This window comes from Callionymus lyra, chromosome 2, assembly GCF_982586985.1.
Source record: "Callionymus lyra chromosome 2, fCalLyr1.hap1.1, whole genome shotgun sequence".
Lineage (NCBI taxonomy): Eukaryota > Metazoa > Chordata > Actinopteri > Syngnathiformes > Callionymidae > Callionymus > Callionymus lyra.
The window spans coordinates 31,280,402-31,424,580 of NC_141819.1; the positions used below are offsets into that span (position 1 = coordinate 31,280,402).

The window sequence follows — 144,179 nt, forward strand, 5'->3', positions numbered from 1 at the left end:
GCCAAAAAACTAAACAAATAACTGAAAATAATAACCACTAGTGTCAACAACAGATGTCACCAAGAACAGAAATCATAAATATATGAACAGATTAAACTTTCTTTTCACAAACAATAAACAATGTATTTACCTACTACAATAACTAGAGAAGAGCCACAAAATGAACAGCAACATGCAGCAACATATGACTAAACATAAACTAATCAACAGCTAAACACCTCAAAAAGATGCTTCAGAATAGTTTATATAAATAAAAAATAATGCAACGCAGCACAAGACAATAATGGATTAAAAATGAAAATATCAAACCAGATAACTCAACATAATGTGTAACAAAACATGAGAAATAATTGAACACATTTAATCATTTTTCACAAATGATTAAATGTGTTCAAAAGATAATCCCAAAACACAACAATAACTAAACAAGGGACAATAATGGATCAACAAATACAAAGGTGTATATAAATCAAGTCGAGACGAGTCTACTGACTCCTTCAAGAAACAGTGTTGTCTTGATCTTTTAAGTATATTTTTTATTGAGTATTGTTTTGATTGTTTAAGCGCTCTGTGACCCTGGTCTGGAAAAGCGCTTTATAAATATAAATTACTTACTTACTTACAAAGAACAACAACCAGTGACTCAACACAACAATCGACAAAAGCTGGCAACAATAACGACCAAAAACTACCCAACCCATCAATTAATGACTAGTGAATAACAAACTGCCAAACAACACACTTTACTAAACAAAGCTAAAACTATATATATATAAAATAAGATGGATTTTTAGTTTCACTTTCTTTACTGAGGCTTTAGATCAAGAATGATCCCCAATAAAGCTCTTACTTTACAGAGAGGATTTCAAACATTCACAAGTCATTGTTGGTCTGAAAAGAGCCAACATGAATCGTTCACCTGACAGGAAGAGGCAGGGCGCGACAGGAAGTTACACAATTGTCTTTTGAAAATGGAGCAGAAGTGATGGAGCGCTGCCGGTGGGCTCCATCAGGAGGTTCTGATGAACTCTCCCTCTGACACCAGAGGATCTATCAATCACGGATCGATTGGAAGGCAAAGACGAAGAAGAAGAAAAAAATCAATCAGCCTTCCTGTGAGTCAGTGATGAGGCGGCGGTGATGCGTCTGCGGCCGTGTTAAGTGTGATTGGATCGTCCTGCCGCTCGTCTGCGCCGTTTTCATACGCAATTAACCGCAAATTGCATCCGCGGTGGATAATTGAGCTGCTGAGCACAAACGCTTCCAGGACGGAGCGTCTGGGAAGTGCAAGGGCCCGGAAGTCAATACCAGTGATGAGTATCAAAGGCTTCAACTGGACTCCCTTGTTTCTGCAACGTCTGCCCCCCAGAGTCCCATCAAGCCGGGGGAGGTCACAGTGATCTATGTGGATGAAGTGATTTCTTTTTTTCATGAAGAAAAAAAAAAACAGGTGGCAGTAAGTTAAAGTTGTTCCGTCCGGATCAGGAAAACCTTGCGCAGCTGCTGAGCTTAACTTGGCCTTGAATCCCTCCGTCCCCCCCCTCACCCCACGTAAAACTGCTGGCGAGGAGAAAAGGACGAGCAGCAGATGAAGGGATGGAAATCATAAGGAGGTATTTGAAGTCATTAGGTGCGGGCATTTTTTATCAAATAAGCAGAAGCCGGCCTTCAAACGCACCGCTAAGCAGTCTCCATTCAAACGCCGGGCCTAAGAAGATCGGCGGTGGTCCCGCCATTGTCAGGGGGACGGGGAGAGTCCGCGGCCTGCGTCTCGATAGTTCCGCTTTATTTCCAGAAGTCAGGCTTTTTTCTTTGTCCTTCGTCGATCGGGACTTCGCTTGCAAGTGCACTTCTAACGGTTTAAGGTAAAAACGGACATCAGCAAGGTGGAGGATCGACGGTGCGTCCGGAGCAAAGGCTCGAAGAGGGGCGGGGGGGCTCTGGGTTATCTGAGGCCCGGAGGCTCTTTGTTGGTGCCGCTAAGTCACTAATGCCGCGCCAGAGGAATCAGCTTTAATTGTAGGCGGATGTTGCACACACGCTTGTGCGTGTTCGTGGCATCAACATGGAGGCTAGAAGAACTAATAAAGCTGCACTGAGGACAAAAGAGTCGTGTCTTCGTGTGAGAAAATCTACCTGAAGTGGTTCATTACACTTTCAATGGGGTCAACTAGATTCTTCAGGAGAGAGGCAGGGGACACCCTGGACAGCAGACAGAGATGGACCACTCAAAATAAGATGGAGCTTCACCATTCGCTTTGTTGTCAATTCACACGAGGATCTCATCGCAGAACTGGTCAAAACAAGAAGACATTCTGTCTTTTGTTGGACTGTATCGTAGAGGAAAGTAAGGAACGAGATCTTCGACATCTTTCAGGAGTGACTCTGAACATCCTGTGTTACCCAAACCACCTTCATCCATCACTTTGAACCAGACACAGAGCAAAATGAAGAACAAGACATAGATGAGGAAGAAAAAGACCAAGTAAACAAAGTCCAAAAAACAAAGACCAAGAAGAGGAAGAGATAAAAAAAATACACAAGAGGATGAAGAAAATAAACAAGATTAGCTATACAACAAGTCAAAAAAGTCAACTTCTAAAACAATGACAAAGGAGAAAAGAAAGGATGACCAAGACGATGATATAGATAGAAAACAAGAAGACAAACACAAAATGTAATACGAATACAAAAAAAATAGACATTGACATGTTGAAAGAGACAAAGAGCAAGAAGACAAACACACCAGTTAACACGATGACGACAAAGAAGAACAAAAAGAAAGAAAACAATAGATAACTATGAAAATGAGACAATTAAAGAACAAGAAGACAAAGAATGATCATTAAAGGAAATGTAACCATGAAGATGACATAGACAGAAGAACAAGAAGAGGAATACAAAACTTAATAATAGGATGGAAAAAAGAAAAGAAAAACAGAAATAACTGGTTAATGAAGCCTCATGATGCATCATCAGTAGTTGGAGCTGTATCATGATTCACTGACATCATTTTGAAACACCACTAGATGGCACTCGCAGTTTAAAAATGATGTAGATCAGAGTAAAATATAATAATAGAGAGTGACCTCTAGTAACCTTTCAAAATGATGACAGAGAATCATGATACAGCTCCAACAACTGATGCTGCATCATGAGGCTTCATCAACACATCACTACGACAGAGTCGAAGAACAAGAAGAAAACGAAAGCTAAGATGAAGACCTCTCACTCGTCTGTTACCGAGTCTTTATCTTTTGGCTTCTCACAACTTAAGAAGACGCATTTTAGTCTGTATTACTGTCTGCACCTTTAAGTTGGAGACCATGGTTATGCCCATGTGTAGCTACGGTTATATTCTCTCGAGTGAGGGAAGTCTTGCTTACATTGACGCTAAAAGGACTTTTGCTCTTATTTAGTGTATATGAGCAAAAGGAAAAAAAAAAAAGAAGCTTCTACGAAAAATAAAGACGTTTTTCGATGACAAAAGAAAAAACCCTGAGTTATTGAACACGACACATAAAACTGGACTACGAGGCTCAGAATTACTGTTCTGTCATGTGTAATGATCAGTCCTGCAGGAAAATGCTCCGGAAATGTTGAGGGGAGCAAATGGGTGATGATGGTTCATCCGGGGGGCGATAAAACAAAAAGGAAGAAATTCCTGACTTCTCAGAAGCTGAGAGACAAGATAAGCAGAAAAGAGAATATTTCAAAAAGAGAACACGATGAGGGATCAGGGTTGACCTTTCTTTTTGTCTCCGGAGTCTCGGATGATTCCGCTCGCTGTCTCCCCTCGCTCGTCTCTCGCGCTTTTACTAAAAATTGAAATATTGATCTTAATTAGAGTTTGCCGAGCTCAGCAGCTGGCGTTGAGGGTTTTAGACAAGAGGCAGCTCACATCTGTCTCAAGCACTTACGTCTTCAGCACGGGAGGCGAGCGCGGCGGGTGAGGTGGGCGCGAGCCGAGGGGAGTGTGGGGGGGGAAAGAGTGATGGCTCCCTGTCTCCTGCCTTTTCTAAGAAACACGTCAAGCTCTCCATCTCTGCTCGCTGCTGTCGATACATGAACACACACACACACACACTCTCAACAAAGTGAAAGTGTGAATCAAAGTTTCTACACATAAATCAACATTTGAAACCTTTGAGTTAATGAGTCACTCCTTAAACTCTTACTTTTATTTTTCAAAGTCACACATGTCATCAATAATCAAAAAAATGTTTATTATAAGGTAAGGTAAGGTAAAACTTTATTGATCCCTCAGGAGGTCTCCTTCGGGAAATTGTTTCCCTTCCCTGTTATCCTTCCCATGTTCTTAATATAAGTAATAATATGTGCAGGAAGTTAAACCTGGTCAAATGTCTAAGAGACTCATGCCAAGACCAACCTTTTTTTAGTGACAGAGTCGTTTGTGTGTTTGGAATCACTTGATTTCAGAGGCAATTCATTAAAAATAAAAAAAGGAAGCTCTGAATGTTAACATTGTTTCAGAGAAGGAGATAAAATTTAATTACAGCTCAGTTAACCACGATTGGTCCGACTTGGTATTTCAAAGTGTCACTCACATGTTTCAAACGTTGAAGTCTTCCTCTCCAAGATGCAGTAAGTCTCTCATCATGACGATGTTTTAAAAAGTTATTACTTTATAAAGTTCTTCCCCGTCTGAAATCTCAGCGAATGAGAGGTTACGAGAGCGAAGTCAATTATGGTGAATACCGGTCTTCACTCCTTCTCCAGCCAACTGTAATCACGGCCCGCCTTTCTATACAATGGAGGTGGCAAGTTCCAAGATTGATGACTTGCAGTGACAAACCTCAATTCTTGACCATTAACAGCAGGGTGGGTTTAACTTCCTGTTGTGTCAAAACAATTCCATCAGATCTGTGTGATCATAAATTCCAAGTTCCTGTCAAGTTTGGGAGGAAAGTTTATGCTACAGTAAAGCGAGTGGGTGAAGACGATAGTTTTACTCACATGCACAGGAATCTGTCAGAGCAGGCCTCGCCTTTATGTGACGATCAGGAGAGTCGAAGAGCAGCAGAATCGCAGATTTCGGTGATTTTCTTTTATAGTGCTCTCCGTGTTAAGCTGCTGGAATGCAGCATGTGCAGCTTCCTCGGACGCATAAATTCAACAAATTCAGAAGTTACAACTTCAATTTTCGCACAGAGCTTTTAGCGGCTGTTTTGTTTCTGTAAGATTGTAAATAAGTCATAAAATAAACATTGAGCGACTGTTTTTTTTTGTTTTTTTTGCCAGCATGCAGGATTCTAAAGAGATTCTCAAAAATACTGTTGAATCTTGTCTGTGACTGAGTGAATGTTTGTGCTGCAGCACATATTTAAAAGTGACTTTATAATGGTGATTCTCTGCTCTGGCACCAACAGGAAGTTCTTTAGTAGCTTTTTGGTTTAGGTCGAGGTGAAATACTTGCAGAGGAAAAACCTGAACAAGACGAGTTTCCTAGGGTTCTCCTGTTTATGAAACAAATGGTGTCAGAAGTGGGATCGAATCATAAATAACTGTAATAAAGCTGAAATAAAAAAAACAAATGAAATGTAAGAGAGCGAGAAAAGCAAGAATTGTATAGGTTTTAACCGTCTCTGGATCAAGGTCAACGACCTCCCTGGCTCCCAGAAATACATATGCAGTGGTGGAGGTCCTTCACCTTGAACTACAGATAAAACAAGGGATACCACGAACACATTTGTTTTCGGGTCTCGAGGGTGTAGCGATAACGCACGTTTTAAGTGTCCTGCAGTTAATAATATAATAATAATAATAACTTATTCCTTTGCCCACAACTTAGTTTAAATGGTCCCGGTTTTTAATTGTGGCAGAACTTTTCAATTATATTATATAGTCCAGGCGCTTTATTTTAAACTCCAGGATTTCTCCTCACAGCGGGATGAAGTCTGACACTTGTGCAGTTGACGATGGCGTCACCGTCCGCTCGAGTGTCTCGTCTCTGAAGCTGAAAATGAGCAGCGCTGCTGTGTCTGTCACCACCGTCCTGACGAAAGGCCTCTCAAACAGCTGGGTCACGTGACACAGTAAACACACGCACACAAAGTACCTGAGTTGATGTTTTATTGGGACTTCATGGGGAGAGGGGTGGGGGGGGGGAGTACAAAGACCTGAATAGAAACTCTAAAAGAAGTGGATAAAGACCCTGAGTGACAGACCTGGAGCTGAGAGCTCACATGACGGCCGCTCGCCTCCGGACGCCTCACAGCCGAGGTTTGATCTGCAGCTTCTTCTCTGAGGGACGACACACAAACACCACGTGGAGATGAGAGCGAGACAAAGTGATCGCTCATGAGAAACTGATCCCGCCTGCGCTAAAACATCGGAATCCTGCTGAAACGCTGAGTGATGACACGCCGCTGAGTAGATGAGCGAGCGCGCCGTGACAGCGATGAATGAACGCGTGTGACTCGGTGATACATCCAGATAATTTATGCAAAGTGAGGAGCGGCTAGTTTGGCTGCTGTCCACCATTAATGAGGCTTCGCTGCTGCACACTGTTATCACAAATCTGTTGGAGTTCTGTCTCATTATTCTGCTCCCAACTTCACTTTCTCCGTTTATCAATGACCTCGCTCTTTTCTTCCATTAGGACTTCACTTGATTGAATGGAACAATATTAAATACAGTAAGAAAGAATATTACAAAGTGTAATAATGTCAAGAGATTATAAGCATTTTTATTTATTAAATACACATTTATAAAATGGTTAGAGTTTCTGTGTGAGCTTAAGCCTGATCTTAACATCTTACAGACTCACAAACCAAAAATAACAAACTGAAAATAAACGTGTAGACTACTGACTTCTGAAGTAAGGGATTTAGGAAGAGAGGTACAAATAAAAATACTTCCAATAACGATTTTTAAACACAAGTTGCATCTAAATTATGACTTGCTGTTTTTTTTACATTTTCATTAAATGCCAATAATTTGCCTGAAACTCTTCGCTCATTACTTATTATATGTCTGCCGTTTCGATTTGGTTTAGAGGTAATTCTTGTTTTAGTTTTCTCTAGACCCTTTCTAAAGCAAACCTACGTTCCTGACTAATTAAATAAGAATTAAAAAATGTAAAATAAAAACCACTGAGGAAAGAATGAAAGATAAATAATATTATTTAATAAAAATAAAACCCTTAGCTGCTGAAAACATTTTCCACACACTGATCGACCAGGTCTGCTTTAAGAATCAGTGATGGAATTTCCTACACGTGCGACTGAGGCTTAGTTAAGACCAGTTCTATTGATGGTCAGGAATTGGGTAAAATGAGAAGATTTCAAAAGTTCATTTTAATGATTAATACGTGTAGGAAAATAGACATCGGAGTTAATTTCAAGAAAAGGAAAATCTGGTGAGCAAGTGAAATTCCTAAGAACTCAAATTATTTTCTGTAACCATAAAGTGAAAAGACCAATATATATACCCTTATTATGATGGAAAAATACTTCAGTTAAATGAAAAATTTGAAAAAGAATTTTTTATAGACATTTTATATGAGAAATTAAAACAGAAAAAAAGGATATACTTACCTTACGCGTTACTTACTTTAAGTTATATTAAGAAAACAGCAAAAATAAGATTACACAATAAGCTTTTATACATGTTCATTTGATTAGTTTCACTCTGACCTCAACGAAGGCCGAAAAAATAAAAGGACTTCAAGATACTTTGGCCCAGGTTTGTGAAAGCTCAATCTTCAAATGTATGTTCACCAGATGTGAAATTGAAATTGTATTGATTAACACCCAAAGCAAACCTTTTAACAAACCCTAAAAATAATGTATTGTGTGTATGTGTGTGTGTGTTTCAAAAGTCAGGGGTCATTTAAGGAGTCAATTTCAGTTTCAACGCAGGGAAATCTAAACCGCTTCAGAGACGCAGCGGAAAGAAAGTGAAAGCAAACCAACGGATTCCAAGCGAGTCAATAATGAAGTCAGAGACTTCTTCCCCGGAGAGCTGGGACCGATCTCTGGACGGTCGGCAAATGATTGCAAACCTTGTGTGTTTAAACACTGGTGCGAGTGCAGAAACGGTGTATTTGGGAGATAGAGAGTGAGTAAGTGTGTGAGAGAGGATCAATAAGTGCTATCTCATGAGGTGTGTGTGAGGACAGGAGCGCACAATAAGTCGTGTGTCTAGAGGAAAGCCAGATTGAGCGGCACTAAAAAGAGAGAAGGTGAGAAAAAAAGGTGCGAGTGTTCTCCCTAAAGAGGCACGACTGTCAGCAAGAGAGAGTGAACCTTTGAGAGTGAGACAGAGAAAGAGGTGTGTGTCAGAATGCGGGGGTCAGGGTGAGAGAGAGTTTTAGGATCATGACACTCGCAGTGAACTGAAGCAGTGCTGCGAGTCCTCAGTTGAGCTTAGATTAATGAAGCTACTTGAACGCTTCCAGACATTCATGAAAAACCATCAGTGCACAACATGTTAGAGCCGGTGTGTGCAGGAGGAAACAAGAGTGAGACTGATCCAGGATCCAAAATGTCCATTATCAGGGGATCAGATGTCTTTTCAGACCAAAACCTAAACAATTATGACAAATATCTTCTCTGCGTCTCTGGTCTGTTCAGCTTCAATCTTTCACATCCTTTATTATCCTATTATTATATATTTATACACAACTTAATAAAATTATGAAGGTGAAAAGTTGGTAAAGGTTATTTTACTCCTGCTGTTAATCCTTTAGTAAAAATAAATGGAAGGAAAGAAGTTATAAATGTAGGAACAATGGGAAAAGGGAAATGAGGAGAGAGGCTAAGAAGCAAAGAAAATAATAATATATATAAAATAAGGAAAAAATAGTTAAATGAAGGAGAAAAGAGGGAAGGAAGCACCAACAAAATTCCAGAAACAAATGAAACAAACGAGAGATGAGAGAAGGAATAAAAAGTGAACAAAAACCAGGAAAGGACTTATCAAAGAAAAGAAAATTAAAGACTAAGGAATAGAAGAGGGAAAAAAACAGAAGGAAGGAGTGCAAAATGAAAGCATGGAGAAAGAGAAGTAAAGAAACAGAAAGAAAAGAAACATGGGGAATAAACAGTGGAAGAAGGAAAAGAAAAAGCAAAAGAAGGGTGAAACTTTTAGAAGAAGGCATGGAAAAGAGATACAGAATGATTTATAGATAGAAAAGGAAGAAAGGAATAAAAGAGGAATAGAAAAGGTCAAAGTAAAACGGGAATATATATTTTTATAGTTGATATATATCTTCGTCAGATGTTTTTAGTGAACAGAAAATAAAAGAAGGAAAATTATTGTTAGGAAACCTGAACCAAAAAATATTTTCTGACCTTTGAACTGCGACGTCTCGGGCAGGAGCTTCTCCGGCGCGTCTGCGTCCTCGGGGGAGCTGCAGAGGGAGATGAAAGATGGCAGCGCTAGAGAACCCGCGGACGGGGTCCGGGGTGGTTCTGGTGGGACCACCACCGACAGTCGAGGCCTGTGGAGGAGGGACGGTCAGGTAAACTTAACTTCTGTGCGGTGCCATTTTCAGGTCTCACGGCTTAGGGGGCTGCTGGTCCTGGCCGGTCCTTGGTGGTGCACTTATGGTCCGTTTGGACCGTTTCTGGCGGTGCTGTAGCTTACAACGGGATCCTTGAGGACACGACCCGGTTTTGGAAAAGTCCGGGCAGACCAAAGTGTGTTTCTTCTTACACTGCAGACACAAAGAGGTGACGCAGGTGAGCATCTTTGAGGGAACAGAACAAATAAACCCAAACCACCTTTCCTATTATTTTCCAAAATTATTCTTATTATTTTTCACTCTGTCAAATGACAGATGATTCTTTTCTTGACCAAAATGTTCATTCTCTCCTCATTTCTTTACTAAATCTTACAGAAGCCTGGACAAAATACAGACAATTGTAACTGAAACTTATTTAAATCCTTTTTATGTTTTGTCAATATTTTAGAAATAACGATTTTGCAAAAAAAGTATTAATAAAGTTAAAAATAAAGTTTGCATTATTGCTCCATTTTCTAAGGTTTCAGACAAGAATCAGACAAAACCATGACGATACCCTCGCTCTACTGTTGAGCAGTAACAACTTATTGACAGTTTTATAAACACAACATTCCGTGATAAAAGTAAAGAACTAAAATAAATAAATATGAATTTAACAAAATTACATGAATAAAATAAAACACGTTAAAAATACAATAGACAATACATTAAAGCAGAATATAAAATTAACGAATTACATAAAATAAACCAAAATACATTAAATTAAATGTACTTCAATTCACTTAAAAGTAATATCTTCCTTTTAAATGTATTAACCTAATTTGATTTCATTCATATCTATTTAATTTCAACACAATAAACGTAATAAATGTTCAACCGATATGAAGGATCTTTCTGACTTTAACTTCCAAGCAAGTGATTTTGTTTTTGTTCCTGATGGTTTCCACTTTTAATAGTCGCTGCCCTTTACCGTGTGTGTGGGTCACAGTTAGTGTAAGTGTGGGGGTGGGTGGGGGGTGAAGGGAGAGAGGAGGGCGTTCGTGTGCATGTTGGCAGCCCGGTGTGTATGACGGTGTAATACGGGTGTAAATTGGTGGCTTCATTCTCTGCGTGATCTGATCCCTCCCACCTGTCAAAGAAGCTAATTATAATCGCTCAGGGGTGCGGGCTGTAGGGGGGGTGTTTGCGTGAGTTTGAGGGTGAGGGGGGGGGGGGTGTGGAGTGGGAAGCAGATCCAGACTAAAATAGTGCGTTGGAGTGTGCGAGGAGGAAGGATCTGGAGATGCATTTCTAGAGAGCGCTGTAGAGTCCTGGGGTCGTCTTGACTCGCTGCCACCGGCGCCCCCTGGCACCGCCCTCACGCCCGTGTCCCCGCACCCCGGGATGCCAGCGAGGCCCGGGATCAGCTCGCTGTCAAATGTTTGAGCGGATCATCTTATAGGTCTGTGGTTTTAACACAACAACGTCCTGGACAAATCAGGGCTGCCACCAGACGTGTGTCGTCTATTTGGAGACGTGACAGAGATGAGTTCGGACACGTCCCCGGTGATGATGTCACAGTGTCCCGAATTACCGCCGCGACCCCTTCTATCATGCATCGGCAAATGAAGCCAATATATATATATATATATATATTTTTAATTTATATCGGAGCGTCTAGGGTTAGCTTAGGACTCACTCAGGTGTGTGGGACTTACCGAGTCCAACCCTGGCTCGTATCGGTTTAAATAAAAGGATCTTAATTCATATTTAGTTTTGTCATCTCTTTACATATTTTCTTGAACACTAAGAGAAAATAAAATAATTCGTCATCAGATTTCATTATTATGGTTCCTCACCACAGTGTTTGAACTCACCCCCCCGCCCTATGATTACACAGCTCTAATCAAGTCCAAATCCAACATTTGACTTGAAATCCAAACCAGCTCTTAAATCTCCAGCGTGTCAGAGCGTGAAGCTCCTCATCTCCATGAAGAAAGAGCGATGGGGGGGGGGAGGAGGAGGAGGAGGAGAAGCTTAAGTGGACGGAACATCTTCATCCCACACAAGTGGACAATTTTCCACTTGATTTAAGGAATGCTGGGACGTCTGCGGGCCTATTAGAGTTCTGCTGGGCCGGAACCAGGACCAGTCAGCACATTCGTCCCAGCACGCCTGAGAGTGGGAAGTTTGAGGGTGGGGGGGGCAGTAAAATATAGGGAGTGGGAGTGCGTGAATTTGCATTTTGGGTAATAAGCTGACACGCGACTTTGGATAAGTTACGGTGAGTGGATGGAAGGATGAAAGAGGAAGGTAACTGGTGACATCGACTGCCAGGACGGTGAAGCTGCTTGTTGAGTGTTTTCATAAACTTTGTGGTGGACAGAATAGTCTAAAGTCATTAATGGACGTTTTTAAAGGACAATTAAGGTGCACGTGTTTCGTTCACAGCAAAATTCATATGTTTTATGCATATCACTTGTCTCATCAGAGAAACCAACGATCAACTGATCAAAAATGACAAGCGTGCCGTTACATTAGTGGATATCAACGTGTTCACAATCTTACATATTTTATATCATCCCCTAATCTTAGGATCCCTGTATATTAGGACAACATGATCATTTTATTACTGCATGTTTTAGCAACCATTTCAGGATTCAAGGATTTCAAGGGATTATAGTCTTTTTATAATATAACAAATAAAACGATAAACGTCCGATCGCTTCAACTAACTCTAAGTTTCCAGCCATGAAAATTGATCATTCAGGCAGGATGTCAGTCGACAGAGATTGAAGTGAAGCCAGAAAGTTGAAAACAAAAACAAGTAGGAAGAAGAAGGCTGGGTATGGAACTTTGTTTTTGTTTTTTTTTGGCACAGATCGAAATGCTTCGGTGGTACAGCAACCAAGTTTTGGTAACCACGTTTTCTGAAGAGAAACTGTTAAGTGAAAAGGCAGAGAACATCGGGTTAGTTGGTAACTCCTTTTAGTAAAAGAAATGAGTGGTTATTACTTTTTTATGCAAAAAAACACCCTCAGGGAGAAAAGTATACAAAAAATGAAAAATAAAACACATAATTTAAAAGTGTAAAGTTGTTTTCTTTTTGTTAATATTGATCATATGAAGTTGGTATTGAAAGAAGTATGGTTCAGGAACCGGTATCGAAGTGAAGGTTTCGCTATAAGTACCTGCATCAGAAATGTTCGATCGATACCCAGCCCTACAAAACACTATGTGCATCCAGGACATTCCATGAGGAGCAATGCCAGTCTTATGAGATGGAATCATGTCAGCCAGTTATATCAAATTGTAGCTGAACAGGTTCAAATTAAATTGTAGTTGCAGTAAGAGTGCCAAGGCACCGTCCTAGTTGTCGTTTGAAATGAACGAATATAAACTACATCTTGATTTTTTCCAGTCGTGGAGAGAAAAATCACAGGTTCTGGGCTCATTGTAATCTGATTTATACGTTTAAATGGAGGCGTAGAAAGGGATGAACACAATTTTACTGAATTCAACATTGATTGGAATGTACAAAGGAAATGTGCATGGACTTGTGCGCAACATATTAAGGATTTAAGTGTAAGCGTGCACGGATGTCACTTATTCTGATATAACCATAAGAACCCAGAGAATTCGTAGAGCTTTTCTACACCGAGGAGTCTACTGAAAAGACTCAACAAAAAAGAAAAGTTTGTAAAAAAGGGATGTTTTTCCGTGTAAGCCACAAAAACGTTTCCTTCTCAGGAGCACGACTCTGAAGCCCCGTCCCATTTGTACTCGGGGTTACTCGTCTTTAATTTGGGGCTCCTCATTCCTCTCCACTTAAGCTTCCATCAAAGCCTTCTCAAGGAACATCTCGGATCAGAACGCTCGCCTCCCTGAAAAGATTTCACGCTGATTGATGGACGAAGAGGTGCCACGAGACGAGCCAGGACGAGGACGGATGGTGGCGGGCCGCCGCCGCCGCGAGAAGAAGAAGAAGAGGAGGAGGAGCAGACTTAACCCCCGAGCTGCTGGAGCGTCTGCCTGCTGCCTCAGAGTGCCGTCCTCAGCACTTTCCCATCTATAATTACTGCCTGCTATCCATCATAGAGCCTCGCCGCGCCGCAAACACACACACGCCGGGAAAATCACAGACCTAAGCACTTCGCCTAATAGAATAAATATTAATATCCCTTTTGTTTTCTATATCCTCGTTCCACGACACGCCGTTTAAATGAGCTCTGACAGTCGCTTTCACACGCCGCGCTCAAGAGGGTGAAAAATAAAAAAAAAGCGGAGAGTGCGAGACAAAGGGAGGCAGAGAGGTGGTGAGGGGAGTTTGAAGTAGATGTAAGGACAAACTTAGTGTATATGTGTGAGTGGCGGAGGGGGGTGAAGGGAGTCGTATGTGGGTGTCTCTGTTACCCATCAGGCCCTGAATGTGTCACTCAAACTCTACAGTCATGCTGCGCAGCTGTTCCTGCCTGTGTGTGTGTGTGTGAGAGGCGGTTAGTTAACAAACTACTTGTTTACTTTAGCCTCAACCCAACACTTGTTAAACACTGTAATTACATGTTACTGACTTATAAGCCGACACTTGAGAAAAAAAAAAGAAGTTTTTAACGATTTTGAGGCTTTATTTAACATTTTTTTCATTGGAATTTCACATTAAATGTCTTTTTAAACTAAGTGTATAAATTATTCTTCGACGACTTTTGTTGAAGTTTATTTTGGATTATTTTATGCAAGCAATTTATTAAATATTGTGTTTCGGATTTATTGTATACTTTATTGTATTCATCTCTTTTGATAATAAACCCAGATATCCAGTTGTTTATGCCATTTAATTCAATTTATAAATACATATTAAAGATCCCATCCTTTTCTAAGAAAGCTGTTTTTATTGCTATTGTCTTATATCTCATAATAATAATATAAACTTATGTATTTTAGGTCAATAAAATAAACTCTTTTTACCATTAGCTATTCTTTTCGCTGTTATAGTTTTTTTCTATTTATGTTGAACAATTTCTCAAGGTCGACTGGAGTCATGATTTTACTAATACTGTAACCATGTTGTTGTGTGTGTGTTCATGTACCTTCTCTCCAGCTGGACAGTAGCCGAGGACAAAGTCCTCACATACTTTGGCCTTATGAGAAACGTAGACGTGGCTGTAAGGACACTCGCTGTTGTTGCAGATTCCCTTCAGGAAGTACGAACACACCGGCATCTACAGGACACAAAGACCAACACAATGTTTACATGACAAACAATTCTTTAATACATTTCAGCAAAGTTTCATTGAAAAGTCAGGGATGGTTTGAAATATTTTGTGATCATCACGTTTCATTTTGACTTTTAACTTCTCACTCCAAACAAAAGAAATCATTTGAAAATGAAGAAAAAAAAGAAATGGACAAAACAAATAAAAACTTAATAAATGATAATTGATGATTAACACCCAAAGGCATTAATGAATGAAAGAGATCGATTTAATAAAAAAGGCAAGAAGAAATGAAAGTAAAAAGAAAGGAGAGATTAAACCAAGAAAGTGGAGAATTAAAGAAAAATGAAGAAAGAAGGAAAAAGAAGAAAAGTCAAAGGATGGATAAGGGAAAAATGTACAGATAAAAGAAACGTTAAATTGTTAAAGAAGTCGGGAAGAAAATGATAGAAGTAGTTAATAAAGGACTGAAAATGAGGAAAGGAAAAAATTAAAAAACACAGTACGGAGGAAGAAATTAGAAATAAGGGAAAGAATTGACAAATAGCATTAAGATGGAACAAAAATAATACAAATAAAGAATCAAAGGACGGACAGAAGCGTTAAAGAAGGAAATAGAAACTAAGAGATAAATAAGAAGAACAAGACAAACGAAGGAACAAATGGAAAAAAAGGAGTTCTTTGGGGAAAATGAAGAGCCACTTTTGTTAGCGTGATTATTTTTTGTGTTTAAAATTCAATTGGTATTTCCAATATTTGTGGATCTCCAGATAAGAAGAAGCTTCTAAAGAACTCCTCTTGATGAGCGCGTGTCTCGGATCAGCTCATTATGTAAAACTAATGATTCATCCGCTCGTGTGGACGCAGCTCAGATCTTTACGAGTCCCCCGGGAGCCGATCAAATCAAGCGTTATTGGAGAAACGTCCGAAAACTGATGACATTGATTTTCAATATATTACGGTGCAAATCTGGATCCGGCTCGTTTCCACATCAGAGATCTTTTGGAGCCGATTCAGAATCCTCAGCAACGTTTGTGACCAAATGAGTCGGAAAGTAACAAACTCTATAACCGAGTCGGACATTGACACCAACCATTGGCTCCGGTGGAAGACAGAGATCTGGTCCTAGTTTGACAAATCATTTCATTTACACATCATCCATCAATAGTAATTGCATTAACTGGTCATCATCAATAACATCAACTCGCCAATGAGCTTTCAGCCACGTCGAAACTAAAGACTGAGGTAACATACCCGGTTAAAACATTTAAGCATGAACTGCCGGGATGATACAGACGTTATATTTTTACTGATCCCTTCATTAATCTCACACAATTACACATATTGCGGAGGGTTATAGCTTATTCTGTCTACTTCAGGCAAGAGGCTGGGAACACCCTGGAAAGGTATCCAGACCCTATGGACAATTTAAAGACGTCAATTATCCCTGAATTTTTTCCTTTTTTACTACCCTTGGGGTATCCAGAGGAAACCCATATAACTAGCCTAGGGACAGCATACATTTGGATTTTGAACATATATTTGACAAATAGGAAATTTATCAAAAATAATATGACTTTTTAACTAACAATTTGATTTACTCTTAAAGTGGATCAATGTGAATATCAATCTAATTGACCTCAACATCAATACGTCTCATCAACTGACATGATTACGACCAAATAACCCAGCTCATGTCTGATCTAATAATTTCACCCGTTTTGGATTTTATCCTGTCAATAATCAACTTATTTACCTTTATTATGACGTAAACACTTCTCTTTAAATATCACAATTCAACCATTTCTCTTAATTTTTATTCAATTTAATCCCAGCGATGTCTCCGTTCACAACTGTCAGCGGGCTCCAGTTAACCACAGCAGATCTTAATCAAAAGCTTGAATTACATCTGAACGGCCGAGAACATTTCTGATGTTACCGTTTGTTGAAAGAGACTCGTCTTATTAGAGTTTGTCTTTATCGCTCGCGAGGGTCCTGAAAGTAATCTGTCACCGCGGGCGGCTAAATGACCTTAATTGCAGTTGACAGTGGAGGACTGGGCAGGGGTGCCGTGGAGGGCTCTGCTGGGGGGCCAGGCCGGGCTAAATATACCTCAGAGGGACTTCTACGAGGGGAGGGGGGAACCAGGGTGAGCGGGACTCCGTCTCGTTGGGATCAGTTTTACCTAATTAACTGCTACAGAAATATTTATCCAGGCCACAGCTTGACCAGCTCGCAGGATGTGTTTATGTGCCCTGGACGTGTTGGACCAGTGTGTGTGTGTGTGTGTGTGTGTGTGTGTGAGCGCATGTGTGTGAGCGCATGTGTGTGCAGGCAGAGTTTGGTTTCGGGGTATTTGTGGTAGTGGGCACCAGGATAGGGTGCAGGGCTATTCACACTAGAACACGGATCAGGTTTGGTGGCCTGCTGGGTGACATCTCACATGTCGTCCCCGAGACCCCCGCACTGTCCTGTTTAAGGGTTCCACTTGAAATCAGAGCGAGGAGAGGCGGTGGTGGTGGTGGGGAGCAGGTGGGTGCTTGGCGTTACAGACAGACAGCTGGACTCTCAGCACTTCCAGCAGCAGGGTGATGGCCGTCACAGGTGGGGGGGGGGGGGGGGGGGCGGTGCATTGTAGAGTGTGTGTGTGTGTGTGTGTGTGTGTGTGTGTGTGTGTGTGTGTGTGTACACCTGCTGCAGGGTTGTTTGTCTGAAACATAGTAGAAGCTTTCCCTTTTTAAACTCTTGTCACTTTCCCAGCGCGGGACAGATTCCGGCCGCACAGACAGACCCCCTCTAGTCCCTGCACCACCGGAGACCACCGACTAAACTGGCTACATATTCTCAACTTATCATCAGGCTGAAAACTAATAGCTTACTTTGACTCATGTTATTCGAGTTTGGGAAAACTACATTTGTGTGGTTATATTCATACTTTCTAATCATCACTTTTAATCATCGAATAGTGGTAGATTTAGATAAAACTTTTTGACTTTTTGCTTAACTTACAATTATTCACCCTTTAACTCCTAAACACGATAGTTTTAAACTTATGTCACAATTACATCTTCATAGCTTAATGATTTTCTTCAAAATATTGGACTTTTTTGCTTGTTTCATCTCATTATCAAGTCGTAATTATACCTTTCTTTCGTAATGTCGTGGTAGCTTTTACCTTTGAGAAAGTACTGTGAAATAAAACAGAACCCAGGGAAGATAAAGTGAATAGGTATTATGGCAAAAAAGAAAAAAGCGAGGTGAAGAACGACTGCTGGCAACTTTGACACACCATTTACCTCCATGATATTACAGTAAAAAAAAAAGCTTAAAGATGTTGCATTCATTCACCTACAGCAGCATCACTATGTGCCATTTTACGGTAATATACGAGTAATAGTTGAAGCAATTTTATTAATTCCTTTATTGCTAATTTAACTAAAATAATGTGTTTAAATCATTTTAAAAGTTAATAAAAGAAGTTGAACAATCTAATACGGATGATCAGCATCAGAGTGGAATTCCGCATCAATCATGTTGATGATTCAAATATCAACTATCTCGAACAAGACGACGTTACTTTTAAGCGTCTCAAGAATCAGGACATGATACCAGATAACCAGCAATCCATGCTTGTAGAAGCCCCCCCAACATGATCCCGTTCATCTCCTGTGTCATGGAAAGCGGGAGGTTTTCCAAGACGGAAAGATGATCCCAGATGAATGTACGGGGAAGTGTTACCTGCGTTCCAACTGTAGAACGCGCCATGTCAAGTGACCTACCTTCTCCTTCGCCACCTTGTGGGAGAACGGACACGTCCCGTCCGCCCGCTTGCAGGTCCCTCGCAGGAACCTGCAGCAAAGAAAGATGGGAGTCACACCATCATCACTTAAACACCACCACACAGGAATTCCCAAAGCAAAAAAAACAGATGACAGAAATAAAAGGCTTAAAAAAAGAACGAATAAGCTTTTTTTTTATAAACTGGCTGAGATACAAAATAATCTCTCTACAAGAATGTGTGAGATAAAGAACATCCAAGAAATCTTCATGTGTCTTAAGTGGTTTGTGTAGTCTCACCTGTCCCTCAATGAAACTGTTGCGATTTCTGGGTTATTAAACTTATTTAACAAATGAATAGTTCCTTTTTCTCCTTAATGAGTTTCCACTTAAGTTGTGTAGATATTTCGCTTGAGTTCATTACCATTCTGTATCAGTTGAGATTGTGTGAACCAACGAAAGAAATGTCCCTTCCCTCAAACTTAAAAGGCACATTTGTGTTACAGATGAGGAAGTTTGCTTACATTTGTAATAGATAAATGTGAATGTGTTGAAAAACCTGCAGAAGTAGCTTATGGAATACATTTTTTTGTTTGCAGTTTGACTGTGAATTGCATCTGTAATTGTTGCTTTTTAATTATATATACCTGTGAAGGAAAGATGTATGCAAAAATGGCAACTATTGTTTGCCGGTCTCATTTTCATGTTTCAAAAAAAAATTCATGATGAATGAAAGATCTCGTCCCATAGTAGCTAAGATAGCTGCCAGATGAATGGGTGAAGAGAACCTGTACGAGCAAAGAGGAGCGTCTCTAGTGGCCACATCAATAAAACCCTACACAAAAAAAGATGATCCGACTCAACCACACACACAATTGTTTTACCTAGTGCAGACAGCAACTTTATCAGGGTCGTGGATGTAGGGGCAGCTGTTGCCACGGTTACACTTGCCAAAGCGGTTGTAGTACATGCAGTACTGTCTGGGCTGCTTCTTTTGACGGGCCAGTCGAATGATGGCTATGCTCCGCTGGACGGCCCGGCTGAAACGGAGACGCAAAAGATCAACAGGAATAGTCAGAAAATGGGAGCAGGCCGAAGTGGGACAGTCCGCACGTGCTGTCCAGGCTCAGTGTCCATCCTACGCTAATTTTAAAAGATTGCTGCTGGCTTTACTGGCCGTGACTCTGACAGCGATGAAAGGTAATTAATATTATAGCTGGAGAGAGAGAGAGGGAGAGAGAAGGCGGATCAAATGCAGCCGTCTTGGCCCGATTGATTTCATGATGGTGCTGTTGTATGATGAGCAGCGCCAGCAGAACCGCCGCTTTATAACGGCTGCTAATTAAAAAGTTTGAAACTTAGATATGTAGGCAGAAATCTTCCAGGGAGAGGAAGTCTACCTGGCCAAGTGGCGAGTGCTGAAGGTCCGATTCAGAGCTGGCGAGGAGGCGTGTGGAGAGCCGGAGATGCGACCTGAAGTTAAGAGGCAAAAGAAAAAATGTTTAATTTGGGATGTTGTGATAAGCTTTATTCAATCGTCATAATGACATGAGAAAATGGATAACGATAAGAATATTCCAGGGTGTTCTTAACCTCTAATTCAAATTATCTTATACTGAAAATAGGAAGAGAACGAATGAATATTGAAACAATAATTAAATAATAGACACAATATTTAGTTGTCGAAGAAAAGAAAAGTTTAGCAAATTAATTTTTTTTATTGAACTATCAACAATGAAATTAAAACTTGATTGTTAAAAAAACGACCAGTAAAAACACGCTACTGTCTGTAACTTAACACTAGTGTGAGTAAAAGATTCGAATAGATGAAGTATGAAAAAAATACAGGACAGTTGAAAACTTTTTCTCTGGTAGTTGTTTAACAGGTGGGCGAAGACTTGTCATAAAGAGAACCAGAAAGTGTGCAATGGTGCGTCTGTTCCCTCAATAACTGGGTATATGATCTTGTTGCCATGTCTCTCGTCAGTGTCAAACATCCAGCTCAGTAGAAAACATCGTAAACACCACTGGGAGGTGAGCTGAGGTGACGCCGCGCTGGCCATTAAAACCTTTTTGGACTCTAATCGAGTGTAACTTCTCCGGTGATTTACTAAGAGCAGGTGGCTGCAGACCCGGAGAGCGGGTCCTGGACCGCACCTGAGGACTCTGCTCTGGCAGGGGGAGCGTGTTGAGATGCGGGTCACGTGCCCTAAAGAACGGAGCTCTTCAATTTCCCCTGCAGCTATGGTTCCAGGAGAGAAGGAGACGTATGCGGGGAGGTGGCGGCAGATTCTGGTTTTAATCTCCAGCGCCCAGGACCGCCAGACCCTCCCCCCCTCGCCGTCCTGACAGATGACAACTTTATTATTGTGGATGGCAAAGCGGGCCAGTTCTTTTAAGTCCATTACGTGGTGTGTGGACAAAGTAACAGCCACAAACATGAATAAACACTCCTGGATCACCTGCTGCTCTCACAGACCACTTCTGGAGTCGCACCACAATTCTCCATCCAAGAGGAGTGAGCCAAGCAGTGCTTTCCTACTTTACTACTTTAATTTGCCACAGTGTTAACTACACAGACTTTCTCTCCAACTAGTGTCTTCAACTAGGAAGTCTCATTTGTCCCTGGCAAGTAAACGAGATAAGTAACGTTAGAGGAGGACCTGTTTATAAACTGTCTGGAATATTTGTTACGAGATGATCAGGTCTCTTTCTGGAACTTTATACAAGGAATAGGATCCTGCTGCTCCTTCATACCCACTATTAAATGAAGAAAATATACAATGTATGATTACTGCCAATACCTCCACCCACTTTTGTACATTTTTGTTGATATTTTTTATTAATATTTTTTGATTTTTATGATTTTTATTCTCATTACCATTCCTTACAATTTTATTTTTGTTTTTATTATTATATGGACTCTAGGTCTTAATATAATGTGCATGTATGTTTAGTCTTTTGGTGTTAACTATGGTAGATACTCAAATATTTATTTATGTTGAAATAATAAAGGTGTGTCAAATAAAGAATCTAATCAAACGGTTTAGATAAATATTTACCAATAAGAGTACTACCAATTACTGCTTGTCGTTGTTAATTACAAAAGATGGAATCTGACTTTCTTTACGCTAAAATGGTAGATTTCTAACATTGAGACCGAACTAAAATGAAAGTTAACAGTTAAGAGCGCTCCTAAAATTGAGTTTTGTAGAGAAAAATGAGAGATTGTTGAAATCATTGAAACAGTTAATTCCCAGAATCGGTCTCGCCGGCAAGTCAGAAACAGCGTGCTGACATGATTTCTATAAATCTATAGCATTCTGAAACCTGTAACTTCTACTGTGACCCATGTGTGCTGATGAACGACGTTGAGTTGTTACCTGTTCTGTTAATTGACATGTTGGGCGAGACTGTCCGGGACAGCTTATTGGCCGACACTCTGTAGAGCGATCCCCGAATCCAGCACACGCTGCTTCCTTTCCAGCGCTGATTTTGCGAGGGAGGGGATGTTCTCCTTCTTCTCTGGAGGAAACTCCTGCCACACACACACAGAAGAGATAATTATTAAGGGATTTAAAATCTCGTCGTTGCTCGACTTTAATTCGAAGGCGATCCGCACGGCGCTTTTCTGTGCAATCACCCCCGTGTAACAACCCGGGATGATCACTTCCCCGCGTCTTCGCACCGGCACTTGTACTTTATCTCCCATCCTCACTTTATGTTTCCCATTCTGGAGTCCAACACCTCTCCACCCCGCCGCCCCCCTCCCCTCGTGTCACAGCACTCTGTTAAATTGCTCCTCTAATGGAAAGGACGGCAGTGTGGAAATGGAGAGAATTGAAAAGAAGAGAGAAGGAAATCAATGAGATAATAGGCAGGGCAGGGGGCCAGAGCAGTGAGGTTGGCCCTTACACTGCGGAGGATAGCCCACACACACACACACACACACACAAACGCGCACAAAAACACTGACGCACAACAGCATCACGGGCCTCGACACTCACAGCTGAGGAGCCACTGCTGCTCGAGTGTGTGTGTACAAAAGATGCAGGGGACACGTTTGGGGGGTGCATGGGTTATGGCGATAAATTGCACTGTCCTGTCACTTCTATTTGGGCGGATTGGGGCTGGTGTGCAGGGCGCCGCTGGAGGTAATTTGCTGCCGTATTTCAGATGGGCTGGAAATGGGTTTGGAGCGAGAGTTCATGCCTCCCATTACACAAAGAGAGAGAGGGGCACCTGAACGCACGCCGAGCGCAAAACAACTGACACGGACCCCTGATGTGCACGAGAGAGAAAGAAAGAAAAAAAAAAAAAAAGAGTAGGATCGGACCTCGGGCGGCTCAACCGCTCGCCATAACTCAGCGGCGCAGACACTCGGCTCGCCTGGTACAAGATCAGTAGCTGCCCTACACGGGGCAACTGCAGCCAGGGGAGCCGTAATGGAGGCTAATGTGCAGCGCCGACTGCCACCCAGGGAGGTGTGAAGCAGAAGCAGGTGGCCCGCCAAGCCACAATGGAGGTTAATGGGGATATGACACGAACAGTTAACACAGATGGCAGTTAACCCCGACACGGGGCGGCGGTGGGGTAAGTGAGGCGCACTCCGCCAGAACGTTTCACACCGTGATCCCACCTCTCTGCTTTAACTCTGATTACACACTTTTTCACCAGCGTTTCAGAGGCCGGAGCCGATCCCGCTCAGCCTCCCCCATTCCCTGCTCCATTTGATGGACAAGTGTTGGGCAGGGAGGCGACGTGAGGTACTTGACCCCGACTTGTTGAAGCCTATTGCGCAAGATAGGGACAAGATCGGTTGCACATGTCTCCCATTTAACACCAGCTTTGCCCTTTTTACTAAACACTTCTCAACTCTGTTATGTTTGAGTTCTTGAACTACATATTTTTAATTAGCTTTCTTACTTCCCAAACGAACCGTCCCAATGGATAAATACAGTACAATCTACTACATATAAACCATGGTTGCTAATTAAACAAGTTTAAAGATGAAGCCATATAATATTTGCAGTTTGGAGTGAGCAAACATGAAACTGACATTATGGATTGAAGTAACCTTCCCGTGTAGTAAATCCAACCCACAAAGAAATGAACGACTTTTGATCAGGGGTTTTAAACTCAATCACATAAGGGTCATGGTTTTAAACACTGCTGTGAGCTAAAATAAATGCATGTATTTTAGAGTCACAAACTGGCATTCTTCCCAGGATAAGAGTAAAAATAAAATACCAATCGCCCTTGTCAATGTTACCCCTTAAATGAAGGATGGACCGATCTGCATTGTTTCCCAGGTTAATTCTGACAAGCCAAAGATAAATATCTTGCTTGGAAAAAAAGTTCATGGTCTGCTAAAGACTCCACACCTCCTGGATCAGGTCTTTACAAAGATTCAAATAGAAACATTTTATCACCTTTTTCAGTTGAAAATCAATAAGAACTGGGAATTCTTGTCTTATAAAATGCTGCGATTCCGTTTGTGTTCCGATTTAGGGACAAACGTTCTCTCCCGTGTTTCCTGAGATGTCTTCCCGTCCTTGACCCTGAAACTGTTATCAGAGATTGTCCAGTCTTGTCTGGAGGCACAAATTTCCTTCCAGTGGATGGTGAAGTTGTTTTTAATGTTGTCTGGAGCAGAAATACGGTCTCAGCTAATTAGCTCCCACGACCTGAGGGACACCTCTCCCGGCCAACTTTTCCCCTCGACTGCCGGGCACCCTCCTTCGCACGAGAACCACACATGCATCCACCAGAGATGCTTCGTAACTAAGGACTATAAAAAACAACACGCTGCCATTCAATTTAAATGGCAAGACTTAAGATTGTGAGCAGGAACAATCTTCCTCTGCTTGGTCATCAGAAAAATATAGCGCTGTGGCAGTGAAAACTAATTTCAGGTTATTTTGATTCTGCGCGACAGCTACAATTCTGATGGATGAGAGGAAGTCATAATGAGAATGAATGTTGTGCGGGAAAGTGTGTGTCGAGCAGCCTCACAAGAGGACGTGAGCCGGAGAGGAGACTCTGAAAATGGGTGGAAACATCAGACGCGTTGGAGTCAAACACATCCCTGAATTGTCCAGTAAAGGTAAGAATGGGAATAACAAAGCTGTTGAGCTGGAAGAGAGTCGACTCTGGCTGAAAAATCCTGCTCATTCTAAAAGAAAACTCAGATCATCTAAACAACATTGTCAGTGCTAATTGATATTATGCCTGTCAATCAAAGGTTGAATCGTCAAACAAAGGAGACAAGGAGTGAGCAATAGAAAATGCCATAGCCACCCAATACCACTTTCTCTTGGTTCAACATAGCAGTGGTTCTATTTTGAGTATCTCCTGGATGACAAGAGAGTGACAGTTCGGTAAGTAAATACCAAAAGATCTTAACCACCATTTCCACAACTCTCCATGAGAGTTATTTTCGTTCATTTTTCTTTTCCGTCTTTAAAAAGTTAGATAAAAAACATGCTACATGTGTGGTGTGATTCTGGGTGTAGAGGTGAGCTAGAACCACTTCCAAATATATGTTCTCTTAAGGAAAACATTAGACCTCATATCTAGAGAAGACATTGTTGTCATCAAACTATCCTCGTTCTGAGAACTCCATTTTAAAAATCTACAACTATCCATGACAATATAAATACTTAATACATTTTCGTCTGTTTCTTTACAAGGTTTTGTTTGGATTGGTTCGAAAAGGCTCATATTGGTCATCTAATCTCTTTTAGACTCCATGCCTCTTGTGACCCAAAAAAAAGTTCAGGCTCTTCATTTTCTCTGCCGTTTGTTGAACGCAGCATCATGAGAAGATTTCTGGAGGTCAGAGAGGGAAAAATACAAACATGTAGCAGAGGAATGAGAAGAAGCGAAGGAGAAGACAAGGACAACCGGACCTAAACTCCCCAGCGGCTCGTCTGCATGTGGTCGTACGTGTGTTTGTGAGCGTGTGCGCACACTAATCTGACCACGCAACGAGCAGATAAAGAAGAATCAGCACTACAGGAGCCCGTTGATGAATGATCCGACTTTTGTTTTAGTGACAGCGAAGAATCTTTAGGTCGCGCGACTGCTCAGAATAATGCTGCCCTTGTCTGTTTGCCTGCAGCAGCAGCACGAGTAAGCTCATATTGGGGAAACAGTTACCCTTGAAAACAGAGCACAGCAGAAAAAAAAACAGTCTGCGAGCTAATTCCAAAAGTACGACTGCTGGAAAAACTCAGGCAGACTGTTCAGATCGTTGATTACTTCAAATGTAATTTCAAATCTTGAGGCTCCTATTCAGAGATAGGGTTCACCCAAAATTAAAATTTCACTAATCACCGACTCACACTCATGTCCACTAAGCCTTGGGAAATCCTTCAGAGTAATCTGTAACTTTTTAGGCAGGTCTACGAAATTTTGAAAACAGTTTGCTTGAGGAGGAGTGACAACCATTATAACGTCATAATGGAGAAATTTTTAAAGTAACCATTTAAAAACCTCCTCATGATGAGATAATTACTGCATCTTGGAGAGGAAGACTTCAACATTTGAGACATGGGAGTTCGTCAGGAAAGTCTGTTTTTTATGTTAGTTACCCTTTAAAATATAGACTTGATAAAAGAAAATTCCAAACTATTCCAGGGGAAGGTGAGAAGAGAAAAAAAATGATGGGCGTTACAATCTCTGGAAGGAGCAAACATTCTGGAAATCTAGTAAAAAGTAAAAAAATTATAAAAATCAATCAAAAATTGGACATGGAATTTTAATGGGGGTCTTCAGCCCCCCCTATACTCTATATAACTATAAATTATTTATAAACTTGTCTCCAACACTGACTCATCATTATATTAATTTAAAAGATCAAGTGTAATAAAGATACATATAATCATTATTTATGTATTATTATTAAGTTAGGAGTTTAACACAAAATGGTTTCTAATATAATCCATATATTTTATATACTTTTCTAGAGCAGTGATAGATGAAGTCTGGATGCGGTAAGTAAAGAGTAAATGAATGAATGTCTGGATTTAAAAGGGGGCTACATTGGGTAGATAGGAGTGGGGAGGAATGAAGAAGCTGCCTGACTTTATTGCCTCCTCTCTTACATCCTGCACTGATCGATACACGAGCACTAAAGGAGATGAGCGCCTTCAACGAGTGCCTCGATGTATGTGGAGATGTATAGACCTAAAAAAGTGGACTTGTTTGGTGGTATGGCTAGGATGACATGGGTTCAACGTGTCCAAGATAAAGTGGGGGACAAATTCAATGCAATAATAAGGAAGTGATGGTGGAAATAATTGGAGCTGATCAGCGAGACAGACGAAACGGCGAAAATAGCAGGGATAAAGAACATTAGAGAAGTGACGGGAGGGGAAAAATAGCGATGGGGAGGGCGGAGGGACAGGGGGGGCTATAATTTATCCGCCAGTGTTCGTTCTTTACGGCTTTCTTAATTCAACTCCTGCTACTATTAATGGAGTTAATGTTGGGATTATATCTATTTCCTGGTGGCAGCGGCTGATATATGGCCCACGAACCCGGCGCCCAGTCAGGACGCCGCCCCATCACTAAATCACCGTCACTCAGGGATCCAGTAAGAGCTCGGCAGTATCCTCCGCACAATTCATGAGGTCCTTACTCTGTCGTCGGATGTGGAAATCTGGTGTTGAGATGTGGATTAATCCCATTTTGATTTTGGATACGTGGTCTTTAGAATGAAACAGACAAAAATATATCTCAAGCACGTCATATTTCCTTTCTTCTTCATCTTATTCTCCACCCGTCTTGATCATCGTTCCTAGTCACTCATGCCTTCTAGGTGTCTATATTTTCCACATCCATGTTCCTCTTCAGTTTCTCAGAGATTCTTTCTTCAGCATTACTGAATGCTAAATGTGTGGAAAAAGTTGGGCTGAATTTTTTTAAATAAGTTTTGTACTTTTGTAAACATTTTAAATTCAAACTAAACCTTTTAATTATTTGAGCTCAGATTGTTTAACTTTCTATGATACACATGTTTTCCTTTTATTCTATAAAGCATAGTATCTCCTCAAAATGGGGAGATTTGATGCATCATTCTTACTTTGTAATCTCACTTTTTCAATGGTTGACATTTAATTTCTATTTATAACATTTTTTAAATAATGAATTTAGAATTGCATTTGATGGACATTTGATTTGTTAATTTTTTCTCTGAAGGTTGATAAGATACCAGATTATACCATCTGGTGTAATCTAGTGTACCATTATTTATTGGTAAACTTTTCAAAAAGTTATTGTCCAGAACCACTTCTTTCCAAAATTAAGTGATTGGATTTGTGTATCGTGTCAGCAGAGGACACAGAACCTGAAAATTAATGTGAACTATTAGTCTGGTTAAATTTTAACAGGTCAGTGTGAGACTGGACAATAACTCAATACGATGACTGATGGACTTTTAAGTGGAATCAAGTTCTCCTTTCGTCGACACAAAAACAAAATGCTGGAGTTGCTTTAGGATCTGACCTGAACGATTGTCAGTGTCAGTGAGATTTCCGGTGGAAAGTCAAAAATCTGTTTGGGCAAAATACAGAATATACCAAAGTGCAGCTCAACACTAGTAAACTGATGCCTGATCCTGGTTGAACAAGTCAATAACTCCAATAACTCTTGGAATCTCCTTTTTTCAAGTGTATTTTCCGATGTATGCGAGAGTTCAAGTCTATTTGTAACTTTCCAGTTACAACTTTATTCATTCTTCTGTGTTTACTCCATGTGCACCAAATAACTCCAGACTCTTTTGGTTAACCAAGATTACGACACACTATTAGTTTACTCCGTCTATTTTAAACATTCCTCTTTAACGGTTCTGTCGCCGGCCTTCTTCTTAACCAAGTGGATAGCTGAAATGGGACACCTCTACAAAGGGCCTTGTTGCAACGGCCATAAGAGGACACTGCGATTGACCATTTCCTTGTTCAGTAGGTTAGTTTTACCCAATTGATCTCATTCAGTAGTAAATTCTAGTTCTCACATTCTGGCCCTAAAACCTCTTAGGACAAACGCATGATTTGAGTTTGTTGTAAACATGTTTTAAGTATAAAAAAAATATTGTGATAAAAAAAGTAACATACAAGAGAAATCCTTTCAGGCTGTTGCTCCTAAGCTTTGGAACGATCTTGCTCTCTCTTTGCGCTTGATGGATCTACTGACTCCTTTAAGAAGCATCTTAAGACGTTTCTATTTGTTCAGGCTTTTCCTTGATTTTCTGAAACTCCTGTTATGTTATCAGTTTTATCTGGATCTTTAAAATATATACTTTATTGAATATTGTTTTGATTGTTTGAGCGCTTTGTGACCCTGGTCTGGAAAAGAGCTATACAAATAAAAATTACTTAAGGTAAGGTAAGGTAAAACTTTATTGATCCCTCAGGAGGTCTCCTTCGGGAAATTGTTTACTTACTTACACTAAGAATCAAAAAAACGAGAGTGAAATTTTATGGTAAAAATGTACAATATACTGCTTTAGTGACTCATTAACTTTAGTCGCATCGGTGAGATACTCAAATCCATGTGAAGACCTGAAGTTCTTACATTTTTTATTTTACTTCTTAAGGAGCAGATCTGTTTAGAACCGATGAGTCAGCACGGCGGCATAAAGTGAAGAGTGACAGGATCAAGTCTGATAAGAAAAAGATGAAGAGCTACACTCGCTAGTTAAGACAAGAACACAAGCCCATACACTAAACTGATAAGAGTCCCACTCCCTGTAGTTAGAGGGGCAGATAAGAAGTGTGGATAAGTCAGAAAGAGGAGGGGGGGTTATGGTCTCTCTGGAGACCTGACCTGTCCCCCTCACTCGCTATCTCTCCCCTTACTTCCTCACGCATGGTGATATTTCACTGGACGTCAGGGGGCTCAAATTGAAAATCCCTTGATGAATCAATATTTACTGCGGCTCCTAAATGAATAGTAATAAGTCACCAGGCGGCCACAAGCTCGCCGCCTCGCCGAATCTGGATTACACAAATGAACCTGGACGCTGACAGAGTGGCCGGCCCGAAGACAGATGCAGATCATGACGAAACCTGAAATATTTCGACCTGTGCAATAAACCGTTGTTTCACTATGGAGTTTGATGGGTGGCAGGTCTGGAAACAGTGAGAACTGGGGAGCATACGAGTCCTTGAGTCCAGAATTGATGAGAAATTACAAAAGTGGCAAAAAATAGGCGAATAAAAAACACTTTTCTAGAGCTTACTAGTACAATATAAAAATCCTGGTAAGTCTCCAAGTGGCCATTGCAGCCAGTACTATGAAGCAATGACATCTCATCGAGAAGACAAAGCTTTACCATGCTGTCCTCAGATCGTAATGCTTTGAATTTGAAAATGGAAAAATCAGATAAAACTGCCAATAAAATTAGGAATAACCTCTATGGTGTTTTTATTGCCAAGATTGTTCAATTGTAGAGGAATTCAGAAGCATGAGCAATTGTCCTTTTAAAATAAACTGAAACTGAAACTAAAACAGATGAAAACGCACCTGGCGGTCTGAATCTTCTTTGCTCTCCAGGTCAGGGCCGGGTTGTTGTAGTGGGTCACACTGCTGGTCGGCCTGGTCACCATCTTGTACCGTGTCCTGAAGACCCGCTGAGAGGAGGAAGTGGGACCTGCGAGGGACAACAGATGGAGACAATCTATTTAGATGGAATTCAATAGAACAAGCATGCACATTTCACACTTAAAAGAGAAAAAAAGGGCAGAAAGTTTGTGTGACAACTCTGGCAGCCCGGCTCTTTAATAAGCCTGGGACGGATCAAAAATCAACGGGAATAACAAAGGCAGAATTTTTATGAGCCTAATAAATCAAACCTTCCGTCTCGTTCCTCGTCGCCTTAATCCCTCCTGCCCACCGTCGCTCCCTTGTTCCCTTTAAGTCTCATTCGTTACATCATCTCACAGATCCATCATCTGAGCAAGGACCAAGACAGATGTGAGCAGAAAGAACGAACGAGCGCTAACTATTGATATTTATTTATTTAGTCGCGGATTCATCATGGTGTTTTATGATGCTGCAGCCCACACGGCAGGCTCGCTCGCATGTGTGAGGCCACGGCGAGCAGGAGACGAGCGTGTCTGTGAGTTATCCATCTTTCTATATGGGAGGAAACTTTCCATGTTTTCTGCCCTTGAGCTGCTTTTGTCTACGAATGAAAATTAGACAACAAATAACTGTTCAAGGTTCCTACATCTTAATGCCAATTAAATTCAATACTTTTAATACAAATTAATATTCAATCACCCCCACTACAATCGATTTGATTTTGAAAAGATTCCTGCACAAAGAACCTGCACATCGCCTTGTACTGCTTTCAGCCATCAAGAAAAAAGTTGATTGCAAATTATCATTAAATTTAAACTTCCCGATTTTGCCGCAAGCAAACTTCTATTTCCAAAGTTGATACATCAACCGGGTTGAATTAATCAGTCATGGCAGCAAATGCTTTACCGTTTTGGTAGTCCTGCTATTATGATTGTACGTCAAACTGTAAATCATTTAAGAAAATAAACCAACTAATTTAAGATCTGAAACTAACGTAAAATCTTACTAATCACGACTGCACATCTTTGATAGTTTAAAAAAAATTGATTTAAGACTCTTTAAAACTATGTGTCAAGATGTTGGAGCAACACAAAGACAATGTATTAGATGATTGTGCACTACATAACACCCTGAGAGATGCCTAGGAGATGAAGTCCTTTACACTCAAAATCAGCCAAGAAAACACTACTACACTACTACGGCATTCTGAGGGCTCTGTGAATGTATAAGCCTGTTGTCATTCCCAGAAGATCTTTTTAAAATATTGGTGAAGTAAGTCTAGAGGTGCATAGGACAATGGTTCTTATCATCTCTACTTTTTAGCAAATTTTCCCACTCTATTTTAAGTATTTTCCCCGCTATACAGGAAACTGTCCACTTGAATGTTCGCTTTAAAACAGGCAAATGTACATTTTTCCAAAGAAAAGTAACAAATCTAGAGGGTGACGTCTGAGCATTACATTTTAATTAACAATTAAGAAAATAGGTTTGCAGACAAACTAAAAAAACCATCACCTATAATGAATGCGATACATTGGGTCACATCAAGCCCTTATCGTACCTCCAGCTGATGTGGCGGCCATTGACAGCACTCTGTCTTGGTAATGAGCAGAAGTAAGCGACACACAAGCGAGAGGGAGACAAATGAGTGTGAACGGTTTTTTCGCCACCGGCTTGTTTCCTCTGACGTCTATTAATTGCCATACACCAGGACTGTTGCTGATTTAATTACCCTCCGATAAAAGGGTGTGACTGAGAGGCGACAAACGCTTTCTGAACTCTCCCTCGTCTCTTGCTCTACACCCCCCCCCCCTCTGATGGGGTGAGGTGGAGAGCGGGGTGTTTTTCATTTGTCAGCTGGGATGCAGCTCTGGATCAGGCAAAGGATTTATCTTGGAGCGGCGTTTACTGTGAAACAAATGACTGCCTGAGGCTGAAGCAGATTCTTCACCACAGGTTCAAGACAAACACAGGAATGATGCTCTTTTAACCACAAGTCTGTTGCCCGGGGGGAGGGGGGTTCATCTTGACTTGTCCTCCAGCAATGACTGAACCAACGTTACCCTAAGAAAACTTACTACAATGTATGAATTACTATACTTCTCTTATAACACACACAAAGGTTTATGTTAATATACCATTAATATAACAGTTTGTGAGAGAGTATATAAAATCCACAACGCTGTTATCAGATAATGGTACAAACTGATAGTCGTTTGACTGTTTCATTTAATTATTATACTTGGCAACTAAACAGTTGAGATGCCACTTTAATTATAACGACATGCTGCTGATCTTATTGAAAAGAAAAGTACGCAGATCTGACACAATAATGACTACAATGACCTGTAACATAGGATTTTAAATAAGGTTTACTGACATAAAGGACCACACAGCGCCAAACATCCCAATTTGATTTTAAATTAACGATTTCAACAACTTATATCCTGGTCTCGGGAAACTTCCAGGCTGAAAAACTCAGATTAAATGATGGACAATAATTGAAACTTACTTTCCAGTGTCTTTATAACTGAGGTAATCTTAAAAATGGCCATCCATATAAAAATCAAATCAAAAGATGTGACTCAAGTATGAAAAGTGCGACGTATGAAAAGACCGCCTCACGCAGGATTGATCACAGGGCTAAGGGTCACGTATTTGTTGCATCTGTATTGCCATCTGTGCTACTCATCACGGAAGACAAATCTCTCTTGTCAAAAGTGCTACACGACGACCATGTACATGCCTCCCTCATCGGTGCTAACCTGCACCTCTCGTCTTGCCCCCGGACTTCCAAAAGCCCTGACAGCTGCCGAGTCCATGGAGCCACCATACAGCTGTTCCACCTAAGCTGCTGTTTAATGATATCTAGAGCAAGCTCCTGAGTGTGTGTGTGTGTGTGTCAGTGCAGGATGGATGGACTGTGTTGCTCCGATTGTGGACCGCAGCAGGTTGTGTTGCTTGAGTGGCTCTGGGAGCAGTGGGGTCTCAATCTTTCGCCACGGGACCATGACCAATAGGCATGAGAGTGCACACACAAACACCTGGGGTCTCAATCCTCCCTTAATAGACCTTTGACAGCGGTCCGCCTCATGGCATGGGGGGCTGTCCGAGGTTAAACATCAGAGCGACGCTGTGTGTGGCAGAGATGCCAGCGGTATATCAACCCATCTCTGCCGCTGTGAATCTGCAGATAATCTATGGTGGAGGAAGCACGGAGCTCTGGTCACTTTACACAGGCTTGTTTCGGAGTTCAGGACACCATCCTTACTTCTTATGTCCAGATTTGTAAAGATAAAAGTGAGTTATTGAAATTGGATTTCTAATGGAATAGTCTTTATTATCTAAATTAATGTTGTACAAGTGCATGATATTTAAAAAAAAGTTTCTTCAAGATTTATATTATATATATTTTTTCGTCTTTAAGCTTATAATTGTACAGTCCTTGTGGTCAAGTAATGCTTGGCCCAGTCAAATTAACTCTCTCCCATTCCTTCACGTCTACTCCATACATTTCATAAAAATAACCAAACCTGTTGTTCGAATAACCACATATTCTACTTAAAACATTGTGCGGACATTAGAAAAAGTCTTCAGAAGTTGATATATTTTTCTCCAAAGTCTCAATATATCGCAGTGGCCAATTTGAGTGGCAGACATAAAGATTTTTCCTTCAGAATAAGAATCAAGAAACAGTAGATCCTGACGCCATTCCAGGCCTTCAACCCCCCTTTGTGCCCTTACAAGTCTGATCCTCCTTTTTAATTCCCGGTGATGAATCCGGTCACAGCTCGTGACAGACCTGTGATGTAGATCCTGCTTTATGACCAAACGGAGGTGGAGGAAACATCTCTTAAGTGGATCCAACATCAAGCAGGGGAGACTCAAGTTGTCTGCCACTTTACAACATTTCCGCTTCCACGTTCCCGGGATCTGCAGCCCTCTCACTGAGGCCAATGACAGGCCAGGCTGCCTCCATCCTCTTAGGGGACCCCCCTAGTGGTCCTTCACCAGCGTACCTGACTGCAGTTACAGGAAAACAGCAGAGTCTGTCGGCCCCCTCACCGAGCTGGCCTGACGGATAATAAATCTTGGTATTGACAGCTCCGGATCCTCTAGCCGTCCCGCGCTCGTGTCCCCTGGGGCTCATCTTCTGACTCCTACTGCTGCGACGTGCGTCGGGAAGACGGCGAACATCAAACTTAACAAGAGACTTACCAGTGTTTAATATGCAGCAGTAAGCCGGGGAGGTTGTAATAATATTATCTCTGTGTGGTTGACACTTCTTGACATTTTTTGACGGAACCACCAGACGGGACAACCTTGTCAGTTGCTACTGAATGTTTGCTAGTGTTACTTTGCCAGGGTGGATGTTTTTTTAATGGATTATGTGTCCGAAAATAGAAGTGGTTACAAGGAAAAAATATTTTAAAACCAAATCTACAGTTTTTCCCGCTGAAAAAAAGGAACTGTGGCAAAAGACATATCTGGTTTAAATTATTTTAAACAGATCCTTTTTTTCTATAAGCATCATCAACGTCTCTTAATCATCTACCAAGAAAATACCTTTTTAAAAGTAAATTAACCAAGTTGTGGCAAAAGACATATCTGGTTTAAAATCATTTAAACCAGATATGTATTTTGCCACAGTTCCTTTTTTTCAGCGGGAAAAACTGTAGATTTGGTTTTAGAATAATTATTTTAAACTGGTTTAAATTCTTTTAAACCAGATATGTCTTTTGCCACAACTTGGTTAATTTACTTTTAAAAAGGTATTTTCTTGGTAGATGATTTAGAGACGTTGATGATTCTTATAGAAACACAAGCAAATGCTCGAGAAAACAAAATTCTGCTCAAAGAACTTCTAAGGTCGAGTCGGTTGAGATTTTAAGATTTGACCACCAATATAGAATAAAACGTTTAAGACACACAAACATTTGGGTGTGGATTTTTGTTTTCCTCAACAGGCACTTATAAAATTACTTTTGTAAATAGTTATACTTTTCCCAAGAGTTTGTTTCATTAACTTTACTTGCTGCTTTTGTAGCACAACATTCTCTTTTCTATTTTATCATCCATGATATAAAACTTCTACACCTAATCTTTTTCATCATTTAGTCATTCATTAATACAAATTTTGTGACTTCATTTATCTCTTGTTTTCTCTCCCGTCTGTTTTCTTCCTACAGTGGACAAGAGGCTGGTGTTGGTGAGAGACTCTGACACAGTCGCCCCCTCCTGTTCAATCCCCTCCTCCGGACTGCTATCAGACAAGCATGGCGGTGATGTCATTGGTGAGGGGGTATTAAAAGAGGGGGGAGTGTTTTAGAGTGGGCAATGTTGGTAGGGGCGATGAGAGAAGGGTGGGTGGGTTGGGGGGGGGGGGGTGCTGGCCTGTGGCCTCGTCCATCATCATGGTGGAGCCATCAACTGAAACTTACACCAGCTGACCCGGGACAGCGAGGGACGGGCAGAAGAGGAGGTGGCGGGGTGGGAGGAGGGCATTCCTGCAGTCAGGCTCGCAGCGCACGGATGGATGCTTGTTGCTATGCTGTTTAGGCTGTGCTATGTGTTTGGATAATTAAACGCCTGCCCAAATACAAAATTAATGATAGTTCTGAAGCTGAGCAAAGGAAATATTGATTGACAGATGATGTCTATGATATCAAAATTATAAAATATAAATTAGGCCTAATTTATTTAAGTGACTTTTCTTTGTTAAACATTGTAAAAAACAAAGAGTTTAGGAAATACAAATTGTTTGCAGTTGCCGTTTTACATAAGGGTTATCTTAAAAGCCACAAAAATGTTTTTTTTTATGGCCCCTCAGATGTCTCCACCAAGTCTTGTGGCCCTTATTCAAATAACCAGCCGGTTGGCATTCTTTAGCCTCACATGCAACGGATTTAGTATTACATGTTTCAAGAACTATGAAGCGGATTTCTTGCCAAAAGCCAGTTATCGGTAACAGTTTAAGAAATCCATATTCTGATTGGGTCTCATGTATTATGAGTGTGTAGAATTTATTTGTGTGTACAACTTGAACAGCGGATAATTTACGGGATGTTGGCATTCATCAATATCTAAGTAGCTCCGATCTTGCCATAGCTACACATCAAATCTACACCATGTGTAGAGTTTGTATAAAGTCAGGAATGTCACTATTGTAAATGCACATTTTAATTAATAGTGTTCTTTGTCATGTGTACAATAAAAGGAGGCCTTTGAAAAATGTAATTTGATAATACATCACATTTAGTTGACTTAGTTAGTAGGTTTAACATCCAGATTTTGTTAATGATTGTTTGTGTGTGTGAAGTGTTATACTGAAAGATATACATGTTTAACTCATTACTATGAGTTGCTCTAACTTTTGTGATTCATCAAATACTCACATGTTTATGATCAGATATGAGTGTTGTACGTGCTTCCTGAATACATAGTAGGTTTTTCAAAACATTTTTGTGCCAATTCCGGGGATTTATTATGCTTCATGAATAAAACTCAATGCGTTTCATTTAGTTGGATATTTGCTTGTACCCGTCTAGGACTTGTATGCCTGATGATAGTAAAGACATTGGAATAGTCGTGTGTCCCTTGACAGCCATTTTGTTTAAAACAAAACTTAGATTTTTAATAATGTTATGGCTTTGTAAGAAATGTGTGTGAGATTAATGGTCACTGCAAGGTACCTTCCCCCAGCCATTCCCCACACTGGCCTGTCGAACAATACAGCGCTCTCACCAGCTTGGAGGTCTTGATGCGGACAGTCCGGGCCAAAGGTTCACATCGCCTGCAATCTTGCCTTGCCCTTTAGGGATCCACTCACTTAACCTTGAAGTGTTGGAGTCACACTTGGATAAGGTTTCTTGACACACGTTACCCTGATGCTTCCACCCCCTTCTACCCACTCACTAACAAACACTCTTTGTGACATATCCGTGCCCGAGAAAGAGCGCAATAACGGCGCTCCTTAAGTGGGAGCTTGGGCACTTCCCCTAGATGCATCTAATGGGATTTGATGATTGACAGTCCGATCATCCTGTTGACCTAACACAAGTGTGGCGACCTCGTCTAGGGCGCCTCGGCTGTGTCGTTGTCAAATCACGACCTGGCGGAGTCCGGATCGGAGGTGACGGTCCTGTCAGATCGCGGGTCAGCATTGAGGTCAAGGTTAGGTGATGGGAAATGTATGTTTTGTTCATGTCTTATTTACGTTATCGATGTTGTTTATGGCTCCTCTGGACCAGAACCAACGTGAGGCTCAATTATTCATCACGGATGCTTTCCCTCCTATATGATGTGGAATTTGGAAAAATACTTAAGACGAGCCAGTAGGCTCTTAATGTATGGAAACGATTGTTTTTATCTTGTCAAGAGACGTACAGTTGCTGACACCAAATAAAACCGTCTGGACTTTAACTCCAGCCGAACCACAAACTTTAGTGAGACCAACAAGCTGCTGCAATTCTATCAATTAATCGTGCTTACACGGTTTTCTTCTAATAAAAAGCTCCTGAACTGATGCACACTGATGGACCAATCACAAGGCTGCATTTCATGTTCCAAAACGGACACATCTTAAAGCCAAAATTAACTGTTATGTTTGTTTAGCAAAGTTTTTTTTTCGTGTTTTTCCTAGCGTTGCTACGTCTTTTAAAAAAAAAAAACATCTGAAAAGATTAGAAACAAATGAAATTGTCAGGTAAAAGGTAGTGATGATCATATTTTTTAGGTTTAACTCTCTATAAACAGATTAGGGATACATATAAATCCACAAAGAAAAACTTTAATTTGGTTCTGGAGCAAAATGTGTTGCCGATTTGAAAAATGTTTTAAATTGATTAAGAAGATTTTCACCTGTCATAGTCCTATTTTTGCTCATTGTTGTTATTTAATGTGACCATACTGTCATTGCAGTTCTCAGAAAGAAAATACGATACATTCTTGAAATTAGATTACATCCTCAAGGAACCTTGAATGTTTGTTTGTTTTGCTAAATGATTACATTTTTATACATCGACTAAAAACAATAAAAGCTGAGATTAAGTTTAAGTCATTATATCTTTCAGTATATGTCAGTATATATCAGTATATGTCTGGAATATATATAGTATATACACACACAAATACATTTGTGTAACTAGTGAGGCGTCGTTATCATTGGAATTGTTCAAAATCTCCCAAAAAACATTTTTCAAAGTTTTATGAATCTTCAAGATACAACTCAACTTTGGAATGTATGAAGAACACAGCAGCCCAATATCTTCATAGTTTGTCATCTGTTGGTGATGACATGGACTCACAAACTTTAACTATTAACAGGACTATTAATAGACAGAGGTTCAAAACAGTCTCAAGCTGAGGTGCTTGACCTTTGCCGCGGTGTGTATGTTATGGTTTTTATTGGGAAGCGTCAGTTTTCACACACTGAAATAGTTCCAGTCTCAGACGCCTTCGGCTGACAACACTCGATCAAAATAATATTGAGAAAGAAGAGCTGCTGTGTGAATGAGTTGTTTGTTATGTGATTGACGGGGAGGAGGGGGCCACATGTAGCCGTGGTGGCACTGTGGCGCAATGGTCTTTGGGAGAAAAAAAAAAACTGACTGAGGTTCTGGTTGCAAATGCCACCATGATAGCGCATCCATCATGCCGCTGATTCTGTTGGGCCAGTGAGTGATGGGCCGCGGTCAGCCGGCGAGGCTCAAATACAGTTTCAGGGTGAGAGACAAGTAGCTGATGTACGAGCCCACCGGGAGACATGTGAGCATCATCAACATGTCAGGGGGAATGTCTTCAGGTTTCTTCTTACACTGTACAGTGAACAACAGTTGCGAACGGATACGGCTTCAATTCTGGGAGGTCAGAGGTCGAGCGACACAGGAATTGGTCTGTCCAAATTTCCACTTTATTTACACACAACAACTTTTTTTGTACAATGTTTGTGAGTGTTTGGATGATGAATACTCTGTAGCTCATTAGGCCCATAATTCTCTGGTACAAATAAACGATGGGGGCTTTGTCTTGCACTTCTAACCAAAGAGAAAGCATTATGCCAGTGACATCGACACCTGAACTTCATGTCTTCTGGAAATAAATGGGTCACGGCCCCCAACTCAACATGGCACCACATTTACAGGGGTGAGAGTCGAGGGTCAGGAGGTCATGTTATAGAAGGAGAAAGTGGGGAGGGGGGCAGGGGACATGATGAGGTACTGCCCAGGTCCCTTGTCATCTTAAGTGCTAATTTGGTTAGGGCAAGGGGCCAGAGGGGATCCTCCCCTCATAGGTCTTGGAGCAGGACTAGCAGGTGCTCAGCAGGAAAAGAGCTCCAAATAAACACTCCGACGACTTTCCACCTCGATGCTTCATTAGTAATTAGTCACATTCTGCTCTTATGCTGGGTCTGAACGTGCGCTCTGCCCTTCTCTCCTGCAACACCCTCAGCTGACCACGTCACCCCTTCATTCCAAGTGGCGCTCTCGGTGCAGCTGCCAACCCCTAATTGGTCCCTTTGGGTGGTGGAGGAGCTGGCAGCGGCCCGTGAAAGTGCTGATCACGACCATGAGGAGCGGGCATCTGCTCACTGAACCACCGGCTCGCGCACTGAGGCAAGAGGTCCTTCAAAGTCACACACAAGTTCGAGGAGCAACCAATATATATATTAAAAAAAAAAAATCTGCCAGACCCAGTACGCCATCAAAAATACTGGGCTATTAATATGTGCAAATCTCTCACCATCAAGAGAGACTATGATGGGATGAAGACAGGAACGTCACAGATGTTCTTCTTAAGCACAACAAAATGACACAGGATCATTATCGAGACAATTCTCTGCCCCTCACTCATACAAGATTCTAAGAGGTCTAGAATACAGCGGTGGGATAGTTAAAGGCTCTATAACAACTATAGATCTTTAGTACAATATTTTCATAGCTAGAGCAAACCACCACTCAACTGATGGGTTATGAAACAAATCAGCTATAAAACACTACAGACCACATTAAACCCAATAAAATGTCTTTAAGAGATGATTACAACTGTAAGACTTTAGAAGAGCTTTTGAATTTGATAGTGGTCTCCACTGCGGCTTAGAAACTCTGATCATGAACAGGAGGTTCTAAAACAGGAGAAATGCCTCTTGAATTACTATGAGCCCTTTTAAAAATACTTTTGCACTTTACCACTGTTCTGTTATGAGACCTACAACACCCTATTGCAACACAGAATCTCTAGGACTACCTATAACTGCTTTTAGACCATCAAGCTATACAACAATATTTTAACCAAGGTCTATAACAGCTTTAAACCCCAATAAAAGCTATCAGCTGTACAGCAGCGGAAAGACCCAAATAGAAAGTCTCATTAACAGCTATAGGACTCCGTTACAGTTTTTTAGACTCTCCAGAAGGCTTTAAGATTCAATGACAGCTCTTAAAAAGCTATAACCATTAATAGCTTCAACCCTTTATTGACGATTCAGTAGCCGCTGACAAGATTTGACACGTTCATTTCAAAGTAAGTAAGTAAGTAATATTTATTTATATAGCAGTACTGTTACTGCTCAATTGTTTGTTCAATCCAACAGCGGAAATAATCTTAAAATCAGATATTGTCCAACGGTTCTTACAAATGGTTTCCAAAACCAGAATAATAAAGCTTTGCAATGATGCCTCAAAGACGAAAGATGTGTTAAAAAGAGTTTTTAAGTTACCAAATTAATCCTAAATCGATTTTATTCTAGATAAAAGTCTAGTGAAGGAGTGTCGCCTTATATTTTTGAGTGCATTCGTAGCAGCATTCAACAACATTGTATTCTTTAAAATACCCATTTAATAATTCAGTCTTAAAGAGGCTAAAAGCTTAAATTCCGTAAATGCAGGATAGATGTAAGGGTGTATAACAGCTATAAGACTAAATAGCAACTTAAAGTGTTTCTGGCTTTTGCACGTGTGCCACTATTAATTCTGAATTTCCTTAAACTTGACACTAGAATCCCTGTGAGGCACATGTGAGGCGTCATCCTCTGAGGAGTAGAAAGGTCACGACCTAAGAGCACACAAGCCAAACTGTGGAAGAGTTAGAAGCACCATTAAGTGCAGTGAGGTACAGACAGGAGGAGATGGTTTACAGTTTCAGTCCTAGTTTCTTTATAAATGCTTGTCGTCGCGGACGACTTATCCAATGACAGCATTTACTTCTTCATTCAAGATAAAACCTTTTATCTCATCATTATAAATTGTATAATAGTGATCCACCATGCTCATGGTTTAAATGGAATGCAAGAGAGAAACTGTGTATTAAAAGTGTATTTAAACATGTCAATGGTAACCAAATTGGTTATGACTCAAAAAAATACAAATAAACGGCATTGTTATAATCCATGGTATTTTTCTTTCTATTGAAAAACATGTTTATTGTGAACACATGCAGGGAGGAATGAGCCAATACGTTTCTGGGAAGTTGATTATGCAACACAACCTGTTGAGATATCTCACGTTTCAATTAAAATTCATAAATTCTTCTTCACAGCTGCAATGTAAGTGTGTCCATCATTTACAGTATTATGTCTGGCAGGCATCGTGGAAGAAAACTAGAGTAGATTGCACACTAATGACCGAACACTCTTCCATATTCCATAGGCATCTATTATTCGATGGCTTCCTGATGTTTTATGACCTTGTGTCTTTATCTTATATTTGCAACTTCAGCAAGTCCTGGATGAAGATGATAGCTTATGTTCTCAGCCTCACTTCATGAAACCCTGGCTTGTGGCATAATTTGAATTCTTTCCAACCTATTGTCCTCTCAACAATCTCTGACACGCGTCAGTGTCCGATTTAGAGGGGTGTTTAACAGCCCCAGAAGACTCGACACAAATTAACCAGCATGTTCACACATCTGACACGGAAACACTTCTGGACAATAGACAGATTAGCTGCTCCCCTCAGAGCTGTTCGGGAGGCAGCGCAGATGTGAACCACAAACGATCAATACTCTCCTGCTTCTTCGCCTGCAAACATAATATTATCATCACGTGCGGCAACAATCCGAGCAAAATTGGTCCACAGATAAAATGTGTAATCTGTGGACCAGTGTTCAGAGATGCGAGAGTTTTCCTTAAGTATCCAAGACTAGTATCTCATTATCTGATCTGGATTATCAGGAAATACAATGTGAACTGAAATGTTAACTTGAAAAATGATTCCAAGATACTTCTAAACTACAAATAAATCTTCTTTAAAGAAAAAAATAACACTTATATTAGTTAAGAAATGCCAGTCCTTGCTTATCCATTTTTTTTTCTACATCTCTACATTCCTTTACCTCCTAATGAAAGAATTAACTATGTGATTTTATAACATTAGAAAATAAATAAAGAACAGTAAAATCAAAGAAGAATGTTTGATGAAGTTTTACTTTCTGATAGAAAAGAATCACCAGGATGAATCCACAAAGAAATAATTAAAACAAAAATTAATGAAATTACATGCTATATAATTCCTTTAAAATAAATAAATAAAAACATGAAAGAAAATGGCTAAAAAACTAAAAGAACAACAGAAAATAATCAGGAAAAACCTAAAAATAAAAATTTGGACTTCACATATATAGAATTAAGTATTCTAAAAGTCCATTAAAACACAAATACATCAGTGCCATCTCATCAGTGTCTTCAGAAGCCTATTTAACTCTTGTGTCACAATGACAGAAGACAAACTGGCCAACTCCCCTGGGAGGACAGAGGAAAATGAACTGGCTAGAATCAATACTGAACTCTTTTCTTCTCTACTGACACTCTTCAGATTTCACAATACATGTTTTAAGAATTATCACGTCTTTTTTTGCACCCTTTTATCCGGCCTGTTCAACACTCCTGATTAAGCATGGTGACCTGATACCCTGGTAAATGACAAAAAGCTTCAGCTGAGAGAACTTACGGGAAGTGTTTCCACACAGAGTTTCTGACAAATGCACCAGAGAAGGTGCTGAAACGTCTGCGTGCCCTCAGGATGAAATGGTTCTTAAACTGTTGACGATTCAACAGAAACAAGAGGCACCAAGACTCATTCTGTGTCAACAAAAAGCAAACCAAATTAAGGCAAAGCAGGGCCATTGAAAATGGAACAAATATAGGTTGTTGTTTGAATCAGATTTATTTGAAAAAGGACCAACTTTCAAAATGAACTCACACACTTGACCTCTGTTGAAGTCTTCAAGTCACGGCAACCTTTATCATTGCTGACTGACAGTGGAACAAGAGATGATGACACATTGCAGTGAGCATGGTTTTAACATGATTCCAAATAGTAATACAATGATGGATCATATTATTTATGTAATAGTTTGTACCAAACAAGAATACAAACTCTTACAATTACATTTAAGGACTGTCATCTATGGCTGAACAATTTGGGGGAAAACAAAAATTCGAATTGTGATTGAAGTTGTTAACATAGTCTAGATGTCAACCCCTAGAAATCTAGGGGTTGATTTTAAAATAACGGATTGTGTACATAAAAGTGAGGAACTGAAAAGATAGATTTTGGAAAAGTGAAAAAATTGTGTTTGCAGTTGTTTTAGATCGTAAAACTATAATACATTTTAATCATGCTCCAATTTGTTGGAAAGAACCTGAAAAAAACACATTTTAGGGAATGAATAATGTGTTCTCCACATTTGATGCCACGGTTGAATTAGGACAATGTGTTTCAATGTTTATCTTCATAAAAAACAAGAATGTAATAGACGCATGTTGGTGTTTCTCTAGTTTCCCACAGAACATGGCAGCAACAATTCAAGATTGTTGTTGGACGATTTTAGTCAAATAGAAGGCTAAGGCATTAAAAATACATTATTTACCATTAACTACAGTGAGATAAAGTGAGATAATAAAGACATTTTAATTATGAGGTGGATAAGACCTATGACCTTATGATCACATAATCAAGTTATCTCACATAAATCATTCATTGGCCCTACTAAAAAACAGTGAAAGTATCAGAAAATTAGTTTCATCACTAAATATACAAGAAAATCACCAAATACAAGTCAGAAAAAGGAAATTGTATAAAATTGATAAATAAGAGGCAACACTCAAACCTTAAAATAGCATTACCAATTGACCTTGGTCATTTGATAAAAGAGATCCAATATTTTAACATTAAAATTGGGAAAAAAAATGTTTTTAACCCGAAACATTTTTGGCTCAGCATTAATTTATTCAACTGTAGCAATGGTCAGAAAGAAGACCACCTTAAACCATTGTTTTAAAAGTAAAGTGAAACAAACTAGTCTGTTTAAGACATGGATTTGACTGCTCAACTCAAAGAGCCTAAAACAGTCCCAACAAAGGCTGGCTGTTAACTGCAGCACCATCTCCTCCTCACTGCCTCTGCTAATGTTTATGTCACCAGGATCGTTGAGGAATTGGGCGTCAAACTGGATTCTCATCGTCTGCTATTTGTTTTAGATGCCGACACGCGAGCGCACCTGTGAGCTGGGACGGAGACGCGCGGGTTGTGTGTCTGACTAACATCAGTCTAGATCTGGTGTCATGGTGACACATTTCTGATGTGAGCAGGTGCACTCGCTGCTCAGGTTGCTGAGTCGGCGAGGAAGCGCGGACGGCTCCCTCTGCAGGCCGGAAACAGGAGTCAAAGCAGAGTATAAATAGTGAACCGGGAATGAGTGCTTTCCTGCCAAGTGTCTGCAGGTCCTGGAACAAGTGAACTCGGGTGCATTGAAACTGAGAAGCCCAGCAACGGGCCATGTGGGTCACGATGCCAACTGTGGATTTAACTCGCCAGCAATCAAGCCTTTATTCAACACCTTATCCACACAAACTTTGACTTGCGATTGTTTTCCCAATGAATCCACCAAACACCAAAGTATCAATCTGACTCTTCTGCCCAATATGACAGCAGCAGTCGAGTAAAAATCCAGGTACTGTGACTCTTTTGAGCCACTGTGCTGTGAAGTTCGTCTAGTCTCTTAACTATTCAGTTGCATTCAAATGAGGTTAAGGAAAGAGCAACAGGGTCATGGGCAGCTGATGCACTTCAGAAGAGGAGTGATGGCTTTTTCTGGGCCATTGTCCAGACTAATGACGGGCCTGGCGAGGTCCAGTATTCAGGTACTACGCTGGCTGCCCAAATCAGGTTTCGTAAGGTCGTCCCAATGGACCGACCAGGACATGGATCTTTGGCAAACACACTTGCGAGTGGCAGTACTCAAGCCAAGTGGCTTTTAAACACCACCTTGGTTTGGCTCAAACCCACCAAAATATGTCATTACAATATAATGGCCTGCCTGGATCCACACCAAAGATGGGAATCTTGGGGTGTGTTGCATCCAGATTAAATTTGTTATGAAAACTAATTCTTTCTTGAACATTTTTACAATGTTTCAAAATGTATTGAATGTGTCAACTGCTCCACAGTTCAGCTGCAGCTCTAGCTGTAGACAAACAAAATCACTGTAACCTAATTATTTGTTTACAGGTCCATTGAGACTTTTCCTAAACATTGTGCGTCAGTTTACATGATCAGAATTTAGGGTCACATTTTTGGTCCATTATTACAACCACAAACAAATCCTTCCTCGTCATACGGTTGGTAGTGTAGGTTCTACTATGACAACGGCTCACAAAATAATCCATTGTAGCGTCACTGCCAAACCAAGCGGTATGCCGTGATTGCTGTTAGAAGCTATCACAGTTCAAGTTCAAGAGTTACCAAACACTTGAATTTCTCTCGTCCAGTGCCAAGTCTGAGAACACCAACCCGCTGACGTGAGCATCAGAGTAGCCGCCATTCTGTAAATCACATGTCAGCAAGTGAGCCACTTAATGCCACGATCATGCCACGAGTAAGACTTCCTCTGCCACGCAGATGGAGTCAATTACTATGCCTCTGTTCCCAGCAAACCTTACTAATTAAATAGGTAAATCATTAATTATTCAATCAGAGGCAGAAAGACCCACAGCGAGGGGGTGTGGGGCACTAAAGGACCGCGGAGAAGGGGCTGATGAAGGGGCTGAAGCATTCCACGAAGGGCTATAAAACAATCCTCCCCAAGCACAGCTAATCAATACGACTGCCTGGAATTAGCGGTTATCTTTCAGGCCTTAAACAAGAGTGCGCTGACTGACAAACACAAACAATCATCCATTATTAAATGGCAAACACAACAGATGTCGTGTATTGGAGAGAGCAGGAATCTTTCGTCTGCAAAACAACCGACTCAGTTTTACCAAAGAAATCTGGAAGAGGCTTAAAATGGACTTTGTACTGAACATCGGTTCTATGGCAGCAGCAACCGAAATCATGAATTGACAATGTTGCCGGTCATTGGCTGTAATGCTTGCATAAGTGTTCATGTGCATATATATATATATATATATATTTTTGTCACTTGTTGAATGTGTTCTTTTGCACTTGATTTTTCTACCTATAGGCTTAAAACGGTTTGCTGAAAATATTTGACTCAATATTGGAGAGATTATGTCCCTATTTTGACTTTGGAATGCCACAGTATTTCTCCGGACGAACAGGAAACCAAAACGTGCATCTTATTTATTTGAAATATTTGTAAATTTCTAAAAAACAACAATATTTTTAGATACGACTTTGCAATGCTGCTACTTCAGGATACAAAAATAATTAGCCATCAGTTCAAGCTTCTATGTTTGAAACCATCCATCACTCCGTTTACATCTGCTCCACATTTGTTTTTAGCATTTGACAGGCCAATTCCTAAAGGTTAAATAAAAGAGACACCTCAGGGGAGGTTTGTCTGAGTGAAACATCCCCCAGCAAGGGAGGTCAGGGTCATCAGGGAAAGTCTGGCCACTGAGCTTGCGAGGTTCGCATGCCATTCTAACTGGAGGAGACCGAGGGAAAGTTAAATTTCCCCTCTGGGAGAAACAAAGACACAAGTGGGGAAAAGACTGATGGGGGACGGAACAAGAAGCCGTCTTAGAGAAGAAGTAAGGACCATTTGAGGAGATGGTAAGGGGTCCTTAAATAACTCATTAAGACCAGAATAGAAAAGGGGGTTCAAGATCTAGCAAACTAAAAGTGGGAAGGGAAGGTTTTATGTTTTTGGATGTCAATTTGAGATTTTAAAGCAAGCAAGGCCACCGAGAATCCTGATTGTGAGAGGATGGTAATCAGAGAGCCAGAATAAAACATGGAAGTAAAAATGACACCATTAAATGTCCATAAAACCAATTCACAGCCAGAAGATATCATCTATTCACTTGGTTAAATCGAAGAGGTTACAATTATTTGCGTCTTCCCTTCGACTTGGCTCTGTCGCTTTTCCTGGTTGGACGGTCGCCAAGCCATTAGGAAAATTTGTGTAATCCCTTCGGAGTGAGAAGGCGGCAGGACCGAATGAGTTGCGAGCAATTACTGAATGACTGCAGGAAAAGAGGGATAAAGCGCGAGGAATTAAAGAATGAGGTGGTATAATAAGTGGCTCTTTTTCTGAATGTATTGGTGATGAAGACACAGGAAAGCAACAACAGACAAAAGTTGTTCAAACAATAAATCTGCATTTTGATAAGGAGGACACTATATGATGGGCAGAACTACCATAGTTTCCGCACTATTAGGCGCACCGGATTATAAGACGCATGGAATAAAAGATACAGTCAAACATTTGACTGGGGTTGCATTATGCATCCACTAGATGAAGCTAAACGGAATGTCAACAAAACAATCAAATAAAGTCAAACTTTATTAAGCGTTCTGACATTTCCATCGACTCCCATGGTAACAATGTTCAAATTATGTTTAAAAGGCTTCAAGCAGCAGCTTGTGAGACTGGTTTTGTGAGCAGATAAATGTTGAGCGCGCAGCAGTGAAGTTGAGCGCATGTATGACAGCTAGAGCGCATGTGTATGACATGTTGAACGCACGTGTATGACATGTTGAACGCACGTGTATGACTGGTTGAGCGCGCAGCAGAGTGATTTTGAGTGTACAACAACCAAGACACACTCGCCCAAACTGGTGGCAGTAATATCACTCCATAGTCGTCCACCATGATGTGACGTGTCGTAAATCCAACCCCGTGATGATGCAATGCAGTCCCGCCCACGGCGTGTTGGCTCAGTCGGCGCAGTGTCATGAAAGTGTTTGTAAACAAGTCAACCACCAGGTAATGTTCATATATATGGTGCTCCAGATTATAAGGCGAGACTGAGAAGGCAACTAAGGTGTCGCTGTGCACTAGAATCATCATTGGGCCACATACTGTAACTCAAAATGACCATAACTTATTTAAAAGTGAAACAGTTACTAATTTACATGAATTGGTGTAAATCTGTATCCAGACCATGAAAACCACCTGTGAGAAAAAAAAACCCTCTCCCAAGCAAGTCTCATCTTCAGATATATATGTGAGCAACACAGAAGTAGATCCCTTGAAGACTATTAATAATTTTCAAAGAATATATATTGGTTTCTAGAATGGTATATCAGTACTGGCATAGTTAAGTATACAGTGTGCCCAATTATTAGGCAAGTTATATTTTTGAGGATATGAAACCTAAAACCAGAACATTAGAGAGAGTAAAAGTGGGTTCTTTTAGAAGAATATCTATGCGCCCGGAACAAGTATAAGTGGGCAGGATTATTATAAATCTAAAAAAAACAAACAATGATTTTACTATAAGACTTATTTTCACTAAATATATGTATTGAAAATAATAAACGAATACATTCTGAAAAGAAAGTAGTAGCCCAAATAGCTACACATCTTTTTAATTACGGTCACGAGTCTTCCATTAATGTATGTCTATCAGTTTCTTGATCTGTTGAGAATTTCTGTACAACCACAGCCTCCCAGACTCTATTCAGAGAGTTGTCACATAATTGAGTATTTTGATGCATGTGTTGGAGCATTGTTATGCATATGAATCACTGCTCCTTGAGAGTTACATTATTTTTCTGTACCACTGCTTGAACACATCTTGTAAACACTAGCAGTACGTTTGGAAATTGATTTTGAGCTCATTTTTTAACAAGGTCCAACTAGCTCACCTCCACCTTGCTGGAGTCAGAGTAGAAGAGAAGCTCTCTGCCCAGTACCCTAAACCGAGGGTCCATCCATCTGGTCCGTCAATATTTACTCTCATCTCATCAGTTTTTTTAAATTTTGAAAAATCTTGTCATGTATTCAACATTTCTTGATCCTGGTCATGTGTCCGAACACTGAACTGAGGCTCCGGTTGCAGTTCCAGAATATTACAGCATTTAAGGTTAAGGAGTTCCTGGTTCCCTCACCGGATATGAATTTTTGACTTTTCAGATTCACTTAAATGCAGCCAAAACCAAACAATAGATCACGACATACAGACATAGTGTGCATCAAATATGAAATTGAAATGATTCAGATCACTCTGTATATCCCTCACACTCATTTGGCTGTTGTATATTGTATTAAACATGAACTGAGAACACATCCTTCCTTTTACTTCATTGAATGGATTTAAAAATACATTTTGTATATTTATATATTTTTTTTAAACAACAGTTTTTCTTCCATCATTATTTATAATAGACTGATTCCACTCATACCACTAGTTTATGAACACTTCATTAAATCTTATTTTCTAAGACATTATAGGAATGACTTGTTTTCCCGTAAATTTGGAAATGTACAATAAAATATTTTTAATCTGTAGATTTGTGCACAACTACCGTTGTAACGCAACTTTAGTAACCTTAACATATCAATAGATGTTAAGTGCATCACAGTTTTTAAACCCCATTTCATACCTAATTTGAGATATTAAATAGCTTTGAGGGAACCTAACCAGCCAGGGCACACATTGCTGGGGTTCAGGGGATCTTCTTCATCCAGTTTGGCTCTGCTGTGTCTCTGTCCCCAAACCAACTTCTTCAAGAGAAGATTGCATTACACGATTAAACTGTGCGGTACAATTTATAAACCTCATAAAAATCCCCAACAAGCTCTGAAGTCATAAACCATCCCACATGTCAACACCAATGCCCAGTACCCAGATAACCCCCTTCCATAATCACCAACCAAGCCTCCCCTCCTTCTCCACCTCCTCCTCGTCCTCCTCAATCCGTCACACAATCTTCGCTTGGCCATGTGTCCGGAGCCGCGTGTTTGTGTGTGCGGGACATAATTATCATGCCGGGCGCTCCTCAGACTCTGTGCTCATCTTCCCACGTAGATGGCGAACCCGGAGTGATCATTATGGCAACACGTCAGTGTGTGCGGACATATGGAGCCGAGCTATGGAGGGTCGGGTTACCCTGGAAGGTTGGGGGCTTGGGAGGGGGGTTGAGGGGCTGGGTAGCTATAGTGGCACGCTCTCTCCAACTGGCAAAGGGCGAAGATTTATGAGGCAACTCAAAGCAGCCTTTGACCAATGTACACCAAAGGAAAAGTGCGACAGAACATGACAAAAGTGTGCAATGAAGTAAATAAAAGACAAAACGTAAACAACACGCATATAAACGGGTGTTGTTGGTAGCAAGATAGGAAAAATAAATGGAAAGCATTCTCTTTTCATTTATTTTTCTTTTCCGTTTATCATCCTTTTTTAATAAAGCCTCTTTGTGTCCCAAAAATAAAAATACAATGTTTATTATTATTATTACCTCTGCCAAGGCGGTTAAGGATTTACATTTGTCTATTATGAAAAAAACAAAACAAAACAAATACCAATTAAATATGCAAGACATTTTGATAACGGGACAATACCAGCTTTTGGGATTAATAGCTGGATTATCACATTTTCTTTTAGGATTTGTCTTTTTGTGAAGAGATAGATGCCTTCTTGCATCTTGGATGTGATATGCAGGGAAATTCTGCAACTATACTTCTATCAGCTGCCCACATGAGCTCATGCTATCATATTTCAAATCTAAAGAAACAATTTAGGGAATCAATACCCGAAAGCTGCGAATCATCTGTAACAAAATTAATTGTTTTTTTTTTTAGCTTGAACTGTCTATATTAATGTTCCAATAAAGAAAGATTAATGCTGTGATCCTAAATATTTATTTAAGAGGCTATACTAAGTAAGTAAGTAAGTAATTTTTATTTGTATAGCGCTTTTCTAGACAAGGGTCACAAAGCGCTAAAGTCTTTTTTTTTTTTTCAACTTTGAGTTTTTGCAACTAAATGCATTTAAAGTCACATTTATTGCAGAGTAAAAAAAACGTCAATTCCAACCGAGAAGAAACCCTGCGGCAAATGATGGTATGTTGGATGATGTTTTCTGGTTGGCCATTAGGAATGCCTCCACATTCTGGAGAACGCTCCTGCATAAAAATGAAAGTATGCGACTGACTCTGCTCTGACTGCTACCCAAGTGACCTTCGATATGTGTTGGAAGATTAATTTGGAACACAATTTTAATCTGCTCTTCATTGTTGTATAGGTTTAAGTGAAATGGTAACATTAGAATTTATGATCTGGATTTTAACACTTTCTCTTAAATTTTTGCTCTCCCACGGCCAAGTTAATATTTAGTTTTCAGCCGTTTACAGCTCTTAAAAATTGTCACCTTGAAAATATGGGTGCAAGAAAATAAATAAATAATGAAACAAAATCGATACATATATCGATATTTTTCTCACAATACTCAATTGATATTCAAAAGCACTGTATTGCCCACCCAACATTTTTTTTAATAACTGTTATTTAATAGCTTTCAAATAATATTTTAATGTTATTTTATGGTCGTATGTCAATAAAGTGTGTATAAAATAGTTAAATTTATTTATTAACAACTAACACACATAAGGCCTATGGTGTTTGTTTATTTTGGCGTTTCAAACTTCTGTTCACTAGATGGCAGCGGTCATTACGTCCTCGGCAGCTAAAGGAAGAATCAGCCAAAGAGAGTGGAACAATCACAAGATATCCCAGTGGCCCCTTAAAATGGTTCCAAAAAGTATATTTTAAATATATTGTATTGCACCTTATCGTTAGCTGAAGATATATCAAATTGAATTGTGAGATTAGTGTATTGCTCAGCCCTACTTGAAAAGCAGTAATAGTTTTAAATTGCTTTACGTAACATTCATCTCATCTGCCTGGATCTTGAACAGTGAGTTGATGAAGTTTACTTATTACTTTTAATCACTATATATATATAATATATATATATATATATATTATTATTATTATTCTTTTTTTTTTACTATTCAGAGTGGCCGAGAAAATCAACATTCAACTTCTACTGGTTCACAGTCCAACTGACTCTCACTTCTTAGACATCACAGATCCGTTTTCAGCACGAAGATGTTAAAAATAACACCCAAATCAACACCAATCAGCTCAAATTATCACCACTGATTTAGTCGTGTAGCTCGATTATTATCCCAATCTCCGTTTCTGAGGCTTAAGATGGCAACAACCTTTGGCCAGCCCCGGCCGTTCATCAGTACCTGACAGCGATGCCTGCCATGTGTTCTCAAATAATTAGTAGGACTCTGCTGGTGTCCTGTTAGGTTTCTGATTTATTCGGACAGCCTGGCACATGTGCCACTCCTCCGGATACCAAGAAAACATTTACCTCCTTAACTGGGAACGAGTCACAGCAAACTGGGGCTCAAGTTCCAGCACTCAATAGTATTGATTACACTTTTCAACACATGCCTTTCAAAGCCCCCCGTGACCCCGCCCGCACTGGAGCCGAGCACTGAAACACTCAAGAGCACTTGGTGTTACTATAAAAAAAATTCTTTAAATACTCGTTTTATATATATTGTTGAGTTCATTTCAATCTATAAAGAAAATATACATAATACTCAAAGTCTTTTGTATTATTCTAATATGTTTTTCAAGTAGAGAAAGAACATGTTATAACATTTTCTGCAATGGTTTAAATACGAATTATTTTGTAGATGCGAGTTATTTCAGAGTGTAGCGTCTGCCCTACATGGACTCAAGCTCACAGTTCAAATATATCTCCATCCCTGCTCAATATTTCGAATCTCGAGATTTCGTAAGAGGTGTGACGTGTTACTGTAGAAGTGACTTAAAGCAGCAGTTGGACAACCGGAAATAATCTCTTCATGCAAACCAGGAATTTGAGAAGGTGAATAAAATTATCACCGACTCTTCTCTACTGACATCGACATAACACAAGTCAACTTATCATGTTCCGAGGTCTGTGTGCAGATTTCTTTTAAACAACTGAACAAGTTTGAAGTCGAGGATAGAACCTATGTTCTCTGTTGGCTACAGTGCGATTATAATGTGGGACAATTGTGTTTTTGATGAACAAATCCACTCAAAACTGGAAGATGCAGAAAATATTATGGATGAACTTTGAAGCGACGTGTAACTTGCTTTCTGCCTTGACTTGTTTGAGGGCATTTTCACACAAGAGCGTCATGTTCAGGGGCCAGGTCGGTAGTTCAGGTTTCTGTGCCAGACTTTTAATTCAAACAAAGGTTTAGATGCTAAATCAAGAGACGGGAACAGTAACACCTTTTGATAGACAACCACATACAAAACAAAGACCAATCAATAGTCATCAATAAACACACATATATGGTGAACAATGGGAGGAAACCACTGAAGTAATTTGAGGGGAAACTGTGAAAGTTCCCCCACATGATTCCAATACATTTTTCATGAAGGTTGAATTTGCCCTCTTAAAAAAACGACTTGTACATGGAAAGTGACCCGAGCACAGGAGGTCCGGGATCAGATGCAGCGGGACATGTTGTGTGAGTGCCAACATGACAGCCAATCAGCCCATATGTTCATCCTGAAGAGAGTGAGGGCTTTAATTATGGCCAGTTGACAGTTTGATGAGGCTGCGAGAAAGCAGGAGGGTTCGCCACAACACGTACGCGAGAGCTTCCTCATGCGGCTGTGCTGTGCGTCGGCCTCCGACGGCTGGCCGCTGCCTCCCGAGGTTAATCAAAATGCCAAAGTTCCACACGGAGAGCTAAACTGAGCGCAAACCTGCACACGACACCACGTGAAACTGAATCAATCCTGCAAACAAACACCCCCGGGTTCCGATTATATATAGTCGCCGACATAATTCATACTCTTCCTTCTTTGTCTGCACCAGATAAAGCAGCTTAAATCATTAGAGCTGCGACTGTGGCGGAGATTTGTTGGCCAAAGTGAGTCACTGATGGATGGTGACAGCTAGAAAGAGAAAGGAGGAAACAGACGGACGGCCAGAGAAGACACTGGTCCACCTGTTCCGACACGGAGAGCCTGAGAAAGTGCAACGGAATGAGCAGAATGTCAGCGTGTGTTTGTGTGTCTGCGGTCTGTTAATGTCCACGCAGTGCAAATGTGTGTGACGTCTAACCGATAATACTGTGGCAGCACTGGGGAATGGCATGTAGAAGAGGCAGCTGATGGGACAAGCAAAAACCATTTGAGAGATAGAAAAAAAGTTTAGTGTATCATCAGTTATTACAGTTAATACGCAACACACCCTTGTATGAAAAAGTAAAGGCGAAAGCGAAGAGGCGAGACCCCGCTGAGCGCCCAAACGGGGTATGTAAATGGGGGAGAGTGAGTCAACGGGCGGCCGCGTGTGAAGGAAAAGTGGGAGAAACTGGAGAAAGTGTGAATCAGAGAGTGATGCAAATAAACAAACCAAAATACACAAGGTAGCTCGCTGCCAAGCTCGAGTCAAAAAAGGCCATGCTGGGCTTGAAGAGTGCCGTTACACGGGCGGGATTCTTTGGCAGCACAACAGCCGATTAGGGCCGATGCACATTCAAGAGCATAAATTTTAACTTCATAATTAGAGTAATTACCCTATCTGGTTGCTGTTCTCGCATTACCAGGAAAGAAAGTGCGAAATTTTGCTGTATGTTACTTGTAAGAGCTTCGTTTGTAGGAGCTTTATGGATCATCATTCACACGACAAAGATGGTGTTCGTCTTACGTCGACTGTTGCCATTTGAGGAGACAGATTTATTTCAGTTCTAAAATCCTCTGTATCACGGCAGCAGGATAATCTTATATTTCAACCTTCGATCTAGTTTTTTGTTACTTTTTCCAATAATTATAATTGAACAAAAGCCTATTTTTAAATTCAAAGAGTTTTTTTTTTCTTTTACATTTTCTAATAGTACAAATTTAATTTAGAAAAAGTTTTCATTTTAAAAACAAGTGTGTTAATATTAAAATAAATATGTTTTTCCCATCAGGGTTTCATTAGTTAATTTCCAAAAACTTTTATTTCAGCTCACGATTTTTTTTTTCTTTAAAGTTCTTTCCTACCATTAACATTTGTGAGACACCAAGTTTGGTTTCCTAATATCAATATTTCAACGCATGTTTCATTTTAGGTTTTACATCTTTCCAGAAAGTCTTCTCTGTTTGTTTGTTATATATCTCCTGTTCAGGAAAATACTGATGAGCTTTTCTTAAATTTTTATTTTGGTTCATTTATTTTCGTCCAAAAATTGTGGTCAAGATAGATCTAGCACCAAATTTTACTATTGATTACTAGAAAGAAAATGTTAATCTTTTTTTCCATGTTATTATCTTTTTTGAATTTCACCTACCGTATTTTCCGGACTATAAGTCGCAGTTTTTTTCCTAGTTTGGCCGGGGGTGCGACTTATACTCTGGAGCGACTTATGTGTGAAATTATTAACACATTATTACCGGTATATCATTTCACATGTTATTTTCACACTAAACCGCAAGAGGGCGCTCTAGGCCTGTGTTGATAATTTCGACGTAGAAGAGGAAGCGCCGCATCTTCTACCTCCGGAGTTAGCGGAGTTGTTGAAAAGTGACACCGAGGATGAAGATTTCATTGGATTTTAGTTATTTGCAGTTACACGGATGGTTTGGTAAACTTCTTAGCATGTTATTTATGCTATAGTTATCTGAATAACTCTTAATATGTTATGTTAACATACCAGGCACGTTCTCAGTTGTGTCATGTAACGTAAGCATACCGTACAATTATTCAGCCTGTTGTTGCCTCTATTCTATTTTTATTTTAAATTGCCTTTCAAGATGACATGTCTGTTCTTGGTGTTGGATTTTATCAAATAAATTTCCCCCAAAATGCGACTTATACTCCAGTGCGACTTATATATGTTTTTTCCTTCTTTATTATGCATTTTATGGCTGGTGCGACTTGTACTCTGGAGCGACTTATAGTCCGGAAAATACGGTACTTATTTTTTAGTTTAGTTTAGTGGAGCTTCTTAGCAAAATAAAAACAACCTATTCTAAACAAAGTATATTTGTCTCAGACAAAAATGGTTTAAAGAAACTCATTGTGATGTAAATGTGAAAGGATAAAAAAGAGACACAACTATGCAGGCATATTATTAAGAACATACACATGAAGAGAAATTATAGTTTGATAGCAGAGAGAAAAAAAAGTACCATATAAGGTAAAGAAGTAGAGTAGAATGATAAATAGATAAACTTGGTCAGGTACACTCAGAAAATACAAAAACGTGCACTTAACTACTCGTGATATGAATGGAAAAGTGGAAAATGTCAATGAGACAGAATCTGTCGACACAGTAAGACAATCTCTGAGGGAGGGGTAACGACACAGATTAGCTTGTGATGGTAATGGGCTCCAAGCTGTCGGATGGGTGGAGGGGTGTTGGCAGCATGTTGGTAAACCGATGCTGAGAAAGCAAAGGTGACAGTTCTGCCACTGTCGGACTACAAGCACCCTAGAGTGTGTGTGTGTGTGTGTGTGTATATGCGTGTATGTTTTTATGATTCATAAAAACACTTGAGAAGTGAGATGGTTAGAGCCAATAGATCCATTCGCTTTGAAACGCTGACCGAGTAATAACGGGGAGTTATGGCGTCCGCGTCAAGTGAAGTTTCAGCAAACATTGGTTTATGGTATGTTTCACTGAGGGACATGTTTCAGAGAGAGTTGATGGAACATCATGTTCTTATCAATCCCGGGATAAAACATGATATCTACCAATCCTGCTTTGAATGCACAAAAAAAATATACTCTTGTTAAGTATTAAGTGACGGCAACTTTAACTATATCAAAGTTCTTTCCCCGAAGCAAACATAAAAGAGAGCATGACTTTTTACGAGGAACCAACCTCTTGTTTCCAGATACTAAAGTAAGGGGACAGTTGAGGACTCTCTGTGACATTTTATTTTTACTTTTAGGTTACCACCACATCCATAGATACAGATGCATGTGATTGCGGGTGAAAATGGCCGAAGGTGGCTGTTAAAAGTAGGGATAGAATACATTTTGTTTACAATTAAATGTGATTATCATGACAGAAAAAATTAAATGGTTATTCCTTAAAATAAGCAAACTACACTCATGTTCCTTCTGCCGAGGAGATGATTTCTAATAACGTTACAAAACACAGAATGGAATCAAATCATCAAAAAGATTCAAGATTAAATAAACTAATTGTTATTAGGGGGTATTTAACTAAATATTTGCTTTGAAATCATTTTTCCTTCATCATTTAATAGTATACATTTCAATAATATGTGTATCACATAAAATAATTGAAATGTATTTAATTTTTTTATTTACAATTCATGTGTTGTATTTTAACTTCCGGCAGCTAGAGGGCAGTCATTATATCTGCCACAGCTAAAGGTTAAATGAAATCCTGCAGGATCTCTGAGATAACTGAGGACGAGAGGATACTCCAGACTTTGTCAGGAGCTCTGCAGTCTGTCAAATCTGCAAAACCAACATTATCGCAATATATGGTATTTTTGCCCCTGTATTGTGTATTGTGATATCTCTTGGCAACACAGACCCCTAATCGTCATCGATTCTGAGCAAAAACAAAAAGCTGTAACTGAGAATTAAACCCAGGCAGCAGAGAAGAAAGCAACATATCACCATTAATGCCAACCCTTCAAGCTCCAGGGTTGTCAAGTGTCAACACAGAATGAATGACAGCAACACATTTTGGCACCACAGCCAGAAGGAGTTTGCTTATGTTAGGAAATTAATTTCATGTAGCATTACGTTTTCCAAATGTTCTGATAGTTCTGATTGGTTTGTGCTTGTGTGAGCTGCAGAAACTAGAAGCCATAAAAGTCAGTAATCGAACACTTCTTGAATGTAGGTGGTTTTCCAAGCCCCTCAAAAGTTGTGTCAAGATTTCTTTTTAATCAATTTATATTTTCTCCAGTTATTCATGTTATTAAAGCAAGATAAATGTCAACCCTCCCTTAATCTACTTGTCAGATGTAATGACAATTAGTTACGTTCTGTGATAAAGACCTCAACAAATTAATCCAAACATAGAAAAACCATGACCCACGTGTGTGAATTCATTCAGTCATTCAGGATCTCTCAGGCAAATATGTTAACTTCACCAGCAGGTCAAAGGTTTTGCGTCTTTAATGATGACTAGCTAGAAATAGAGTTGAGACTCAAGTGGGACAGCAGAGTATCATCCTCGGTGAGGGAGTCGAAACCACATGGTGAGATTGAGACCTAAAATGCGCCGGAATCATACAACACAGAGTTCTGGAGTTGCTGTACTCAGCACTCCTCCACTCAGAGTCTGCTCCGTTCCTGACATTTATCTGCTTTATTAGATTATCGGCTCCACTTGGCCGTCTCTCCACTCCCCGTCTCTCACACACACACACACACACGTTTCAGATTCATACGCAAACACACACCTCTCGATTCATTACAGCATTAACTGCTTACTTGGGTTTATATCCTCTTTAAATTAAACCCCAAGATAACCCGAGAAAACACAGCAGAGAAGCCACCGCTCGTCGCCGAGCGAGGAAATTAAGACAATGTGTCGAGACAATCATCATGCATGTGTGAGCGGTCACAAGGTTGGTCTCTAACAGGCTCATCTATTGGGAGGCGGCTTCCCATCATTAGTAATTCAATTTGCTCTTTATTAGCGGCTCTTATCGCGGTCGCAGACATTTCCCTGACACTTCTCTCTCCCCCCCGTCTCCCACCTTTCGGGAGTCGACTGCTGCCGAACCCCTGTTTCTAATTGGGGGTGCAAGGGTGCTCCACTTAGGCTTTTGCAGAGTGATGAAGTTAGAGCCGAGGAGAAAAAATAAAGCTTATGTTAACTGTGATGGCCCCTCTAATGTCTCCTCGGGCCGTGAGATTACAGTGAGTATGGGCGGGTGCTCGCAGAATGACCGTAGGGCCATAAGAGGGGGAGTATGAGGGGGGGCGGAAGGGATGCTGTAAAAAAAACAATGATTGCCTTCCATCAGGTTGGGCCTATATTCTACAGTTCGTTAAAACAATCCAATTTGCAAAAGGATAATTATGCATTAGCTCCTTTTTATCTACTGGAGGGAGAGCGGTGCCAGGGCTTGATAGCGACGCCGCTGCCCGCTTCCACTGTCGCAAATTACCCGCTATCGGCACTTGTTCGCCATCACGGCTGAATTGGGCAATCAATTAACCTCACCCTCGCCCACCCCCCAATCATTTCAACGTCCCCCTTGTGTAGCTGCTGTGACAGCCAGCAGTACGAGAGACGAATGCAAGGATCTGGCCTCTGCTGGAGAACTTCCAGAACTGCTTAAAAAATTTGAAAAAATGTGGCAACTTTTACAATGCACAACTCATTGTCTTTTTTCACAATAATGTCAGGTTGTGATTCATTTATCCATTTTTTTTGTGTTGAGTCAAATGTAATTATCTTTTGTACTCAACCAACTATCAGGTAAAATTTATTTTGACAGTCACTGTCAATTTTATTTTGAGGTTGACTTCTAAAGTCCCCTATACTGCGTTTATAAATGTTGACTTTTTTCTAAGTAAATTTCCAGTTTAATTTTAATGGAACTACAAGGTCTTGTGATACAAGTGTTTTTTTTTGCCTAAAGTAATCGTTTTCAAGTCAAAACCCACATCGATATTCATTTCTTCAGCAGAGCGCACATCAGCTGCTGTATACAGACCAAGCACAATAACAAGCCTTTTAAAACAACGGAGTGAATTGATAAATGTGTTCAATCGATCGAATTAAGACATAGATATAACACAGCATTATTGCCGCTATTGTTGTAATGCAACCTTCTGGTGAAAAAAAATTGATTTACATGTAGTTAAAGTCACAATATCATATATGACCACAGCATTTATCGACTTATTATGCCTGGCTTAAGTTACTTCCTTCAAGTGGACAATTATTTTCAGTGGATTTATACAAGTGGAAAATAATACATCTCCAATCACTTTGAAACATTAAACTTTACTTCTAATAACTTAATAATAATAATGTACTTCTTCTCCTGAGAATCAATAAAGTTTTACCTTACTACACAACCCACACCCCCCCCTAAGAACCTATGAACACTGATAACTATAGTGAACACTAAACTGAACATTGGACTCAATCAAACCTGCATGTTCTCGCACATTTTTGACAAATACATTCCAGACAGACAAAGAAAAAACTGTAAGGCTACATTTTGTCCTGAGAGTCAGGTTTATGCAGCGACTAGTCTCACTGTTCAAGTTGAAATTACTTAAGTGAAGGGACTACAAATCGTGAACTCAATTTTGTAGGACAAACAAAATGATTGAACCTTCTTTTGGAGCGTTTCTTACTTGTCTTAGCCACCGTGGAGGAGAGACGTCTCAGCTTGTGTCTCCCAAAAGACACAAGCTCCCTAGATTGTGTTCTTCTCATGGGCGTCCTGGTTGAGCCGAGCATCCTGGGAGAGATCTTAGCTGGCGACAGGCGGCTGCTCCTGTCCCACCCGCTGTGGAGAAAAGTTATTTTAAGTTAATGAAGCATATGTATAACAAATACTCTTCTACATTATGTGAGCTTGGATGTGTTGCTCGAGGAAAATAGTATTTAAGGTGACTGAACCATCACTACTGAGAACGTGTTTCTATTCATGCATGTTAATTTATGTCGGTAATCTCTAGTCCAACTATACTTTGTGTGCCCATGCTTGGTGTGTTGTGTGACTTCTTGTATTCTCCTAAGCAAAACATATGATCATACTTGATCAATGTTTTTGTTTAACATGCTTGAGTCATTTCATGTGTGAATATTTATAGCATTTGGTGTAGGATATGTATTTCATGTGTACAGATTGTTGTGGAGAAAAAATGTAACTTTTCTTTATTCATTTTGAACATTGCTACGCTCTAATTATCTTAAAGAATTGACAGCTGAAGATGACCAACAGAAAAATTATTTGAAGCGAAACCAGACAGTCAGATAGAATTCTGGCTCCACCTGCAGGCTAAAGACAGCGGTACAGGGTTGATCAGACACTTACCTGTTGGGCGACCTGCGGATGATCTTCATGCGGCTGCGGAGCTTAAACCCTCCCGGAGATGAGGCAGGGCGATGAATAAGTTGAATGGTTGAGGACGTTCTCGCTGCTCTGGTCCTCTCTGATGTCCAGGAAAAGGCAGTTCGGCGACCAGAAGCTCCCACCGGGCATCTCTGACTGCCACCTGCCTTCCAGCGGTATCGACTGGTCAGTGAGAGGCCGGGAGAGACCACAGGTCCTCTTCTAGGTTTAGCAGGTGACGCACTGCCTGGTTTGATCCTCTTTGTGGCATCTGCCCTTAGAGTCAGAGATTTAGGAGAGATGGTTCTTCTGGGCGTCCTGGCTCCAGCAGAAGAGTTGACCCATTTGTACTTGGAGGTTTTAGAAGCTGGAGCTACTGGGCTTTGTTTTCTGGTTAACCTCTTAGCTGGAGTTCTTTTAGAATGTGTCGTGGAGCCGCTTGTGGAGGCTTTTGATGTTGAAGGTGTAACGTGCTTAGATGCACCTCGCTCAGCCTGGCTCTTCACCCATATGAACTTTGATTTATGGAGAGCAGATTCTTGGCTGGTCTGAGACTCTGATGGTTTACTGGATGTTTCTATTGAAAGTGCACTTTTAGAAGAAGTGGAAACATTTTTCTCTGGTAAGGTCTGTTTATTGCTGGTGGTGCCCATCATTGAGGGTTTGATCTGCTGACTGGAGGCCATCTTGACTTCAGACTGTGGGACTTTACTTGGAGATTTTTGTTCTTGCACAGCTGCTGTTGATATTTTTGCCATCGTTTCATTCGGTTTTGAAGTTTCACTAATTGACTGAGTTATCCTGGTTGACACAGAACTAGAGACAACTTTGGCAGCATTTGCTGAAGCTCCATGAGTAAAAGATGCAGCAACTGAAGTTGCTGTAGGAGCTCTTGTCGTTTGCAAGTTCTTGTTCTTCAAAGAGTACGTCCTTTTCCAGCTACCACGACTCTGTGGAGGATATTGCGTCGCTCTGAAGTCAGGAAGATGAGAAGACGATGCAGCGTAGCTTCCTGATGATTCTGGGCCTCCTCTGTCTGGAGCAGCGGCATTTGAAGACGGAGCATCGCCATGAACACTCTTATGGCGGTTTATTAAGTCTAGAAAACAACAGAAAATATAACCTGTAAGCCTTACAACCCACTTGAAATGATCCCATTGATTTATGACAAAATAGAGTAATTAAAATAGTCAACTTGTTTCTGTTTCCTTAAGTTTGTGAAACAAAAAAACATTTTACATTGCACTGTTGCCAACAAGAATAGATGGAAATTAGGCCTTGAAAATCTGAAATAAATTTACTTTTGTTATTTATTAAAAAATGTTATAATTATGTCAGTTAACACAACTTGTATTTTTCCAAATTGACTGCTTTTAAAGTTTCCATACAGTTAATCAGGTGCATCAATTGTCTCTGTTGGCTTTATGTTTGTAAAGAGCTTTTTAAGCACCTTTGTAACTAAATTTCTGTCCTACAATATCGTAAGTGTATACAAACCTTGTGATGCACCAAACTAAGACCTCTGACCCCTAAGAAATGATTGTGATACGATAAGGTTGTACACTTAAATTTAATTTAAAACATTGCAATTACACAAGCATGTCTTTGTGAGCCAGATATTTACCCTGTGTATGCTTTAAATCTACTTAAATCGCTTTAAGTGTCATTTCATATTTTAAATACATTTCTAAAACGTATTTGGTCAATATATTTTAGTTTATTTTGACATGTTCATTACACTATACAATATATACAACCCACACCCACTATGCTGGGATTTTTCAAGCATCTGAGTTTATCACCATGCGTCATCAATCCCCGTAAATCTGCACCGCCAAGGGACTCGTTGTATAAACAAAGTGGGGCATTATTACAGCTGGCTGGAAGAAGAGTAAAGTCTACTATTATGGCATAACATGCTTCACTCTTGTGACCTCTCATTTGCCCACATTTCAGACAGGAGAGAACTTTAGTAAAAGTAATAAGTTCAAAACATGGTCATGATGAGGGACTTACTGCATCTTGGAGAGGAAGACTTCAATATTTAAAACAGTGAGTCTAAGTTAGTCTATAAATGTCAACAAGAGAGGTCTACGGTGCATGGTAGATATTTGCTTGTAGTGATGGAGAAAACATAAACGTGTATTACTTCACCTAAGTTAAATATCGCACTGGAACAGTTTAACTTTTTGTTTACTTAAAAAGGCCTATATCACGTAATGAAAGTGAGTATAAATATTGAATCAACACCTGTATATTTACAAAAATGTACTGTGGGGAACAAGTTAATTCGTAATATATTACGAAGATGAAGAAAATGTCACTTTAGAAGAACGTTAGAAAGCTAAAGGCTAACGTCGGCGCTGATAAGCTAAAACGACAGTTTCACACTGAAACCGCTCACAACACTAACGATCCAACTTTGTTACAAAAGTTAACAGATAACTTCCCTAGCATCTCAAACAGCTACTTACTCTGTAGAAGATCGATTTGTCTCTTCAGAGCTTCTCTCTCCTCCATGTTGACCAGCGCAGATCACTGCGTCACCATCAGCCGGCGAGGGGATATGACGCAGTCTGAGACGGACACCAGTATTCTCTCAGCTGTGTCTTGCAGGTGCAGATGTCAAACTCCACGACCAGTATCGCTATAAATAACCAGACTCTGGTAAATATAATAAAACTTTAATTTCTGCATGTGGTCAACGTCCTGTGCGAAGATATGGTGAACGTGAATCAAAGTGTTAGAACGCAAAAACACCCAACTTTGTTAGACCAAATTTAAATTCACAAAAGCTACAACAGTATGAAACAATTTGATGGCAAAACTCCAATATGTGTTTTTAACAGCGGTGACGTCACTAAGCCAGACTTTAAAGACAAATAAAACACATTAATATGTATGTCAATCTTGAATAGTGCTTGCACTGATATGGCCACAGGAGAGATGCCTAAAACATATATAAGACTTATTTGATGATCACCACGTGTCATGTTTCTTCAGCACTGCTACCCAAATGTGAGGGTGGCAATAAATATTAAGCTGCCTTTTGGCTCAGCTCTTTGCCAAAACAGACAGATCACACATGGGCGGCCCTTGATCTTCCTCTCTACGCTTGATGGAGTCTACCGACTCCTTTAAGAAACATCTTAAGACGTTTTTATTTGTTCAGGCTTTTCCTTGATTTTCTGGAACTCCTGTTGTGTTATCAGTTTTATCTTGATCTTTAAAGTATATACTTTATTGAATATTGTTTTGATTGTTTAAGCGCTTTGTGACCCTGGTCTGGAAAAGCGCTATACAAATAAAAATTACTTACTTACTTACTTGTTTGCATTTATGTGGCCCTCTTGAGGTCAACTGATCCGATGATGTAGAAATGTTTCTGACGGCTTCTAATTTTATTACATATTTATTTTACTATTAATGACTCGTTCAACTCCAAATATGACTCGAAGTAGAAAGTATTTATTAGCCCTAATAATAAACTTAAAAAAATAAAAAACAACTCTATTTTTATTAGATAAAAAAAAAGATTGAAGTAAATATAAAGGTTTATACAATCGAATATATTGCCATCAATGTAGGATATGAATGTCGATTATATTCCCCACACACATTGAGTTTAAATTTGTTGTATTTGTAATATTTGTAAATATTTAAATCGTAATTCACGTCTCGTACATAAAACGATTACAGCCTCGGCCAATCGCGTCCTGCAAGACAAAACTGAGGGAGTCTGACCTAACGCTCTGTTTAATCTGTTAAGAAGAAAAAAGCTTCTTTTTTTTAGCTAAAACTACTGTAGTGTTTTCACAGAAGTCTGTCATTATACTTTTAGCCACATCTGTGCTGTAAGTTTAAGTTATTTCGTTGTCTGTAGAGGAAATAAGTAGAAAAGTGAGGTCGCGTTAAAATGAAACGAAAGAGGAAGTGAAAGTTTCAACGTCTGAAGTTCAACGCAGATTGAAACAAACGACGTGTTATTTTGCTGACATTCATCGTCTTCAGGTAAAAACAAAAATCCATTTAGTTTAGATTCGCTTTCCCTGACTGTGTGACTCTGAACTCGATGTATTTACGTGTGGTTATATGGTCAAAACAAAGAGTTTTATAATGTGTAGACGTGACATTATTACTCAGTATGACTAAGATTTTTAAAGCTAAACGTGTTTACACGTTTAAATGGTCTGGGATTATACATTCAATTGGTTTCTAATTCAATATTGTTTATGTATTTTATTATATATCCAAACCGTCAATACAAAGCTGTGGGAATTGACGTTAGATTTCTGCAACGAATGAATTATGAAAAATGTTTGTGCCAAGGTGCCAGTCGGACTCAGTTCAAGTGGGGGTTGGACTCCGTCAGGGTTAGGGTTACTGATTCTATTCACAACTTTTATGGACAGAATTTCTGGGCGCAGCAAGGGCATCGAGGGGCTCCGGTTTTGGTGACCTTAGCATTGGGTCTGTTTTTTGCAGATGATGTGGTCCTGTTGGCCTCATCAGACCTTGACCTCCTTGTTGGAAAAGTTCACAATTGAGTGTGAAGCAACTTCAAATCTAAGTCCATGGTGCTCAGTTGGAAGAAGGTGGTTCATCTCCGGGTTGGGGATAAGATCCTGCCCCAAGTCGAGTTGTTAAGGATCTTGGGGTCTTGTTCACGAGTGTGGGAAGGTCGTAGTGTGAGATTGACAGGCGGATTGGGAAGGCTGTACCGATCCATCCCTTAACCTTAACCGTACCCATTATTTAGTGTACTTAATCCATTTATTTATTGTTAATTTATGTTCGAATAAACTTTTGGGGAAGCTTGTAACCATAAATCTATAAAAAATCTGTAAAACAAAATAGGTGTTTTCCATTTTGGTTGATTGTTGAGTTTGAGATTTTTAAAAAAAGTTTTAAATTTAACTTGCCTTAAGCTGTGGGAACCCTGCCACACCTTTCATTGCCCAAAACCATATTCCCACAATCCCACTGTTGGACACCAGCACCCTGAGGTGTGTGAGGTGATGTGTTCAAAAGGTCAAAACTTTGTGAATGAATGTGTTGAGTCTGTTATTGCTGCCAATAGTAATTGTTTGTCTACTCTGCAGTCTCTGGACCCCAAGATGGCACCACTTTTGTACTTCATCCTCACAGGGAAACCTGATTACATAAGCCTCCTGTTACCTGGTTGCATCTGCTACAGTGACACGAGCACTTACAAATCAAAATTTCGCCGCACACGTGACAACCAAATATCGGTGAAACCATTTGGAACCAAGTCAAAGTTGGATTACGAAATCGACTTAAAGTTTTTGGAAGAAGTGAGCGAGAAGGTTGCTGGCCTCCTGCTGGTGCTGGAATCTGACTTCGAGAGACTAAAGTGGTTTAAAGAAAAGCATGTGCTGCAATTTGCAGAGACGCTCGAAAACGGATCAGAAGTGGCAGTAGAGCAGGATGGAGAGACGGCGCATGGTGTCGTCCGTTTTATCGGATTTCTGACTCCTCCAAAATACCCTCTGCCAATCGCAGGCATGCATTTTGGAATAAAAGTGAAGGTACATTTGATTTTTTTTGATGTATTTACAAAGAAGACAGAATTATTGTAGATATTATAAGATGCAGGCCTTTTTTTGTTCACCTCTTGTTGGATGATTCAGAATTAATTCATAATTCAACCTAATAATGTTTTTAAAAATGAACTCGAATAACAATAAATGTACTCTCTAAGGTGGCGGTTTCAGTGGTGGGCTATAAGAACTCAAGTATATTCAACACTCAATTCTATGAAGGACAACCGCAGATTGATAACCTTTTCCTCAAACAATAAACAATAAACAATAAAGAAAACTAGAAAAGTCTTGATATCCTGACTCTGTTCTGAGTAACAGTTGAGGATTGTCTCATCGGGGCTGTTTGACTCTTGCAGGGAGACTGGAAGAAGAAGTTAGTTGACAGCTTTCAAACTGTCTTCTCAAAGAAGGAATGCGATATGATGGTTCCCTTCACCAAAGTAAGACCCTGGACTGCCGACGCGCCGAAGAGCTCCGCTCCTCTGACGACCGCACCGATGGAGACGTTGGAGATTGGCGACAAAGTCACTTTTGTCAACTTAAAAAGTGAAAAACCTCGTCATGGGATGCTGGTTGGGCAAGGAGATGGATATTATCGTATCTCCACAGTGAGTGACCATTTGTTTATATTTGTATGGTCATCACAGAATACTTCGTCATTTTGTGGCAAGTGTATTATATGAGTTTTGTTACCGAAATAATGCCCCTTGTGTATGGAACATCACCGTTAGTCATTAGCACTCTAACATATCTATTATGGGGTTCAATCAATGCTACACCCTTTAACTGTGGTCATAAACTTTGGTGGTAGAATGAGAAATAGTGGATACCGGCGTTCAAAATCTGTGTCTGGACTCTCCTCAGTGATAAGGTAAAGTGGTTAGAAATTGAAATCACTGGTCCATAACTTCCTCAGAAGTAAAGTTGAGGTGGCTTAGCAAGGGAGAGTAGAGTTTTGGATCTTTTTCTGCTCTTATATCCCGACAACAAAGATCACCAACACCCTTAAGTCTCACCTCCAACCTTATCTTTTTTCACAAGGACTTGGACAAAAACAGGGGAGGCGGGGTACTGGAGGTACCATTCGAGAATGTCAGAAAGAGCACCGCTCCTCTGATGACCGCACCGATGGAGACGTTGGAGATTGGCGACAGAGTCACTTTTGTCAACTTTAAAACTGAAAAACCTGGTCGCGGGATGCTGGTTGGGCAAGGAGATGGATATTATCGTATCTCTGCAGTGAGTTACCATTTGTTTAGATTTGTATGGTCATCACAGAATGCTTCGTCATTTTGTGGCTAGTGTATTATATGAGTTTTTTGTACCAAACTGATGCCCCTTGTGTATGTAACATCAAACGGCCAGTCTCATGGATCTAGCAACGTTAGTAATCAGCACTCCAACATGTCTATCATGGTGTTCAATCAACGCTACACCCTTCAACTGTGGTCATAAACTTTGGTAGGAGAACGAGAGATAGTGGATAACGGCGTTCAAAATCTGTGTCGGGACTCTCCTCAGTGATAAGGTAAAGTGGTTAGAAATTGAAATCACTGGTCCATAACTTCCTCAGAAGTAAAGTTGAGGTGGCTTAGCAAGGGAGAGTAGAGTTTTGGATCTTTTTCTGCTCTTATATCCCGACAACAAAGATCACCAACACCCTAAAGTCTCACCTCCAACCTTCTCTTTTTTCACAAGGACTTGGACGAAAACGGGGGAGGAGGGGTACTGGAGGTACCATTCGAGAATGTCAGAAAGAGCTCCGCTCCTCTGACAACCACGCTGATGGAGACGTTGGAGATTGGCGACAGAGTCACTTTTGTCAACTTTAAAACTGAAAAACCTCGTCGTGGGATGCTGGTTGGGCAAGGAGATGGATATTATCGTATCTCCACAGTGAGTGACCATTTGTTTATATTTGTATGGTCATCACAGAATACTTCGTCATTTTGTGGCTTGTGTATTATATGAGTTTTGTTACCGAAATAATGCCCCTTGTGTATGGAACATCACCGTTAGTCATTAGCACTCTAACATGTCTATCATGGGGTTCAATCAATGCTACACCCTTCAACTGTGGTCATAAACTTTGGTGGTAGAACGAGAAATAGTGGATACCGGCGTTCAAAATCTGTGTCTGTACTCTCCTCCATGATAAGGTAAAGTGGTTAGAAATTGAAATCACTGGTCCATAACTTCCGCAGAAGTAAAGCTGAGGTGGCTTAGCAAGGGAGAGTAGAGTTTTGGATCTTTTTCTGCTCTTATATCCCGACAACAAAGATCACCAACACCCTTAAGTCTCACCTCCAACCTTCTCTTTTTTCACAAGGACTTGGACGAAAACGGGGGAGGAGGGGTACTGGAGGTACCATTCGAGAATGTCAGAAAGAGCTCCGCTCCTCTGACAACCACGCCGATGGAGACGTTGGAGATTGGCGACAGAGTCACTTTTGTCAACTTTAAAACTGAAAAACCTCGTTGTGGGATGCTGGTTGGGCAAGGAGATGGATATTATCGTATCTCCGCAGTGAGTTACCATTTGTTTAGATTTGTATGGTCATCACAGAATGCTTCGTCATTTTGTAACGAGTGTATTATATGAGTTTTTTGTGCCAAACTGATGCCCCTTGTGTATGGAACATCACTGTTAGTCATCAGCACTCTAACATGTCATGGTGTTCAATCAACGCTACAACCTTCAACTGTGGTCAAAGATCACCAACACCCTTAAGTCTCACCTCCAACCTTCTCTTTTTTAACCAGGACTTGGACGAAAACGGGGGAGGCGGGGAACTGGAGGTACCATTCGAGTATGTCAGAAAGAGCGACGTGCCAGAAGGTGCCAGACAATACTAGGACTCTCAGGTTCTCAGTACTCATTGATTGTTTTGATTCTTTGTAGAACCGGAGAAGATGGACCTGGATCCGCCTGCAAACAAGCTGAACTCCAGCCTCACAGTAAACACACTGGTCCAGATTTCTTTAAAGGACCGGGTCGTTCACGGAACCATCCGCTGGATCGGGATCCTTCCTGATAAGCCGGAAGTGATGGCAGGACTAGAACTGGTAGGAATCTGGTAATTTACATTTTGCAGAGTCCGGCGAGACAGAGATGAACAGGTGATAGACATAATGTAGGAAAGAAGAATACACAGAGAGATAGAGCTCAGTGTCTTTGAACTCTCACCTGTCGCCAGGTAGATTTGTTGAGACTGAAAAAGATCATACAAGTTTTGTCTTCACCGGGAGAAGATCCACCATCTTTCAGAGACTATATGTAGAACCACTGTTCCTTCACAGGCGGCTCACATGTAGTAGTAGTGGTTAGTGGAGGAGGGGAAATAATTTTTAGATGTAGGTCTATCTGACAGGGGCTCTAAAGTTAGTGGAAAGTCAAAATTGACGCTTGGAGTGGCAGAATTGTATCTCCTTTTTTGATGTGGATACTTTAAAAAAAAAATAAAACTCCACTGTTTGACCATCTGATCCTTCACAGGGGCTTTGAGATTTGTTTCCCCATTTTCTTCTTATGCACCGGCTGATTGGATAATGTGCCACTATTAATAGCTGAAGTTTAGATTTTCAATTCAGGCGTATGAAACTCTAGGTATTGCCTGATGCGTGCTGCTAGAAACGCACTGAAACTGAACCTGCTGCCCCAAACATCTCTCCTGCCCTACTCCCATATTGTGGCGCAACCGTTTCTCCCACAAAATGATGATTGTACTCCTCTCACTTGGGAAGTCTTAATTGACATATCAATTCTGTACTTTTTAACTTCTGTCCTCACGACCCGACTGCACAAGAAGGGCGTAAATGGATGAATGGAAGTCACCAGCATGAGGTCATTTTAGGCCAAAGATGGTTGTTTTTATAGTGAAGGTAAAATGTAATGATGTGTGGCAGCTGTTAAGCTTATGGACCTTACTCACCTGTCTGCAGGACGAAGATATTACCAAGAACGATGGCTCCTTCAAACATAAGGTTTACTTTGATTGCCCGTGGGGACGAGGGATCTTCGTTAAACTCTCCGCTTGCTCCGCCGACTCCCGATTCCAAAGCATAAAAGATTCCAGCCATGACGAGCCAATGCCCAAAGAAGAAGAGCCAGGTAAGTTGACAGCCAACTTTTTAAATACATTTTCACAAGAAGGATGATGTTTTTTTTCTCTGGTAAATTACTGCTAGAGAAAATAATTATTTTACGGTTAACTTGTTTTCTGTAATTAATATGCATCAGTCATGGCTAATGTGTTGTTCAAAGAGAAAACGACTTTCATCCATTTGAATCTGTTATTACTACTTCATGATTTATTAGCCAGTTGTAATTGTAATAGCACTATGTTTGTAATTAAATTGTACTTGTATTTATGTTTAATAGGATATTTTTTCAATGTTTGATGTTGCAAATCGGAACAAAACAATTTCCTAATTAGTGGATCTCCTCCTCTAATAATTCTGATTGTGATTTGTGATATGTAACAAAATATATTTATTGTACCACAATGAAATGTGACCTGAAATAAAAACTACAGTAGATGCTTGTACACAATAGATACATTTACTCATCACTACTCATCTTACTCATCAACGTGATTGTGTCGCAAGTTTCCATGAGTGAACCGGACAGGTTGGAACGGGTTCCTCCAGTAAGCACAGACGAAGTAGACCGTATTCTGGTTGGGCAAATGAAGGGGATCCAGGGAAACTGCAATTCCTGCTATATTGATTCCACCCTCTTTGGGTAAGTTCTATGAGCTGGATTTGTTACAAATAAATAACACACAATTTACAGGGTTATAGTAATAATCTTAAACTCCTATTTTTAGGTGAATTTGAAAATAAAATATCATCATAACCTATCAATAACCATTAATATATATTTTTAAAACTCATATAATGGTGGACCTTACACTTAAGTGCACAATGTCCACTGAATTCGGATCCAAGACGACCTTGACTACTATCCTTGTTGGTTCGGTGAGGTTTTACCGTGGAATATTGAAAAAAAGAAAATCTTTACCTACCGTCATTGTCTGTCAATGACGACATTTGAGTTCTTCAGAAATCCTTAAGAGGTTAGTTAGAAATTCTACTTGTTACTTGTTCATGATCAACTCGACTACTATCCTTGTAGATTTGTAGAGGTTGTACTGTGGAAATTGTTAAACATATTTTAATGATATAGTGTGTTGTCCAAAAAATACCTCAAGGGGTTAGTAAAACATTCCACTAAACACTTCTTAATGATGACGTAGACTACTATCCTTGTATGTTTGGTAAGATTGTAGTGTGGAAATTTAGAAATGAATAACATCATACATGATAGACGTGATTTGTAAAATGTTAAAAGTAAAAGAAAAAATCATCTTGATACTTCTCTCTGATTGATTATGATTGACTAATTTACTTGCAGGTTTGTAGAGATTTTACTGTAGATATTTCCAATAATTACTCTCAGTTGCTCATAACTCAAGCTATGTTCGTCGCCCAAAGTTTTAATTTGAAGCCAAAGCACTCGACAACACGGGTCTCACATTATAGACCCCGCCAGGTTTTTTCATTTGACACTGTGGAGACATCAGTCAGCAACGATACAAAATGAGCATATACGGGTTTTGTGATTTAATCAGAGAACTTGTATTTTCCAGTGACGCTCATTCTCTTCTTCCTCCAGTTTGTTCTCCTGCTCGTCTGCTCTGGACTCCATGTTGTTCAAGTCCACAGAAGCCAAAAACACTGCCATTCAGGAAACGCTACTGCATGAGATTGTCAACCCACTCAGAAGGTAGAAGGCGTTTTCGGTTAATCACACCACATGTCTGAGTCCCAGTGTTTTTCTGCAGTGTTGGTTATGTGAAAGCACATCATGTCATGAAGCTCCGGGAGCAGCTGCAGGAACGAGGCTACAGCAGATCATTCACCACGGAGGAGAAAGGTCAGCCGGTGGGTTTGTACTGAGCTTCAACAAACTCATGGTGGATGTTTCAGATCCAGAGGAGTTTCTCACCATCATCATGCAGGACATTCTGGCTATGGAACCTCTGCTCAAGCTGTAAGAGCAAATTAAGTTGTGACGGTTGTCATGTTGACAGCCCATGTTTCTGGAGCAGCTCTGCTGGTGGGAAAGTGCAGGAGAGCCACTACTACCAGATCTTCCTGGACCAGAACCAAAGTCTGGTGCTGCCGACGGTCCAGCAGCTGATCGACATCTCCTTCCACACGTCTGGACTCCGCCTGACGGAGGTGAGTACATTTATCCTTTATTTAAGACCATATGCACAAATGGAATTCCAAGTAATTCATTTTTTCCTGTCAAAATGTGTCATCAATTCGATATAAGAAATCAATGGCTTGTTATTTTGTTTGAGATTTACCGATTTTAGAATTTGCAGCTTGTACTTTTAACGCGTATAATTTAGTTTAATTCATTGATTGTGTGGGAAATTGTCTGCTTGAGACCTTGTAGGGTTCAAGTCACACTATCTGCTGTCTATATATCTTGGAGAAACAACCAGAACATGTAATTATTTCTGGGTAGACATTTTTACTCATGAAATAACATAAATAACAAAAATAATATAACATTGTAACAAGAGTATAACAATGAAATTAATTCAAATGTGGTGAATAAGAGAAATTGTTAGGTTTTAATTTATCTATGTACTTTTGTGTTCCTGTAAAAATGACTAGTTTTTCTAAATTTGTATTTACCATGTCACTCAATCCTGGTGAAGGTAATTCCCAACCCTTATATTAATGGTGTTGATTCATTTAAGTACATTGTGGAATCTATTTTTCACATTTGCAAGCTCTCCATGACCAGGAATGGACAGTGGTTTGTAAAATGAACCACAATACCATCGTCTCCCTGTAGATGGCGCCAGTATTCTAATCCCTCTTCTCTCTGCAGGTTCCTTCGTGCCTCATCCTCCAGATGCCTCGCTTCGGGAAGAAGTTTAAGATGTTTGAAAAGATCTTTCCTTCGCTGCAGCTGGACGTGACCGACCTGCTGTGTGGCGGTGAACAGAGGCGACGCCATCTTTGCGAGTGGCAAGTTGACGACTGTGTTTTCCTTCTCAGGTCCAGCACGGTGTGCGATATGTGGAGATCAGGCTTTCGTGGATTGCAAGGATTGTTCCAAAGATCCGCTTTTCGGTCGAGGCGATTTTACAAAATTCTGCAATGTTTGCACCAAACAGGTTTGTAGACGGCATGACCTCTTGTATCTGATCGTCCACCAACACTTAAAAACTCATCCTTGAATATTAACTGTCCACAACGTCAATGGAAGGCCTGAGTGTTGCAAGGAAAACAATTAATCTGAAAGAAGAACATTAAAAAATCCTTTGAAATAAACTAAAGTCTTCCTGCCCAGAGAGTGATAAGGCTGAAGATCAAGATTTCATTGGATGAGCAAGCTGTCACTTAAAAAAGCTATTTTGGCATTTCAACGATTTCCAGTATAGACTTATTGTGTCAATCCATATTATTTCATTCAGTTCATCAGAGTAATGACACATTTGTAGATTGTTAATTGTGTTGCAGAGGATTGGCTCATGCAGTTACACAAGGTTCATCAACTATAAAGAATCCTCAGTAAATATGTACATATTAGTGTTTGTATTACTTTGGTAATTTGTAGTAGGAAGATCATTTTGACTTATTGATTTTATAAGTAGCTTGCATGACAAAAAAGTGAAAATCATTTTATAGACATTTACAGTGGGCTGTCTCTGGGAGGCGTTTGTTACGATAAGTTACATGATTTCCTTGAAAGGCTATCTCTATTCAAGTCATAGAAGCAGATGTTCCGCCTCTTAGTGTACCAAACTTGCCGGAAAAAAAGGAAACCTGGGCTTGCCTCTTTTCCCAGAGAAGGTAGATACTAGATACTGTAACTGTAGTGATGGATCATTTCGAAAGGCCACTAGATGGCACTCTCTGCAATATAATATTTGGCCTTTTAAAAAAATGATGGCACTGAATCATGATTCAGCTCCAACAACTGATGCTGCTTCATGAGGCTCAACCCATCACTAGATAACAGTCTTTCTGGCGACTTCTTTTCGCAGATATTTGTAGTCAGAAGTCAATGAGGTATGTCATCGACTCCTTAGCTTACATGTATGCACCATCTTTTAGGGCAGTACATCAATCATCCTCAACAGCATGACCATGTATCAGATGTTATGTTTTCTTGTGGCCAACACTTACCATTATTGTCTGCTCAAATTCACGTAGATAAAATAACTGTCTCTTTCCCTGGAAGGTCCACAGCCACTCGATGCGGTCCTCCCACCACCCTACTGACCTGGATCTCCCTCGGAACTACCTGCCGCGTACGTCTATGTCGATGCTGCCCCGAGACAGACTGGAGCTGTTTGCCGTGCTCTGCATAGAAACGAGTCACTACGTGTCCTTCATCAAACATGGGCCCGGGATCCGAGACTGGATCTTCTTCGACAGCATGGCAGACAGAAAAGGTGATAATCTAGCGTTGAATTGTCTTGATTTTTCAATCATTGTTGCCAGTGGAGACAGAACATCTACCTGGTTGGTTCTATGTGTAACAACCAAGCAACAGTGGAGAGGGAAGGTACTGGGAAATTGACGAGAAAAGAAGGAGAATAAAAATAATGTAGTAAAGATTATCAGCAGAATTCATTTAGAATCCATTCATGACTCAGTCAAATTGGTCAAGTTTAGTTTCACCAGGTCTCACACTCTCACGTCGCTGTGTGAACTTCTTCAGGAGAAAGCCAAGGTTACAACATCCCGGAAGTGCGGCCATGTCCCGAGGTGGGAGCCTACCTGGAAATGTCTGCCGAGGAGCTCGCCAACGAGGTACCGCGGGACATGAAGGGCGTGGCCAAACGGCTCTTCTGCGACGCCTACATGTACCTGTATCAGAGCCCCAACATGTGCCTGTATCGATAGAAAAAAAAAGTTAAAGGTGTTCCATAAACGATTGTGTGATTAATTAGAATCAATTTCTTTCACTTTTGATTTGTAACGTAGTTCAAGGAACTAAATGGCTAATTTATTTGAATGCGAGATAAATGACCTACTGTTCTTCAAGTAAGTTCTAAGTTCTTAGTTCTTCTTTTGTCTTTTCATGAGCTCGCCTTGATGTTAACAAATTGATCTCAATGTTTATTTTTGTGTTTTATGAGAGATTTATCTTAGTTTAGGTTTTTTAAATGTCATGGCATAATTACCCATAATCTCCACAACTTGCTTCAAGAAAGACTTTCCGTATCTCAAGATAAAAACTGCTCAAAAAAACTTCTTACTGGTATAAGATTTGTAAACATTTTTACTCTTAGAAGAATTCCAGCGAAATAAATTTGAGAAAGGTTAGTTTATTTCTAAACCAACACTTTTAACCACTCAAGTGGGTCTTCGATAAAACTTACCAAAACTGCTTTGAGAAGTATGGTCTCCTTAATAAACATTGAGTTTCAGAATCCACCACAACATGCTGAATATTTGTCTTTGCACTAGACGGGTTTGATCCTGCTTTATTTATTAATGATCTTGTCATGTCCGACAATTAAATCTCTCTGTACCATTGAAGCAAGAAACACAAACACAAATTAGCAGAGAGTTGAACACATTGTTCGGCGGAAAAGAGCGCAGTTATAGAGAAAACTTTCCTTAATCCAGCAATGAGTTCAGAGTGTGTTTAGAGCAGGTAAAAAATACAACAGAAGGTTTGAGTTGGTCACTGTTGCTTTGCGACTAAGAAATGTATCATTTTCAGTTTAAAGTCTTGCCACACCAAGAAATTCCTGAAAATTGATGCCAACTGACTTGGAGAGTTATTCTAGAATGATCTTCATGTTTTTACTGGATAATAAGCAAGAGATTTATATTTAATTTAAAAAAAAAATCCCTTTTGTTGTTGCTTGGGGGAAATAATACGTTATAATTTGTATTATTTTTGAAATCTAGCCTGTTTTCCTTTTCTTTTTTGTGTCAACTGAATAAATTTATATTTTCTGTTTGAATTCTCTTGTCTTTAATGCAATAATATTGCCTTCAACGGGATCAGTTTGTCGGCCCAAGACCCAGTAAAACAATAAGAAAGGACAGTGAGGGTGCTGACGCTATTCACAAATTCGACCAGCGGGGGGCGGCAGTGCGCTAACAATGCTGGAGAGAAACACGAAGAAGGATCTGCCCTCTCCTCCGACGGAAGCTTTTCCGTGTTCTTTGTCGGTGGATCCTCCGGTGATGGTGACCAAGAGTCAAGGTACACACTCAGGAATGTTTAAATCGATTGTGTGTAAGAGAGCACGTATTTATTGTCGACACGTTGTTATATGATATAGTTGCGAGAACGCCAGCAGGTGAATTGCACTCGCTGATGTTCTTAAGATGATACAATCTCGTAAGTATTAACCTTAAACACATCAATAATAAAATAGCTTTTAGATATCCTCGCCTGTCCATACCACGACTTTAAATGACAGCCAAATATTATTATAACACTCACTTAAAAACTGCCTTTGATACAAATGCACTCATCGCGAATTCATCAATAAGGACTAATACTTTTAGAAATACTAAAAAATGACGAATAATGCGAATAGTTTATGTCAAGTACTTTCCTACATAACAGTTGGTACATAATTCAAATGACCATGAGGTTATATTTTCCAAATTTATGAAATATATTATACATTAATGATAGATCATTTTATTTCAAAACATTTTTTGACAAGGGGAAAATATTGATTTGCGTTCAAATTTAATTGTAATTACAAAAAACAAGATGAGATTACAGAGAAACTATACCACTGCTTACAGTCAGACAAAAGTGCCTTTCAAGTTTTATAGAGACGCAGGTAAGGTTTCATATAGAGAAACACTACTGCTATAGGTATCGAAAATGTTTATTGTATCAAAACAAAATGAAACTTTGAGAACTGGCAGGTCAGTGAGTAGATTAGAAGGCTGGGACTGTGAGACTTTAGTTGGTTCACTCATTCTGAAGAAAGATTTGTGAGCAACGTTATTAAAAAAAAAAAAAAAAGACATTCGATCATTAGCTGCAAAAATATCAAGTGTTTATCGACCGTTTTTAAATGGAACACGTATTCAGTGACTCAGGTGTGTTTGTGTGTCTGCAGATGTCCAGCAGCTGCTGGTTAAAGAAGAAGTTGAGCAGCAGGAGTTCAGCTCCAGTCTAGACCAGCAGGAACAAGATCATCATCGCATTAAAGAAGAAATAGAAGAAGTGGATTTAGAAGAAGCCGCTGCATCCTCTCTCACTCCTGTCGATGTGAAGAGTGAAGAGGATGTAACAACCATCAGTTTCACGCAACCTAGAAAAACAGATTTTGGTGGAGACAACTGCAGAAGACAAGAACCAGATAGCTACATAGATACTCCTGACCAGCAGAGGTCGCTGTGTTCTGAATCTGACACTGATGACAGTGAAGACTGGAGAGAAACCACTAACACTCAGTCAAGTTCAAACTCTGTTGAGAATCCAAAATGTCATGTCAGTGAGAAGAAAGACGATGATGATGATCACAAATCATTGATCTGCTCTGGATGTGGGAGAAAATGTTCTTCAAAGACTGGACTGGCAAAGCACATCAGATCTTGCTGTGGACCTTTGACTTGTTCGTTTTGTGGAAAATGTTTTGAAGAGAGAGATAATCTGACGAATCACATGAGAGTTCACACTGGAGAAAAACCTTTCACCTGTTCTCAGTGTGGTAATTGTTTTGCACAGAAGGGCCATCTGAAAGTACATATGAGGGTTCACACTGGTGAAAAACCTTTCAGTTGCTCTCAGTGTGGCAATAGTTTTGCACAGCGGGGGCACCTGAAGCAGCACATGAGACTTCACACTGGAGAAAAACCTTTCAGCTGCTCTGTGTGTGGTAGCTGTTTCACAGAGAGTGGGAGTCTTAAGAAACACATGCGAGTACATACTGGTGAAAAACCCTACATCTGCTCTCAATGTGGCAACCGCTTTGCACAAAGATGTCATCTGAAGCAGCATATGAGGGTTCACACGGGAGAAAAACCTTTCACCTGCTCTGAGTGTGGCAAGTGCTTTAAACGTCGGGACAAACTAAAGGAACACTTGAAAGTGCACCTGCTTTAAGTGTGGGACTTGATTCTAAGTCAACCTGAAAAGTTTACAGTGGAGAAAAATCTTTCATCTGCTTCAATGTGGTTATTGAAGCAGTGCGGGTCTGGAGGACAGAATTAAAAATCACCCTCTAATAAACATATTCCTACTCAGACTGGACATTTTTTGATCTGCAAAAAGGTTTACTCATTATTTATGCCTAAAATAACCTTAAGACCTAACCTAACATCAATGTGTTTCCATGAAATTCTTAAGATGAATGTATAAACAAGCATACCTATGTGTTTTCTAAATCTGCCTTTTTTATTTCCCCCACACTGACTCTTTGACAGCAATGGAAAATAATTTTAATTAATTGGAAATTATCATCATCTACTTTATCATCATCCAGACAATTTGCTGTTATATAATTGTCACCAAGAATTAAAAAGCAACCCTCTACAAATAAGAGCTTACAGTCCTGCGTCAGAATCTAGCAGTCTCTTGGTTTTTGTACACTATGCGGAAAGTATGAACATAATTTTTTGTCATGCATTTTGATTGCTGTATTCATTTAAAGACATGAAAAATCGACACAGCAAGGATAGAGAAATTGTATGTGTATACTTCTGAAATTAATTTATTTGAAAGTAGGTCTACACTTGCACACTGTGGTTATAATTGTTATACTTGTTGTTGAAATAACGTTTTATATACAATATAAAAGCTATGTCATAATTGTTTTCACAAATTTGCGTGACCCTTGTATTAAAGGAACTTTCTGCGTAAGTATCAGAGATGATTGACCCAAAGACCAATGCTGGAACTACCTTTGTATACAGTACACAAGACTATTATGTTTCCATCGCTGGTTTCTTCTTTATTGAACTTTACTTCTGTGTTTCTCATGTGTGAAAGTGTTGAAATACATTTTAAAAGTCAAATCTTCATTGGATTGAGTCAATCATTTTTTTAAAAATGTTTTCAACTGCTGCATAAATGTGGTAACAAACAAGGTTTTTTTTTAGGTAGATGGCTAATCTCCATCCTCTTATACTTATACTTATACTTATATTAGGGCATAAATCAGTGAATCATGTTTAAAAAGTTTCCTTGAAATAAAAACTCAATTGAACATTTTAATGATCAAAATTTCAATATGGTACAATACATGTTGTCTATAAATAAACTCTTTTATCATCAGATCTGTTCTATTCCTATTAACATTTTTAATCAAATTGCAATAATAATAATATAAATAAGCATAGAAAATAACTGCAATAAATTGGTCCTTTTAACTTGGTTATTTCACATGAACAATAATTTACAGTAGATTCATGTGGAATTTGTTAACTAAATCATATTTATCTTTGAAATATCTTTTGGAATCTATCTATCTATCATCTCTTTTAACAAGTCTTCAATTGTTCCTTTAGTCTGTTTCTAATATGAATATTTGCATTTTAAAGTGTGACTGGAAAGAAGCAGTTCAATCATTGATATATTGACATGGATGCGAAAAAAGGGGGAAAAAAGAATACAAAAATCAGAGCCCACTAAACATGATAAAGCAAAGGTTTACGCAGTAAAACATTGAAACTTTAGTGTTTCTGCAATACTTAAAACAATGAACTACTTTATATTTGAATCCTGGGAATCATTTCATTTAAACTATAACATTATTAAAAGGAGGAAGACATATGTTGTCCATCTCAGTTGCTCCCTCACTCGTAAACAACTTATGTGAACTTGGATTTATAGGAGCTAATTAGCTGCTTTGCATTTAACAGGTATAACAGGTACGGCACTCCAAACTGCAGGAGCATCTCCGACAAGATGAAGGAGGAACATATTAACCCCCTCGCCCCCATTGTTATGAAACTAGCATTTGGAAAAGATAAATATATAAGCTTCCATCTGTGGTGACAATGGTGATTGGCGGTAGATGCATTTTGGCTACAATTTCTGTTTTTGTATATACCTTTACTAGTAAAGATAACATGACCAAATGATGTTCAGAATATATTTATTGTATAATAATATACAAACTACAACGATGAAAACACAGAGTCCATAACCAAAGGCACATTGGACTTATCAAGTTTGACAAAACCGAAAAGTGACTTATTTTTTCCTTATAACAAATAACCAAATGAGTCAAATTAAAAATAAATTATATATCTAAAAATTTAAATTCCACTGTTTGCTGATAATTAATATTAATTTCCACAAAGCATTGTTTTTTAAATCTAACAAAATTGTTGTTTCTTAGTCTGAATACCCTGTTAATACATTAATTATCAGAATTTCAAATCAATTCAAAAGCAAATCGTCTGGACTTTTCCAGATCTATGATGGAAATTAAAAATAAATACAAAATATGATGTTAACTTAGCCAATCATTTGATCGTGAGTTAGAGGTGAACATATTTGAAGCCCTTGTGGGTCAAATAAAAAGACTTAATGGGCCCGATATCTCTGCCAAAGAAAGATACACTGATCATTAATACCACTCCATCAGATGTCAGTCAAACTGTGTTTGGAAACAGTAGCCATGTGAAAACATGTGGGCTCTCATATTTGGATGTATTGAAACCTATTTTGCGTCGTAGGCAAAGTTAAATGTATCTCCTGTACGATCTCTCTTGTGTACTATACTTTGAAGTAGTTAAATTATATTTTTTGCTGTACTTGATTCCCCTTGGTAAAATCATTCAGAGATTTCCAGATGTTTCTTATCACATTTTTGCTGATGACATCCAGCTCTACTGCTCTTTTGACCCAACTGAGCCCCAAAGGCTGAACAGCTTAGTCAATTGTTTGCTAGAAATCAAACAATGGCTGAGTGAAAACACTTTACAGCTTAATGTGGACAAAACTGAAACTCTGGTGATTGCTTCTGATGATAAGATTCCAGGGTTGAGTCAGTACTTGGGTGACTTAGGTCAGTCTGTCAAACTGAGCCTGAGAAACCTGGGTGTTGTATTTGATAAAGACATGTCTCTTGTTCAACACTGCAGAAAACTGACCAGAAACTGTTTCCTTCAACTGAGAAAAATCTCTAAACTTAGGAAAATGTTGTCACAACATGATCTGGAGCTTGTAATCCATGCGTTTGTTTCTTCTCGTCTGGACTATTGTAACAGTTTGTTTTCATGTCTTAACAAGAAGGATCTGTCTCGTCTGCAGTTGATTCAGAACTCTGCAGCGAGAATTCTGACCCGCTCAAGTAGAAGAACTCACATTTCTCCGATCCTTAAAACTCTTCACTGGCTTCCAGTTTCTTTCAGGATCAACTTTAAAATTCTGGTTCTTACTTTCAGAGCTATTCATGGTCAGGCTCCTCCTTACATCACTGATCTGATCCAGCCTTACACCCCAGCTTGGTCTCTGAGGTCTGTGGATCAGAATCTACTTATGGTTCCACGCACACGGCTCAGGACCAGAGGAGAGAAATCTTTTCAGGCTGTTGCTCCTAAGCTTTGGAACAATCTTCCTCTCTCTTTGCGCTTGATGGAGTCTACTGACTCCTTTAAGAAACATCTTAAGACGTTTCTATTTGTTCAGGCTTTTCCTTGAATTTCTCGAACTCCTGTGTTGTTCTCGGTGTTGTCTTGATCTTTGAAGTATGTACTGTTTTGAGTATTGTTTTGATTGTTAAAGCGCTTTGTGACCCTGGTCTCGAAAAGCGCTATATAAATAAATATTACTTACTTACTTACTTACTTACATAGAGGTTGAGCAGGAATTTTCAGTTGTCTCTTAATAAACGCATGTAATGTTAAATCAGAGATATTGAAGCGTGGAAATATTTGTTATGTGTTATTGCAATATCCTGGCTTCTCAGTTTCTCCTTTGACACACCAACCCATGTCTATCAAAAAACGTGAATATCGGAGAAAGGCTATAGTTGTGTCAAATTCTCATCTTATATTTCTGATTTGAATTTTGGGTGAATAAACTCGTAGTATTCCAAAACTTAAGATCAGCATCATCAAAACAGCTTTGTCTCCAGATGTTGAAAAAGCACAGAGGACCAACACAATACTTAATAAGTTACAACTCAGTGCTTCTTCGTGACATGAAAACTTTGTGGATTGTTCTGTTTAAACTTGACTTTTCAAGTGTGTTGAGAAGCACAGAAGTAGGTCTTGTCCAATTTTAATCAACCTATAATCATCATCTGAATGACATTTAAGACCATTTTCTTTGAGGGCCAGATAAAGACGGTCTGTGAGAGGAGATAAAAGGATTCATCAAGTGTGAGATTGCATGTGTAAGCGCAGCCATTGTTTCCACCTAAAGCTCATACCACAATTGGAGCAATTAAAAGGTTTTTCACCAGTGTGAACTCTTTGATGACTCTCGAGGTCCGTCCTTGCTGTAAAACCTTTACCGCACTGAGAGCAACAGAAAGGTTTTACTCCTGAGTGAATTCTCAGGTGTCTGCTCAAGCTCCTCGTCCCTGTAAAACATTTTCCACAGTGAGAGCAGACGCCCAGCTTTTGTCCAGTGTGAGTTATTTTGTGTACATTTGGAGTGTTTCTTTGTGTAAAACCTTCACCACATGTAGAGCAGCTAAATGTTTTTTTTTATCCAGAATGGATTCTCAAGTGACTCCTTAAGTTCCCAATATACTTAAAAGATTTACCACACTGGGAACAGCTGAATGGTTTTTCTCCAGAGTGACTGACGCTTTAACCTCCCGTTCACCGTAAAGATTCTTCCATGGATTTACCACACTGAGAGCAAATTAAAGGTTTTTCTACCATGTGGCTTTTCATGTGTGCCCTCAGTAGTTCACTTTGTGCAAAAACTTTTCCACAAAGTGAACAATTCAAAGCTACTTGGCAGGATTTCGTGTGCTTAGTCAGTCCAGATTTTGATTCACATTTCGCCCCACATCCAGAGCAGATCAGTCCTATAACAGTTTTCATGTTTTGAGTCAAACTGCATATGTCTTCATGATCTTCCCTCTTTACATCAACAACAATGAGGGCAGTGAACTGAGTGTCTTCTTTAGTTTTTGCTGGCAGCCAGTGAAGAGTTTTAATCCGAGAAATGTGAGTTCTTCTACTAGAGCGGGTCAAAATTCTCGCTGCAGAAGTTTGTATCAACTGCAGGCAAGACAGCTCCTTCAGGTTAAGACATGAAAACAGACTGTTAAAATAGTCTAAACGAGAAGAAACAAACGCATGGATTATAAGCTCCAGATCATGTTGTGACAACATTTTCAAGTTTAGAGACTTTTCCCAGTTGAAGGAAACAGTTTCTGGTCAGTTTTCTGCCAACAGATGCCAACAGGTATAATATTGTAGCAGGGGAAAAAAACTGGGATGTATTTGTACTGTTTATAAACACTACATTTTTATACATTATGCTTACATCACCCCTTTTGGGCTTATTTAGTAAAGTGTATCTTATGATTATGAAGGTGTGTCTTATGATAAAGTTTTTTTTTTTGTTAAGTGTTCTTCACAATTGATCTTGTTGTAGAATAAAATAAAATCTGCCACAAAAAAAACATCTATCCATCCATCCATCCATCCATCCATCCATCCATCCATCCATCCATCCATCCATCCATCCATCCATCCATCCATCCATGCGTAACAGAAATAGAGGATTTTGGAAAGAAAATGTACTTAATTTTAGGGAAAATTAGTTTGGTGTCTAAATTCATGATGAACATTAAAATTTTATTTTAGTTATTACATTTCAGTTCATTAAGTCGCTGAACATGTCAAAAAAAATAAAACAAAATAATGAATAGGCATATTGTAGGCATACTGTGTAAATTATTTTCGTAATAAAATTACAATTCAAATAAAATATTGTGCGGTCGCCTTAGGCCTAAAATAAATCACTCGGTTCTTCGACCCACAAGCCATAATTATTTAATACACACATATGTTTGTGTGAGCTCATGTACTTCTCTTTATCATCATCTCCAGGAAGAATCTCTTTCGTCCCTTTTCTCGAGAACAACCGAGTGACATATGTCAGTTGTTTTATCTGAAAGAATTCTTCAAACATAAACAAATATTTTCAATCACTGGGGAATCCACGAACACAGACCACCATGCTGCGGCGTTGAGATGTTCAGTGGAAAGAAAATAATTTAAAAATATTAACTTCCGGGATACCACGCGCTTCCTGTACACGAAAAAGAAACCATTGCTGTGAAATTATTTTATGTGCGCATGTATTAAACAGAATAGAATAATAATATAATTATTTGTATAAGTAATTGTTAACTGCTCTATCATATGTTTCATAGTCAAAGATTTAAATGGTGGGTGGTTTCATACATGCCCTACTGGAATAAAGCCTGAGTACATGTTGGTTAATTTACCCCCAACAACACACCAATATGGTACAACAAATACATTGTCATAAAAAACAATAATTTTATGATATGAGTTGATAGAGGAATATTATTGATGATTATTTGTATATAATGTCACATTTCAGTTTCAAACATGATTCCTTGATTAATTCAAAACACTTGAACAAAACTAAACAAACAAACAAAAAAAACACTAAACACTAAAAAAAATAATCTAAATAATCAAATGATCAAAAAAATAATAATAATCCAAGAAAATTCCTTAAATTATTCTAGGTCACACTAAAAGCATTCTTCCAAATCCCCTGGTGTAATATCTGCCCCCACACTTGCACTCTTCCAACAAGCACTGTTTTTACTGATTTTTACTAACTTTGTCTGTTAATAAATAGCCAAATGTTTTTCGGTCAATAAAAACAGCCAAAAACACTGCCGTTTTTTACCAACCATTTTCAATTAAAGTAGCTCTAGGTAGTTTGGGTACCTTAATATTTTAGTACTAAAAAAGTTTCATAAAACTTGTGATGACACATCAACTTAAAACTAGTTGAATGACTCGTATACCGTAATTTAAGGTGTTTTGTGTGATTTTTATTTTCACTGTAAAAGTTCTTGGGGATGGTTGTGGTGGGGGGAGGCCGTCATAACACATATCATATTTCATCATCCACAATCTGATTCATTACGACATCTTTATCCATCCTTCATTCAGACAATGGAAGTCTGGAAACAGAAAATTCGTCCAAGTGCTGCAAACCGGGAAATGGCAACTTTTGCAACGTTTAGCGAGTGCTCATGGGAAATGTGGTCTCCTGTCAGGCTAGCGATACCACTTTAGTCCACTGGCGTCGCTCGACTTCGAATCGCATAGAATCGCTTTAAGTCATTTGGTATCTACTTATGTGCGCTTTGTTCAAACCACGAGTAGTTTGTGTGGCGAAGTCTGGGATTGGAACTCTAACACCATGCTTTGCTTGAAAGTACCCAGTTCTGTGCAGATCGACCTATTGTGTATCGTTTATTTTCGTGAGCTGCCATTTGATACTGTGTGTACTTACTTGAGTTGTGTCTCTACCCTTTGTTAAAGAAACAAAGAAGAAGGTGTATGTTATAAAACATACACCTTAAATGCAGCTTTTAGCTTCAAATGTATTTCCTTCTATATTTTAATTCAGTCGAGGCAAAAGAAAAATGAAGCCTGTTCAGAAGAAACAACAAGCAGCTGACATTGACGCTGAGAACATCAGGAAACAAGAGCTGATCCGGGAATTTGTATACATCACCTGACACATTCTCCAGAGTTCTATGCAGGACTTGAGTTTACACTGTCGATTTTTACTTTAAGTAGATAATATTTGAAAAGAACGTGGTAGAACTGTAAAAGGATTAATATTTCGAGAAGTTAAATCTGAAATTGTATTTGTTCCGACTAAAATACATATTTTGATGATAATGTGGTAAAATCAAAATTGTTTTCTTTTTTCGTTTTCATCACCAATGAACACAAGGAAAATAATTAGTAAAAAGCTAAAAATGCTGAAGTGAATCTTCTGTGGAAGATGAAGTCAATCAAGCAAGATTCTTTGTAAATAACATTTTAATTTCAACAGTAATTTGTCACACAGATCTTAATTGTTTGCATGATATACATTTAATAATGCATTAATTACTTTAGGTCGTCAGTGTGATTTTTCATGTGTAACTGCAGTTGTTGCTTCCAAGCAAAGCAGATACCACATTGAGAGCAGCTGAAAGGTTTTTCTCCAGAATGAACTCTTAGGTGACTCATGAGGTTGCCTCTTTGTGTAAAGTATTTACCACAATGAGGGCAAATAAAAGGTTTTTCTCCAGTGTGACTTCTCATATGCGATTCCAGTTGTGGTCTCCATGTAAAGCTGCTGCCACAATGAGAGCAGACAAAGGGTTTTTGTCCAGTGTGAATTCTCAGGTGACTAATTAGGTTCCTCCTCTGTGTAAAACTTTTACCACACTGAGAGCAAATAAAAGGTTTTTCCCCAGTGTGGCTTCTCATATGTGACTCCAGCTGTGGTCTCCATGTAAAACGAACACCACATTGAGAGCAGATGAAAGGTTTTTGTCCAGTGTGAATTCTTAGGTGACTTGTAAGGTTCCTTCTCTCAGTAAAACATTTACCACACTCAGAGCAGTTAAAAGGTTTTTCTCCACTATGAATTCTCATGTGGCCCTCCAGGTGTTCTCTCCGCGTAAAACACTTACCACACTGAGAGCAACTGTAAGGGTTTCCCCCAGTGTGAATTATCATGTGAGACTTTAACTGAAAATTACGTGTAAAACATTTACCACACTGAGAGCAGGTAAAAGGTTTTTCTCCAGTGTGCGTTCTTAGGTGACTCATCAGACTTCCTTTCTCCCTAAAACATTTATCACACTGAGAGCAGCTGAACGGTCTTTCCCCGGTGTGTATTCTCATGTGATTCGTCAGATTAATCCTCTTTTCAAAACATTTCCCACAAACCGAACAACTAAAAGATTCTCCAGAGCAAGATTTAATGTGTAGAGTCAGTCCAGACTTTGAAGAACATTTCCTTCCACATCCAGAGCAGATCAGTGATTTGTGATCATCATCATCTTTCTTCTCACTGACAGGACTTTTTGGAGTCTCCACAGAATTTGAACCTGACTGAGTGTTACAGGTTTCTCTCCAGTCTTCACTGTCATCAGTGTCAGATTCGGAGGACAGCGACCTCTGGTGGTCAGAGTTTAGAAGTGTATCCAAGTAACTGTCTTGTTCTTGTCCTATACAATCGTCTTCGTCAACTTCTGTTTTCATGTGTTGATTCAAAGTGATGGTTGTTTCATCATTTTCAATCTTCATATCTACAGGAATGGGAGATAATTGAGGGTCTTCTTCTGCTTTTACATCTTCTTTAATGAGATGATGTTCTTGGTCCTCCTGGTTCAGACTGGAGCTGCATTTCTGCTGCTCAACTTCTTCTTTAATCACCAGAAGCTGCTGAACATCTGCAGAGACACAAACACACGTGAGTGACTGAACCATGAATCTATTTACTGTACAGTCTTATGAGGTGGACGACCACAGATGACAGTGATCAGCCAAAAATGAGTGGAAATGTACACAACAGGCAGATTGTGATCAACTATCAGTAGTTAAAAAACGGATTATCTTTAATTTGAGCAAAATGTAGTCATACTTTTTGTAGTCTGTACATTGTTTATTGTTGTTGTGACATATATAATTGTTTTTATTTTTATTGTGTTTATTTTAGGATGTTTTATCATTATTTTATTGTCATTACTTAGTTATTGTTAGTTTAGTTGGTAATAATTAGTTTCAAATTTGATGTATGATGTTGTTTATTATTATTGTCATTAATATATGTGTACTGGGAAATGTCGTAAAATAACATGTATCTATGTTTAATAAGAATAAAATAGAGTTGGTGATAGTTTTGTAGCTCATCCTGTTTTCAATAAAGTTATCTTCAAAAGCAAGTCAGCACTGCAGCTGCTATACGAGTGAAGATATATTAAGCACATTCACATTTGCGCAGAAATAGAAGCTTCATAGTAAGAATAGTACATAGTAAGCACATAGTAAGTGCAGTCTAAGTCTAAGTCTAAGTCTAAGAAGCGAAATGTGTGCGTTTTGAATTCTCCAAGGTTTGCACCAGGTCTGATCTTCCAAGTTATTTTATGTGAGTTAGTCGGCTGAAAATCAAGGTAGATTCAATGCAATGTAAGTTAATAATGTGAATAAATATGAGTTTTGTTTGGCACCAATACTGTGAAAAGATGTTTCTCTTCTGAGTCTGCTGCTGCTGCACTGGAATGTACCAGCCTGGACTCGGCTCCAGGCTTTTTCAAATTGTGGGCCCCAAGATTACAATACAATTTATTTTTTATTTAACAGAGTTTTTTTTTATTAATACCAACATTATGATATCTTGAACACAAACATATTAAACTTATCTGGGTCAACCATAAAGGTGGACATGGCATTTGTAGCGATGATCTTATAAATGACTTTGACTCCAAAAAGAAAGGTTCTAAAAAGCTAGTGTTAATATTTTCACATTAAAAACCAAACGAACAAATGTTGTGGGTGGGTTGTCACAACTGCTGTGATATTAATGTGTGTGTTTTTTAATGTTCTTATGCTATTACGTTATTTTGTGTTTAATTTGTCATGTTTTGCTGTGTGAGATTTAAGTCTTCAATAAGAATGTTTAAAAACAAAACAAAGTGCAGATTTCAACTTGTCGTGTCATGTGCATAATATATGTTCGCGTGCATTTTACTTATTTTGTGATAACAATACAAGACTAAGTCAAACATGTCACAATGAAACGAGTCAATGATCATTGAAGGAACAACAAACGGAAAATCCATCATCAGGATGACAGTGAAACGTAACATATTTGCAAGCATGACACGTTCATCGAAACAATAGTGAGTACCTGGCCTCTTGGTCACCATCTCAAGCATGCTAATATTTTAGTCTTTATATACAAATCATCTTTCAAACTCTGAAGATCATTCTCATCCACTGGAGGATCCACGGATTTATTATTTAAAAAAAAACAACCCCAGAAGTCGCTTCAGTGTTTTGGCAGAAGAAAATGGAGGAAAGGGGCGGGGTCAGGAATACACACTCACATCCGGGTTAGAAGACGCTTCCTGCGTCTAAGTATTCATTTAAAAATAATCGTTTTAGAGGTAAGAAAAGAAAGGATACATCTAAGAAAGTGTAGTTAGTGTACAAGAGTATGACCTTAATGATGAAGAATGAAAGATGAAAAATAAAAATTGCATAGACATCCCTATCTTTGTAATTGTATTATTATTAATAATACAATTACAATGATACGGAATCATGACTATGAAAACATTAGGACATCATGATAAATAAATACATATAAAACTTAAAAATAAACTAATAATTATTTCGCATATTTATTAGTATATTTTGCAGTTTTTAATTGATTTATTTGGCCGTTCCATGCATCTAAGGTGCTAAAGTCAACCTCATCTTTGTTTTGCTATTGTAAGATGCTTTAGTGTTGTCGTGTGATATCTTTTGTTTTATATCTTTTTAATAAGACTTTTTAAATTCTTAGAAATTATTTAGACAGAAATTCCCGTCCAACAGACAAAACCGAAAACTAAAAAGCCGCCACATCCCCCATTAAAAAAAGTAAAATAATAAATAAATAAATAATAAAAGCAACTGCACTTCGCATTCAATACTATAACTCGACCCATTTATACATTTTGTTTACCTACTTTGGTACCTCCAACACAAGGTCCCAAATTCTTTTAAAACACTTTTCTTTGTCCTTTAACGTTTCTTTTCATATGGAACCAATACTAGGTCCAGTAGTTCTCTCTCTTCCACATCAGTGAGATAAATGTATGGGCTTGTAAAAGGCAGATACTAATAAACACAATTTCACTCTTCCTGTAGTTGTGTTTTTCCGGATACATACCAAGAATACATGGTAAATAGCACATTTAATTCCAATATTTAACATTTTCCCCAAATGAGTGTGTTTTTCTGCCTCACACACCTTTCATATTTCCTTTGAAACATTTGTCAATTGTTTTTTTATTATTATTTTTAAAAATGTATGAATGTTGAATTTATGTTTTATGATCATTTATACGGTCATAATGAAAGTCATATGATCATGTATTACCGTCATGGGTACATCAATTAAAAGTATGCTAGTTAATCATTTAGTGTTTTAAACACATATTTATTGTTATAGAAAACAGTTTTATACAAAAATATAAACTATATACAGTACTGTGCAAAGGTTTTGGGTAGAAGGCAGGAAAAAACTGCCTTCTGCTACAGCCAAATTTTGCACCTGCTGCCATTTTTCTTCACTCCAGTTCCTATGCTTTCATGCGTCGTTGAGTTGCTTGGCCTTTTTTCCATGTCTGAGGAATGGCCTTTTGGCTGAAACTCTTCCATGACGACCACTCCTGGCCAGACTTCTCCGGACAGTAGATGGTATAATAATAATAATAATAATAATAATAATAATAATCTCTATTTATACAGCACCTTTCTAGACCAGGGTCACAAAGTACCTTTTGACCCAGTGGTTTCTGCCAGGTCTGAGGTGATGGCACGGCTGGACATCTTCCTATTTGGACAGTAAACTGGTCCTGCAATACAGACCATGTATATAAGAAGGTTCAGAGTAGACTGTACTTTCTGAGGAGGCTTCGATCATTTAACATCTGCAAGAAGCTCCTCTGCATGTTCTACCAGTCTGTGGTGGCCAGTGTCCTGTTCTATGCTGTGGTGTGTTGGAGTGGAAATGTGTCCAAGAGGAGTGTCAACAGGTTGGACAGGTTGATCAGGAGGGCTGGCTCTGTGGTTGGAATGAAGCTGGACTCACTGGTGACAGTTGCTGAGAGGAGATCATTGAACAAACTACTGTCCATCATGGATGATGACAGTCATCCTCTGAACACTGTCATCAGTGAGCAGAGAAGCAGAATGAGTGCACGAATGCTCCTACCCAGGTGCAAAACAAATAGACTTAGGGACTCATTCATTCCTCGGGCTATTAAATTGTACTATTCTGAGTTCGGGGGCAGGAGTGGAGTGAGAGTATCTGGATGTTCTGTTCCATGTTAATCTTTGTATCCTTTGTCTTTGTTGTTTTTCTTTGACCTATGTTCTTTGTCTTTATCTTTATACTTAGATTGTGTCATCTTGTTCTTCCTCTTATGTTCTTTTCTTATTTTATTTTTTATGTATTATTTTTTATTGTTTATGAAAAATTGCTGGCTACTGGAAAAAAACAATTTCCCGAAGGAGACCTCCTGAGGGATCAATAAAGTTTTTTTTTTACCTTATTTCAAAGAGAAATAAGCTTGATTTGTTTTCTTGGCCAGCCACTGCGTCTACGATCCTCAACATTGCCCGTTTATTTGTTCTTCTTCAAAAGAGCTTGAACATCTTGAAACCTCAGTCTGCTTTGAAATCTTTGTCTGGGAGAAACCTTGCTGATGCTGTAGAACTAGTTGTTGCTGTGCTCAGTCTTGCTATGACCTGTGACATCAAACTGTCTTCCACAACCTCACCCAGTTTTAAGCTCCTACACAGCTGTAACTTTTTCACTAAAAGACTGTATTTCAAACTACTTGTGAAATTGATGATCATTAGCACCTGTTTGGTATAATTGGTTGATCATACACTATAATCTTAAAAAACCCATGACTTTGTGCAAATGTACCTTTAAGAATTGATGCTGGTTTGAGCCACAATTTGTAAATTGATTAAAAAAAACAAAGAATTATATATTATAATTTTGAAAGCATTCTTAGTTTACAGCCTTTTTTCACACCTGCCTAAAACTTTTGCACAGTACTGCATAGATACCTTTTCACTTCATTGGCTGTATATTCTTATTCTTATACATATAATGATTTTCATGTCAGCCTAAATATAAGTGCTGTAATTAGCATCCAAATTTTTAATAATACTCGTCATTTTATGTCACAGAATCTAATAGATTAAAGTACCCTTAAGTGGGAGATGAAGCAAACACACACACCAAAATATGCAATTTATTTGAAAGTTTGTGGAAGAATTTTATTTGTTGGATCAGCCCAGTCATACATCTGTAAATTAGTAACTATCATGAAATCATTACTGCCACCATGTTGATGATACATGCTCAAAAAAGTTCAACCACTAGCTAACCACCACCAAGAGTAAATATATTAACCAATAAACCCAATATTGGTTTGAATTGTGTAATGTGTAAATTGACTATTTCAGCCAAGAGAACTGAAAAAAAATCAGGACTCATCTATGGGAAGGTTTTTCAGGAAATCTTCGATTTCAGTGCACAAGTTGGAGTTTCTTTGAAAACGCTCCCTCAAGAACTTGATGCTGTTGTCACGGAAGAATGACTGTGGTTTCATTTCAGCTGCTTTCATGTGGTATTCCACTGATCTTCTGTATTCTTTACGAGTGAAGAAGAGAAATTTGGCATAATGGTTGAAAAGCATTTGTTTGTCTAGGTCATCAAGATCTCTTGCTAGAAGTTCCTGGTACTTTTCATCTCCTACCTCCGGATCTCTACATCCTTGTATGGCTGCAAGATTAATTTCCTTTACCAGGCAAGTGTCAGGGTACAAAGCAATCACTTCCTGGTGAAGGTTTATGGCCCTGTTCATTGTTGCTCGTTGTACATATATCCTCTTCCTATTGCAGTTGGTGATCTTCCAATAGTAGCAGAGTGCTGCACACCTTTTCAGGAAGAGTTCATCTGGATGTTCTCTCAGGGCTTCTTCTGCCAGCTCAACTGCCTCATCAATGGAGAGGAATTCTCTGTAAACTCTTAAAATTGCTTTCAGACCACTGTAACTACTGACAGGGTTTCTTAGAACCAGCTCAGCCATCTCTCGAGCTTTGACTCTAATATCTATACCTTCTTTTCGTCCATGCTGAAGGTGTTTGATTGCAATGTACACGTTCTCTGGATCCTCTTGTCTGGCACGTTCTAATCTCTGCCAGACGTCATCTGTCAGGGGAAGCTCATGCTTCTGAGCTCTGACTAATGCTAAGACGAGGGAGGTCTTCCACTCCACCCGCTCTGGTTCTTTCTCAATGGCAGCCAGAAAAAGTTCTTCAACCTTCTTCAGATGGTCGTTGACCAATGCCCTCAGTGTCCAGGCCTTCTCAGCAGTCACCTGTGCGTGCAGGTCATCCTGGCTCACATTTGGGTGTTGACTCCTCAGATCTTCAACCTTTGATAGGTATCGCTCACTTTCTGGCTGGTGTCCCATGAGATGGTGCAACCAAGCCAGGTTCCCGTAGTTCACCATCATCCAAGGACCCTCTTCAGTGTCGTGTCTGCGATTGAACTCCTCTGTGGCCAGGTTAAGAAACCTCAAGGCCTCTTCATCTGAGCCCAGACGGTGATGAAGGTAACCCAGGAGGTTGTAGATGTGAGGCAGCCAACAGTTCCCTTCATCAGTGCCGATGTCCTCCAGATCATCCCTGACAACCCATGGCTTGATCTCCTGGACGAGTTCCTCCCATGTGAAGTGACACTGCAGGGTCTTCAGTCTGGCCTCCATGTTTGTCTGACTCTCACTGTTGGAGACAAGTCCACACTTTAGTACCACAGTGTTGTGTGTCCGTGTGTATTTGCAATCATGAAACTGTGCAATCAACTTTAATTATTGTTTATTGCTTGTGTGTGTTTATATATTTCTGTCAGCGCTAGTGTGGTCCTTCTTTAAAATTGAAAATTAATAACAATAAATTAAATGTGTGTGCTTTAAAAGAGTTAAGTGGAGGGCCAAAGGTTGTGTGTAAAAGCCAGTATGTGGTAGAAATAATGTTAAATGCCGTCATGTGTCACGTGACTATGTGTTGAGACATTGTCAAGTTGAGTTTTCTTACTTCTTTCTAAATCTTTTAGCTCCAAATCACTATACAGTTACCTTTAATATAACAAATTGCGTTATACCTCTGTGTTTGTGCCTCTGTGCTTGCGTGTATGTGTGTGGATGTGTGTTTGTGTGTGTGTGCGTGGGTGTGTAAGTGTGTGTGTGTATGTATGTGTGTGGGTGTGTGTGTGTGGGTGTGGGTGTGTGTGCACGTGTGTGTGTGTGTGTCGAGTAAATAAAAAGTAGACAAACAAAACTACTCTTACTTAATAATAATAATATAATAATAATACTATGAATCATAAAGATGATTATTTTTATATTTAAAAATCAATATATTTGAGTTATAAATGTAAATAAACTTACCTCATGATTGGTCAGTTTTCGTCTCCACTCTTAGTTTGTGTTTTCTTGTCAGTGCCTGGAGATCAAAAGCCACTTTATACAGAGCAGTGGTTCTTAACCTGGGTTCGATCGAACCCTAGGGGTTCGGTGAGTCGGTCTCAGGGTTTTGGCAGAGCCTCCGCCGCTGAGGTCCGCACACACCAGATATATCGTGGTAAATTCCTGATGACACGCCCAGCTGGGCCATCACTGGCCGCAGATGATAACGCTTCACTGTTTGGCTCATCAGTGCTGAATTGAGTGTGACTGTCGTGGTAGTACGTCGTATGATTTCTTTGTTCATATTTTAATCCATAGTCACTATGTCGGGCAAAAGAGGAAAGTGGTCGGACAAATATGTACAACAGGGATTCACATGTATCACGGAATGTGATGGCAGTGAGCGTCTTATCTGCATGGTTTGCAAATCCAAGTTGAGCACCGGTGTAGCTACAATATCGTGTCCACTAAGGAATGTGATGACATCACACGCTTCATATGCGAACGTCTCTTAAAAATATTTTTTATGGGTTAAAGAAACGTCAACAGAATGTTTCCATGATACTTTTCACCACATAAAACATTTATATTGACAGGAAGACGATCTTCGTCAACATAATGACTTTCTTTCATTTTCTGCTCTGACGATCATGTGACTTTGACACCAACAGGAAGTGTCTGAAGCTGTTTTACTAATGATAACGCACAACTGTACAATGCAATACAAACATTCGAGTTCAGAAATATTTCGCTTATGTACATTTAATAATTGATTTAAATCGGGAAAAAAAACAAAATGAAAACTAAATATTACTGAGGTGTTTATAAACTACACACAGAAAGAATGAGTTATAGAAAGAGGAATATTCTAACATTTTTGTTATTTGAAAAGCAAATTATTTCTGACCTCGAATGTTTGTATTTCATTGTACAGTTGTGTGTTATTAGTTAAACAGCTTCAGCCAAAGTAGTGATGGCGAGGTAGTTCTGTTTATTGACTTTATTTTTGCCAAAATAAACAAGTATTTTTCGAATCATGTAGCGAATGTTCATAAATGTACTTCATAACTTTAACGACAAGATTAAGTATTCATTTAAAAATAATCGTTTTAGAGGTAAGAAAAGAAAGGATACATCTAAGAAAGTGTAGTTAGTGTACAAGAGTATGACCCTAATGATGAAGAATGAAAGATGAAAAATAAAAATTGCATAGACATCCCTATCTTTGTAATTATATTATTACTAATAATACAATTTGTTATGTTTAACGATGCTGAACCCAAGAGCAGTCAGAGGCGATGTTCCAGAGAATACAAAAAGGGGTTTATTGAATAAAGGGGAAGCAGGTAGTGGAAGAGTAAGCCGGAGGGAGAGCGAGGTCGGCGAGCTGGAGTGAGTGATCCGAGTTACTGCAAGCAGAGGAACAGAAGTTAGATGAGGTACAAAAAACAACAAGAGACTAGAGTACAAGAGCGAGGTAGCAAATACACTGAGCCAGTCACGTATAGTTACCACGGTTGAGTGAAGTACGATCTGTACTGTCTCTGGGGGGGAGAGAGAGCTGACGGAGACTGGCTTAAGGCGAGAGACATGGAAGGTGGGGTGAACGCGCATGGCTGGAGGCAGCTTGAGTGTGACAGCTGAGGGGTTGACGATGGAAACAATGGGGGAGGTACCAACAAAACGAGGGGTTAGCTTCTTGGAGCCAGTCTTTAAGGGGAGATCCTTTGAGGACAGCCACACCTGTTGGCCCACCCGATAGGCAGGAGCGGGAGCCCGGTGGCGGTCGGCAATGCGCCGGTTCTGCTCGGCGGAGCGCAGCAGAGCGGAACATGCGACCCTCCACATCTTGCGGCAACGGCGGAAATGGTGTTGAACTGAGGGGACGGAGATATCCTCCTCCTCGGCGGGTAACAAGGGTGGCTGGTACCCCAGGGAACACTCGAATGGGGACATGCCGGTGGCAGCGCAGGACATGGAATTGTGGGCATACTCAATCCAAGAGAGATGGTCGCTCCATGCAGAGGGGTTGCGCACAGCCACACAACGAAGTGCGGTCCCTAGGTCCTGGTTAGCTCTCTCAGCCTGCCCATTCGTCTGTGGTTGGAATCCTGAAGACAGGCTGACAGAGGCTCCAAGTGCTCGGCAGAAAGCCTTCCAAACTTGGGAGATGAATTGGGGACCACGGTCGGAGACGAGGTCAGTGGGAATCCCGTGGAGGCGGACGACATGCTGCACAAGCAGCCGGGCAGTCTCTGTGGCAGTGGGGAGCTTGGGGAGGGCAATGAAGTGAACTGCCTTCGAAAATCTGTCAACCACCGTGAGTATCACAGTGTGGCCCCTAGAGGGAGGAAGACCGGTCACAAAGTCCAGGCCGATGTGAGATCAGGGCCGACCAGGAACGGGAAGGGGACGTAGCAGACCAGCAGGAGCTTGATGGGAGGACTTGGCCCGAGCACAAACCGTGCAGGCGAGCACGAATGCCCAAGTGTCAGCGTCCATCGCTGGCCACCAAAAGTACCTCTTCAGGAGGGACAGGGTGCGGACCACGCCAGGGTGACAGGCAAAGCGCGATGTGTGGACCCACACCAGAACTTGGGAGCGAACCGCACTGGGGACGAAGAGACGGTTGGGAGGACCGTTACCCGGATCCGGTTCGGTGACTTGGGCCTCCCGGATGAGAGACTCGATCCCCCAGGTGACGGCAGCGATCCTGAGGCAAGAAGGGGATAGGATAGTGTCAGGGGAAGCCGGTGCGTCCTCAGGGTTGAACTGACGAGAGAGGGCGTCAGGCTTGACGTTACGGGAACCCGGACGGTAAGTGAGGGTGAAATTAAAACGCCCAAAAAAACAGGGACCATCGGGCTTGGCGGGAATTAAGGCGCTTCGTTGCCTGGATGTAGGACAAGTTCTTGTGGTCGGTCCAAACCATGAACGGTTGTTCAGCCCCCTCAAGCCAGTGGCGCCATTCCTCCAACGCCAATTTCACAGCCAACAACTCTCTGTTACCCACATCATAGTTGCGCTCAGCAGGTGCCAGCCGCAGAGAGAAAAACGCGCAGGGGTGAATCTTCTCGTCAGAGGCAGAGCGCTGGGACAGGACCGCCCCCACCCCCGTTTCAGACGCATCGACCTCCACGATGTATTGCCTGGAGGGGTCAGGTTGGATGAGAATGGGGGCAGACGAGAAAAGTCTTTTTAGATCCGAGAAGGCAGTCTCCGCCTCGGGAGACCAGGCAAATGGGAGGGCAGGAGAGGTGAGACGAGTGAGAGGGGCTGCAACCCTGCTGTAGTTCCGGATGAACCTCCGGTAGAAGTTTGCAAACCCCAGAAACTGCTGCAGTTTCTTGCGGGAATTGGGGATGGGCCAGTCTGTCACCGCACTGACCTTCTCGGGGCAGGTCCTCACTTGTCCGCTCGCTATGATGAACCCAAGGAAGGATACAGAGGTGACACTGAACTCACACTTCTCGGGAGTTTGTTCTCCAACAGCTGCTGAAGAACTTGTCGGACGTGCTGGCAGTGCTCCTCCTCATTCCGAGAAAAAATAAGTATGTCGTCCAGATAGACAAAAACAGAGCGGTTGAGAAAGTCCCGGAGGACGACGTCATTTACGAGGTTCTGGAACACAGCAGGGGCATTAGAGAGACCGAAGGGCATGACCAGGTATTCAAAATGGCCGAGGGGGGTGTTAAAAGCAGTCCTCCACTCATCCCCTTCACGGATGCGCACCAGGTGGTAGGCATTGCGTAGGTCCAATTTCGAGAAGACCGAAGCGCCCTGCAGTGGCTCGAATGCGGAACTGATGAGGGGCAGGGCATACTTGTTCTTGATCGTAATGTTGTTGAGTCCCCTGAAGTCGATACAAGGACGAAGAGACTTGTCCTTTTTGGAGACGAAAAAGAAGCCAGCACCAACAGGGGAGGAGGAGGGTCTTATGAGGCCAGCCGAAAGAGAATCTTTGATATACTTCTCCATGGCCTCCCTCTCAGGCCGGGACAAGTTATACAGGCGACAACTGGGCAAGGGGGCGCCGGGGAGGAGATCAATGGGACAGTCATAGGGGCGATGAGGGGGCAGGGTGAGCGCACGACACTTGCTAAACACCTCCCCTAGGTCATGATAGGCTGGGGGAACCAAGGAGAGGTCGAGGGGTACTTGGGGCGAGGGAACACCTCCCTCTGCTGGAGGCAGTGCAGATTGAAGGCATGCGGAATGACAGAAGGTGCTCCAACTCACCACCTTGCCAGACGACCAGTCAAAATGGGGGTTGTGCCGCTTGAGCCAGGGGTAACCCAGGACCAGAGGGGTACGAGGAGACTGGATGACGTGAAACTGAAGTTTCTCATGGTGATTACCAGAAACAATTAATTCAAGGGGCTTGGTACGATGAGTAATAAGGGCCAGGTGGCGGCCATCTAAGGCGTTAGCGTTTAGGGGCGAGGTTAATTGTTCAAAAGTAATGCCAACCTGAGAAGCGAACTTGGCATCAATGAAGTTTTCGTCCGCTCCCGAGTCCACCAGGGCGGGTACCGGCAAGGGACGTCCGAGAAACAGAAGAGTGGCATCCAGGAGAGAGTGTGAACCGAGAGGAACGGGGACGGAAGGAGGGTGGCTCAGCAGGGCCCCCAGTCTCACTGCTGGGCCTTGTATTTTGGCAGTGACGAACAGGTGGAGATGAGATGTCCGGGTTGTGCACAGTACAAACACACCCCGGTCTTTAAACGACGGGACCGCTCAGCTTCGGTGAGACGAGTGCGCCCCAGCTGCATGGGTTCCTCTTCGGGCACAGCACATCTCACGGGGGCAGAGGGGGTAGCTCTCGGGAAGTGTGGGGAATAGGAAGTAGAGAGTGCTGGGGGTACGGAACTCCCTGTCTTCTCCCTACGCCGCTCGCGTAGGCGGTTATCCAGCCGGATGGAAACGGAGATAATTTCGTCCAGAGTCCGGTTGGACTCACTGAGACCGGAAAGAAAAAGCCACGTAGTGACTTATCGTTCCAGCCCGATTTTGCTGCATAGGTCCTGAACTCTACGGAGAACTCAGCTACACTGCGGGAGCCCTGGCGTAAGGAAATAAGGCGTTTGGCGCCGTCCCCTCCCTCCACGGGGTGATCAAAAACCTTCCTCATTTCCGCAACAAAAAGATCAAAATTATCCCTGACTGGAGAATCACTGTCCCATACTGCTGAGGCCCACGCTAAGGCATTACCCTTAAGTGACCCCATAATGTAAGCTATCTTAGCCTTCTCAATGGGGTAGGTGAGGGGTTGTTGACTGAAAACTAGGGAACACTGGATCAAAAAGGCCCTGCACGTACCCATGTCCCCAGCGTAGCGTTCCGGCGCAGGAATGAGAGGCTCTCGGCCTCGTGGCAGGTGTGTTGGGGAAGTGGGGGCAGGCGGAGGAGTCGTAGACAGTGGGGGTTCCGGTGTGTCGGGAACCAATGCGTCCAGTTGTGCGGCCATCAGAGTGACTCGGGTGGCGATGTTTTTGAAGGCCTTCATAGCGTCCCGGAGGGCTTGGCTGTGCTCGGCAATCTGAGTGCCTTGAGCGGCGAGAGCTCCGTGGACTTTGGCCATGTCTGCTGGGTCCATCTTGGCCAGATCGTTCTGTTATGTTTAACGATGCTGAACCCAAGAGCACACAGAGCCGATGTTCCAGAGAATACAAAAAGGGGTTTATTGAATAAAGGGGAAGCAGCTAGTGGAAGAGTAAGCCGGAGGGAGAGCGAGGTCGGCGAGCTGGAGTGAATGATCCGGGTTACTGCAGGCAGAGGAACAAAAGTTAGATGAGGTCCAAAGAACAACAAGAGACTAGAGTATGAGAGCGAGGTAGCAAATACACTGAGCCAGTCACGTATAGTTACCACGGTTGAGTGAAGTACGATCTGGCGCCGACCACGGGGAATCCAAGGGTTGATGAAGGGGGTTGATTGGGGATCAGGAACAGGTGAGCGTGATTGGTGATGAGGACCAGGTGTGAGGTGAGACGACAGGAGGAGTGGCAGACCAGGGGGAGGAGAACACAGCAGACTGCTGTGACCACAACACAATTACAATGATACGGAATCATAACTATTGAAAACATTAGGACATCATGATAAATAAATGAATATAAAACTGCCAAATAAACTAATAATTATTTCGCATATTTATTAGTATATTTTGCAGTTTTTAATTGACTTATTTGGCTGTTTCATGCATCTAAGGTGCTAAAGTTAACCTCATCTTTGTTTTGCTATTGTAAAATGTTTGAGTGTTGTCGTGTGATATCTTTTGTTTTATATCTTTTTAATAAGACTTTTTAAATTCTTAGAAACTATTTAGACAGAAATTTCCGTCCAACAAACAAAACCGAAAACTAAAAAAGCCCCCACACCCCCCATTACAAAAAAGTAAATAAATAAATAAATAAATAAAAGCAACTGCACTTCGCATTCAATACTATAACTCGACCCATTTATACATTTTGTTTACCTACTTTGGTACCTCCAACACAAGGTCCCAAATTCTTTTAAAACACTTTTCTTTGTCCTTTAACGTTTCTTTTAATATGGAACCAATACTAGGTCCAGTAGTTCTCTCTCTTCCACATCAGTGAGATAAATGTATGGGCTTGTAAAAGGCAGATACTAATAAACAATATTTCACTCTTCCTGTAGTTGTGTTTTTCCGGAAACCAAGAATACATGGTAAATAGCACATTTAATTCCAATATTTAACATATCATTTATATGGTCATAATGTAAGTCATATGATCACGTATTACCGCCATGGGTACATAAATTAAAGGTATGCTAGTTAATCATTTAGTGTTTTTAACACATATTTATTGTTATAGAAAACTGTTTTATACAAAAAAATAAACTATATACAGTACTGTGCTAAAGGTTTTGGGCAGAAGGCAGGAACATACTATGAGGGGCCGTTTGAGACAAAATTCAGTTTTTCTCTCACACTTACTTTCAAGACCTCTCACACATACTATCAAGACCTCTCACACTTACTACCAAGACCTCTCACACTTACTATCAAGACCTCTCACACGTACTATCAAGACCTCTCGCACTTACTATTAAACCCTCTCACACCTTCTACCAAACTTGCTAACATCTACTTTCAAACTCTTTATTAGCACTTAATAGTACGTGTGTGAGTACTTGATTGTACGTGTATGAGTATTTGATAGTGAGTGTAAGAGATCTTGTCCATAAGTGCATGAGGTCTTGATAGTAAGTGTGAGAGAACTTGGTAGTAAGTGTGAGAGAACTTGATTACACAGGAAGCCATCTTGATTACACCGGATGCCGCCTCTTTTTTAAGCAACTTCAAAATAAAGTTGTTCAATCAATACTTAATCTCCGGCAGTTTAATACAAATGTTTGGATTGTTATCATGTTATTTTTGCATTGATCACTTTATTTAATGATATCGCAGCATTAATAACACAATTATTAAACGTTTATGCTGATGTACATCATTTCCACCTGAAGTCCGTCTAAACGCCTGACTTTTTATAGACCAGTGGAGCCTGAAGAGTGAATTCAACGCTTAGAAGATGAGCATGTAAGTTGTTTTATTATTATCAGCTCTCGTTGTGCACATCAACGTTATATTGTCTCTTTTTAATATACTATTGCAGCAATATTATTGCTTTCGCTAGGAACCTTTTTGCATGGTCCGGTAGGACCGTAACTTGTGTGACACCAATGAAAACGGTTTAACATTTTAAAGTTTGTTCCTCCAGTTAATTTTACACGGTTGGATCTGAATTTGTTCGTGAAGAAGTAAGTGTCATAAAGTACTAGTGTGTGCTTGTAGAATGTTATCGAGGTTTTAATATTTAGACGAGTGTTTGTTTACGTTCGCTCCAGTGCATTAATTCGAAGATATTTCCAAATGTATCTTTATTTCAACATCCATGTCTGTCTCTGACGTGTTTCTGATGTTTAACGTCGTCCCTCGCTCATCATTTATCATCAGTCTAAAATAGTATAAATAATTGTAAGTCCTAGTTTGCAAATACAGTATTAAAACGTGACTTCAACACGGAAAACTAACTTCTCTTCCTTTTTTCTTTTTTTCCAGATTGATGTCATTCGAAAAGAAAGAAACCAAATCATTCATTAACTAAAGGTTGACAAATGTAGAAAGTTTAGATCAGTCCTATTTCTCCTCAGGTGTGACACATGGTAATGTTGTTGTAAATATTAATACTTCAGTTACTCATCACAGTAGATGATAGTAGGATCTGTATGAGACACTAAGTGTGAGAGATCTTGATAGTACGTGTGAGAGGTCTTGATAGTACGTGTGAGAGGTCTTGATAGTACGTGTGAGAGAACTTGGTAGTAAGTGTGAGAGGTCTTGATAGTACGTGTGAGAGGTCTTGATAGTATGTGTGAGAGAACATGGTCGTAAGTGTGAGAGATCTTGATAGTACGTGTGAGAGGTCTTGATAGTACGTGTGAGAGGTCTTGATAGTACGTGTGAGATAACTTGGTAGTAAGTGTGAGAGATCTTGATAGTACGTGTGAGAGGTCTTGATAGTACGTGTGAGATAACTTGGTAGTAAGTGTGAGAGATCTTGATAGTACGTGTGAGAGAACTTGGTAGTAAGTGTGAGAGATCTTGATAGTACGTGTGAGAGGTCTTGATAGTACGTGTGAGATAACTTGGTAGTAAGTGTGAGAGATCTTGGTAGTAAGTTTGAGCGATCTTGGTAGTAAGTTTGAGCGATCTTGGTAGTAAGTTTGAGCGATCTTGGTAGTAAGTGTGAGAGATCTTGGCAGTGAGTGTGAGAGAACTTGATTACACAGGAAGCCATCTTGATTACACAGGAAGCCGCCCCATTTTTCAAAGGATATTCAAAATGAAATTGTTTAATCATTACTGAATTTCAGAGCTGCAAGCAGTATAATACAAAAAACGTCTTGATAGTATGTGTGAGAGGTCTTGATAGTAAGTGTGAGAGGTCTTGATAGTAAGTGTGAGAGGTCTTGATAGTATGTGTGAGAGGTCTTGATAGTAAGTGTGAGAGGTCTTGATAGTAAGTGTGAGAGGTCTTGATAGTACATGTGAGAGGTCTTGGTAGTAAGTGTGAGGGGTCTTGATAGTACGTCTGAGAGGTCTTGATAGTACGTGTGAGAGAAAAACTGAATTTTGTCTCAAACGGCCCCTCATACTTACTACCAAGTTCTCTCACACGTACTATCAAGACCTCTCACACGTAATATCAAGACCTCTCACACTTACTATCAAGACCTCTCACACTTACTATCAAGACCTCTCACACGTACTATCAAGACCTCTCACACGTACTATCAAGACCTCTCACACGTACTATCAAGACCTCTCACACTTACTATCCTGACCTTTCACACTTACTATCAAGATCTCTCACACTTACTACCAAGTTCTCTCACACATACCATCAAGATCTCTCACACTTACTATCAAGTTCTCTCACACATACTATCAAGATCTCTCACACTTACGACCAAGTTCTCTCACATGTACTATCAAGACCTCTCACACGTACTATGAAGTGCTAATAAAGAGTTTGAAAGTAGATGTCAGCAAGTTTGATAGAAGGTGTGAGAGGGTTTAATAGTAAGTGCGAGAGGTCTTGATAGTACGTGTGAGAGGTCTTGATAGTAAGTGTGAGAGGTCTTGATAGTAAGTGTGAGAGGTCTTGATAGTATGTGTGAGAGGTCTTGATAGTAAGTGTGAGAGGTCTTGATAGTAAGTGTGAGAGGTCTTGATAGTAAGTGTGAGAGGTCTTGATAGTACATGTGAGAGGTCTTGGTAGTAAGTGTGAGGGGTCTTGATAGTACGTCTGAGAGGTCTTGATAGTATGTGTGAGAGAAAAACTGAATTTTGTCTCAAACGGCCCCTCATAACAAACTGCAAATTTTGCACCTGCTGCCATTTTTCTTCACCCCAGTTCCTATGCTTTCATGCATAGTTGAGTCGCTTGGCCTTTTTTCCATGTCTGAGGAATGGCTTCTTGGCTCCAACTCTTCCATGACGACCACTCCTGGCCAGATTTCTCTGGACAGGAGATGGTATACCTTTGACCCACTGGTTTCTGCCAGTTCTGAGGTGATGGCACAGCTGGACATCTTCCTATTTCAAAGGGAAATAAGCTTGATTTGTTTTTCATCTGCTGCACTAAGTTTTCTTGGCCGACCGCTGCGTCTACGATCCTCAACATTGCCCGTTTATTTGTTCTTCTTCAAAAGAGCTTGAACATCTTGAAACCTCAGTCTGCTTTGAAATCTTTGTCTGGGAGAAACCTTGCTGATGCTGTAGAACTAGTTGTTGCTGTGCTCAGTCTTGCTATGACCTGTGACATCAAACTGTCTTCCACAACCTCACCCAGTTTTAAGCTCCTACACAGCTGTAACTTTTTCACTAAAAGACTGTATTTCAAACTACTTGTGAAATTGATGATCATTAGCACCTGTTTGGTATAATTGGTTGATCATACACTATAATCTTAAAAAACCCATGACTTTGTGCAAATGTACCTTTAAGAATTGATGCTGGTTTGAGCCACAATTTGTAAATTGATTAAAAAAAACAAAGAAAAAAAACAATTATTATTTATAATTTTGAAAGCATTCTTAGTTTACAGCCTTTTTTCACACCTGCCTAAAACTTTTGCACAGTACTGCATAGATACCTTTTCACTTCATTGGCTGTATATTATTATTCTTATACATATAATGATTTTCATGTCAGCCTAAATATAAGTGCTGTAAATAGCATCCAAAATTGTAATAATACTCATCATTTTATGTCACAGAATCTAATAGATTAAAGTACCCTTAAGTGGGAGATAAAGCAAACACACACACCAAAATATGCAATTTATTTGAAAGTTTGTGGAAGAATTTTATTAGTTGGATCAGCCCAGTCATACATCTGTAAATTAGTAACTATCATGAAATCATTACTGCCACCATGTTGATGATACATGCTCAAAAAAGTTCAACCACTAGCTAACCACCACCAAGAGTAAATATATTAACCAATAAACCCAATATTGGTTTGAATTGTGTAATGTGTAAATTGACTATTTCAGCCAAGAGAACTGAAAAAAAATCAGGACTAATCTATGGGAAGGTTTTTCAGGAAATCTTCGATTTCAGTGCACAAGTTGGAGTTTCTTTGAAAACGCTCCCTCAAGACTTGATGCTGTTGTCGCGGAAGAATGACTGTGGTTTCATTTCAGCTGCTTTCATGTGGTATTCCACTGATCTTCTGTATTCTTTACGAGTGAAGAAGAGAAATTTGGCATAATGGTTGAAAAGCATTTGTTTGTCTAGGTCATCAAGATCTCTTGCTAGAAGTTCCTGGTACTTTTCATCTCCTACCTCCGGATCGCTACATCCTTGTATGGTCGCAAGATTAATTTCCTTTACCAGGCAAGTGTCAGGGTACAAAGCAATCACTTCCTGGTGAAGGTTTATGGCCCTGTTCATTGTTGCTCGTTGTACATATATCCTCTTCCTATTGCAGTTGGTGATCTTCCATAAGTAGCAGAGTGCTGCACACCTTTTCAGGAAGCGTTCATCTGGATGTTCTCTCAGGGCTTCTTCTGCCAGCTCAACTGCATCATCAATGGGGAGGGATTCTCTGTAAACTCTTAAAATTGCTTTCAGACCACTGTAACTACTGACAGGGTTTCTTAGAACCAGCTCAGCCATCTCTCGAGCTTTGTCTCTAACATCTATATCTTTTTTTTCTCCATAATTAAAGTGTTTGATTGCAATGTACACCTTCTCTGGATCCTCTTCTCTGGCACGTTCTAATCTCTGCCTGGCGTCATCTGTCAGGGGGAGCTCATGCTTCTGAGCTCTGACTAATGCTAAGGCGAGGGAGGTCTTCCACTCCACTCGCTCTGGTTCTCTCTCAATGGCAGCCAGAAAAAGTTCTTCAACCTTCTTCAGATGGTCGTCGACCAATGTCATCAGTGTCCAGGCCTTCTCAGCAGTCACCTCTGCGTGCAGGTCATCCTGGCTCACATTTGGGTGTTGACTCCTCAGATCTTCAACCTTTGATAGGTATCGCTCACTTTCTGGCTGGTGTCCCATGAGATGGTGCAACCAAGCCAGGTTCCCGTAGTTCACCATCATCCAAGGACCCTCTTCAGTGTGTCTGCGGTTGAACTCCTCTGTGGCCAGGTTAAGAAACCTCAAGGCCTCTTCAACTGAGCCCAGACGGTGATGAAGGTAACCCAGGAGGTTGTAGATGTGAGGCAGCCAACAGTTCCCTTCATCTGTGCCGATGTCCTCCAGATAATCCCTGACAGCCCATGGTTTGATCTCCTGGACGAGTTCCTTCCATGTGAAGTGACACTGCAGGGTCTTCAGTCTGGCCTCCATGTTTGTCTGACTCTCACTGTTGGAAACAAGTCCACACTTTAGTACCACAGTGTTGTGTGTCTGTGTGTATTTGCAATCATGAAACTGTGCAATCAACTTTAATTATTGTTTATTGCTTGTGTGTGTTTTTATATTTCTGTCAGCGCTAGTGTGTTCCTTCTTTAAAAATGAAAATTAATAACAACAAATGAAATGTGTGTGCTTTAAAACAGTTAAGTGGAGGGCCAAAGGTCATGTGTAAAAGCCAGTATGTGTGATAGAAATAATGTTTAATGGCGTCATGTGTCACGTGACTATGTGTTGAGAAATTGTCAAGCTCCAAATCACTATACAGTTACCTTTAATATAACAAATTGCGTTATACCTCTGTGTTTGTGCCTCTTATAAGTGCATGTATGTGTGGATGTGTGTGTGTGTGAGTCTGTGTGTGTGTATGTGCGTTGGTGTGTATGTGTGTGTGTGTGTGTGTGTGGGTGTGTGTGTGTGTGTGCGTGTGTGTGTGTGTCGAGTAAATAAAAAGTAGACAAACAAAAATACTCTTACCTAATACTATGAATCATAAAGATGATTATTTTTATATTTAAAAATCAATATATTTGAGTTATAAATGTAAACAAACTCACCTCATGATTGGTCAGTTTTCATCTCCACTCTTAGTTTGTGTTTTCTTGTCAGTGCCTGGAGATCAAAAGCCACTTTATATAGAGTCAGACCAGGAGGAGTTGAGTCTGCGCACTGAAGGATCACTCTGTGTCAGTTTCTATTTCACTGAACAGTAACTGCTCAGAATGTGTTCAGGTTTAGAGTATAATTATTTATTACTTTGCTGTATTTGGTAATTAATCACCATGTTATTTTGTTTGTTTAGCATTTACTTACTGTTTTTTTTACGACCTGCATCATCCCCCACTTTAATAATTTTCCTTGGTAATTTACAAAAAACGCCAGGGAAGAAAGTTGCCAATAAAGTTCTGTAAAAGTACTGTATGTTTAAGAAGAAGAATTACAAGGAATAGCATGTAAAGTAACTCAACATTAGTTACAGCAAAACACTGGCAAATGTCTTATTTGTCAGTGTTTGTTTTTATTATATTATTATATTCCTTCTTGGATTGGAAAACAGGTTGTTTCTTCAGATAAATAAACATGTGTCAAAAGTGTAACCATTACTCATCATGGAAATGTTACACAAAAACACACATGAAGATGCAAATCATTTGAAAGTTATTTGAAGAATTTTATTCTTTGGATCAGCCCAGTCGTGCATCTGTAAATTAGAAACTACCATAAAATCATTACTGCCACCATGTTGATGATATAAGTTCATATAAGTTCAACCACTAGTTAACCACCACCAAGAGTAAATATATCCACCAAAACACACAATAGTGTTTTGACTGTAATGTGTAACTGTCACGGAAGAACGACCGTGGTTTAATCTCAGCTGCTTTCATATGGTATTCCACTGATCTTTTGTATTTTGTCTACACCTATTAAAATAATAATATAACAAATATAACAAATAATACACACCCGAATGACACACAACTACAGATTGTACCTTAAAAATGACAGATTGACTCCACTACAGAGACATGGTGGTGACATGGATTTTAAAAAATCTTGTGATACTTCGTATCTCGAGATAAGCGTGTCTCATGAAATTTACGTCTAGCGTTTCTTTCGACACACTAGTACACGATACTTAAGTAATATTCTCTAGTAGTGATGGCGAGGTAGTTCTGTTTATTGACTTTATATTTGCCAAAATAAACAAGTATTTTTCGAATCACGTAGCGAATGTTCATAAATGTACTTCATAACTTTAACGACTAGAAAGAGTCGTCCATGTTTGAATGTGTCCCTTGGCATGGGGACGAGTCGTCTCGTGAGGGCGATGTGTAAATTGTAAATAAATAATAAGGGCACAGAAGGAACCGATATTATCACATTGTCCGTTCATTGAGAGTTCACACATACAAATATTTGTTTATTAATATTTAGTTAGTTGATGACCAAGTGACCGATTGAGAGATCAGAAGCTAAATAAGATTGGGGTGGAAGAATTAGTGAACGATGAACGAGAATTAATAACTTTCTCCGACAGGATACTCACAGGATCAAGCTGTGAAACTAACATTTTCCATACATCCACCTGTAACCAGAGCTAGTTCATCTGCCCGTCAATAAAGATTAACTTTATGGACTCAATTGACTTCATCTTGTGGCTAAATTAAAGAACTACAGTCATGAACATTTACTACGTGATTCTAAAAAAGTTAATTTTGGCGGAAAAAAAAGTCACTAAACAGAACTACTCGACTACTGGAGAATATGTCTGGTCCTTTAAAGCTTAGGTATCGTGGAAATATTTCAGCTCGGGAGAAGCAGATTTTGGATGTAAAGGAGCTTTATTAGCTTCTGGGAGTTCCTGACTAACCTCTTAATGCCATATCCCATGATAGATTACCAATGAAGGTTCCATTCTCCAAGAGCAGCACATTGGATAAAGTCGATGCAGAGCAAATGAGGTTCTACGTCATTGGTGCTCTGCCCTCTAACTGCCCTGCCTCATCTCTGAGAAACCTGGGTGCAGCCTACTTCCTTTAAGAGGTGTTGAATACCAACCACAATTGTATCCTTTAGCGGGCCTTCTAACCGCCGCCTCACTTGGACACGGGTCAAGATCGCCTTCACCTGTTTGTCCTGTGAGGGCTTTGTCTTGGGTGTTTTTCTGCCTCACACACCTTTCATATTTCCTTTGAAACATTTGTCTATTGTTTTTTTTATTATTATTTAAAAAAAAAAAAAGAATGTTAAATTTATGTTTTATGATAATTTATACGGTCATAATGTAAGTCATATGATTGCATGTATTACCGCCATGGGTACATCAATTAAAAGTATGCTAGTTAATCATTTAGTGTTTTTAACACATATTTATTGTTATAGAAAAAAGTTTTATACAAAAAAATAAACTATATACAGTACTGTGCAAAGGTTTTGGGCAGAAGGCAGGAACAAACTGCCTTCTGCTACAGCCAAATTTTGCAAATTTTGCACCTGCTGCCATTTTTCTTCACCCCAGTTCCTATGCTTTCATGCATAGTTGAGTTGCTTGGCCTTGTTTCAATGTCTGAGGAATGGCCTTTTGTCTGCGACTCTTCCATGACGACCACTCCTGGCCAGACTTCTCCGGACAGTAGATGGTATACCTTTTGACCGACTGGTTTCTGCCAGTTCTGAGGTGATGGCACGGCTGGACATCTTCCTATTTCAAAGGGAAATAAGCTTGATTTGTCTTTCTTCTGCTGCACTAAGTTTTCTTGTCCGACCACTGCGTCTACGATCCTCAACATTGCCCGTTTCCAGTGGCGGGCCATGCATTTCAAACCTAGGCCTTCACTAGTGTCCAATATGAACTAATCCACCTCTTAATGCCATCATTATGACTCCACGGCTATAGAAACCATCAATATTATACAGAAATGCAGTATAATAATAATAATAATCTCTATAGGTCTCTTTGACAGCCATTCACACAAAATGATGGGAGTAGGCTGCACACACGCGGCAAGTCTGCCATCAGGAGCAATCAGGGTAAAGTGTCTTGCTCAGGTGTCTGGTGCTGGGATTGAGTCTGCTACCTTTTGGACTGCAGGCAACCACTCTAGCATCGGAGCTATGATGCCCAGGATGTTGCATCACATAAAGGTATCAGATGTAGCAAGAAAGAATGTCATTACTAAAGCAAGAAACCCAATAAGGACAATTCAACAAGTCTCTTTTCACTGTAGCCACAGCTGCCATACATACATCATCTCCAGCAGAAACATCAATATGAACCTCATTAAATGACAAAACATTTAAAACGTTTAAATAAAATGCATTACTCACCAAAACTACTGATTATTTGTAAGCAAAGTCCATCCTTTCTTTCCTCAAGAAGAGTTTGATTACTCTGTTGTACAGTTTATCTGTTTCAGTTCCAACAATAAGTCCCTTTCTATCGCCATGGAGGCTAATGCTGTAGGTGTAGTCTGTCCAGTCGTGTTTCTGGAGGAAGTTTTGATTCGCTTCAGGAGAATGTTCGACAGAAGCAGTGACATCAGGATGGTCTTCGCTCGTAGTTGCTGACTTGAAAGTGGCGACAAACCCTCTTCCCGGCTGGACAGACTTGCTAGCTTCGGAGTCTGCCGACCTTCTTCACAATGTCCAGTTTTTCTGGAAAAGTCCATCTTGTAAATGGTTTGGTGAGCAGAAGTGTGAGCAAATCAATGTCTTCTCCTCCGTCAGCCATTGTTAAAAAAGTTATTAAATCCGCTCGCAAATTATTTGAGTTTGCGCCGCTAGCTAAAGATGCTTTGCTGGCTCTGACTTACCTTACCTTACTAGTATTTCTCTGAACATCCAATCAAAGGACATGAAAATGCTGACGTCACAGGACGCCTGCAAGAAGGCCTAGGTGTTGCCAACTAGAACTCTGATTGGTTAAAGCAACGCATTGCCACTTACTTTAAACTACAGATGCCAGCACTGCCGATTCTGAAGGCGTCAAGGCAGATTTTTGACCCTGGCAACAAATGATGGCTGAAATATGATTGGATAAAAGCTCTAACATAAACACACACTAGTGGAAGCAGCGCAACCAAGAGAAAAGCTATGAAATGAAGAGAAAGACTATTGGAAATAATTTAATACTAATAATATTATATAATTATATAATATTATATGTAATAATATTCATGGAAAAAATATATTAAAACATAAGTCAGTGATTCTGTCTGATAGTGTTTAGGCCAGCAGAGAAGGCCTTGCTGGCCCTGACAGTCCACCACTGCCCGTTTCTTTGTTCTTCTTCAAAAGAGCTTGAACATCTTGAAACCCCAGTCTGCTTTGAAATCTTTGTCTGGGAGAAACCTTGCTGATGATGTAGAACTACATTGTGTTGTTGCTGTGCTCAGTCTTGCTATGACCTGTGACATCAAACTGTCTTCCACAACCTCACCCAGTTTTAAGCTCCTACACAGCTGTAACTTTTTCACTAAAAGACTGTATTTCAAACTACTTGTGAAATTGATGATCATTAGAAGCTGTTTGGTATAATTGGTTGATCATACACTATAATCTTAAAAAACCCATGACTTTGTGCAAATGTACCTTTAAGAATTGATGCTGGTTTGAGCCACAATTTGTAAATTTATTAAAAAAACAAAGAAAAAAAACAATTATTATTTATATTTTTGAAAGCATTCTTAGTTTACAGCCTTTTTTCACACCTGGCTAAAACTTTTGCACAGTACTGCATAGATACCGTTTCACTTTATTGGCTGTATATTATTATTCTTATACAAATAATGATTTTCATGTCAGCCTAAATATAAGTGCTGTAAATAGCATCCGAAATTGTAATAATACTCATCATTTTATTTCAATTTTTTTTTTACTAATTCTTCTTATCATAGAATATAATAGACTAAAGTACCCTTAAGTGGGAGATGAAGCAAACACACACACCAAAATATGCAATTTATTTGAAAGTTTGTGGAAGAATTTTATTTGTTGGATCAGCCAAGTCGTGCATCTGTAAATGAGTAACTATCATGAAATCATTACTGCCACCATGTTGATGATACATGCTCTTATATGTTAAACCACTAGTTAAACAACACCAAGAGTAAATATATTAACCAATAAACACAATAGTGATTTGACTGTAATGTGTAACTTGACTATTTCCTCAAGAGAACTAAAGACACAACAGTCAGGACTAATCTGTGAGACGCATTTGCAGGAAATCTTTGATTTCAGTGCTATTTTGGGTTCTTGGATTATTTGCAATCTTCGCAAGGCCTCGATGCTGTTTTTACGGAAGAATGATCGTGGTTTCATTTCAGCTGCTTTCATGTGGTATTCCACTGATCTTCTGTAATCTCTACGATTAAAGCGAAATCTTGCATAATGGTTGAAAAGCATTTGTGTGTGATGATCATCAAGATCTCTTGCTAGAAGTTCCTGGTACATTTCCTCTCCTACCTCCGGATCTCTACGTCCTTGTATGGCTGCAAGATTACTTTCCTTTACCAGGCAAGTGTCAGGGTACAAAGCTATCACTTCCTGGTGAAGGTTTGTGGCCCTGTTCATTGTTGCTGGTGATACATTGTTGCTCCTATTGCAGTTGGTGATCTTCCAATAGTAGCAGAGTGCAGCACACCTTTTCAGGAAGCGTTCATCTGGATGTTCTCTCAGGGCTTCTTCTGCCAACTCAACTGCCTCATCAATGGAGAGGAATTTTTTGTAAAATCTCATCATTGCTTTCAGACCACTGTAACTACTGACAGGGTTTCTTAGCACCAGCTCAGCCATCTCTCGAGCTTTGTCTCTAACATCTATACCTACTTTTCTTTCATGATGAAGGTGTTTGATTGCAATGTACACGTTCTCTGGATCCTCTTGTCTGGCACGTTCTAATCTCTGCCAGACGTCATCTGTCAGTGGAAGCTCATGCTTCTGCGCTCTGACTAATGCTAAGGCGAGGGAGGTTTTCCACTCCACCCGCTCTGGTTCTCTCTCAATGGCAGCCAGAAAAAGTTCTTCAACCTTCTTCAGATGGTCGTCGACCAATGTCATCAGTGTCCAGGCCTTCTCAGCAGTCACCTCTGCGTGCAGGTCATCCTGGCTCACATTTGGGTGTTGACTCCTCAGATCTTCAACCTTTGATAGGTATCGCTCACTTTCTGGCTGGTGTCCCATGAGATGGTGCAACCAAGCCAGGTTCCCGTAGTTCACCATCATCCAAGGACCCTCTTCAGTGTGTCTGCGGTTGAACTCCTCTGTGGCCAGGTTAAGAAACCTCAAGGCCTCTTCATCTGAGCCCAGACGGTGATGAAGGTAACCCAGGAGGTTGTAGATGTGAGGCAGCCAACAGTTCCCTTCATCTGTGCCGATGTCCTCCAGATCATCCCTGACAACCCATGGTTTGATCTCCTGGACGAGTTCCTCCCATGTGAAGTGACACTGCAGGGTCTTCAGTCTGGCCTCCATGTTTGTCTGACTCTCACTGTTGGAGACAAGTCCACACTTTAGTACCACAGTGTTGTGTGTCCGTGTGTATTTGTTATCATGAAACTGTGCAATCAACTTTAATTGAAGAAGCATTTGAAGAAGTCCATTTTGGTCAGAATTCTCTCTGGAGTCCCCTCTGAAAGATATAAATGAGAAAAAAAAAAGATTACTTGAATCACAAAATACAATATGTCATGAGCTCAGAGTACATACAGAAATGCAATAAAAACATCCTGAAGCCTTAGTCAAAACCAAACAGATAAATATTTGAATTGATATTTAAAGCAATGTTAATATACATACTTAACTTTACTCAATTAGAAGTTATTTCAAACAATTATTTCTAAAAGATTCCCATGATCAATAGTGTTATAGTCCAGTGTGTCGCTGCCTCAGCTTGACTCTGTCGCTCAAAACCCTTTTGCGGATGAGCTTCATGACGGCTATGACGCTCCGACACTTCTCATCTCCTGCGGACTCGCTGTCTATGAAGAGACATGTGAGGTCCTAGGAGAAGGTCCTAATGGTTTTTTAGACGACCGTAGGAAGTATGCCTCGGTACAATTTGGGTGAATATCACTTTGCTCATCGGCTCTAAGGTGAATGTGTGTTAAGTTGGTCATGCCAGTGATGAAGGAGCTTCTATCCCTAGGATTAGTATAAACCATGCAAAGAAACAAAGAGTGCTCCTGTGTCCTGTTGGATTAAAAATTATTATACACTATACGTATACGCCATACTTAAATTAATGCTAAAAGATAATCAAAATATAAAGTATAAATTACTCGCTTCATCTAAAAGCTTAAACGTTTGAATACACATTCACAATCAACATTTCACTCCAGACTGATACACTGTTTCAAGAAAAGCTTGGAACAGGATTAGAGTCATGACAGAGATTACTTTAACATCTGTCCGTCTGCCCGTTTCACACCTGGGGACGTGAAACAAAGAACGAAGCAGGGACACATCTGTGAGGGGGGGCTAGGAGACAGGAACTTCCACCGAAGTACATTTGAATGATTAACAAAGTAGGAGGAATTCTCCATAGGATATCGTGACACAGGGAGTTTGAAGGAACCAATAGGGCGATAGGGGGAGGACATCTCGGCCCGCAAATTTGCCTTAAATATAGCGATGTTATTATCGTTCGGGACTTCTTTCCCGGAGCTATTGACCTGTAGAGCTGCCGGCAAAGAGCGTGTCCGATCGATCGTAAAAGTTTGTATCTTTGTTTGACTTGAAGCGGTGAATAAACGACCCATTACACTCTGCATTGACCTCAATGTATTAAGACCCGAAGGTGACGTCATGTTGGAGCGACGGAAACGGACTCCAGTTCCAACCGTTTTAACACTATACGTATACGCCATACTTGAATTAATGCTAAAAGATAATCAAAATATAAAGTATAAATTACTAGCTTCATCTAAGAGCTTAAACGTTTGAATACACATTCACAATCAACATTTCACTCCAGACTGATACAGTTTCAAGAAAAGCTTGGAACAGACGTAGAGTCATGACAGCGAATACTTTAACATCTGTCCGTCTGCCCGTTTCACACCTGGGGGCGTGAAACAAAGAGCGAAACAGGACACACCCAGGAAAGGGGGGCTGGAAGACAAAGGCATCCGCCCACGCAACAGGGAAGCAGGGAAGTTTCTCTCCAGGTGACCGAGACATGGACAAACTTGAAAGAACCATCTGCCCCGGAAGAGATGACCCCCTGGACAGGAAACTTTCCCTTAAATATAGCGATGCTCTACAGTACTGGACCGTCTTTCCCGGCGCTATTGACCTGTAGAGCTGCCGGCAAAGAGCGTGTCCGATCGATCGTAAAAGTTTGTATCTTTGTTTGACTTGAAGCGGCGAATAAACAACCCGGAGGTGACGTCGTGTTGGAGCGACGGAAACGGACTCAGTTTTAACCGTTTTAGTGTGTTTAGTTATTTTGTTTGTTTAGCATTTTACTTATTTTTTCACTGCTTCGCTAATGTTAGCAATGCTAGCAGCTATGTAAAGATAACTGTAGCGACGTGCATCAGCCCCCACTTTCATAATTTTCCTTGGTAATTTACAAAAAACACCAGGGAAGAAAGTTGCCAATAAAGTTCTGTAAAAGTACTGTATGTTTAAGAAGAATAATTACAATGAATTGCATGTAAAGCAACTCTACATTAGTTACAGCAAAACACTGGCAAATGTCTTATTTGTCAGTGTTTGTTTTTGTGGTTCAACTGGTGTTAGCTATGATAAAACATAGTAAAGAAACAATGGTTTTAGTGACAAATATTACTTTAATCTTTAAAAACAGAAGCAATAGTTATTTTCAGAAAATGTTATTTCAGCATATTAAACTTACATCATATTCCTTCTTAGCCTGGAAAACAAGTTGTTTGTGTCAAAAGTGTAACCATTACTCATCATGGAAATGTAACACAAACACACACAAAGATGCAAATCATTTGAAAGTTTGTTGAAGAGTTTTATTCTTTGGATCAGCCCAGTCGTGCATCTGTAAATTAACAACTACCATAAAATCATTACTGCCACCATGTTGATGATACATGTTCATATAAGTTCAACCACTAGTTAACCACCACCAAGAGTAAATATATCCACCAAACACACAATAGTGATTTTACTGTAATGTGTAACTTGACTATTTCCTCAAGAGAACTGAAGACACAACAGTCAGGACTAATCTGTGAGACGCATTTGCAGGAAATCTTTGATTTCAGTGCTATTTTGGGTTCTTGGATTATTTGCAGTCTTCTTCAAGGTCTCGATGCTGTTGTCGCGGAAGAATGACTGTGGTTTCATTTCAGCTGCTTTCATGTGGTATTCCACTGATCTTCTGTATTCTTTACGAGTGAAGAAGAGAAATTTGGCATAATGGTTGAAAAGCATTTGTTTGTCTAGGTCATCAAGATCTCTTGCTAGAAGTTCCTGGTACATTTCCTCTCCTACCTCCGGATCTCTACGTCCTTGTATGGTCGCAAGATTAATTTCCTTTACCAGGCAAGTGTCAGGGTACAAAGCAATCACTTCCTGGTGAAGGTTTATGGCCCTGTTCATTGTTGCTCGTTGTACATATATCCTCTTCCTATTGCAGTTGGTGATCTTCCAATAGTAGCAGAGTGCTGCACACCTTTTCAGGAAGCGTTCATCTGGATGTTCTCTCAGGGCTTCTTCTGCCAGCTCAACTGCCTCATCAATGGAGAAGGAAACTCTTAAAATTGCTTTCAGACCACTGTAACTACTGACAGGGTTTCTTAGAACCAGCTCAGCCATCTCTCGAGCTTTGTCTCTAACATCTATACCTTCTTTTCGTCCATAATGAAAGTGTTTGATTGCAATGTACACGTTCTCTGGATTCTCTTGTCTGGCACGTTCTAATCTCTGCCAGACGTCATCTGTCAGGGGAAGCTCATGCTTCTGCGCTCTGACTAATGCTAAGACGAGGGAGGTCTTCCACTCCACCCGCTCTGGTTCTTTCTCAATGGCAGCCAGAAAAAGTTCTTCAACCTTCTTCAGATGGTCGTCGACCAATGTCATCAGTGTCCAGGCCTTCTCAGCAGTCACCTCTGCGTGCAGGTCATCCTGGCTCACATTTGGGTGTTGACTCCTCAGATCTTCAACCTTTGATAGGTATCGCTCACTTTCTGGCTGGTGTCCCATGAGATGGTGCAACCAAGCCAGGTTCCCGTAGTTCACCATCATCCAAGGACCCTCTTCAGTGTGTCTGCGGTTGAACTCCTCTGTGGCCAGGTTAAGAAACCTCAAGGCCTCTTCACCTGAGCCCAGACGGTGATGAAGGTAACCCAGGAGGTTGTAGATGTGAGGCAGCCAACAGTTCCCTTCATCTGTGCCGATGTCCTCCAGATCATCCCTGACAGCCCATGGTTTGATCTCCTGGACGAGTTCCTTCCATGTGAAGTGACACTGCAGGGTCTTCAGTCTGGCCTCCATGTTTGTCTGACTCTCACTGTTGGAGACAAGTCCACACTTTAGTACCACAGTGTTGTGTGTCCGTGTGTATTTGCAATCATGAAACTGTGCAATCAACTTTAATTATTGTTTATTGCTTGTGTGTGTTTTTATATTTCTGTCAGTGCTAGTGTGTTCCTTCTTTAAAAATGAAAATTAATAACAACAAATGAAATGTGTGTGCTTTAAAACAGTTAAGTGGAGGGCCAAAGGTCATGTGTAAAAGCCAGTATGTGTGATAGAAATAATGTTTAATGGCGTCATGTGTCACGTGACTATGTGTTGAGAAATTGTCAAGCTCCAAATCACTATACAGTTACCTTTAATATAACAAATTGCGTTATACCTCTGTGTTTGTGCCTCTTATAAGTGCATGTATGTGTGGATGTGTGTGTGTGTGAGTCTGTGTGTGTGTATGTGCGTTGGTGTGTATGTGTGTGTGTGTGTGTGTGTGGGTGTGTGTGTGTGTGTGCGTGTGTGTGTGTGTCGAGTAAATAAAAAGTAGACAAACAAAAATACTCTTACCTAATACTATGAATCATAAAGATGATTATTTTTATATTTAAAAATCAATATATTTGAGTTATAAATGTAAACAAACTCACCTCATGATTGGTCAGTTTTCATCTCCACTCTTAGTTTGTGTTTTCTTGTCAGTGCCTGGAGATCAAAAGCCACTTTATATAGAGTCAGACCAGGAGGAGTTGAGTCTGCGCACTGAAGGATCACTCTGTGTCAGTTTCTATTTCACTGAACAGTAACTGCTCAGAATGTGTTCAGGTTTAGAGTATAATTATTTATTACTTTGCTGTATTTGGTAATTAATCACCATGTTATTTTGTTTGTTTAGCATTTACTTACTGTTTTTTTTACGACCTGCATCATCCCCCACTTTAATAATTTTCCTTGGTAATTTACAAAAAACGCCAGGGAAGAAAGTTGCCAATAAAGTTCTGTAAAAGTACTGTATGTTTAAGAAGAAGAATTACAAGGAATAGCATGTAAAGTAACTCAACATTAGTTACAGCAAAACACTGGCAAATGTCTTATTTGTCAGTGTTTGTTTTTATTATATTATTATATTCCTTCTTGGATTGGAAAACAGGTTGTTTCTTCAGATAAATAAACATGTGTCAAAAGTGTAACCATTACTCATCATGGAAATGTTACACAAAAACACACATGAAGATGCAAATCATTTGAAAGTTATTTGAAGAATTTTATTCTTTGGATCAGCCCAGTCGTGCATCTGTAAATTAGAAACTACCATAAAATCATTACTGCCACCATGTTGATGATATAAGTTCATATAAGTTCAACCACTAGTTAACCACCACCAAGAGTAAATATATCCACCAAAACACACAATAGTGTTTTGACTGTAATGTGTAACTGTCACGGAAGAACGACCGTGGTTTAATCTCAGCTGCTTTCATATGGTATTCCACTGATCTTTTGTATTTTGTCTACACCTATTAAAATAATAATATAACAAATATAACAAATAATACACACCCGAATGACATACAACTACAGATTGTACCTTAAAAATGACAGATTGACTCCACTACAGAGACATGGTGGTGACATGGATTTTAAAAAATCTTGTGATACTTCGTATCTCGAGATAAGCGTGTCTCATGAAATGTACGTCTAGCGTTTCTTTCGACACACTAGTACACGATACTTAAGTAATATTCTCTAGTAGTGATGGCGAGGTAGTTCTGTTTATTGACTTTATATTTGCCAAAATAAACAAGTATTTTTCGAATCACGTAGCGAATGTTCATAAATGTACTTCATAACTTTAACGACTAGAAAGAGTCGTCCATGTTTGAATGTGTCCCTTGGCATGGGGACGAGTCGTCTCGTGAGGGCGATGTGTAAATTGTAAATAAATAATAAGGGCACAGAAGGAACCGATATTATCACATTGTCCGTTCATTGAGAGTTCACACATACAAATATTTGTTTATTAATATTTAGTTAGTTGATGACCAAGTGACCGATTGAGAGATCAGAAGCTAAATAAGATTGGGGTGGAAGAATTAGTGAACGATGAACGAGAATTAATAACTTTCTCCGACAGGATACTCACAGGATCAAGCTGTGAAACTAACATTTTCCATACATCCACCTGTAACCAGAGCTAGTTCATCTGCCCGTCAATAAAGATTAACTTTATGGACTCAATTGACTTCATCTTGTGGCTAAATTAAAGAACTACAGTCATGAACATTTACTACGTGATTCTAAAAAAGTTAATTTTGGCGGAAAAAAAAGTCACTAAACAGAACTACTCGACTACTGGAGAATATGTCTGGTCCTTTAAAGCTTAGGTATCGTGGAAATATTTCAGCTCGGGAGAAGCAGATTTTGGATGTAAAGGAGCTTTATTAGCTTCTGGGAGTTCCTGACTAACCTCTTAATGCCATATCCCATGATAGATTACCAATGAAGGTTCCATTCTCCAAGAGCAGCACATTGGATAAAGTCGATGCAGAGCAAATGAGGTTCTACGTCATTGGTGCTCTGCCCTCTAACTGCCCTGCCTCATCTCTGAGAAACCTGGGTGCAGCCTACTTCCTTTAAGAGGTGTTGAATACCAACCACAATTGTATCCTTTAGCGGGCCTTCTAACCGCCGCCTCACTTGGACACGGGTCAAGATCGCCTTCACCTGTTTGTCCTGTGAGGGCTTTGTCTTGGGTGTTTTTCTGCCTCACACACCTTTCATATTTCCTTTGAAACATTTGTCTATTGTTTTTTTTATTATTATTTAAAAAAAAAAAAAGAATGTTAAATTTATGTTTTATGATAATTTATACGGTCATAATGTAAGTCATATGATTGCATGTATTACCGCCATGGGTACATCAATTAAAAGTATGCTAGTTAATCATTTAGTGTTTTTAACACATATTTATTGTTATAGAAAAAAGTTTTATACAAAAAAATAAACTATATACAGTACTGTGCAAAGGTTTTGGGCAGAAGGCAGGAACAAACTGCCTTCTGCTACAGCCAAATTTTGCAAATTTTGCACCTGCTGCCATTTTTCTTCACCCCAGTTCCTATGCTTTCATGCATAGTTGAGTTGCTTGGCCTTGTTTCAATGTCTGAGGAATGGCCTTTTGTCTGCGACTCTTCCATGACGACCACTCCTGGCCAGACTTCTCCGGACAGTAGATGGTATACCTTTTGACCGACTGGTTTCTGCCAGTTCTGAGGTGATGGCACGGCTGGACATCTTCCTATTTCAAAGGGAAATAAGCTTGATTTGTCTTTCTTCTGCTGCACTAAGTTTTCTTGTCCGACCACTGCGTCTACGATCCTCAACATTGCCCGTTTCCAGTGGCGGGCCATGCATTTCAAACCTAGGCCTTCACTAGTGTCCAATATGAACTAATCCACCTCTTAATGCCATCATTATGACTCCACGGCTATAGAAACCATCAATATTATACAGAAATGCAGTATAATAATAATAATAATCTCTATAGGTCTCTTTGACAGCCATTCACACAAAATGATGGGAGTAGGCTGCACACACGCGGCAAGTCTGCCATCAGGAGCAATCAGGGTAAAGTGTCTTGCTCAGGTGTCTGGTGCTGGGATTGAGTCTGCTACCTTTTGGACTGCAGGCAACCACTCTAGCATCGGAGCTATGATGCCCAGGATGTTGCATCACATAAAGGTATCAGATGTAGCAAGAAAGAATGTCATTACTAAAGCAAGAAACCCAATAAGGACAATTCAACAAGTCTCTTTTCACTGTAGCCACAGCTGCCATACATACATCATCTCCAGCAGAAACATCAATATGAACCTCATTAAATGACAAAACATTTAAAACGTTTAAATAAAATGCATTACTCACCAAAACTACTGATTATTTGTAAGCAAAGTCCATCCTTTCTTTCCTCAAGAAGAGTTTGATTACTCTGTTGTACAGTTTATCTGTTTCAGTTCCAACAATAAGTCCCTTTCTATCGCCATGGAGGCTAATGCTGTAGGTGTAGTCTGTCTAGTCGTGTTTCTGGAGGAAGTTTTGATTCGCTTCAGGAGAATGTTCGACAGAAGCAGTGACACCAGGATGGTCTTCGCTCGTAGTTGCTGACTTGAAAGTGGCGACAAACCCTCTTCCCGGCTGGACAGACTTGCTAGCTTCGGAGTCTGCCGACCTTCTTCACAATGTCCAGTTTTTCTGGAAAAGTCCATCTTGTAAATGGTTTTGTGAGCAGAAGTGCGAGCAAATCAATGTCTTCTCCTCCGTCAGCCATTGTTAAAAAAGTTATTAAATCCACTCGCAAAATATTTGAGTTTGCGCCGCTAGCTAAAGATGCTTTGCTGGCTCTGACTTACCTTACCTTACTAGTATTTCTCTGAACATCCAATCAAAGGACATGAAAATGCTGACGTCACAGGACGCCTGCAAGAAGGCCTAGGTGTTGCCAACTAGAACTCTGATTGGTTAAAGCAACGCATTGCCACTTACTTTAAACTACAGATGCCAGCACTGCCGATTCTGAAGGCGTCAAGGCAGATTTTTGACCCTTGCAACAAATGATGGCTGAAATATGATTGGATAAAAGCTCTAACATAAACACACACTAGTGGAAGCAGCGCAACCAAGAGAAAAGCTATGAAATGAAGAGAAAGACTATTGGAAATAATTTAATACTAATAATATTATATAATTATATAATATTATATATAATAATATTCATGGAAAAAATATATTAAAACATAAGTCAGTGATTCTGTCTGATAGTGTTTAGGCCAGCAGAGAAGGCCTTGCTGGCCCTGACAGTCCACCACTGCCCGTTTCTTTGTTCTTCTTCAAAAGAGCTTGAACATCTTGAAACCCCAGTCTGCTTTGAAATCTTTGTCTGGGAGAAACCTTGCTGATGATGTAGAACTACATTGTGTTGTTGCTGTGCTCAGTCTTGCTATGACCTGTGACATCAAACTGTCTTCCACAACCTCACCCAGTTTTAAGCTCCTACACAGCTGTAACTTTTTCACTAAAAGACTGTATTTCAAACTACTTGTGAAATTGATGATCATTAGCACCTGTTTGGTATAATTGGTTGATCATACACTATAATCTTAAAAAACCCATGACTTTGTGCAAATGTACCTTTAAGAATTGATGCTGGTTTGAGCCACAATTTGTAAATTTATTAAAAAAACAAAGAAAAAAAACAATTATTATTTATATTTTTGAAAGCATTCTTAGTTTACAGCCTTTTTTCACACCTGGCTAAAACTTTTGCACAGTACTGCATAGATACCGTTTCACTTTATTGGCTGTATATTATTATTCTTATACAAATAATGATTTTCATGTCAGCCTAAATATAAGTGCTGTAAATAGCATCCGAAATTGTAATAATACTCATCATTTTATTTCAATTTTTTTTTTACTAATTCTTCTTATCATAGAATATAATAGATTAAAGTACCCTTAAGTGGGAGATGAAGCAAACACACACACCAAAATATGCAATTTATTTGAAAGTTTGTGGAAGAATTTTATTTGTTGGATCAGCCAAGTCGTGCATCTGTAAATGAGTAACTATCATGAAATCATTACTGCCACCATGTTGATGATACATGCTCTTATATGTTAAACCACTAGTTAAACAACACCAAGAGTAAATATATTAACCAATAAACACAATAGTGATTTGACTGTAATGTGTAACTTGACTATTTCCTCAAGAGAACTAAAGACACAACAGTCAGGACTAATCTGTGAGACGCATTTGCAGGAAATCTTTGATTTCAGTGCTATTTTGGGTTCTTGGATTATTTGCAATCTTCTTCAAGGCCTCGATGCTGTTTTTACGGAAGAATGATCGTGGTTTCATTTCAGCTGCTTTCATGTGGTATTCCACTGATCTTCTGTAATCTCTACGATTAAAGCGAAATCTTGCATAATGGTTGAAAAGCATTTGTGTGTGATGATCATCAAGATCTCTTGCTAGAAGTTCCTGGTACATTTCCTCTCCTACCTCCGGATCTCTACGTCCTTGTATGGCTGCAAGATTACTTTCCTTTACCAGGCAAGTGTCAGGGTACAAAGCTATCACTTCCTGGTGAAGGTTTGTGGCCCTGTTCATTGTTGCTGGTGATACATTGTTGCTCCTATTGCAGTAGGTGATCTTCCAATAGTAGCAGAGTGCTGCACACCTTTTCAGGAAGCGTTCATCTGGATGTTCTCTCAGGGCTTCTTCTGCCAACTCAACTGCCTCATCAATGGAGAGGATTTTTTTGTAAAATCTCATCATTGCTTTCAGACCACTGTAACTACTGACAGGGTTTCTTAGAACCAGCTCAGCCATCTCTCGAGCTTTGTCTCTAACATCTATACCTACTTTTCTTTCATGATGAAGGTGTTTGATTGCAATGTACACGTTCTCTGGATCCTCTTGTCTGGCACGTTCTAATCTCTGCCAGACGTCATCTGTCAGGGGAAGCTCATGCTTCTGCGCTCTGACTAATGCTAAGGCGAGGGAGGTCTTCCACTCCACCCGCTCTGGTTCTCTCTCAATGGCAGCCAGAAAAAGTTCTTCAACCTTCTTCAGATGGTCGTCGACCAATGTCATCAGTGTCCAGGCCTTCTCAGCAGTCACCTCTGCGTGCAGGTCATCCTGGCTCACATTTGGGTGTTGACTCCTCAGATCTTCAACCTTTGATAGGTATCGCTCACTTTCTGGCTGGTGTCCCATGAGATGGTGCAACCAAGCCAGGTTCCCGTAGTTCACCATCATCCAAGGACCCTCTTCAGTGTGTCTGCGGTTGAACTCCTCTGTGGCCAGGTTAAGAAACCTCAAGGCCTCTTCATCTGAGCCCAGACGGTGATGAAGGTAACCCAGGAGGTTGTAGATGTGAGGCAGCCAACAGTTCCCTTCATCTGTGCCGATGTCCTCCAGATCATCCCTGACAACCCATGGTTTGATCTCCTGGACGAGTTCCTCCCATGTGAAGTGACACTGCAGGGTCTTCAGTCTGGCCTCCATGTTTGTCTGACTCTCACTGTTGGAGACAAGTCCACACTTTAGTACCACAGTGTTGTGTGTCCGTGTGTATTTGCAATCATGAAACTGTGTAATCAACTTTAATTATTGTTTATTGCTTGTGTGTGTTTTTATATTTCTGTCAGCGCTAGTGTGTTCCTTCTTTAAAAATGAAAATTAATAACAATAAATGAAATGTGTGTGCTTTAAAAGAGTTAAGTGGAGGGCCAAAGGTCATGTGTAAAAGCCAGTATGTGTGATAGAAATAATGTTTAATGGCGTCATGTGTCACGTGACTTTGTGTTGAGACATTGTCAAGTTGAGTTTTCTTACTTGTTTCTAAATCTTTTAGCTGCAAATCACTATATAGTTACCTTTAATATAACAAATTACGTTATACCTCTGTGTTTGTGTCTCTTGCGTGCGTGTGTATATGTGTGTCTTTGTGTGTGTGTGTGTGTCGAGTAAATAGTAGACAAACAATACTACTCTTACTTAATACTATGAATCATAAAGATGATTATTTTTATATTTAAAAAAAATCAATATATTTGAGTTATAAATGTAAATAAACTTACCTCATGATTGGTCAGTTTTCATCTTCACTCTTAGTTTGTGTTTTCTTGTCAGTGTCTGGAGATCAAAAGCCACTTTATATGGAGTCAGACCAGGAGGTGTTGAGTCTGCTCACTGAAGGGTCACTCTGTGCAGACCCGGCGGCATTGGCGGGCATTAGGGGGCCGTGCCCGCCCCCAGGGTCAGCCGTGGCCGCCCTGGCAGGAAGGTAGTTTTTTTTACATAAGAGTGGTCAACCCTCTGCCCTGTCGAACAAAGCCAGAGCGCTGGCCTATTACATGTGATGTAAATGTACAATGTTGTAGCTCAACTCCTTAGTTATTTCCATGAGAGAACACACAACAATGCTACAGCAATCCGGGATTCAAAATGTGTTTCGTTTATTATCTTCTCCGATCTCTCAACAAAAATCCATCAATGTCAAGAGAACAGCACACCCAAGTGGTCATTAGGTTCCACTACAGTTATTGTTATCATTAATGGTTACAGTTGCTTATAGAGTCAGTAACAGTTTTGGTTTTCAGTATGAACATCCGTAATACCCTGACGAGATAAAGGTACAAGGAGAGCGAGCAGGAAGCAGCCCCATCCATGTCTACTGAAAACACAAGCACTGAAGTCAACCTGAACACTGGAGTGAACATTTAAACTGAGAGAGTAGCTGCAGCTAAAGTCTGTACTTAAACTCACCATGATACCTGCCTTGGACTTGGTGAAAGTTCAGTATTGTTTTTATCTTTTAAAAACAAGGCTCCTGTAGAATGACTAAATAGCCTATATTTTCATGTTGGTCATTTGGTTCCCTTTAAAAAAAGATATTTTTCAGCAACTAAACTTCATCAAGTAGTCAAACAGATCACACATCACACCTCACATGATTTTGTTGAATAAGATGAAAACTTATTTGATGGTTCAATCCAGTGCTCAGGTTGACTTCAGTGCTTATGTTTTTAGTAGAAGTGAAGCTGTGGTGCTTTAGATTAATAAATGGGCACAGCACTAAACTTTGTTGTTGGTTTTTAGTTTTTTTAGATTTTGGGATCAACCATCACTTTTTAGTAATGGGAGAATTATTTATCTGTACTGTGCGAGTCATCCCAGAGCCATTGTGCAGCCTGAAGCCAATACGTTTTTTGGGTTGAAAAGTTTGCCCCCCTGAAAAAATGTAATGTTTTTCTGCAGCTGGGTCTGACTCTGTGTTAGTTTCTATTTCACTGAACTGAAACTGAAACTGCTCAGAATCCTTGTGAATGTATTTTTATGTGTTTAGTTTTTAGAGTAGAATTATTTATTACTTTGCTGTATTTGGTAGTTAATCACCATGTTATTTTGTTTGTTTGGCATTTAACTTTGTTGTTGTGTTTAGTGAATCATGAAATGTTCAAACGATTCAACAGAAAACTTATGAATTCCTAAAACCTTTCTTAATTTGAACAACCACAACACTTTCTCCTAAATTTCAGATTTCATACATTTAATGTCTTTTCGAAATAAAACAAATCAAGCTTCATGACAAGACAAACATAAAATCCTCCTTTATTTCTTGTCTTGACTGATTATTGTACATGAAATAAAACCCAGAGAGTAAAGTTCATGAGAAGCTGTGTGAATTAAAACAAAACATACAAGGGACAAGATAAGACATAATTTTCATCGTACAGTCATACATTTGTTCAATAATAGGAATACACTTGGCTTTCATTCTGGTAAAACACAAACACACTTATCATGTATATAAAATCTCGATTTGTTGGCTCTTTATGAAAGTTAAAGTGAATCAAATGTGGGTGAGATTCGGGACATGAACGTCTCCGAGGAACGTGTAACTTGACTATTTCCTCAAGAGAACTGAAGACGGAAAAATCAGGACTAATCTGTGAGAAGCTTTTCCAGGAAATCTTCGATTTCAGTGCTATTTCGGGTTTTTCGATTATTTGCACTCTTCTTCAAGAACTTGATGCTGTTGTTACGGAAGAATGATCGTGGTTTCATTTCAGCTGCTTTCATCTGGTATTCCACTGATCTTCTGTCATTTCCAAGATCATAGTGGAGAAATCTTGCATAATAATTGAAAAGCATTTGTGTGTGATTATCATCAAGATCTCTTGCTAGAAGTTCCTGGTACATTTCCTCTCCTACCTCCGGATCTCTACATCCTTGCATGGTCGCAAGATTAATTTCCTTTACCAGGCAAGTGTCAGGGTACAAAGCAATCACTTCCTTGTGAAGGCTTATGGCCCTGTTCATTATTTCTGCTGGTACAGCGTCGTTCTTATTGTACCAGATGATCTTCCAATAGTAGCAGAGTGCTGCACACCTTTTCAGGAAGCGTTCATCTGGATGTTCTTCCAGGGCTTCTTCTGCCAGCTCAACTGCCTCTTCAATGGAGAGGATTTTTTTGTAAACTCTTAAAATTGCTTTCAGACCACTGTAACTACTGACAGGGTTTCTTAGAACCAGCTCAGCCATCTCTCGAGCTTTGTCTCTAACATCTATACCTTCTTTTCGTCCATAATGAAAGTGTTTGATTGCAATGTACACGTTCTCTGGATTCTCTTGTCTGGCACGTTCTAATCTCTGCCAGACGTCATCTGTCAGGGGAAGCTCATGCTTCTGAGCTCTGACTAATGCTAAGACGAGGGAGGTCTTCCACTCCACCCGCTCTGGTTCTTTCTCAATGGCAGCCAGAAAAAGTTCTTCAACCTTCTTCAGATGGTCGTCGACCAATGTCATCAGTGTCCAGGCCTTCTCAGCAGTCACCTCTGCGTGCAGGTCATCCTGGCTCACATTTGGGTGTTGACTCCTCAGATCTTCAACCTTTGATAGGTATCGCTCACTTTCTGGCTGGTGTCCCATGAGATGGTGCAACCAAGCCAGGTTCCCGTAGTTCACCATCATTTAAGGACCCTCTTCAGTGTGTCTGCGGTTGAACTCCTCTGTGGCCAGGTTAAGAAACCTCAAGGCCTCTTCATCTGAGCCCAGACGGTGATGAAGGTAACCCAGGAGGTTGTAGATGTGAGGCAGCCAACAGTTCCCTTCATCTGTGCCGATGTCTTCCAGTGTAAGAGGCTATCAAGCCTGAACACTGATGAAAAGCATTTTACGTTGCTTTTGACCTAAATCACATAGTAAACATTAACCTGAACCCTAAAGTAGCATGCAGTTAAATAATTACAGTAGTGTTTTTAATGAACATCATGGTTTTAATCAGGTCATTGATACAATGAGTAGACCACTAGATGGCGACACAATTTCAACACTGAGCATATGTTATTTAACAATAGTTGGAAAACAAAGCTAACTATGTAGCACATGAAAACTAAACCAGCAACATTAATGAAAATGAGAACTAAAGTGAAAACAGAAAAATAATATTTGGAAAAAATAAAAAAAAGAAGAGAAAACTTGGCATTTGAAGAAGTCCATTTTGGTCCGAATTCTCTCTGGAGTCCCCTCTGAAAGATATAAATGAGAAAAAAAAAATATTACTTGAATCACAAAATACAATATGTCATGAGCTCAGAGTACATACAGAAATGCAATAAAAACATCCTGAAGCCTTAGTCAAAACCAAACAGATAAATATTTGAATTGATAATTAAAGCAATGTTAATATACATACTTAACTTTACTCAATTAGAAGTTATTTCAAACAATTATTTCTAAAAGATTCCCATGATCAATAGTGTTATAGTCCAGTGTGTCGCTGCCTCAGCTTGACTCTGTCGCTCAAAACCCTTTTGCGGATGAGCTTCATGACGGCTATGACGCTCCGACACTTCTCATCTCCTGAGGACTCGCTGTCTATGAAGAGACATGTGAGGTCCTAGGAGAAGGTCCTTAATGGTTTTTTAGACGACCGTAGGAAGTATGCCTCGCTACAATTTGGGTGAATATCACTTTGCTCATCGACTCTAAGGTGAATGTGTGTTAAGTTGGTCATGCCAGTGATGAAGGAGCTTCTATCCCTAGGATTAGTATAAACCATGCAAAGAAACAAAGAGTGCTCCTGTGTCCTGTTGGATTAAAAATTATTATACACTATACGTGTACGCCATACTTAAATTAATGCTAAAAGATAATCAAAATATAAAGTATAAATTACTCGCTTCATCTAAAAGCTTAAACGTTTGAATACACATTCACAATCAACATTTCACTCCAGACTGATACACTGTTTCAAGAAAAGCTTGGAACAGGATTAGAGTCATGACAGAGATTACTTTAACATCTGTCCGTCTGCCCGTTTCACACCTGGGGGCGTGAAACAAAGAACGAAGCAGGGACACATCTGTGAGGGGGGGGCTAGGAGACAGGGACTTCCACCGAAGTACATTTGAATGATTAACAAAGTAGGAAGAATTCTCCATAGGATATCGTGACACAGGGAGTTTGAAAGAACCAATAGGGCGATAGGGGGAGGACATCTCGGCCCGCAAATTTGCCTTAAATATAGCGATGTTATTATCGTTCGGGACTTCTTTCCCGGAGCTATTGACCTGTAGAGCTGCCGGCAAAGAGCGTGTCCGATCGATCGTAAAAGTTTGTATCTTTGTTTGACTTGAAGCAGTGAATAAACGACCCATTACACTCTGCATTGACCTCTTGTCTCCATAAAGCAAAGTATTAAGACCCGAAGGTGACGTCATGTTGGAGCGACGGAAACGGACTCCAGTTCCAACCGTTTTAACACTATACGTATACGCCATACTTGAATTAATGCTAAAAGATAATCAAAATATAAAGTATAAATGACTAGCTTCATCTAAGAGCTTAAACGTTTGAATACACATTCACAATCAACATTTCACTCCAGACTGATACAGTTTCAAGAAAAGCTTGGAACAGACGTAGAGTCATGACAGCGAATACTTTAACATCTGTCCGTCTGCCCGTTTCACACCTGGGGGCGTGAAACAAAGAGCGAAACAGGACACACCCAGGAAAGGGGGGCTGGAAGACAAAGGCATCCGCCCACGCAACAGGGAAGCAGGGAAGTTTCTCTCCAGGTGACCGAGACATGGACAAACTTGAAAGAACCATCTGCCCCGGAAGAGATGACCCCCTGGACAGGAAACTTTCCCTTAAATATAGCGATGCTCTACAGTACTGGACCGTCTTTCCCGGCGCTATTGACCTGTAGAGCTGCCGGCAAAGAGCGTGTCCGATCGATCGTAAAAGTTTGTATCTTTGTTTGACTTGAAGCGGCGAATAAACAACCCGGAGGTGACGTCGTGTTGGAGCGACGGAAACGGACTCAGTTTTAACCGTTTTAGTGTGTTTAGTTATTTTGTTTGTTTAGCATTTTACTTATTTTTTCACTGCTTCGCTAATGTTAGCAATGCTAGCAGCTATGTAAAGATAACTGTAGCGACGTGCATCAGCCCCCACTTTCATAATTTTCCTTGGTAATTTACAAAAAACACCAGGGAAGAAAGTTGCCAATAAAGTTCTGTAAAAGAACTGTATGTTTAAGAAGAATAATTACAATGAATTGCATGTAAAGCAACTCTACATTAGTTACAGCAAAACACTGGCAAATGTCTTATTTGTCAGTGTTTGTTTTTGTGGTTCAACTGGTGTTAGCTATGATAAAACATAGTAAAGAAACAATGGTTTTAGTGACAAATATTACTTTAATCTTTAAAAACAGAAGCAATAGTTATTTTCAGGAAATGTTATTTCAGCATATTAAACATACATCATATTCCTTCTTGGACTGGAAAACAAGTTGTTTGTGTCAAAAGTGTAACCATTACTCATCATGGAAATGTAACACAAACACACGCAAAGATGCAAATCATTTGAAAGTTTGTTGAAGAGTTTTATTCTTTGGATCAGCCCAGTCGTGCATCTGTAAATTAACAACTACCATAAAATCATTACTGCCACCATGTTGATGATACATGCTCATATAAGTTCAACCACTAGTTAACCACCACCAAGAGTAAATATATCCACCAAACACACAATAGTGATTTGACTGTAATGTGTAACTTGACTATTTCCTCAGGAGAACTGAAGACACAACAGTCAGGACTAATCTGTGAGACGCATTTGCAGGAAATCTTTGATTTCAGTGCTATTTTGGGTTCTTGGATTATTTGCAATCTTCTTCAAGGCCTCGATGCTGTTGTCACGGAAGAATGACTGTGCTTTAATTTCAGCTGCTTTCATGTTGTATTCTACTGATCTTCTGTATTCTTTACGAGTGAAGAAGAGAAATTTGGCATAATGGTTGAAAAGCATTTGTTTGTCTAGATCATCAAGATCTCTTGCTAGAAGTTCCTGGTACATTTCCTCTCCTACCTCCGGATCTCTACGTCCTTGTATGGTCGCAAGATTAATTTCCTTTACCAGGCAAGTGTCAGGGTACAAAGCAATCACTTCCTGGTGAAGGTTTATGGCCCTGTTCATTATTGCTGGGGATACATAGTTGCTCCTATTGCAGTAGGCGACCCTCCATAAGTAGCAGAGTGCTGCACACCTTTTCAGGAAGCGTTCATCTGGATGTTCTCTCAGGGCTTCTTCTGCCAGCTCAACTGCCGCATCAATGGAGAGGAATTGTTTGTAAAATCTTATCATTACTTTCAGACCACTGTAACTACTGACAGGGTTTCTTAGAACCAGCTCAGCCATCTCTCGAGCTTTGACTCTAATATCTATACCTTCTTTTCGTCCATGATGAAGGTGTTTGATTGCAATGTACACGTTCTCTGGATCCTCTTGTCTGGCACGTTCTAATCTCTGCCTGACGTCATCTGTCAGGGGAAGCTCATGCTTCTGAGCTCTGACTAATGCTAAGACGAGGGAGGTCTTCCACTCCACCCGCTCTGGTTCTTTCTCAATGGCAGCCAGAAAAAGTTCTTCAACCTTCTTCAGATGGTCGTTGACCAATGCCCTCAGTGTCCAGGCCTTCTCAGCAGTCACCTCTGCGTGCAGGTCATCCTGGCTCACATTTGGGTGTTGACTCCTCAGATCTTCAACCTTTGATAGGTATCGCTCACTTTCTGGCTGGTGTCCCATGAGATGGTGCAACCAAGCCAGGTTCCCGTAGTTCACCATCATCCAAGGACCCTCTTCAGTGTCGTGTCTGCGATTGAACTCCTCTGTGGCCAGGTTAAGAAACCTCAAGGCCTCTTCACCTGAGCCCAGACGGTGATGAAGGTAACCCAGGAGGTTGTAGATGTGAGGCAGCCAACAGTTCCCTTCATCTGTGCCGATGTCCTCCAGATAATCCCTGACAACCCATGGTTTGATCTCCTGGACGAGTTCCTCCCATGTGAAGTGACACTGCAGGGTCTTCAGTCTGGCCTCCATGTTTGTCTGACTCTCACTGTTGGAGACAAGTCCACACTTTAGTACCACAGTGTTGTGTGTCCGTGTGTATTTGCAATCATGAAACTGTGCAATCAACTTTAATTATTGTTTATTGCTTGTGTGTGTTTTTATATTTCTGTCAGCGCTAGTGTGGTCCTTCTTTAAAATTGAAAATTAATAACAATAAATTAAATGTGTGTGCTTTAAAAGAGTTAAGTGGAGGGCCAAAGGTCGTGTGTAAAAGCCAGTATGTGGTAGAAATAATGTTAAATGCCGTCATGTGTCACGTGACTATGTGTTGAGACATTGTCAAGTTGAGTTTTCTTACTTCTTTCTAAATCTTTTAGCTCCAAATCACTATACAGTTACCTTTAATATAACAAATTGCGTTATACCTCTGTGTTTGTGCCTCTGTGCTTGCGTGTATGTGTGTGGATGTGTGTTTGTGTGTGTGTGCGTGGGTGTGTAGGTGTGTGTGTGTATGTATGTGTGTGGGTGTGTGTGTGGGTGTGGGTGTGTGTGCACGTGTGTGTGTGTGTGTCGAGTAAATAAAAAGTAGACAAACAAAACTACTCTTACTTAATAATAATAATATAATAATAATACTATGAATCATAAAGATGATTATTTTTATATTTAAAAATCAATATATTTGAGTTATAAATGTAAATAAACTTACCTCATGATTGGTCAGTTTTCGTCTCCACTCTTAGTTTGTGTTTTCTTGTCAGTGCCTGGAGATCAAAAGCCACTTTATATAGAGCAGTGGTTCTTAACCTGGGTTCGATCGAACCCTAGGGGTTCGGTGAGTCGGTCTCAGGGTTTTGGCAGAGCCTCCGCCGCTGAGGTCCGGACACACCAGATATATCGTGGTAAATTCGTGATGACACGCCCAGCTGGGCCATCACTGGCCGCAGATGATAACGCTTCACTGTTTGGCTCATCAGTGCTGAATTGAGTGCGACTTTCGTGGTAGTACGTCGTATGATTTCTTTGTTCATATTTTAATCCATAGTCACTATGTCGGGCAAAAGAGGAAAGTGGTCGGACAAATATGTACAACAGGGATTCACATGTATCACGGAATGTGAATTTAATAATTGATTTAAATCGGGAAAAAAAAGGAAATGAAAACTAAATATTACTGAGGTGTTTATAAACTACACACAGAAAGAATGAGTTATAGAAAGAGGAATATTCTAACATTTTTGTTATTTGAAAAGCGAATTATTTCTGACCTCGAATGTTTGTATTTCATTGTACAGTTGTGTGTTATTAGTTAAACAGCTTCAGCCAAAGTAGTGATGGCGAGGTAGTTCTGTTTATTGACTTTATTTTTGAAAAAATAAACAAGTATTTTTCGAATCATGTAGCGAATGTTCATAAATGTACTTCATAACTTTAACGACAAGATTAAGTATTCAATTAAAAATAATCGTTTTAGAGGTAAGAAAAGAAAGGATACATCTAAGAAAGTGTAGTTAGTGTACAAGAGTATGACCCTAATGATGAAGAATGAAAGATGGAAAATAAAAATTGCATAGACATCCCTATCTTTGAAATTATATTATTACTAATAATACAATTTGTTGTGTTTAACGATGCTGAACCCAAGAGCAGACAGAGGCGATGTTCCAGAGAATACAAAAAGGGGTTTATTGAATAAAGGGGAAGCAGGTAGTGGAAGAGTAAGCCGGAGGGAGAGCGAGGTCGGCGAGCTGGAGTGAGTGATCCGAGTTACTGCAGGCAGAGGAACAGAAGTTAGATGAGGTCCAAAAAACAACAAGAGACTAGAGTACAAGAGCGAGGTAGCAAATACACTGAGCCAGTCACGTATAGTTACCACGGTTGATTGAAGTACGATCTGTACTGTCTCTGGGGGGGAGAGAGAGCTGACGGAGACTGGCTTAAGGCGAGAGACATGGAAGGTGGGGTGAACGCGCATGGCTGGAGGCAGCTTGAGTGTGACAGCTGAGGGGTTGACGATGGAAACAATGGGGAAGGTACCAACAAAACGAGGGGTTAGCTTCTTGGAGCCAGTCTTTAAGGGGAGATCCTTTGAGGACAGCCACACCTGTTGGCCCACCCGATAGGCAGGAGCGGGAGCCCGGTGGCGGTCGGCAATGCGCCAGTTCTGCTCGGCGGAGCGCAGCAGAGCGGAACGTGCGACCCTCCACATCTTGCGGCAACGGCGGAGATGGTGTTGAACTGAGGGGACGGAGATATCCTCCTCCTCGGCGGGAAACAAGGGTGGCTGGTACCCCAGGGAGCACTCGAATGGGGACATGCCGGTGGCAGCGCAGGACATGGAATTGTGGGCATACTCAATCCAAGAGAGATGGTCGCTCCATGCAGAGGGGTTGCGCGCAGCCACACAACGAAGTGCGGTCCCTAGGTCCTGGTTAGCTCTCTCAGCCTGCCCATTCGTCTGTGGTTGGAATCCTGAAGACAGGCTGACAGAGGCTCCAAGTGCTCGGCAGAAAGCCTTCCAAACTTGGGAGATGAATTGGGGACCACGGTCGGAGACGAGGTCAGTGGGAATCCCGTGGAGGCGGACGACATGCTGCACAAGCAGCCGGGCAGTCTCTGTGGCAGTGGGGAGCTTGGGGAGGGCAATGAAGTGAACTGCCTTCGAAAATCTGTCAACCACCGTGATTATCACAGTGTGGCCCCTAGAGGGAGGAAGACCGGTCACAAAGTCCAGGCCGATGTGAGATCAGGGCCGACCAGGAACGGGAAGTAGCAGACCAGCAGGAGCTTGATGGGAGGACTTGGCCCGAGCACAAACCGTGCAGGCGAGCACGAATGCCCAAGTGTCAGCGTCCATCGCTGGCCACCAAAAGTACCTCTTCAGGAGGGACAGGGTGCGGACCACGCCAGGGTGACAGGCAAAGCGCGATGTGTGGACCCACACCAGAACTTGGGAGCGAACCGCACTGGGACGAAGAGACGGTTGGGAGGACCATTACCCGGATCCGGTTCGGTGACTTGGGCCTCCCGGATGAGAGACTCGATCCCCCAGGTGACGGCAGTGATCCTGAGGCAAGAAGGGGATAGGATAGTGTCAGGGGAAGCCGGTGCGTCCTCAGGGTTGAACTGACGAGAGAGGGCGTCAGGCTTGACGTTACGGGAACCCGGACGGTAAGTGAGGGTGAAATTAAAACGCCCAAAAAACAGGGACCATCGGGCTTGGCGGGAATTAAGGCGCTTCGTTGCCTGGATGTAGGGCAAGTTCTTGTGGTCGGTCCAAACCATGAACGGTTGTTCAGTCCCCTCAAGCCAGTGGCGCCATTCCTCCAACGCCAATTTCACAGCCAACAACTCTCTGTTACCCACATCATAGTTGCGCTCAGCAGGTGCCAGCCGCCGAGAGAAAAACGCGCAGGGGTGAATCTTCTCGTCAGAGGCAGAGCGCTGGGCCAGGACCGCCCCCAGCCCCGTGTCAGACGCATCGACCTGCACGATGAATTGCCTGGAGGGATCAGGTTGGATGAGAATGGGGGCAGACGAGAAAAGTCTTTTTAGATCCGAGAAGGCAGTCTCCGCCTCGGGAGACCAGGCAAATGGGAGGGCAGGAGAGGTGAGACGAGTGAGAGGGGCTGCAACCCTGCTGTAGTTCCGGATGAACCTCCGGTAGAAGTTCGCAAACCCCAGAAACTGCTGCAGTTTCTTGCGGGAATTGGGGATGGGCCAGTCTGTCACCTCACTGACCTTCTCGGGGCAGGTCCTCACTTGTCCGCTCGCTATGATGAACCCAAGGAAGGATACAGAGGTGACACTGAACTCGCACTCGGTTGAGAAAGTCCCGGAAGAAGTCATTTACGAGGTTCTGGAACACAGCAGGGGCATTAGAGAGACCGAAAGGCATGACCAGGTATTCAAAACGGCCGAGGGGGGTGTTAAAAGCAGTCTTCCACTCATCCCCTTCACGGATGCGCACCAGGTGGTAGGCATTGCGTAGGTCCAATTTCGAGAAGACCGAAGCGCCCTGCAGTGGCTCGAATGCGGAACTGATGAGGGGCAGGGCATACTTGTTCTTGATCGTAATGTTGTTGAGTCCCCTGAAGTCGATACAAGGACGAAGAGACTTGTCCTTTTTGGAGACGAAAAAGAAGCCAGCACCATCAGGGGAGGAGGAGGGTCTTATGAGGCCAGCCGAAAGAGAATCTTTGATATACTTCTCCATGGCCTCCCTCTCAGGCCGGGACAAGTTATACAGGCGACAACTGGGCAAGGGGGCGCCGGGGAGGAGATCAATGGGACAGTCATAGGGGCGATGAGGGGGCAGGGTGAGCGCACGACACTTGCTAAACACCTCCCCTAGGTCATGATAGGCTGGGGGAACCAAGGAGAGGTCGGGGGGTACTTGGGGCGAGGGAACACCTCCCTCTGCTGGAGGCAGTGCAGATTGAAGGCATGTGGAATGACAGAAGGTGCTCCAACTCACCACCTTGCCAGACGACCAGTCAAAATGGGGGTTGTGCCGCTTGAGCCAGGGGTAACCCAGGACCAGAGGGGTACGAGGAGACTGGATGACGTGAAACTGAAGTTTCTCATGGTGATTACCAGACACAATTAATTCAAGGGGCTTGGTACGATGAGTAATAAGGGCCAGGTGGCGGCCATCTAAGGCGTTAGCGTTTAGGGGCGAGGTTAATTGTTCAAAAGTAATGCCAACCTGAGAAGCGAACTTGGCATCAATGAAGTTTTCGTCCGCTCCCGAGTCCACCAGGGCGGGTACCGGCAAGGGACGTCCGAGAAACAGAAGAGTGGCATCCAGGAGAGAGTGTGAACCGAGAGGAACGGGGACGGAAGGAGGGTGGCTCAGCAGGGCCCCCAGTCTCACTGCTGGGCCTTGTCTTTTGGCAGTGACGAACAGGTGGAGATGAGATGTCCGGGTTGTGCACAGTACAAACACACCCTGGTCTTTAAACGACTGGACCGCTCAGCTTCGGTGAGACGAGTGCGCCCCAGCTGCATGGGTTCCTCTTCGGGCACAGCACATCTCACGGGGGCAGAGGGGGTAGCTCTCGGGAAGTGTGGGGAATAGGAAGTAGAGAGTGCTGGGGGAACGGAACTCCCTGTCTTCTCCCTACGCCGCTCGCGTAGGCGGTTATCCAGCCGGATGGAAACGGAGATAATTTCGTCCAGAGTCCGGTTGGACTCACTGAGACCGGAAAGAAAAAGCCCACGTAGTGACTTATCTTTCCAGCCCGATTTTGCTGCGTAGGTCCTGAACTCTACGGAGAACTCAGCTACACTGCAGGAGCCCTGGCGTAAGGAAATAAGGCGTTTGGCGCCGTCCCCTCCCTCCACGGGGTGATCAAAAACCTTCATTTCCGCAACAAAAAGATCAAAATTATCCCTGACTGGAGAATCACTGTCCCATACTGCTGAGGCCCACGCTAAGGCATTACCCTTAAGTGACCGCATAATGTAAGCTATCTTAGCCTTCTCAATGGGGTAGGTGAGGGGTTGTTGACTGAAAACTAGGGAACACTGGATCAAAAAGGCCCTGCACGTACCCATGTCCCCAGCGTAGCGTTCCGGCGCAGGAATGAGAGGCTCTCGGCCTCGTGGCAGGTGTGTTGGGGAAGTGGGGGCAGGCGGAGGAGTCGTAGGCAGTGGGGGTTCCGGTGTGTCGGGAACCAACCGTCCAGTTGTGCAGCCATCAGAGTGACTCGGGTGGCGATGTTTTTGAAGGCCTTCATAGGGTCCCGGAGGGCTTGGCTGTGCTCGGCAATCTGAGTGCCTTGAGCGGCGAGAGCTCCGTGGACTTTGGCCATGTCTGCTGGGTCCATCTTGGCCAGATCGTTCTGTTATGTTTAACGATGCTGAACCCAAGAGCAGACAGAGACGATGTTCCAGAGAATACAAAAAGGGGTTTATTGAATAAAGGGGAAGCAGGTAGTGGAAGAGTAAGCCGGAGGGAGAGCGAGGTCGGCGAGCTGGAGTGAATGATCCGGGTTACTGCAGGCAGAGGAACAAAAGTTAGATGAGGTCCAAAAAACAACAAGAGACTAGAGTACGAGAGCGAGGTAGCAAATACACTGAGCCAGTCACGTATAGTTACCACGGTTGAGTGAAGTACGATCTGGCGCCGACCACGGGGAATCCAAGGGTTGATGAAGGGGGTTGATTGGGGATCAGGAACAGGTGAGCGTGATTGATGATGAGGACCAGGTGTGAGGTGAGACGACAGGAGGAGTGGCAGACCAGGGGGAGGAGAACACAGCAGACTGCTGTGACCACAACACAATTACAATGATACGGAATCATAACTATTGAAAACATTAGGACATCATGATAAATAAATAAATATAAAACTGCCAAATAAACTAATAATTATTTCAAATATTTATTAGTATATTTTGCAGTTTTTAATTGACTTATTTGGCTGTTTCATGCATCTAAGGTGCTAAAGTTAACCTCATCTTTGTTTTGCTATTGTAAGATGTTTGAGTGTTGTCGTGTGATATCTTTTGTTTTATATCTTTTTAATAAGACTTTTTAAATTCTTAGAAAATATTTAGACAGAAATTTCCGTCCAACAAACAAAACCGAAAACTAAAAAAGCCGCCACACCCCCCATTACAAAAAAGTAAATAAATAAATAAATAAAAGCAACTGCACTTCGCATTCAATACTATAACTCGACCCATTTATACATTTTGTTTACCTACTTTGGTACCTCCAACACAAGGTCCCAAATTCTTTTAAAACACTTTTCTTTGTCCTTTAACGTTTCTTTTCATATGGAACCAATACTAGGTCCAGTAGTTCTCTCTCTTCCACATCAGTGAGATAAATGTATGGGCTTGTAAAAGGCAGATACTAATAAACAATATTTCACTCTTCCTGTAGTTGTGTTTTTCCGGAAACATACCAAGAATACATGGTAAATAGCACATTTAATTCCAATATTTAACATATCATTTATATGGTCATAATGTAAGTCATATGATCACGTATTACCACCATGGGTACATAAATTAAAGGTATGCTAGTTAATCATTTAGTATTTTTAACACATATTTATTGTTATAGAAAACAGTTTTATACAAAAAAATAAACTATATACAGTACTGTATATAGTTTATTTTTTTTAATAAGACTTTTTAAATTCTTAAAAATTAAGAATAAAGAATAAAGAATATTTGTATTTGGCTTCCGGTGAGCCTTTGATCGGCTGCTTGAAACGTAAGCTCCTGCAATAATTGCCAAAAACAGTCGTTTTAACGACTACTTGTCCGGATTGTATGCTCATATCACTTAAGATATGTCTCAAGCATCTCGGATCTATGATCGTGATGCTCTTCTCAACATCAGAGAGTCGATGGAGGACTTCACTCGCGACAGTTACCAACGTCCGGTGAACGTGTTTCCGGCTCCGCTTCTCATCGACTCGGACTCTGTGGAATATCGTTTGATCTCTCGAGTACCGGGCGATTTCCACAAGGGATCGAGTCGGGCTGGAGTACAGGTCAGGATGAGACGTGCAGTTACGATGTCTCGGAACAACTCTGACGTCATCGAACGTCATCGATGTTTGATCGACATTCCTCTCACTGTGTGTGACGACACATCAGCGCTGCCGTCCGCCAGACCTCAACGAAAGGTGGTAAGATTTTTTCATTTCCTCTCTTTAATTCGACTTTTACAACCGAGTTGAACTTCAGTGACAGCTGGTACCCACGTGACCGCTGTTCGCTTCAAAAGATCCCGCTCTGCGCGCATGTCAGTGACGCGGCGTCGTCAGTGACGTCATCGGTGCTGAATGTGGGACTTCTTAATGTTCGCTCCATTACTAATAAATCCTTTATTCTTAATGATCTTTTCACAAGAGTTAATTTGGATTTATTATGTCTTTCTGAGACTTGGCAGAGAGAGGAAGAGTTTATTCATCTGAACGAACTCTGTCCAGTAGGGAGCGCTGTCCTGGGGAAGCCTTGCCTCTCTGGTCGTGGAGGAGGTCTTGCTACTGTTTTTAGGGAGAGTTGTTCTTGCAAAGTGATTCAGACACAGGAATTCACTTCTTTTGAGTCTCAGATGATCTTGGTTGGTTCTACAAGACCTTTCTATTGTGTGTCAATCTACCGTCCGCCTGGTCCTGCGGCGGTGTTCTTGAAAGACTTTAGTGACTTCTTATCTTCCATTATTCAGATGGAATCTGTTCTTATTCTTGGAGACTTTAATCTTCATGTTGATGACGTCACATCTTGTTCTGCTAAAGAACTTTTAACTTTAACTTAAGCCTTTAATTTTGAGCAACATGTTTCTGAACCCACTCATCAAAAAGGCCACATTTTAGACTTAGTTTTTACTCTTGGCCTGAACATTTCTAATGTATCTGTACATGATGTCCACCTGAGTGATCATTCTCTTGTCTTGTTCAACCTGGACTTCATCCCTGAACCTAAGCCTTTGAAAGTTAGGTCTCAGAGGCGTGTCATCTCAGCCGATACTGCAGACAGTTTTTCTGCTATGTTTGACCGTCTTTCCTTTGATGACTGTCCAGATGTGGACAGTTTGATTCACTGTTACACTGATCATTGTGTTGAAATACTGGATCAAGTGGCACCTGTTAAATCGAACTTGAAAATTCAGAAAAAACGGTGCCCTTGGACAAATGAAGATCTCCTGAGTCTGAAGAGACTTTGTCGAAAGACTGAGCGTCTCTGGAAGTCTACTAAACTTGAGGTGCACAGACTTCACCTCAGGGATCTGTTGACTTCTTACAATGAGATGGTAGAAACTGCTAGATCTGATTACATCAGAAAACTGGTAGCAGCAAATAGGAAAAACCCCAAAGTTTTGTTTGACACGATTAATTCTCTCGTGTCTCCTGCTCCTCAAATCACGCCGGTCTTCTGTGAAGCTGACAGCAATGCATTGTTGAGATTTTTCATTGACAAAATTAAATTGATCAAAGAGAAAATCTCTCCCCCTTTGTTGGGAACCCCTACTGTCTCTGAGCCCATCTCCTCCTCTTGGTCATCCTTCACTGCTGTATCTTTGGGTGATATTTCAGCACTAGTGAACAAGATGAAACCCTCCTCTTGCTCAGATGACGTCCTTCCTTGTAGGCTTTTTATCAAAGTATTTGATGTAATTGGCCCCTGGGTTACCAATATGGTGAACCTCTCCCTTTCCACAGGGGTTTTTCCCAATGCATTTAAACATGCCATTGTGGAGCCTCTGCTCAAAAAACCAGGCTTAGACCCAACTGACCTCAGTAATTTCAGGCCTATTTCTAAGCTCCCTTTCTTGTCCAAGATCTTGGAGAAGGTGGTGTCCGTGCAGCTGTCTTTGTTCCTGGATCAGAGCGACATCCATGAGAAGTTTCAGTCTGGCTTCCGTAAACATCACTCTACGGAGACAGCTTTATTGAAAGTGTCCAGTGACATCATGATGTCGGCTGACTCTGGTAAATTCACTGTTCTGGTTCTCTTGGATCTGTCGTCAGCCTTTGACACAGTTGATCACCAGATCCTGCTGAGAAGACTAAGGGATGAAGTGGGACTGTCTGGGTCTGTGTTAGAATGGTTCTCATCTTACCTTTCTGGGCGCAGTTTTAGTGTATCTGCCAATCAAATGAGGTCTGAATCGGCAGATCTGTTGTGTGGAGTCCCTCAAGGTTCTGTTCTGGGTCCTTTATTGTTTTTGCTGTACTTGATTCCCCTTGGTAAAATCATTCAGAGATTTCCAGATGTTTCTTATCACATTTTTATGCTGATGACATCCAGCTCTACTGCTCTTTTGATCCAACTGAGCCCCAAAGGCTGAACAGCTTAGTCAATTGTTTGCTAGAAATCAAACAATGGCTGAGTGAAAACACTTTACAGCTTAATGTGGACAAAACTGAAACTCTCGTGATTGCTCCTGATGATAAGATTCCAGGGTTGAGTCAGTACTTGGGTGACTTAGGTCAGTCTGTCAAACTGAGCCTGAGAAACCTGGGTGTTGTATTTGATAAAGACATGTCTCTTGTTCAACACTGCAGAAAACTGACCAGAAACTGTTTCCTTCAACTGAGAAAAATCTCTAAACTTAGGAAAATGTTGTCACAACATGATCTGGAGCTTGTAATCCATGCGTTTGTTTCTTCTCGTCTGGACTATTGTAACAGTTTGTTTTCATGTCTTAACAAGAAGGAGCTGTCTCGTCTGCAGTTGATTCAGAACTCTGCAGCGAGAATTCTGACCCGCTCAAGTAGGAGAACTCACATTTCTCCGATCCTTAAAACTCTTCACTGGCTTCCAGTTTCTTTCAGGATCAACTTTAAAATTCTGGTTCTTACTTTCAGAGCTATTCATGGTCAGGCTCCTCCTTACATCACTGATCTGATCCAGCCTTACACCCCAGCTCGGTCTCTGAGGTCTGTGGATCAGAATCTACTTATGGTTCCACGCACACGGCTCAGGACCAGAGGAGAGAAATCTTTTCAGGCTGTTGCTCCTAAGCTTTGGAACAATCTTCCTCTCTCTTTGCGCTTGATGGAGTCTACTGACTCCTTTAAGAAACATCTTAAGACGTTTCTATTTGTTCAGGCTTTTCCTTGAATTTCTCAAACTCCTGTGTTGTTCTCGGTGTTGTCTTGATCTTTGAAGTATGTACTGTTTTGAGTATTGTTTTGATTGTTAAAGCGCTTTGTGACCCTGGTCTCGA

The 144,179-nt window shown here is 40.5% G+C and overlaps 10 protein-coding genes and 1 pseudogene across 13 annotated transcripts; 2 read left to right on the top strand and 9 right to left on the bottom strand.

The window, feature by feature from the left end:
• Positions 1–6,079: 6,079 nt before the first annotated feature.
• zc3h3 (zinc finger CCCH-type containing 3) lies at positions 6,080–63,884 on the bottom strand. The gene is made up of 12 exons (XM_087784661.1): positions 63,798–63,884; positions 61,306–62,422; positions 60,620–60,774; positions 29,989–30,115; positions 21,843–21,997; positions 19,860–19,932; positions 19,344–19,499; positions 18,462–18,531; positions 14,557–14,688; positions 9,528–9,682; positions 9,318–9,466; positions 6,080–6,264 (listed from the first exon to the last, which is right to left on the bottom strand). The coding sequence occupies exons 1-12, from the start codon at positions 63,841–63,843 to the stop codon at positions 6,233–6,235; spliced, it is 2,367 nt and encodes a 788-aa protein (XP_087640787.1). The 5' UTR covers positions 63,844–63,884; the 3' UTR covers positions 6,080–6,232.
• A 1,184-nt stretch (positions 63,885–65,068) lies between these two features.
• Positions 65,069–76,900, top strand: cyldl (cylindromatosis (turban tumor syndrome), like). 3 transcript variants are annotated; one of them, XM_087784662.1, is made up of 18 exons: positions 65,069–65,334; positions 66,426–66,872; positions 67,244–67,495; positions 67,929–68,126; positions 68,586–68,783; positions 69,217–69,414; positions 69,651–69,726; positions 69,790–69,953; positions 70,830–70,998; positions 71,496–71,631; positions 72,565–72,675; positions 72,734–72,825; positions 72,879–72,942; positions 73,001–73,133; positions 73,801–73,909; positions 73,971–74,089; positions 75,160–75,373; positions 75,643–76,900. In XM_087784662.1, exons 2-18 carry the CDS (start codon positions 66,441–66,443, stop codon positions 75,825–75,827), a joined length of 2,850 nt encoding a protein of 949 aa, XP_087640788.1. In that variant the 5' UTR covers positions 65,069–65,334; positions 66,426–66,440; the 3' UTR covers positions 75,828–76,900. The 3 variants fall into 3 exon arrangements, with proteins under 3 accessions (XP_087640788.1, XP_087640790.1, XP_087640789.1); XM_087784664.1 differs by lacking the exon at positions 69,217–69,414; XM_087784663.1 differs by lacking the exon at positions 67,929–68,126.
• A 185-nt stretch (positions 76,901–77,085) lies between these two features.
• On the top strand, positions 77,086–79,301 carry LOC148086530 (uncharacterized). The gene is made up of 2 exons (XM_087784703.1): positions 77,086–77,145; positions 78,026–79,301. The coding sequence occupies exons 1-2, from the start codon at positions 77,127–77,129 to the stop codon at positions 79,012–79,014; spliced, it is 1,008 nt and encodes a 335-aa protein (XP_087640829.1). The 5' UTR covers positions 77,086–77,126; the 3' UTR covers positions 79,015–79,301.
• Positions 79,302–86,980: 7,679 nt separating this feature from the next.
• On the bottom strand, positions 86,981–89,947 carry LOC148086531 (uncharacterized). Its single transcript, XM_087784687.1, has 2 exons — positions 89,791–89,947; positions 86,981–88,333 (listed from the first exon to the last, which is right to left on the bottom strand). The coding sequence occupies exons 1-2, from the start codon at positions 89,816–89,818 to the stop codon at positions 86,997–86,999; spliced, it is 1,365 nt and encodes a 454-aa protein (XP_087640813.1). The 5' UTR covers positions 89,819–89,947; the 3' UTR covers positions 86,981–86,996.
• A 2,978-nt stretch (positions 89,948–92,925) lies between these two features.
• Positions 92,926–95,289, bottom strand: LOC148086532 (antiviral innate immune response effector IFIT1-like). The gene is made up of 2 exons (XM_087784693.1): positions 95,123–95,289; positions 92,926–94,457 (listed from the first exon to the last, which is right to left on the bottom strand). The coding sequence occupies exons 1-2, from the start codon at positions 95,125–95,127 to the stop codon at positions 93,155–93,157; spliced, it is 1,308 nt and encodes a 435-aa protein (XP_087640819.1). The 5' UTR covers positions 95,128–95,289; the 3' UTR covers positions 92,926–93,154.
• Positions 95,290–106,044: 10,755 nt separating this feature from the next.
• On the bottom strand, positions 106,045–108,196 carry LOC148086533 (protein IFIT1 homolog B-like; annotated as a pseudogene). Its single transcript, XR_015710538.1, has 2 exons — positions 108,157–108,196; positions 106,045–107,549 (listed from the first exon to the last, which is right to left on the bottom strand). The product of XR_015710538.1 is annotated as a protein IFIT1 homolog B-like (transcript).
• Positions 108,197–113,109: 4,913 nt separating this feature from the next.
• On the bottom strand, positions 113,110–114,601 carry LOC148086534 (protein IFIT1 homolog B-like). Its single transcript, XM_087784706.1, has one exon. The coding sequence runs from the start codon at positions 114,575–114,577 to the stop codon at positions 113,195–113,197; it is 1,383 nt and encodes a 460-aa protein (XP_087640832.1). The 5' UTR covers positions 114,578–114,601; the 3' UTR covers positions 113,110–113,194.
• Positions 114,602–117,086: 2,485 nt separating this feature from the next.
• On the bottom strand, positions 117,087–119,236 carry LOC148086535 (protein IFIT1 homolog B-like). The gene is made up of 2 exons (XM_087784697.1): positions 119,197–119,236; positions 117,087–118,589 (listed from the first exon to the last, which is right to left on the bottom strand). Exons 1-2 carry the CDS (start codon positions 119,199–119,201, stop codon positions 117,302–117,304), a joined length of 1,293 nt encoding a protein of 430 aa, XP_087640823.1. The 5' UTR covers positions 119,202–119,236; the 3' UTR covers positions 117,087–117,301.
• Positions 119,237–124,144: 4,908 nt separating this feature from the next.
• Positions 124,145–126,297, bottom strand: LOC148086536 (protein IFIT1 homolog B-like). The gene is made up of 2 exons (XM_087784695.1): positions 126,194–126,297; positions 124,145–125,634 (listed from the first exon to the last, which is right to left on the bottom strand). Exons 1-2 carry the CDS (start codon positions 126,196–126,198, stop codon positions 124,344–124,346), a joined length of 1,296 nt encoding a protein of 431 aa, XP_087640821.1. The 5' UTR covers positions 126,199–126,297; the 3' UTR covers positions 124,145–124,343.
• Positions 126,298–128,030: 1,733 nt separating this feature from the next.
• LOC148086537 (protein IFIT1 homolog B-like) lies at positions 128,031–129,086 on the bottom strand. The gene is made up of 2 exons (XM_087782995.1): positions 128,331–129,086; positions 128,031–128,039 (listed from the first exon to the last, which is right to left on the bottom strand). Exons 1-2 carry the CDS (start codon positions 129,084–129,086, stop codon positions 128,031–128,033), a joined length of 765 nt encoding a protein of 254 aa, XP_087639121.1.
• Positions 129,087–131,897: 2,811 nt separating this feature from the next.
• LOC148086538 (antiviral innate immune response effector IFIT1-like) lies at positions 131,898–134,333 on the bottom strand. Its single transcript, XM_087784694.1, has 2 exons — positions 134,191–134,333; positions 131,898–133,527 (listed from the first exon to the last, which is right to left on the bottom strand). Exons 1-2 carry the CDS (start codon positions 134,193–134,195, stop codon positions 132,231–132,233), a joined length of 1,302 nt encoding a protein of 433 aa, XP_087640820.1. The 5' UTR covers positions 134,196–134,333; the 3' UTR covers positions 131,898–132,230.
• Between the last annotated feature and the right edge of the window lie 9,846 nt (positions 134,334–144,179).

Excerpts from the sequence above, each read along its gene's own strand:
- zc3h3 (XM_087784661.1), bottom strand. The coding sequence starts at position 63,843 with ATGGAGGAGAGAGAAGCTCTGAAGAGACAAATCGATCTTCTACAGA. Across the intron at positions 19,500-19,859 it reads AGCACTCGCCACTTGGCCAG|CCGGGCCGTCCAGCGGAGCA; the intron begins GTAGACTTCCTC and ends TCTCCGTTTCAG. Across the intron at positions 9,467-9,527 it reads GACCAGCAGCCCCCTAAGCC|GCCTCGACTGTCGGTGGTGG; the intron begins GTGAGACCTGAA and ends CCTCCTCCACAG.
- cyldl (XM_087784662.1), top strand. The coding sequence starts at position 66,441 with ATGGCACCACTTTTGTACTTCATCCTCACAGGGAAACCTGATTACATA. Across the intron at positions 66,873-67,243 it reads ATTTTGGAATAAAAGTGAAG|GGAGACTGGAAGAAGAAGTT; the intron begins GTACATTTGATT and ends TGACTCTTGCAG. Across the intron at positions 69,415-69,650 it reads GATATTATCGTATCTCCGCA|GACTTGGACGAAAACGGGGG; the intron begins GTGAGTTACCAT and ends TTTTTTAACCAG.
- LOC148086531 (XM_087784687.1), bottom strand. The coding sequence starts at position 89,818 with ATGCTTGAGATGGTGACCAAGAGGCCAG. Across the intron at positions 88,334-89,790 it reads GATGGTGACCAAGAGGCCAG|ATGTTCAGCAGCTTCTGGTG; the intron begins GTACTCACTATT and ends GTGTCTCTGCAG.
- LOC148086534 (XM_087784706.1), bottom strand. The coding sequence starts at position 114,577 with ATGGAGGCCAGACTGAAGACCCTGCAGTGTCACTTCACATGGGAGGAA.
- LOC148086537 (XM_087782995.1), bottom strand. The coding sequence starts at position 129,086 with ATGGTGAACTACGGGAACCTGGCTTGGTTGCACCATCTCATGGGACAC.